The 127316-nt window shown below is 40.5% G+C and overlaps 1 protein-coding gene across 4 annotated transcripts; it reads right to left on the bottom strand.

The window, feature by feature from the left end:
• Nucleotides 1-6735: 6735 nt before the first annotated feature.
• On the bottom strand, nt 6736-56980 carry RASGEF1A (RasGEF domain family member 1A). Of its 4 annotated transcripts, none has more exons than XM_084210749.1 (13): nt 56853-56980; nt 30980-31159; nt 24669-24797; nt 19186-19323; nt 15606-15827; nt 15256-15330; nt 14921-15013; nt 13165-13267; nt 12801-12880; nt 11981-12172; nt 10753-10876; nt 10425-10497; nt 6736-9410 (listed from the first exon to the last, which is right to left on the bottom strand). In XM_084210749.1, the coding sequence occupies exons 1-13, from the start codon at nt 56868-56870 to the stop codon at nt 9386-9388; spliced, it is 1452 nt and encodes a 483-aa protein (XP_084066875.1). In that variant the 5' UTR covers nt 56871-56980; the 3' UTR covers nt 6736-9385. The 4 variants fall into 4 exon arrangements, with proteins under 4 accessions (XP_084066875.1, XP_084066876.1, XP_084066877.1 ...); XM_084210750.1 differs by lacking the exon at nt 56853-56980 and adding an exon at nt 33553-33623; XM_084210751.1 differs by lacking the exon at nt 56853-56980 and adding an exon at nt 33462-33554.
• Between the last annotated feature and the right edge of the window lie 70336 nt (nt 56981-127316).

Below are 127316 nucleotides of genomic sequence, written 5' to 3'. Positions count from 1 at the left end.
TTTGTTCTTTGGACAACTTAAATTTACACCAGATTTACTTTAGTTGGACATCTTGGCTATTGCTAACAAAAGTTGTAAGGTACTGGTGAGGACAAGATTAAATACATTGGTATTGTGACTTGGGGTGAAATACAAGTGGGGCAGTCTCCTGAGACTCCAGCCTTTAAAACTTCAGGACAGCTGCTGCTGTCCTGGCTGCACAAGAATAAGCATCCAGAATTGCCTCTCACTGACACCAGCACTGCTTGGCACACCTGGGATGGACACGGAGGGAGGGCACAGGCCCAGCATTGCTGCGCCTCAGCTCTCGGACGCTGCCTCGGGAGGATCCAGTTGTCCCAGTTCTCATGTTTTGGAAACATGGCAGAGTGCTGATACTCAGGTGTCTCAGGTTCTGCTGTTTTCCACTGTGTGGTTGTGCTTATCAGCAACAGCGAGGGAGATCAGTGTCAGCTGTCCCCATCTGGGTGATGAAAACTGATGTGTGGTGCTGATGGGGGAGGTCTGGAGATTAATGGAGTCACCAGGAGCCAGTTTGGAAACTTTTTTCCATTCATTATCCTGAAAGGTGGAAGCAAATGCATTGGAGTTAAAAGGAAGTCAGAAAACTTGGAAATATTTATTATGTGTGTTGGGCAATATACACAAATGTTCCAAATAGCTCATGAGTTGAGGATTTCTGAACTTTCAGGAGCCCTTGCAGGCCCAGAGTTTCTGTTGTCTTAGTTCAGCTCCCTGGAATACCCACCTGTGTAGGTGTTGCTGTGGCACACACAGCAGCTCTGTGTACCCAGGGTTTGAATGCACACCATTGCTTTCGCTCTGTAATGGAACCAGAAGAGAAATAGTGGGATATACCTTTATTAAAAACAAAGTGAGTTCAGTTACCTGAGTGTCTTCAGCTTCTGACTGCCTTTGGGCACAGCCACACTGTGCTACAAGCATGTGTTTGTGAGCAGCAGTGTCACTGTGGCCCTGTTGAGCTGTGACCCAGGGCAGGGATGCCCTTTCCCAGTAACGTGGGTAATTCTTCCTTGGATGTGTTTCCTAACTTCATCCAAGCAAGTTATTTGTGCCTCAAATACAAAAATCTCTTCCTTGGGAGCTAGACCTGCTCTTGGCTTTCCCAAGGTGTGCTCTGCCTGCAGAAAAAGAATAAACCCCACTCTGGGGGGGCGGGGAGTTTATTTAGCTTGGGGTGCTGCTGGGGCACTGCAAAGAAGAGTGACAGTATCAGAGTCCCAATCTGTGTGCCCAGGGTCGGGGCTTGGGTTACATGGCCAAGTGCTGGGCCTCGTCCTCCTGTTTTGACAGATGCTGTTTACATAACACACTTTTTTTGAGCTGTGGTCCAGTTGATTTCCTGGAGGAGTCACTGTGTTTTAGCGCTAGAATAGTAAATATAGTAACACTTATTTAAATAGGAACATGCTTCACTGAGTCATGAAGTAATTTTTGATTCTGTTGCGTGCTATTCACATAAATTGTAACCTTTTCCAAGGAATTCGCAAGCTGTAGTCTTCCCTAGAGAGAAGTGTTCTTCATTAGAGGAAGTCAAGATGAGATTAGTTCAGGGTGGACTTTTAGTTTAGACCCTTGCAGGAATGAATGTGGGTAGTGCTTTTGAAATTGTTTAAAAATATGTCATTCAATTAGACTAGTAGATACTGGTTTAGAGAATCAGCAAATACAGATAGAAAACTGGGGAAAACTTAGGGAAATAGTTCTGAGTCTCCTGCATCCAGAAGAAAATACTGGCTTTTTTTTTTAGTTCCATAAAAGCCTTTGGACTCTGAGATGCACACACCTATGAAAATCAAAACTCATTTGTGAACTGTGTTCAAGAGGAGAATGGCATCAGGAGGGAAAGAGAAGTGGTAGGTGAGCCCTAACCACTTGTATCTGAATGCAGACATTTAAATGGTTTTTAGTTCATGCCAAAATATTAAAAACTGGAACAAAATTTTTGCCTTGTCAGGTCAATGAATGAAAGGAATAAAGCTTCAAATAACCTTTTAAATGGTGTTTCAGCATAAATTAGTAACTTATTGATGCATCTGTAATGATAAAAAATTTCTGTGTATCCAAAAGTAAGCATAGCTTTCATTTGCCTGAGGTGTTCTTGCTGATAGTGACTCTCAAATACATCTTAAATCATTCAAATTTTACTCAGCTGTGAAGGAAAGTGAGGATAATGAGCTTAAGCTGTGTCTTGTTAATGCCCCAACGATGCTCACCTTTTCCTTGTTAGGCCTAAGGGGCTGCCCTGCCCCAGGTGCTGGCAATAACCATGGCAGCTGGGCTTAATTAGCCCTGGGCGAGGGCTGCCTGCCCTTAGTTGGGACCTGGAGCTGGCAGGGAAAGGTTCTTCTTCTTTTCTGAGAACTCTGTCTCTCTCCTGGCTTTGAGTAAGGTAAGTGTTTTATTATTTTTTTATTATTATTTGTTACTTTTGGGATTGCACTAGAAAGGGAACAGCTTCTACCTTTTTGTTAGGAGCCCTTATTTGCTTCTGTAGAGGTTTGCCTAAAGAGTAGGGGTTGTAGCTGGGATCTGCATGGAAGTGCTGTACAGCAAAAGTACTTCTGACCTGCAGAATTAAATAAATCCCTTTTATATTTACGTGTTTGCATAAGGTTTTATTAAAACACAGCTTTGTTTGGGTTAGCTTAGTCTCTTCCAGGGTAAGGTAAAGAAGTCCCCCCTGAACTTGAAGTTTGTGGTGATTTAACTGGTTTATTTCAGTTGCTGTAAATATGTTTGTTATGTGGCGAGTTTTTCTGGAGCATTTTCAGTTCTTGCGGCTTCAAGGTTGCCTTGTAGCTACAGGGCTTATATGTAGCACATCACTAAAGTGTTTGGACCTATGTCCTCTCAGCTTTCTCTAGAAATGGTGTAAAAACTCTTTGCTAAGTTAACTTAGCAAAGGGCTTTAGAATTTTCTTTAATCGGTAAAATACTTTGCATTTGTACTTGCAGGTGAAAGAGGACATGAACTCATTCCTCATTTGTTTGTGAGGGTTGTTTGTTTTGGGGTTTCTTTGTGGATTGCTTTGCCATTTGCATATCCACAGTGGGAGCATGTGCTCTTTGCCAGCACCTGTGAGTTCTCAGGCTTTGAGCAGAAGAGCTGCTTTTAAAAAAGGCTCTATCTGCGGAGTGAAATGGACTTTTAGGCAGAGGCTATGACCTGGCTCCTGCTGAAGGCAGTGGCAATGTGCCCAGGGAGCAAAGTCACAGCTGTGAAACAACAGGGAAGCTTCTCCTGTGAGGAAAAGGGAGAAAATGAGATTCTCCCAGTGTGATGCATGTGGAGGAGGCAAGAGGTGAAGCTGAGCAGAGCTGTGGAAACCCGAGCTAGCGGGCACAGCATGGCTTTGGCCCTGTGAGAGCCTCAGCTCTTTGTGCATTTCCTGCAGCCTTCTGCAAGCTTAAGTGGCTTCTTGCTGACTTAATTACAATCCATGGGGAAAATGATTGTGTTAAAGGGATAGTCTGAAGCGAAAATAAAGCTCCTCGAGATTGCTTGGTGCTCAGGAAAGCTTTGGAGAGCAGCTCTGAGACAGTTTTGGCTACTCTCAGGTTGCGACTCACAGCTTTTCCTGGGGAGCAGCTGGGATGGTGTTCTGGCCTGTAAATGCATCCATGGAAGAGATTTTGGGGGGGTTGTGTTTGTGTGCTCTTAAAAATCTTGTCAAAGTCATTTTCTTGGCTGCTGGATTATTGTGAAATTCTTTTTGGAATACTTGGATACTCGAAATTTCTAAGGCCTAAAGAGAAGAGGTGTATAGAAAAACAAAATGGATCTGTTTGCATCTGTCAAATTATTCACTGCTTGCTTGGATTTTGAAATGTGTTAGAAGTGGTTTGGTTTTTTTTCCAAACTGACATCAGGTCATCAACAGTGAGATATTATGTCCCCAGACAAGAATAATTCACTGTTTCATTAAATTCTGGTATTGCCATAAACATCCAAGACTTCCCTGAACTCCATCACTTACAACTGTGTTTGCTGACTCCCCCAGTGCTCTGTTGCTGTTACTGAAGATATATTGTACTTTGTTCTTTGATTTAACGGATATTTGTGGAGGTGTGGAGTGGTGTTAGCAGGATCTTCTTTGAATTGAATGTAAACAATGTTGTGTAAATATTTTAAAGGAAACTTACACTGTTGACACTGATGGGTAGCAGGATGCTATATTTAATTTAATATGCCACAGAATCAGAAGAGGCCATAGTGTGCTCAAGTGACAGGGATTAAAAAGATGTTAAGTAGTTTTCTCTGTAATGAGATTCTGTTGGAACTCATTTGACTTCTGCCCCCAAACAGAATTACATTACTTTTAAGATTGCTGTTTAATCTGAAGCAGCTAGATAAGATTAGACATATTAGAAGCAAATTTCCACTAAATTTCAAGTTTCTTCTTTTCTGTCCTGGATTAGGTGAGGATGTTTGAAGCTGGTGCTTTGGTTTGTGCTCACTTTGAGCTTCCTTTCAATCCTGTAAGATGGTCTCCTAGTGCTGAAGTAAGTTTGTAAACAGGACTCCTCTGTGTGGCCACAGACCTGGGTTTTGGCTTTTTTTTGTTAGTATGAGTGTGTTTAGTTTTGGTTGGTGGGGGAGGTTTGGTTTCCTAGTAGGTGCTACTAATAGTTTCAAGGAACTGCACACTGTTTTTGCCAAACAGTTTCTGACAGGATTTCTCTATTTCAGTGCTTTTTATTATTGGCTGTCAGGAGCCTGAGTAACCAGTACTGTGAAATATGCATCCCAATAGATCAGAAAGAGGGTATTTATTGGCTGTTGCATTTCCTGGTGGTTTGAATATCTTCCTCATCACACATCTGAAGGCAGGGCAGATTATGCCTCAGAATGTCCAGCGCTCCCTGCCTGACACAGAACTTAATTGCTTCTGATATTTCTTTACAGAAATAAACCACTATCCCTAAGTAACCTTACAGCAATTATCTGCATCCAATTTCTGTGCAGAAGCTGAATGTGCTATCAGGAAGCCATAAAGACATTGATGTGAAAAATTGCTTAAAACATTGGAAACACTAGAAATGCTTCAAGTATTTATTGTTAACCATGTTAGAGAGAGGATTATAATTTTTGTTGTACCTCCATGTTACTGCAGAACTAGATCCCCAAACGTGGTTTCTCTCTCTTCCAAAAGCCCAAGGTCGACCTTGGGAAGCAGTGAAGGACAGCGAACCTCTGTCAGAGCCCATAGGAAGGTGCTGGAACCTCAGTACATTCCCAGTTATCCCTGCCTTGCCAGGGGCAAGCATGAAAGAAGCTATTGCTAATATTTGCATGCTTACTGGTCTGGAAACTTCCTTGGTAACATGCATTGACAGTTGGAGATGAATTCTTTCTGCAATTTGATTTTTAAAAAAATTATTTAAGTATCTTGCTGTCCACACAGCCCTATTCAATTGCTGCAGAGAGGAAGGTCAAAACTGCTTCCACACACTGCCTGTAGGCTGTTCTGGTTAGCTGGGAAGCTGGGGCTGCCCTGATAAAATTTCTAACATTGAAGGCTGAAGAGAGAAGATCGGTGAGCACATCCTCAGAAGAATTACTGATTTCTCCCCAAAAGATGTACTAGTATCATTTGGCAGCTAACTGCTCAGCTGAATTTTGCCCTGTGAGTTATTTGCTAAAAGAAAGTTGTTTCTTGGGAATTATTAACTTGATAAATCAAACTGCTGCTAACGTAACTAAGGATACCTTGCTGGCACTGAGCTACTGCTTGTCTCACTGTGTTGTGCTCTAATGGCAGTGAAGGGCCTGGAAAGCAATTTTATTGTTTACTCTTATGCCTGTGTAAGTAGCTAATTTATCCTAATGATTGGATGGGACATAATTGGAAGTGAGTTTTCAAGGATGCAATATTCATATTAATTATGAGTGTGAACTGGCCATCAGGAAGACTCTTATCTGCTCGATCCTCTTAATGCTGGTAAACATCATTATCTTTTCTAATGAGCTGTGATAGCACTGTTCAGCTCTGCAAGTGTGGTGTGGGTGTCTGCTTACCAAAACCATTTTCCTAGAGATTTTCCAGCAGATCAGAAATGCTTATGGGGACTTCCAGAGCTCCTGCATTTCCAAGATGTACTTTTGTTTTCTTTTCCCAAGGCTCATATCCCTGAGAAAGGAGTGGCACTGAGGCAGCAAAGCTGGATTTTGTTCTCAGCTCTGTGCTTGTCTGTTCTCTGTGTGACGTTGCAGAAGGGGCCTTTTCAAGCAGGACATGAAAAAGAGCAGTGGTTACAGGCAGAGGTGCTGGGGTGTTGAAATGCCAACAGAACCTGGCCACAGGAAACCCTGCAGTCTGCTGCAGCCAGCAAACGTTCCTGTGCTCTGCTGCTCACAGGATAAATACGGGGGGAAAATGAAATTCAGCTCTTATGACACAATAGGTTTTTACACAGTGGAACTGTTAAACATTTCCATTGAGAGAACAAAAATGTAGCACAGACCCTATCAAATGCATAAAACACTACTACAGAAAGAACATAAGAAGTGGCAGTATATTGTTGGCGTAGTGTTGCTCTTGCCTTTGTTGAAAGAAATTTAAGTATTTCATACTGCAGCTTTTCAAGTCAGAAGGCAGCCAGTTGGTTCACTGTGACCATATTGCCTTCCACACCTCATTCGGCTTCTGGCTTGTGGTTTGATACATTTGCAAGGGAAAAATAACTGTGGAAAAAGTTAATCATGGTTGAAGCAATTTCTTTTTTTATTAATGCAAGCACATCCAGTCAAACACAGAATATCCTGCTTTATGGTACAGCTTTATATTTAGCATTTCAGCTCAGAATAGCAAAACACAGTATTTAAGGAATGTATCAAACTTGGGGAGGAAAATAAAAGGGAACCAACGTAGATACTGCATGGATTTCAAGTATATGCTTGGACTGATTGACCGGCGAAGTGCACATTCATGTGAAAGCTCTTTCATACATTTACAGAAAGTGTTCTAAAATTGAATTTCAAATATATATTTTTTTCTCCTTAAATTTTAAGCATCCCTTTTAAACTTCAATTACATAAACAAAGCTGATATACAATCCCTCGTATAGTGTCTGACAATGTTACTAGCTAGAACATCTCTGAAAGTGCAAAACACTGTAATAATACAGTATAAATATTCTTACTGGAATCCAGGGCTGAAGGCCAGTACTTCAGCACAGGAAAAATAGCAGCAGGTCATAAGAATTATCCCTTCCCCTTTCCTAGGCTGTTCTTGTTAACGGTTAATATTCTACTTCTTCTTCCCTCATGGTGAAACTTGCTTTTGTTTGTCTTTGATGCCAATGCTATGGGAATAGCAAAATGTTGATTTGTCTCCCTTCCTTACATCAACTTACTCCTCTAATTTTAAGTATTTGTCAAGGGGGAAGTGAAAGAGGGAAAGCATTTTAATTTTTTACCATGCTCCGGGGCCAATAAAGCAAATTTCTGCTAAGTGTTTGCAGATGCTGCATCAAACAGTGGCACTGCTCTTGCTGTAGGCACTCAGGCAAGGAGAGTCTGCTGGGCTGGAATAAACCAGACCCTCAGTCCAGCAAGTCTTGCCCCTTCTTCAACAGAAGGCAGAATGAGATAAACACCATCTACCTAGAGCTGGCCATTTTTAATAAGTCCTTGCAGAGGTCCTCTGCAAGGCTCTGTTAGGGAGGCTGTGAGCACTGCCAGCTTCAGAGGGACTGTTTTGGTTGGTTTTTGTTGGGTTTTTTTTGTAATGAACAAAAAAGAAAAAACAAACCAGTCTAATAATCTGGCTCAAGTTATTATCTTATATTCAGCCCTCAAGCCTTCAGAGGGAAAATTACTGGAAAAGAAAAGTAGGCATTTGTGGGTAATAATTTGTTCATTAGACAAAATAGGTTTTAATCTGAGCCTGTTTGTTTCTCTTAACTCAGAGATCAGTTGACAAAAGTCCTAACTATTTATTTTTTTTTCTCCCTGGAAATGAATACGTTGAACTTAGCAGAAACTCTTCAGGTACTTAGATAGTCAAATTAGGTGTAAACTCAGTACTAAAAGGAGAAATTAGAAATGGCAAGCAGTGGGTTTGCAGATCACCTCTAATTTTGGTACTGACCTGTTCAAAAGTTTGACTAATCTCTTAGAGTGTTTACCCTTAGATTTCAGTGGGAGCTGTCCCAGACAGGTAATCATGGCTTGCAAAAGACTAGAAAAACTTACATTCCAAGTGTGTCTTTGTTTAATTGTCTGTAAGTGCAGACTGGACTTTTCAAAGGAACCAATGGAATTAAATGACCAATTCACAGCGATGAACTCTTCTTAAGCTTTTTGGAAACTTTAGCCTTAACTTCAAATTGGACATCTGAGTTTACTTCCCCTTCTTCCCTGGCCCATGCTGATTTTTTTGTTTTCCAAAGAGTCTTTTTAGAAAAGCATATTAGGCCTGTTTTGCAGAGATTATAATCTAGGTTAGACATTCTTCTCTTCAAATGTAACAAAAAAAACCAACAACAACAAAAAAAAAAAAATCCCTGATTTTTCAAAAGGAAAACACAAACTATTCTGACAGCCAGAATGTAGAGGATAGTTCCCAGAAGTATTAACACTTAGACATGTGTGCACCACCACATGTGCACACACACATACTCACACACAAACACACAGACCCAGCAGTTACCCCCTCTCATCTCTTTAAATCACGTAACAAAAATAGGTTTGCTGCACCATCAGTGTTACAGGCAGGTATACTCTACTTCATGTGCCATAATTCTCCACTTTATTTAAAAAGTACTTTGTAGCTGGTTTGGAGACATCCATATTTTTATTTCCCTTACTTCCAGCGCGGTCAGAAGGTACAACTACACAAGCTCAGTACCTTGTAAGGCACTATTTGCTGATGGAGGAGAGGAACAAACACTTGTGAACAATTCTGTGAACAATTCTGCTGATCTGAAGGAGACCCCTCAGTTCAAAGCTGGGGAGACATACTGAGTGTTCTGTAGGATACTGGTCCAATGGGATATTTAACCTGAACACTGGCTTCAGTTAGGATGTGTGTTTTAATTTGTATTTGTTTTGGTGGAAGTAATAAAAAATAAAAATTTGGATGATGATAGAATAAGATACCATCTCCCATGATACATTTCATCTCTGAGAACAGGGCCCTGCCCTTATATTTAAAATAAAAAACCAAAACCCTTCAGTAAGTGCCTTAAGGTTGACATGTGAAATATTTACCACATTTTATTTCATAAAAGTTACTGTATGTACAAAACAGACCTCATCCAGTGAGGTCTTTCTTAGCTCAGTCCAAGTCTTTCATTCAGGTTGTAAAAACATGTCCATTAGATGTGCTTTGAAGTCTGCAAATCTGATCCAAATTTCTCAGGCTCTATTAAGCAGAGTTGTCCTAAAAGATGAAGCAATAAAAAAAAAATTATCTTTTCTATCGCAACAAAAGGTTTTCATTTTTGGCAATAGATCTATCTGGCATCACTAGCTGACAGCCTCTCTTGAAGGGATAGATTTTCAACTGCTAGAAACTGGAATAAATCTGTGCATTTCAGTAGAGATGCTGACATTAAGTGAAATGAAAGTTTAACTTGCACAGCATTACCTCAGGCCCCTAGGATCAGCTCAGGCGTGTGGCATGTGTTTTGTGTCTGTCATCCCAAACGACTGCAGGCTGAGCAGTGCTGGGTTTAATGCAGGGCACATTGCATGGGGGCTGTAAGTGAAAAGCTCACGGGGACATCCCAGGAAATGTTGGGATCAGTGGGAAACTGTGTCTTGTCTGGGACAATGCAATCCTCACGTGCCCTGACAGAGCCCAGGGCATGCAGGCTGTGTTCATCCCCTGTCTGCTACAGGTGTGTCAGATCTTCATGTTTAGCACAATTCACAGACCTCTCTGCCTTGGTTCAGTGTTGGAAAAATTCTAATTAATTTATCTCATCATGTGCATGGGAGTGGTGCTTCCCATTCTCAGAAGGGTGAGGAGTCTGAGACTTTATCCCTTAGGGTAGGCTGACAATTACCACATTACTAGAAATTTTCATCCTTTTATATGATTTCAAAGAGCATATCTATGATGAGAGCCCTTTCTTAGTATCTCTATAGGTTCATTCCCCTGAGAAAATCATGTCTGAACACTACTACAAATGCAGATTTTACTCTATTTGATAACCTAAATAAAGGATATTCCTTTCACAGCCCTAGCAGTGATCTTGCAGCCTCAACAGATCTGGCTGGAAAAGCTGTATCAAAATCCAAGCCCCACTGAAGTTTTTTCAGATTTAAATTTTGAAGGAAAAAGAACAGTATTATGGTTTTAAGCTGGGTATGCAAATAGGACAGAAGAAGCTGATGGTTACATGCCTCTGTGTGTCTGCAGAAAGACTCATGTTCTGAGGAAGCTTCATACCTGAGTGTTTTCCAGCTGTCTTTTTCCATGTGGTTTTCTGGACCTTCACTTTCAAAGGATGCAATGAACAGAGCTGGTAAAAAAAAGTAGCAACAATCAGATACATGAGTTCTTTACCTGAGGGAAAAAATCTAAGGGTTACAATATAGCAGATTCAACTTGTCAGTGTTCATTATGAAATTTGTTCTCATCAGAAGCCAACAGGAAAGTGATAACACTTAGAAAATTACTAATAAAATATGGTTTGGCATGTATTTATTTTTTATCTGCATATTTTGTATTTTAACACGTAGAAAGACTCACTATAACGGTCAACAAAGGATTTTACCTTCTTCACTATAAATGGGTGCTGTGAGTAGATAGGTCTGGATTTTCTTGTCTTTTTCAAAAGGACACTCAACCTGCTTCCATGTCAGAAAATCATGAATCTGTCTTGAAATTTCCCAGAACTTCTGCATGAAGTAATTAAAAGAGTATTATTAAAGTAGTGCTTGTTTTATTTGAAATATTAGTTCATTTCTATTTCAGAGCCTCTCAGTCTTACTCTTTAAGCTGCTTTTCTTATTGTCCCTTACTCAGACTTCCATGGATTTGTTCACAGCACCAACCTGACAGCATTCAAGAGCTCTCAGGCACATGGTGTGGCTCTTGGGGTGGTGCTGTGCAGGGCTGGGAGTTGGGCTTGGTGATCCCTGTGGGTCCCTTCCAACTCTGCATATTCTGTGATTCCTTGCTATCCTATCTTCTTATGGCTCCACTCATTTCCCCCTCTTGCTGCTAGTTCCTCATCTGCTGCCAGCCTCAAGTTTAGGACAGTGTTGTCTCAGCCCACCATCTGATCTTTTGCCTTCAATTTTTTTCATCATCAACCTTTCTTTCTTATATAATAGTGCCTATTTCCTGTGTGGAGTGTCTAAATTCCTGTGACTGGAACTGGACAGTAAATAGCTTATTTGCTTTACTTTTTCTGTTTCCAAACTGCAGTTGAAATGAAATGTGACATATCTGATCTTCTCATAAAGCACTCTTTAAATTTGGGAAATCACAGTAACATATAGAAACATTTAGATATCCTTTCCTTCCTAGGATTTTAAGAAATCTGTATTTACTCAGGATTTGCCCTGTATCTTCTGTGAGCCCCCCTCCACTTACACAGCCTTAACGATGACATTAAAATTTTGTCAAGAGGTCCTTTTGCCAGGCTGTGGTCACTTGGACATGCATGTTTATTAAGTGGGGAGAGAACCCAGAAGCTGTAGAACCTCCCTTGCAGACCTGATAAGCCCCATTACAGCCAGCCAAACTGATGAGGTGTAATCAGCTAAGGCTGATGACTCAGCCTGAAGTGGCCTGTTAAATTTGATCAGATACGATGGCTTGCTGGCACAGAAAAGCAACTGCTGGCTTTCCCAGGATTTGATTGAGCTGCACTCCCTGGGTATGGCAGCGCTTGGCGCGGCCCAGGCGGGCACTGAGGGAAGGGGTGATGCGCCGAAGCCGAGCTGCAGCGCAGCAGGTTTGAGAGGCAGAGCAGTCTGGGCAGCAGCAGGGCCCACCTTGAAGTTGATCTGCCCGTTGGGCAGGCGGTTGGTGTGGATCTTGTGCAGGAAGTAGATGTCCTTGATGAAGAGGTTGAAGACGGGGATGACGATCTTCTCGCGGCTGCTGTGGGCGCCCTGCGAGCGCTGCGCCGCTCCCTGCAGCGCCGTGCGGTAGTTGCAGAAGTTGCTGGATGGGTCCATGTGGTGCTGTTTTTATAGAGGGGGGAAAAGGCAGACAAGTAATACATGTTTCTAAAAATGAAAAGCTTTGCTCTAGCCATCAGAGTTTATTCTAATTTCATTTGGTCCCTATTTAAATTTTCAAGGTAGGGTAGCTTTATACTGATCAGGTCTGGGTGCAAGTTTTTATAACTTCTGCCTTGCTTGGAGGGAGGGCTCTGTACTGGCCTTGCATCTGTGCCATGAACAAAGCAGACCGAAAGGAAATCATAAATGGCTCCCTGGGGGGAAAAAACCCAATTTCTCCTTCGCTGTCACCTCTGTTTCTGATGATGGCTTCAATCAGGTTTTGTTTCCATGCAGGTCTCCACTAGGTGGAGTCCTCCAATTAGTTTTAAGGGCAGCATTCACTGGAGTGGAAAGTACCTCGGAGTTAAATTGGCAAAAATACTCCAGGAAGAAATGATCTAGAGAGAGCTGGCATCCGCTTTTCATTGCAGACAAGTAGAGAGTTTGAAATGGAGGAAACACTCTCATAATGTTTATGTGCTGGTGACCACTGACAGAGGTGCCTGCTCTCTGACACAGTAGCTAGCAGAGGTTTGGATGAAACAATTTGGTGGATTTCTATATAAAGTCAAAACTTTATACATACCTCTAAAACATCAAATTTGGCTGTTTTGACCTTGGACCAGGTTTTCTTTAACCGTGCCACAGGGCTCAAGTTCATGCCAGCTGAATGCAGGGAGACAAAGAAACAACTGAGTTGAAAAAAACACTGGGCTAAGATAACTGGGCTTATGTATCACCACCACACATTCTGGGAGGTGTCTCAGCCTGACAAGCAGAAGCTGCAGCTAAAGCTCACCCACCCACACAGGAATCTGTCACTGGCAGACACTGTCCCTGGGGAAGTGGGCATGCTAATGTGGTCGGCCAATTCAGGGCAAGTGTGAGCAGTCCTGCCAGCCAGGCTGTGAAATGGAGTTCCTTTTGCCATCTGTGCTAAGGATACTCACAGATAATAGCCATCATTGAGTTGAAGTTTCCAATGTTGAAGCATTCTCTTGCCACATCAATGAAAAATTCCACCATTCTTGTACGCTGCTTTTTCTTTACAACCTGGAGAAAAACCCAAGGAAGAAGGGATGGTCTGAATTTTGGATAGGATGTCCAGCCAAAGGCACTGGAGCAGGAACAGTGAATAGACATTTCAAGACTTTGTCCAGCTAAATTTTAATATAGGCCTCAGTATTTCTTGTGAAGGTTCATTTTTAATAAAACAGCAGAAATATTTGGGGTGACTACCAATTACTTGTGTACTTCTGGGGGAGTGCACATCTTTGTTTATACAAAAAAGTCCATGTCTTGGGCAATTCTGCATAAACAAGCTGGACACTTTCAGCAATTTCCTGTTACTGGAAAAGGAAGATAACATGACACTGCTGTCAGAATATATGCAAAACATTTAGGCCTCTCAAGAAGGGGGGAAGCATCACACAGACTTAAAGTCAGGGGCATGGAACCTAAATGTGAGAGAAGGCAACTGCCACATCCTGCTTTTCTGGTTCTGCTGCATGTACTCCTAAAGGACCTGTTGAGAGCAGGCAGTGAGGATGAGCAAATACACAAATTCCCACCCACACAGACATGCACAGGATCAAGCAACTGATGCTGAGCATTTAATCTGCAAATTCTTTTACAAACTGCAAAGCAAAATTAATTATTGCCTGGATTGCATTCATTCATGAAAATATTTTCCCTGTTTAAACCTAAAAGTTCTCTCTGGCTTTGGTAGAAATGGTTCCTAAGCAGTGACTGCAGAATCCCTGACCTAAGTACTTAAGTTTCTGTCTTATCAAAAGAAAATGGTTCAGTAGTCAAAGGTCTGGCTTAGCCCTCAGTGTGCTAAAACCTTTCTTTGATGGTTTCTTAAATGTATGAGCCCTACCAGCCAGCTCTGGAAGTGTCTTGGTGTGACTGCAATATATTTCTGAGAGCAGGAAATCTTAAGAGATTAGGATCAGTAAGTTGGACTTCATGAAAATGCAGCAGGCATTGGGATTTCCATGGAAAGGCTGCTGACCAAGCAAGAATAAGGAAAAACATTCCAATTTGCTACAACTGAAATTAATAGAAATCTAAAAAATCATAATAAGAAGCTAAAAAGAGAGCACACATTAAAAAAAAAGGTTTCTGGGGCAGTTTTCTTCCATATCTTTGCCTATTATCTGACAGAAGTTACCTTAGCATCTAAGTAAGGTTATTCCTCCTCTCTTACTTTTTTTAAACTTTCCAGTAGTACACTTTCTTTCCAGACTTTAAAGAAAGCTTATTCTTGATTTTTCTACAATGAAGGTTGTATGAATAAAATGAATGAATATAAATTTAAAAATTAATATATCACAGTGCTAATGTTATTGAAATGCAGTGGAAGGACAGCAGTTTATTGGTAAATCTGCATTTAAAGAGGAGTATTTTTAAGAATCTTTTGCTGCATTTAAAAAAAAGATAAATCCTAAAGAGGTCCCAACTCACTCCACAGAAGTTCCATTTCACTGCATGACTAATGCAGCTGCACCAAATTAAGGAATATATGCAAAGTCAAACATAGCCTTGAACTCTTAATCCTATGAGCATGCAAACAATTTAATGCTTGAATAATGCTATTATCTTTAATTGCACTGCTAATGTTTAAATCTCATTTAGACCACTGCTTGCCTCTGGTCCTTAAGGCAGGATCCCTTTGCTCTCTTGTTTTCTATGCACACTTACGCGACAAATCTCTGTAGCCACCAGCATGCTGAGACAATTGAACCAATTGTCATAGGCCTCCAAATTATAGGTTTTGGTCACATCACTTCGGCACTGTAAGAGAACAGGTCACCTGTTAAACCTCTCCTGTAGCATGATAAAGTCAAAGTTTACCAAAGGATAAGCTTCCTTTTCATATCTTGACAAAATCTTGGTGTACATGTTTGAAGACATGAGCTTAATGAAGCTTAGGAAATGTCAGTCTTTCTTGCACAGGGTATACCCAAATTATGGAGTTATTATTCTTTACCCTGGTTCATCTATGTTTCTTTTTCCCTCTGTACACCTTTTCGTACCTTGTGATTATCCAGGGAGTCCATGTGGCTGACAATCTGCATCAGATCCTCTGGATAAATGTTGCTCACCCTTTCCTGTGTTTGGAGAGAGGAGAGATTGTCATTGTACAGACAAAGAGAGAATTCTGTTAAAAAAAAAATCAAAGTTAGGAGAACATTTAGGTAACTTCATCTTCCTAGAGCGAGGTGCTTTTATCAGTGTACCTAACTGGTCTTGTTCATTACTTGACTTGGTATTTTTTTATTAAAACACTGGAGGCTCTCAGTGAAGCCATAATCAAATTCATATTGATGAGTATGTTAATATTTAGTAAATAGAAAACAGAAGTCTCCACCCCAGTCAGTCTCACCAGCTCGATGTAGGTCAGCTGCTGTGCCAGGATCAGAGGGTCACAGCACACGCTCAGGATGTCCTTCTGGGTTGACTGGGGCTTGGTTTTGAGGATGGTGCCCTTGTCAGTGACAGGCTGACGGAATTTCTCTCTGATTTCCTGGTATTGGCTCCGTGCAGAAAGGGCCATCAGGAGATTCTGTGTCATCTGGCTAATGATCTTTTTCACTGTTCCATTTTCCTAAGCAGAAGGGAGAAACAACAACTGCTGAAAACCTTTAGCTATTGCAGACACAGATCACCAGAGAATTTCTGCATGGGAAAAATAAATGCCTATTATCCATTTTCTTTCATCTTTTCTGAGCTGATCATTCTGTGACAAATGACCTTGTCCTAAATACCCACACAACTCCATAATGACACTGCTCTGCCTGCCTTCCCAGCTCTGCTTTGCTTGGCTGGCTGGTCTGCTCCTTTGGGGAGTGCCCCATTTCAAAGGCATCCGTGTCAGCAGCTGGAGTGGGCATGTGAAAGGTGCTGCAGCTGCTTGCACAAGGCTTCCTGGCACCTCTGTGCACCAAGGGCCAAAAGCTCTCATCCTGATCAGACCCACTGATGAATCCAGTTTGTCTAGCCCAAGCAGAATCCAGGGAATTCACATAATGTCCAGGAATATACCCCTAAAATGTCCTAACTTAGCTTTGAACAGCTAAGTATCCAAATATTTATATAAGAGCACAATATACATCATGTTCTCATTCTAGACAACTAAAATGCCTTTCCTGTTTATTGTGTGCAGCTTTTAAACATAAGATTTGTAAGGATTCATTGAAAGGTAAAGCCACAGGAACACAATCCATCTGCTCAGTGTTTTGACAACTAAGGTGATTTGTTTTTTCTGCCATTGTGTCCTATAGATATTTCTCTGAGATCACCCCCAAAGAGCTATCTTGATTGCTTTCCTACTCCTCCACCCTGTCTGCTACTGCTTTAAGTGACCCAGGTTTCTTCTGCTGCTAGGAAAATTAATTCAACCAGACAGTCCTTTTCCTCACAGAATCGTCTCTTGCTTTCATGCAAATTACTTTTCTTGAAGTTAACCACAAGGTTCACTTCTGCCAGTCCTCACTAGACAGAATGAATCTGTGACCGTTCTAAGGAGCCACTACTCTGAAGTGATGACTGAAATTATGCAGCAGATGTGAGAGATGACTACCAAATACTTGTATATTGCCTGTTTTAATTAAGCAATAATGGTGTCAGAATGGTGCTTTACAAGGCAATAATCTGACTCCCAAGTGAAATCAAATGAAAAGCTGAAGGCAGTGTAGCTCATCTTGAGGCTGGATTACTGCTGAACAGCAGCTGTCTGGAGTCATGTCTGATACTGTGCTACAAGTGTTCAGAAGTGCCAAGGGAGCCTGGTGGAGGGGACTAAAACAAAGCAGAATTCTCCTCTCTTATGCTGAGCTTTCCACTGTGAATGGTTTGCCTTCAGCCACTGTGCCTGACTTGCCCACATGTCTGGGAGGAAGCAGACCTGCTGACAGAATTGCAGAAAATGACACTTGAAGATAGGTGAGTGTATTGCAGATATTATGTAAAAGTGAGGAAAGAAACTCAGACATGAGAAGCTATTGCTTACTTAAGCTATTGTGCATTTATTAGCATCTTAATGCTTAGACAATTGTCCTTAAGAGTTTTAGCAGTTTCCTTTCATTACTAGTTTTACCCTAATTTTCCCTACAACTTTGGAAGATAAGTCAGTGACTGTACAATGACTTGTACCTGTTTGAGTTAATTTTTACCAACTTTGGGGTGCAATCCCAGCTGTAGCTTTAGCTATTTGGTATGCTGCTATCACCAGGACAACACCTGACTGCTTTGTGTGAGTTCTCAGGTGACTTTCTACTTTTATGTATGAAAATAGTGTCCCAAGGGGATTTGAAAAGGCTTTAAAATACAAAATAAACCCCCAACCTTTACTATAATTCCCTGCTGAAGCATAATTCAATGTGCTGACAAAAACTTAGAGTGAGAGCTGCTTTTTGTCAGTGTCAAATTAGTGTTTCCTAGGGGTCAGATGAAGCATGGCTCTCCATTGATGAACTTGGATTGGCCTTGTTAAGGGGGTAAATGAGGTGGTGCTGTAATTAATGGATGCCATCAGATGGATGCCTCAGACACCACAGCATGCAGCCATTACATGAAGATGGGTTTTTCTCAAATGACCATTATTTATACATAAGAGTTGGAAGGAAGAGGGAGAAAGAAAGGGCACAACTCTTTTGTAGTTCAAAGTAACAGACAAATTAAATACTAAGACAGAGATGCTAAATAAACCTCTGCCAAGCCCCTTTTCACAGTGCTGTCTCTGCCAGCATCCACCCCTTGGCCCTTGTCTGCAAGAAGAGAAGGCTGTAGTCCTGTTTCCTCTTCCCCTCCTCCTGAGCACTGACATTCTCATCCAGCACCCACGTCAACATCTTAGCTGATGCAACAAAACTGATGTACTTCCTTCACCTCACTCTGCTGTCCCAGCCCTGACTCATGCCTTGCTGTCAAACCTGTTGTTCTTCATTTTCTCTCTACTTGAATCAACAAAAGCACATAATACAACTGTCTTCCTGGTTCCTCCTAATTGTTCTCAAAAATATCTTGAAGTTGTGGGTTTAAAAACAATAAGAAGCTTCTACTTCTACAGAAGTAAGACTTCACATTTGTACAAGCACTTTACAAATGATTCTCTCGTGGTTCTTGGTTATACTCTTCCTTCTGTCTGTTGCTGTTAACAGTGACTTTCTCAATGAACAAAAAGCGTAGGCTTTGTGAATGTTGGGAAAGATCCAAAACTAACCAAAAACCCCAACAGCCCCCCCTCCCCTGGCCCCCTTGCCCCCCTCCAAAAGATTAACAACCCTTGTTTTATTCTATTTCACTTTATCTGTTTGCTTTAGAAGGTTTTTTCAAGGCTTAGTTTTCTTCACAGGCTAGAAACTCAGAGCTGTTAAGACTGGCAAGGGACTAGCTAGCAGAGCCCAAAGATAATTTCTGTGTGGAAATACTGTGCCTGTCACCTGAAACATTGCAATAAGCCAGCTGCTTTTTATTGTTAGAAGCTGGGAATGAGCTGCTAAATAATAAACACCTTCACCTTGGCCAAGAGTACATGTGATACAACTAGCTGGTGTGTCTTGCAGAACTTGGACATACAGAGTAGTGACAATGTACAAAGGATTGTAATGTACAAAGTATGTAATGTACAACCTACAAAGGACGGTAATTTGTTATTAAATCCTCTTGAGCCATTCTAGTTACTGTTCTTTCTCCTTCTGCACCACGGTCATTTTTCATACTGCCAGGACTATTTTCTCTCTTCTTCTTACACGTGGTGTTTAGATGTAGACACTTCCTGCTAATGGACCATTAAATCCATCAGGCAGCCCATGTCCTGTGGTTACCCTGACAGCTCAGGAACTGCTGCTGTAGTTCATTTAGGAAATACTGCCTGCAGGGCTGTATGGAACACGGCACACTTCATGGAACAGTTGACAAATACTGCTTTAGCACTTAACTTTTTTTTCCCCTCCCATCCCTACCTCATCACATTGTGTGATCCTGTGAGCAATCTCCTTCAACTCTTTCATGGATTTTTCATCTTGGAAATCATAGGGGAAAGTTTCAGTCCATTCCTTCAGGAGCTGAATGATTTTGGCAGCGAAGGATTTTAGTTTTGCCTAGAAAGAAACAATGAGTTGATTACCAACCATAGACCTGTTTGACTGCAGATTAATTGGCTGATAAAAGTTCACAGAAATCTAGAGACATCCTTGAAAATACTTTGCATTAATAGTAGGTGATGGGGACAAAAAAAGAACATATTTAACTGTGTGCTAGATTCCTAAATAGTATCATTTAGCCTCCTTTCATGATAGCTTGGTGATGTCTCTTACCAAACACTGTGAAGACATTTTCAAGGTGAGTTGTATAAAGCCAGGAGGATGACAGAACAGTTCAAGTGGCTTGTTTAACTGAAGTCCATGGGGTTTAAGCTGATTTCTGCCATCTGAGGCAGCAGTACTGCAGTGTTTGAATTCAAATGCCTACAAACTGCTGTACTCTCCCAACAGTGTTCATGAGAAACATTCACAAAGGCATTTCAGTTCTATAGCATTTATCAGACCATCCAGACTGAGCTGTATATGAAGTAAATGAATGACAGGAAAGACGTGTGTGTTCTCTCCATGACGTCTCAATCAAAACAGACTGACAATAAAAGGTATTGGCTTCTGTTCAAAAAGCTATCAACCACAGAAAGGGCAGACGCAGAGTATTTTTCTTGGGTTTTTTTTTTTTTTTTTGGTTACCTGTGAATCTTCTAAGGTTTTTCCTCAGTTAGACCTGAATTGGGTGCCAGTTACTCCCCTCTCCATTGCATCAATGGACAGCAGCATCCAGGGGAGCAGTCTTGTAAAACTGGGAGTGTGAGTGCTAAGAACACTTGTAACAACAAGAAGAGTCAAACCTTCATTTATGCTATATTTATCCTCCTCCCCAGCTTGTGATGCACAGAGGAAAAAGAGGAAGCTTTGTTTGTGTTCCCTGCCCATCTGTGTAAGTGCAGAGGTCCCTGAAGGCAGCAGCTCCCTGTCCCCAGCACAGCCCAGCCCTTCAGGACAGGAGGGCACTCAGCATGGCAGTGCCACCCAGGGAAACTGCTGTAAGCCAAACAGAGAATGGCTCCAAATACTGGTAGCAGCTCCTGCCAAAGCAGCATCTCATCATGGTATGCCCCAGTTTATCTAATCAAAACCAAAAGTCAACAAAATTAAGCTGGTTTTGTTTTGCTTTTTTTTTTTTATATCTCCCCATTTATAGTCAGTGATATTAATAATGATTGATAAGAATTTTGAAGTTAAACCATGCACCCCTGAATGCTCAATCTGACAATTAGCCAGTTCCTCCTTGTAAGTCTAGAGGGAATTTTCTTGGGTTGTTTTGGTTTTTTTAAGACCTGCAAACTGCTATCTGCTAGCATGCATTTCCTACCTGTTTTTATTGACAGCATTTAATCGATGCTGCTAATGAGATAAACACAGAATAGCTGCATAGGGAGGGCAAAACCAAAACACCCCACTCTTTTTGGCAGCAGTGGGCATTCCTGCAAAGCAGTGCCTGGCAGTGCCCCTTGTGTGAACTTCAAGCTATTTCTCAGCAGTGTGGGACAGAGTTCCAGATTATAGCTGCCTGTCCTCCAAACTCCCATTGTCATCTGCCTTGAGGAAAAGACAATTTATACTTATTTGCCAGGAAATGCATGGAGCCTCACATTATTAAAAGAATAATCTGTAGGTGGTGATGGACAATTAATTAGCCAGGGAGTGCACTTCCATTCAATTAAAGTGAACAGGTATGTGCCAACTCCACTTTTGTTTACCAAAAGCTTCTACAGAACTGGCTTTTAGTATTAATCATCTTGACTATCCTTTCTTTTTAATTTTTGGAACTGAAAAAGGAGTGTTGAGGGCATAAAGGTTTAAAAATCTCACCTTAGGCCATGGCAAGCATCTCCACGTGAACACTCAGTTCGTAAAGAATTTATAAGATGTCTAGACTGACCCCAGCAGCTGAAGAGACTAAATCAGTCATAGCTGATGCTTTTTTAATGCTGGTGTGTGTAAGATTGCTCCTTAAAGACCAGGAGCCCACTGAAGAGGTAGCATTAGCTGTCATGATTAGAAGTAGGAGCAGCATAACACCAGGCTGTATTTCATCAGTTTTTTTAGGCACTGATATAGAAGGAAAAGGTTTGAAGGAAAAAAACAAAGCTTTGTGTTTGTAGTACTCAGCCAAATTACCCCAAATTATACTCCATGTACAGCCTAAAACACAGTGATTTATGAACACTGACTTCGCATCTCTTGTACCTATTTTTGAGTTGTGGTTTGCCCTCTTTATACGGCAAGCCAGGCATGTTGCAAGACAAACTGCACTCTTCAGGTTTAAAAATGCTTAATTTTCATCAGGTGCTTTTTAACACTCATTAAAATAATCTGTGCACTTTCTGAGAGCAATGCTAGAAGGTCTCAGTGCAGCAGAGCAGAGGGTTTCTGTTTCATGTGCACTCTGATGGAGCCCAAAGCAGCGTGACAGGCTGGGTGCGCGTGGTAGCCCAGACGGAAACCTCACAGACCTGGGGGCAGCAGCACGCTTCCCTTTCTGCCATGGCTGCAGTAAACCTACCAACCTACTTTTCTCCAGTCCTGCTCCAGACATGAGCCTCCCCTAGTGAGGCCTGACAGAGTTCTCTGGAGTCCATGGGAATACTTCTCCCACAAACAGTTCTTTGAGAAGAGAAATAACTCTATTAATTTAAGTGTTCTGTGGATTGACCCTGTTCCTGAGACAAGACACGACTGAAAAACAAATCCCAGTAAGAAAGGAGGGCAATAGGAAAGATTTAATGGCAATGACCTGGTTATACCTATTTTTTCATTTTTTTAGTTTAAAAAAGGAGGATGTACTGGCAAAAAAGCCCAGAGGAAATAGTAACGTTTGAAGGGATTATATATTCCAAGACAGGCAAAACAAACTTAGTACAAAATAACTTCTATGTTCTCTTTTTATTTCTTACTTCTTTAACTTGTGATATATAAAATACTCAAGCTGCAGAAAAAATGTACCATGGGTAACAACAGCTTTTTTATCCACTCAGTAATACTATACAAGTGATTTTTCTCTGATAATCTTGTTTGAGACTTTCCAATCTCTAATGCACTTAGGAGAGTTAAATTGTTTCCATTTTATAGTCAATCTTAACTACCGACCTGTATGTTACAATTGATGTCTTAAACTGTGAAATTCTTGCTTTTTATGAGTAGTTAAAAAGACTCTAAGCAGACTCCAAGACACCCCAGAATGTTTTCCTTTGCAATCCACTTCTTCTGGGTTGCGTTTCTGTAGAACTCTTTGGCTAGCCAGTAATGTCAAAACCAACAGAAAGATAAATATTGTGGTGTGTAACCTCAAAACCTGCTTGCTTGCCACTTTTTCAGCTCACATGCTATCCAGGCACCAAGCTGCCCAGCTTATTTTAAGAGATTTGCATAAGCAAACTCAATCAGAGATGTTTTAACTGCTTTTTGTCAGCTATTTCCTGCTTTGCAGCCACTTAATTAGAAGGTGCTGGTAGCTGATGATACCTTAATGGATTATGACTGTGAATACTTGAGAGTATCTTGAGTGAAGAGTTTGTATGCTGTATGTGAAATGAGATTTTTATTTGTTGCCATGTAGAAAAACCAATGTTGGCAAATGCTTGTGGCCAAACTATTCTGTAAAACACACAGGTGCTTACAGTAGAGGGCAATAAAGCAGTAATTTGAGAGGAATGTCAGAAGTTCATGCAGGGTTTTCCAAGAAGTTTGTGTTTAGAAGGCAGGAAAAATTTGCAGCTTATATTAAGGGTGTAGGAAGGGATCAAGGGCGTAACAGAAAGGGCAGCCAGAAAAGCATGTAAATTAAAGCCACCTCCCAGAAGTGATTTATTGTCACCCTGCTGTTTGCTGGGTTTCCTGCAGCCCATGTCACAGGTGCCAGCAGAAGGTGTAAGAGTGTGGGGGTTTGCAATATGAGCTGCTCTGTTTGACTCTGGGATGGGATGCTATTTCATTTCTATTAGGAAACCAGGACTTTTTAACAAGTCTGCTGAGAAGCCACTAATATTACTTTACAATTAACACTGCATCTCTAAACAGCCAGCTGATTTAGTCCCCAGAGGTGGCTTTCATTTGAAATTCTCTGAAGTGCATTGTTGTTCACAAAAGTTTCATCTTGCATCCAATTCATTTTAAATCCAAGTATTTCACAGATGTATTTGGACCCTTTCTATTCACTACAGTCTTTCCCTGCATAGGTCCACAGCTCATATTGACTCATTCTGTATTTCTGATGGTCCTGGCATCTTTTAGAGGTTCCCATCTCTGTTGTTTCATGTTGCTGAGGCACCATTACAACTTAGAGAGCAGAGTTTGCTCAGTCACAAATTAAGTTTGGCAGTGGTCCCCAGTTATCACCCCTGAGTGCAAAAGTGGATGCAGTGGTTCTGGCACCTTACATCCCTGACCCTTGATTTCCCCAGCACCTACAGGATGAGCTATGCAGATATTTGGAGAACAGACCAGGGGACTGACCTGGATGAAAGTCATTTTGCACCATGGTTAGCTTGTCCTGTGGAGCAACGTTGTGACATTAATAAGAGGATGCACATCAGGAATAGTATGGGAGAAAAAGCCCTTAGGTCAGGATTGCTGTTAAAAACTCTTTATTGACAAACCAGAGTTGCCTTTTGTGCTCCTCACTCAGAGTGCTGATACACCAAGGAGAAAACAGAATGGGGCTAACATGCTGAAGATTAGGAATGGGAGCATGCAATGTCTTACCAGAGAAGAAAGGTTCCAAAACATGCCCAGGGTTTTAACAATTTAGGTCTTTACTTGTTGGTACCTTCCTGTTTCTGTCACTCTTATTTGCTGCCCAGCTTGGACTTTTCTGGAACTTCAGTTTGAAATAATTGAAAAAGTCTTTCAATACACACTTTACAAATGGATGTAAGTTTGGTTTACGTGATTGTAATAAAACATGTCAGTACATGTCACCGTTTTAAATAAGTGCATCTCTTAATTTTTGTGAGAGGTAACTTTCTGATTTACTGCTGTACTGAGTTAAAACACCCCAACAGTAACCTGCAGCAGAGGTTACTGTTAACTCTAACAGGATGGTGAGGCTGAATGGAGAAAGGGATTTTCTTGAATCTGATTTTCCTTACTTGGTGAAAGCTTTCATGGCACACACACACTGCTCCACTGACCTGCAGCTACCTGGTAAGGCAGGACATAACCCCAGCAAATGAAGTAAAGATACTTCAAAGAACAAGACCCAGATACAAGTGCAATCAGCAACAAATGCCAGTTATAATTTTGTATTATTCTTTATCAGTCTATTTAGCTTTACAATGAGAAGGAGAGAGTGGAAAATAAATGACAGCACCACAAGTAACTGAGGGACACAATGATCCATTTACCTTTTCTGCCTCAGTCCCCACTTCCAGCTGCTGCTTCTGTTTAATGCAGATCTGCCCCACTTTAGCCAGGAGCTCGTGTGGGTGAATGAAGACTCGTGAGCTCAGTAGGAAAGTGAAGATGTAAGTTCTCTGTGGAAGGAGAAAAAAGAAAGGAAAACAACAAGTTGAAAAGCTTTAGCAAAACTAATGTGTCTTCCTTGGAAAAACTAATCTGTAGACTATGAATGTAACTTTGCTTCATTTAAAATTTCTATAATTTCTCCTGTCTCCAGAGAAATGCAGGTCCTTTCTAGCTCTGTTGAGAGGAAATGCTATAGGCTTCAAGGCTGTTAACTGTGGGGTTTTCCAATTATCAAATGGTTTCCTTTTAAAATGCCAGACTCAGTGTGCCTAATTAGTCATCATTTACCAAAGCCACAAATGAAATACATCTAATGAAGGGTGTTATGACTCTTAAACACCACTATTTAATGCTGCTTGGTTTCTTCAGGAGTGATTGTTTCTCACTGAGCTGCAGAAAACTGCTTCATGTATATTCCAAACCACAGCTGTGATTTCTTCATGTATGGGGATTTTCACTTCTTTCTCCCCACAATCACTGAGAAAAGTTTTCACTTAGTTTGGAAGCACAAGACAATAATTTAGTTTTAAGCTTGACTTTATTTATTTGGGGCTTGTTTCAGAGTCTTTTGAATATGAAAATTGCTAATAAATACCAGCAATGAGGATGTCTCATTAGAAATAGCCTCCCCATTGCAATTAAAAAGCTGTGATGCACTGCATGGTACTCTGGACAAATATCCATTGTACCATATTCTGGATTGTTTAATTGAAGTGAGGATGATTTTTTGTCCCAGTCTTGGTCCAGTGCTTGAAGCTGGGCTGCTGCATTGGACTGTAACTGCCTGACCAATGACAGTAGCACCTCATAAGTACTTCCATTTTTCCCTTAGGCTTTCTGGTAAAATTTGGAGTTGGGAAATTACAGAGCATCTCCTTGACATTGTATTTCAAATAACCTTGGTTATGTTTGAAATGTGCACAGTTACTTTTTCCATGTTTTAGTGTAATGTGACTTTGCAGGACACAGCCCAAGTGCATTTCAATAGTCACTGCGAGCTTGTACCACCTTGTACTGGGCAAGTAAATTAAGACAGTTAAAATCTTAGGACCAGTTGTCTAAAATATGGTATCTCTACTATCTGTTACCAAATTCTGCTCCTTGTAGTCTCTAAAACAAGCTTATAATTAAACAAGAATGGTATCTTTATGACCCCCAAAGTGGTTACGTGGTATCTCTCTTTAATCAGAGTAAAATGTGCTACTAACAAAAAATGTTTTCACTTCTCTAGTACTCAGCATGCCCTATAATACAAATTTAGCACTGATCACCAAATATCAGGGAAAAGAATTTTTTTAAAACAAAATAAATAACACTAATAAAAAGTCACAATGTTCTGGGAGTGAATGAAAAGCGTAATAGATTAAACACGTATCTAAACATTCAACTCTGTCCTACTGAAGGAATCTAATGAAAGTACAGAATGTACAATGTGATACAGCAGAGGCACTTAAAATGCTCTTTCTGATTTGAAGATCTTGTTAGTTCTGGGGTTCATGTATTACATTAGGAACAGCATTAATTCTAAGCTCAGTTGCAGTCTTTGCCTTGCCTGTTGTTTATGGGTGGAGGTGAAGGGCTAACTGGATGGACAGTTTGGGTCAGGCTCCTGAGTGCTCCCACTGATGCCTACAGAGGATTCCCCTCTCACAATCCAGCTCTTGGTGACCTTGGGCAGTGACAGGGCACTGACAGCAAGGTCTCCCTTCTTACTGGCAAACATCCCCCACAAGTGTACATCTGGAAATCTAAGAAATTAGGCTTCTGTTTGATATGTCATGTCTGCAGAACTTCAGAGTTTATTTTTACGTTTATGGTGGCAAAAACTTGTACAATTCTGTAAAACCTGTGGTAGTGCATGTGATGTGTAATGGGCACTAAAATTAGGCTGAAAAGCTAACCTGGATCACAGAAGGGGACTTGGCTGTGTTATGGGACAACAAATCAGATCCTCTATTCCTGTGCTTATGAGAGTGATTCCTAAACTGATTCCTGTTCCCTAGTCAGAACAAAACAACAGAAAGAACTGTGTTGGGCTGTGAGATCTGGGGTGTGTGTGTCTTTAACTATGCCTACTTATCCTCTGTTTCACTTTCTGTCTATCTCATGTGTTCATTGTTGTCCCTGAACTTAAAACTGTGAGTCTGGACTATGTGGAACAGGAATTTAGCTGTTGGGTGAGTCAGCTGTCACTGGGTTGTGTGAAATTTTTTTTTGCACTGAAGACTTGAAGCAGCCCTCACTTTTTACTGTATTTTGCATTTGAGAGATGAGATGGGTGGGGAGGAAAAAAAAGGGACATTCTGATCCCTTCCCCACATTCTTGCTTTGGGAGTTGAGAGGGCCTGGCTGAAAGATGTCAGTAGCAGGGAACCACAGCTTCAGCCACACTGCCCTGGCAGTGACCTTTGCTCTGATAAGCTGGAACACATTGTTTTAAGCCAAGATGTAATTTTGCTTCTCACAGTAATTCTAGAGTTGGCCTCCTTGGTGGAAGCGTGTGTGATGTGGCACAGTCTCTATCCAGAGGGACTCTGAGAAAGGGCCACTCACAGCATGGCTTTCCTGCTGTCACACAGCAAGAAAAGTGTCACATGACCTTTTATTTGGTTCCTTTGATAATGCTTTATAGGATGTTCATAAAAGTTTTGAACTGGCAAGAAGCAGGAAGATGCAGGCCATGACAGTGTGTGCTTTCCATTTTAGGCTTGCTGATGTGTCTCTGTAATCAGTAATTGCTGTACTGGACCCATGCAATGCTTTTTCAGACACTAACAAACTTTTAAGTTTTAGAAACAAGTTATCATTCCTTCTGGACTCCATCTGCCCTATTTTTATTCCATTGTTTTAAAGTCATTTAACTGGAACTAGGTTCATTACTTTGGAAAACAAAATTGTTCCATTGTGGTCAATCAAGATATGCTGGTTTACACCATACTGGTATTGAATTGAGGGGGTTTTGATACTTTTAGTACTGACCCAGACAAGGACTAGAATTAAGAACCAAATGAAAAAGGACAGCAGTACTGACCCCCCCGATTTCCTTGCCTCTCTGCTAGTAGCCATTCCTTATCCAATAAAGAAATTTCAGACTGAACTAAGCCATGCATTTCAGCTCAGTGCTAGGTCTCAGGGGCTAGAACACAGTTGTTTTGGATAGTAAAGATTTCATGCTAATTAATATTTCTTACTAATGTCATATGTACAGAGGCTAAATGTTATAACTGTGTAAAAACCTACAGCTTCTCAGGCAGTCCTCTAGCCATGAAGGGGATGGTTTGGAGAAGGAAATTTAGCTCTGAAGCTAGCAAGTTTGATAAAGAATGATTAAAAAATGCTGCCATAAGCTATAAGAGTAAATGTTATGTTCCATTTATCCTAAAAGTGACAGGTATTTGGGAGGGGAGGCAAAAAAAAACCTCCTTTCTGCAAATGGGAGAATGTAAGTAGACACAAAAGGGGCTTGTGCTTTGCAAGAGAATAAGAAGCCAGATTCCTTTAGTGCCTAAAGTTGTTGCTAAGAGATGAGCTGAATTATATTAAAAAAAAGAGGAGTGTGAGTGCACAAGACTAAAGAAGGAATTGTTACTCTCTGACCCAAGAATGCACTGATGACTTCTCGAGGCGGGGGAAAAAAAATAATTTCTCTGTGTGCACTCACTGCTCATTCTGGAACTTTGTGTTTGTGAAATATTTTCTTCAAATATTTTCTTGCTTGGGCACAAGGGTTGCAGACTGGTACATTCCATTCCTAACCTCCTGAACTCCTCTGTCTCATGAGCATACATTTCCCTATGTGCAGAGCAAGTCCCCGCACACAAACAAGACTCAAAAGAGCAGCACACTAATGCAGGCACTTATCTTTCCTGTCCTCCCTTGCCTGTCTCGTGCTCTGCCAACATGGCAAACACATTTTTGTCCTGCCTCTGTGACCAGCACAGAAGGACACTGTGTGTTTGCTCTCTCCCCCACTCCCTTTCTCTCTGCCCAGAAGGTTACTGTGATCAACGTGCACGCAGGCAGCAATGCCTCCCGAGCCCTGGGCTCAAATGTAGTCATCAGAAAACTTGGATGAGTACTGCAACTTGTGTCACTCTGAAAGGAGGGAACCCCTGCTCTAATACTGCCACTAGCTTCTCTGGGTGATACCTTGCTGCCTTTCTTTGGATGAGCAGCCAGGGAATTAAGACTAAGAGGTTTTGATACTTCTGTCTTGAACATACAGGACTGGCTACTCCTCTGACAGGATATCAGCTTAAATGGCTACCACTAACTCTCTGTGGAAACTCCCCTAAAACCACAAATGAACATGAAATGAAGTATAAACATGTAACTGAAGGGAAATAGAAAACTGGGGTTTGAAGATAACTTGAATACAGCTTCTTCTTTATGTTGTTCTGAGCTTAATTGTCTACTCATTTTATAATTAATGATTTCACCGAAATTGGGTGATCTGGTTCAACTACAGGTATGTGTTGTGCTGTAGAGGAGATGAATTTGGTAGAATGCTGCTGTCCATCTCTCTCCCCCGGGAGTTACCATTGAGTGCTTCTGTTGGATGTTCAGCTGTGAGCCTGCAGCCTATTTAAACTGCAGCTGCAGGGTGGGGTCCATGGCTGCTTGGTTTGTAATGCACTCTTGCATGGGGTATGAAGGGAAAGCACCACAGAAACTAGCAGCATTCCAAAGAAAGTTGTAGACCCCTTACTTTCTGGAACCATTTTCAGAGTAGCTGTGTTATAAATAGATTTCATGTTGCAAGGTACAATAAGAGGTGTGCATTAGCAGCTACTTAAAAAACTTTGCTACACTTCTGAAATACAAGTAGCAAGTAACAAGATTCATGTATCAGAGGAAAGAGAAGGAACAGACTCCTTGGATTATCCTAAAGCTATTCATTCCACTGTTATACCACACCAGCTCTACTCACTAGTTTCCTCTGTGCATCTGTTCTACAGTATGTATTTGAGGGTGTGGAATGGAGATTTAATGTCTAACAATGGTTATCCCTCTGAGTCTTAGAAAGGATTTGGTACTGGCAGCACAATTGTATGTTAGCCATATTTAAATATAAGGTTTAGGATTACTTTTGAACCGGAATAGTAAACCATGCTTGTTTTGCTCTTTTAATCCTATACTGATGATTGATGGCAATTCTGCACATTCCCACTGAACTCTCACATGGAGAGTCCCTTTCTGTGGATGATGATTGTGAGGATGTGTGCTGTTATTTGTGGGACTTTGGAGGGACTTTTTTGTGATTTAAATGAGACCACAATAAAACATTCTGCACAAATGAGACTGAGAAACATACAAGATACAGCATGGCCCACTGCAATAAACATTAAGTTTGACATACAAGTTAATAGTGACTGCAGTTTCCTGCTCCCTTGTTAGATTTTCAAAGTCCTGGGATACTTCTGTAATAGCTGCTGCTTTTTCAGAGCTCAAATAGAATATAAGTTATATAGACTCTCTGATCTTTGGCCACTTGTTCCAATAGTATCTTTCATTAATGGGCACAAAGAGTAATTTTAAGTGATAAAGTGGTATCTTAATATCCTAGGTTCAAATTCTTACTGCCTACCCTAGGGTTATATATAGGTAGTATTCACTTTGAGGACTGCACTGAGAGTGTTCAACCAGTTGCAAAATCATTTTCAGGCTCGAGAACATACATTATTACAGCACTAGCCCATTAAAATGTCTTTAGAAAGAGAGTATTTTAATTAAAAATCTATTTTGGGTTGTGATTTTTTTTTTTCTGATGGCCTAACTAGGATATACATAAAAAATTAAGGGGAAAAATACTAGAGCTGTTTTCAGGTCTGCATCCCTAGGTAAGACCTGGTTAGTAGTTAATCTTGGCTGCATTAGAGCTAAAGCAGCTTAGAAGTATGAAAATTCTGTGGCTAATGCTGCTTTTAATTGGTTCTTAAGGCACTCATTTGAGTTCAAGATGGCTTTATCTTTCTAACAAGTGCTCTCATTTAGAAACAGAGAATATCCCTATTGAGCAACATCTTTAGTGAATGAATATTGCCAGTAAAATAAATGCATCTTTAGCTACATCTCAATCTTGAATCAGACAGAGGCAGAATTTCCTGAGAGAGCAACAATTCAGATACCAATGCAGTATGGGAGTACTAAACCATGGCAGTAAAAAAATGCCCTTTTGGTGGCTACTTACATCTGGGTAATAGTCCATGGTGGGCACCAGGCGCTCTATCAAGGCCTCTAGTGATCCAGAAACGAGGTTCCCATCCTGGTAAACAGGGTCCACACATCTCTCTCCCATGTCTGGCTGCACTTGCCCACTACAACTGGAACCAAGCATGCTGGAAAATATTGGCGTCTGGGGCATAGTTTCCTGCAGAAGGGCAAAGAAAGGGACAGAGGGTTAAGCTTTCTTCCAGGATGTTTTATGTGTGGGTTTTACAGAGGCATACATTAAGCACAATTACAGATTTGACTGAAGGCAGCCTCGGCATTCAAGCTGAGTTCTGAATCCAAGCAGTCTGCAAGCTGTCTTTGGTTTTTGAAATGCACTTTATGTCTCTAAGGCTGTAGATGCATGAGTTATAAGAATTTTCCTCACTGCACTTGATTTCTTCCTTCTCCCCAGTTTTTCCCTGGTTCTTTATGCATAAAACTAGACAGAGATGAAAATACAGAATGCTTTCTGAATTTCCAAGATACTGAAGTGGTGCCTTACTGAGCAAACAAACAGATACTAAGCCTTAATGTTCCCATTTTTACTCATTTTCAAGTCAGATCTTTAGCCAAAATACTTCACTTGTGATGATAAATCCTCCACCACTTTTGTAGCTCGATGTAATCCAGGTCTCAGCACAAGTGCATCTTCTGCATGTAGATATCATTGGGAACAGCAGGGGATATCCTGTCTGATCAAAACTGCCGGTTTTTTTAAGCCAGGAACTGGGTGGAACTGTGACATATACTGTCATATACAAGCCTAATTTAAACAGTCTCTTTGGAGACCTCTGCTTAGGATACAAACCTGTTGTCGCAACAGAAAAACCACACGGAGGTTTAGCGTTTGCACCTCTCTTCCCTTGGCCACAATTGTATCACTGTACCGCAGCCTTTGAGTAAACTGTAGGGGGTTTCTTGTTTGTTTTAAATTGGCTGCAGCTTAAATCTATGCAGAAGGCTAAACAAAACATCCTGCTGCTGTATGCAAAGGTTGAAAATGCTACTCAGCATCAAAACAGTTCCCCCTGGCTGCTGAAATAGTCAAGACTATATAAGAGATCAAGTGCAAAGAAGGCAGCATTAACTCTTGAGCTGCTGTCTCACTGTCTCTGAAAGAGACAAGATATTGACATAGATGAAAAGCACTTATGTAGATGAAAAGGATTAGGCCATTATCGGCACCTTTAACCTGACAGCTGTTTCTAACTGCGCTCATCTCCCACATTTAAGTCTTCCCCTGAGCAATTTTTTAATGCAAGGCATATTTTTCCTCTCAAACTCTCCAAAGTCAATCATTCATGTTTACAACTGGAATACAAAACATTTTTCTCCTCTCAGGCACTGATAAATGCTGGGTGCACTGTGAGGAAAAAATACCAGTATTAACAGAACTTGTTTATCAAAGTGACAGATTTACTTGTGTGACACTGATAAGTAGAACTGTTTTGTGGCTTTTACCAAAAGCCCATTGCGTACATACGTGATAAGAGACATAAGGGAAGTGTAATTCCCTGTAAGATAAATATAGTAGCTGTTTAATAGCAGCCAGGGAGACCACAAAGAGGAATGGAGTTCAGTTTCGGAAGTTCAGGACACAGAGTCCAATAAAATAGAAAAGGCAGGATCTAATGTCATATCAAAAGAAATGAAAAATGACAGTTCTGCTCAAAAGCGCATTGAGGTTACTCGGTATTTTACAGATTTCTCTGTTACGCCTGAGCTTTGCAGTACATAACACCGAGAAACGGCTGAAGCTAACGGCTTTGCTATCTGTACTATGTAACTCGCCAGTAATTTGCTTTTTTCCCTTTTAAGGTCCCTAGCAATACAGCCCCAAGCTGCTGCTCAGGATGGTCTGGCTGTGATGAACACTTCTGGCTAACAACTTGAAGTTGCACTGGGCTTTTTAGCGAAGCTAACCACCAAACAAATCCCGACTGAAACGATGCTTTAGCGGGAAACGTACCCCGCTTTTGCCATCAAGCCTTTTAACTCCTTTAAGGCGCTCGTTGTTGCATCAGTTCGGTTTTTAAAGACCCCTCTGGGGCGCAGCCTGTACCACTCCCCGCCGCCCTGGCTGTCCTACCGGGGCTGGTGCCGCATCCAGCGGTGCCACCCCGCTCCCGGGGCTGTCCCCGCGGGAGGGCAGCGGGCAAAGCCGGGCACAGCGGGGCACAGCCGGGCACAGCCGGGCACAGCGGGGCAGGCTCCGCCGCCGCCACCCCGCGATCCCTGGGCGCTCTCGGCGCTGCCCGCGCCCCCAGCCCCGCTCCTGGGCCGGGAGCGCTGCGGCACAGCCCCGGCAGCACCTGCCGCCCGCCGTGCCCTCCCTGCCGCCCTGCCTGCCGCCCCGGGAGCCGCTCGCTGGCGTTCTCGGCGCGGCGGGACCCGGCGGGGCGCTGGCTCCGCCGCAGGGGCAGCTCCGCGCCAAACCCACCCGTGCCCCCCGCGCTTACAGGGGTTCCCGCTCGGCGGCACCCCGGCGCTCCGTGCCCCCGGAGCCCTCAGGTGGCGGGCCGGCAGCGGCGGCCCCGGCGCGGCGCTTACCCTCATCTTCCTGGCGCGGCGCTCCCCGGCGGGCCGGGCACCGGGCCCGCGGCTCTGACAGCCCCGGCCGCCCGCTCGCGCTCCCGCCGCGCCTGACGTCACGGCGGCCGCGGCGCCCCGTTGGCTGAGCGGCGGCGGGGCCCGTTCAAACGGGGCCGCGCGGGGAGGGCGCGCCCGGGCTCCGCGGGGGCAGCCGGGGCGCCTTTCCTGCCGTAGAGACTTGGTCTTTCCGTTTGGTTTTGGGTGGGAGGGTTGGTTTCCTCTCCCCCCCGCTATTGTTTTTTGTTTGGTTGGTTTTTCCCTTTTCTGTGTTTTTTTCCCCCAGATACGCGTTCTCCAGCCACCAACCCGCCCGGCGTGTGCCGGTGCGCGGCGAGCGCTCCCGGGGCCGGGACGCGCTGCTCCGGGATCGCGGCTGCCCGGCCCTGCCCGCTGATAATTGCTTTTATTCCTCTCTCCGTCGGAGTTTCTCTTTCCTAGCTGCCTGAGCCGGTCATCGGATAGCCCCGGGCTCGTCCCGAGCCGTAGGGCTGACGCGGGACCAGCCCCTGTTGTGTCACGCACGGGCACGGATCCTGTCTAGTCTGACCTCTCTTGTAAAGGCTCCGAGGTGCATCTAGCCGCCCCATAGAGTCCCTCACCTGTACCCAGCAGCACCTGTGCCCAGGGCTGCCATCTTTTCAGCCTTTTCCCACACAAGCAAATCTTTCTCGTCCTGTTTTTCGTTTTACTTGAATTGGGATGGTTTAGTGGTTGCTACATTGTCTCCAGTCATTATTTAGATTTATTATTGTTATTCAAATTATTTATTCAATTGCTGTGTTTGAATATGTAGCAGAAGGCTTCTCTAGTTTCCATGGTGATTAATGTAGGAAAAGCCTTTTTGGAAGTAGGTACGCCACTCTAGGTAGGTGGGCACGGCAAACGAATTTGGGCACATGCACGTGCTCAGGAGTGTAAGGAATGCTCACAATTTGAGGACAAGCACTGTCGTCCATCCTAAACACACATTAATTTTAGGAGGATATGTAACTACTCATCTTTACTGCTTGCTTACTAAATTCCTTTTTGGTTTCCAAATTCTAACAGTTCTGCTATAGATATTGTTTTCCTTATTTAAAATGAGTTTTTCTTTTAAACAACTACTAGAAAAGTCACGGTCCCCCCCCCCCCCCCCCCCCCCCCCCACCCCCCCCCCCCCAGTCTGCTTGGCTGTTAGTCTCAATCCTGTCTCTCATCTGTACTCCCCAACCTTTAGGGTGTGCAGGTGCTGTAGCAGATCTGATGCCCATCAATGCTGGGGCTTTGCTCAGTTACAGCCCCCTGCCTGCCCTGGGCACCGAGCAGGCTCCAGGCAGCAGTCCTGGGCTGGAATCCAGTGCCTGGTGTCTGCACTGCCACTGTGTCATGGGCAGGTAAATGTAATGGTGACCCACAGGAGGGTGAGGGACAAGTTGGGTTAAGTCTTGTTCAACCATCTTGAAGTTCCTTATAAAAAGCTATCAAAAGCAGAAGGTAAGAACTCGTAGGCTATCACTGTATAACATGATAGTATTTCTTTCTGAATGCTATGAATATCTTTTCAATACCTCATCAAGTATTTACAGCTAAGAGCAACACCAGCAAGCCTGCAAATAAGTATGCATGAAAAACAGGTATTGGATTTCATTCTGTTTCCGTGCTAATCTGTTTTCCAACCTTACTCAAACATTTGCTGAGACTTTTAGAAGAATATGTCCATTAATCTTAGCAAAACATACCTAGTTAATTGAGCTCTAGTCACAGATTCAATCTGTTCTAAAAACAACCCCTGATCTTTTTGTTTGTTTGGGGTTTTGTTGGTTTTAGTGACATCAGAAATTAGATCTGTCTTGTCAGTGGAACTAAGAAATGTAGGAATTAAGAAACATTCCAATAAAATTAAGGAAAACTATGCTAGCCGGGCATGCTCTCTCTTCTCTTAGACACGTATCTGTTCTGTAGTGTTTTTCCATATTTCTCCATTCAGTAGTCCAGGAGAGTGTATTTAGACTTTTTCTATGTATATGTAAAGGAGCATATGTGTGCATATTTCTTGTTTATACACATACCTAGGTATGTGTATACAAATGTTGGGGGGTGTGTTAGGATAAAAGGTCAGTAAAATATCTTTGGGGACACTGTGTTGTGCAGTCTTGTTGGAAAGGTAGTTTTTACAAATCAGAGGAGCTGAAGGCCGAAATTCAGCTCGTACAGCATGTAGCAGATGAATCATGTTATCATTTTATTTCATTTCATTTCCCCTTCTGTGAAGTGTGGATGATGACCTTTAGCTATCTATATTGTGAGTGTTGAAATCTGTTGATACAGAAACTCTCTGAGGTCCACTTGTTTTTGTAGTTATGTAAGTTCTTTTCCTCAGCAAACTGCTTGCATTTTGAAGGTGTTTCCATCAGGCATTGCCTCATGTCACTGGTGGGTGGACCCCAGAGCGAGTTTAATCAGCAGCAGAGCCTGTACTCGTTCTGTGGCTTGCTGTTGAGGCGACAGTGCTGTGGTTCACTTGAGCTGGTCAGAGCAGCATCTTGCTGCAGAGTGAGTCAGCAGCAACCACGCCGTGACTGCCTCAACCTTCAAGGTTGCTTCAGCCTCTCTCCCACTGGCCAACATCACCCCAACACGTTCCAGTGCCTTGTGATTAATGACCTGGGTTGACACTCGCTGTGTTTGGGTTCTGTTCCTGCTTGTGTTGTGGACACTTGACTGACAATTTTTTTTAATCTCACTGTGCCCTCAGTATTCATCTGTGAGATGCTGATAAGGTATTTTCACGCTGTTGCACTTACTTTGTATGTTTTTATGCTTGGGCTCTAAGCTTTTGCTTTATTGTGTTGGGATACAGTTTCCCAGTACAGTTACGTCTCATCTTCAGTGGAAAATTGCTGGTCGATAGCTTGGTAAAAACAAGGAATTTTGGCAAAGAAAAATGGATGAAAATGAAGGAGAGATCAAATTGAGAGTGAAGATTATAAAGAGAGTCAGGGAAGAGGAAGTTTGAATTTTTTCTACTGGTCTTAGATAACATTTTGGAAACAGCTCGTTCAAATGTGCCTGTGTGGATATTTTAAATGGAATTGCACTTAAGAAAAGCCAGTCATTACAAATGTCATTAATGCTGATCTGAGGCTATAAAGGCAATTATAAAGGGACTCTCCTAGAAATGCTGTCCTTGGAGCTTTCATTGTCAAGCTACTCGAGTCCCTCACTTGGTCACCTTCCACACAAGTCTGTTAATAATAAACATTTGGTTTCATTTAACAGAGTGTGTCAACATGCTTCAAAGCCCCAGCATCTGCACTGTAGGAAACAAAGAGGGACAAAGCCACAGAAACTGGCATTGAAAATGAACCTAATTATGTATGGCATTGTTCATAGTGTTGATTAAATACCAACATAGGGCCGAGTCTTCATCAGTCCATTCCCACCCCTTTCTGCACGCAGTAGGATCAATACAGCACGCTGCTTAGGTCTTTGAGGCACTGCTGGGTTTATGCCTAGCCTTGTTTCTAACTTGGAGGGGCAGTCTGAACTGTTCCCCAGAGCTCCTGCAAGTGGGCAGGGTATAGAAGATGACAGTGTGTACATGTTTTGTCCTCTTCCACTGGTGCATTGTACCCACAGAGCAGTGCAGAAACCCTGCTGCACGCCCACCACCTCTGCAGGTTACAGCAGTGTTCTGCTCCTTGCCATTGTGGAAGGCTTTAAGGTGTGTACAGCCTGATACTGTCATTTGGAATTAAAAAAAGACTGCTGTATTAAAAATGTGCCTTACATTCCTGGGTTTTATGGATTGATGGCCTTGGCTGTAGGCTGAACCCTTTTATCTGGATTTGAGATAAGGAGTTTGTCCAGGAAATGCCATTAAACTCCACAACAAGGGTCTTAGGGCTTTTGCATGGACACATATTGGTCTGTATCATTTGTAAGACTTCATAATTTAGGGAGTAGAATGTAGGTAGAGCTTCAAAGCCCCAGGTGGCTGTGTTCAAGGAGCATTTGGGTTTGGTCTTGTTCATAGGGCTGCACAAGTGTTCAGGGTTTCCTTGTTGTACACAAATTTTCAGATTTAAAAGCTGTTCTCAAACCACTTTTAGATGAATTTGAAAACTTCTAAATTTCAGAGATTCATGCTGCAGAATAACTTGACGGCACATTAATAACTTGGCAGCAGATGGGAGTGGGAGGAAAGAGTTTCAAATTGTGGTTCTGAACTGAACAAAGCTTTATAAGCTTGAAGCAAGGTTGAGCATGCTAGCCAGCAGTCTTTGATAATTACTGACTATGCCTTTGTCTCCCTCTCTCTGACCTGGGGCATGAGGAATCTTCCCACATAATAGTTTTGTCTGAGCCAATGAGTATTGTAGTTTGAAAATGGCATTTTCTATTTTGAAAATGTTTTGCTGAAGGGGTCCTGACCAGCTCTACCCCTTAGGTATCCAGCAATTTTAAGAGCAAACCAAGATGAAAATATAGGAGCGACTTAAGATGTGGTTTGTTGCTATGTCTGTTTTTAGTTCTATCTGAAAGGGGAAACTGGTTGTGAAAATTCTGTTCTTTATCTGTGGAGCAAACTGTGTTTTCACTGGCATAAGGGCAGCTCTGTGACACCACTGAGAATAACTCTTTGCTGGGCAGGGTGAAACAGATTTTTCCTTGATGCTCAGTCCTGTAGCTCCCCTTGGACTGAAAGGAAAGGTCTTCCCCAGGATTTAGAGAGGACATGTTGCTAATCCCCAGGTATTTTGGCACCTCTGCCAAAATAACAGATTTAACATAACCTGACATGAGCTGCCTGTGTTACTGGTGTGTGGCTGTTAATTAACAACTGAGATTTTAATGGCTATTTTGGCACTGCTGCCAAAGGAATTCCACTAGTAGTCTGTTTAATTCCTGGTTTTCATAGATACTCTAGTCATAGTAATCTGTAGTTTTTAGGAATTATCTCACCTGCTCATTAAGATTTAAGGTACCTTCAGTTGGGAAACAACTGGCTCAATCTGCTTTGATGAAATAAAATACAAATATAAAGGGTTGATACTTCTGCTTTGCATCAAGGGGGTAACAAGAGATCCCTTACAGGAGTCTGAGTACCTCAGCTCATTTAAAGGCAGAGGAGATTTAGTCAGAGAGTGAACTAAAGGAAAAGATGTCAGAGAAAGATGTAGGCTGGGCCTGCTCTGCTGAAAGGAGCTGCTAGGACTTGTTATACATAAAGGGCAATTTGTGTGTTTTCAGGAGCTGATGGAGCCTTCTCACTTTTTTTAAGAAAAGGCACAACCCCCCCTATTTAACTACTTTTAATCTTTGTGATTCAATCTGATTTTGACTCCAGCAAGGAATAACAGAGGCATGTTAATGTAATAGGTACTCTTTATATTAATTTTATGTTAGGCCTGTTTAAGTTGACTATTTAAAAACAACTGATGTTCTGTTTTAAATTGGCCTCAACGTTGGGTTCAAGATGAAGGAGTTCTGGACTTATCCTAGCTAGTGTGTCCCCCCCTTGCATATTCATGCTTGCTGTGACACCAGCAATTCCAAGACACTGCCACTGAGCAGAAAGGGAATATCAATTATGCCAAGGAGGAAGCATGTACATACATCAGCAGTTTGGTGCCCAGGGGAAGAAAAATCTGCATGTGTGCTGATGTCAATCTTCTTGATATGGTATTTCTGTAAATGCACGTGGGTTGCTATTTCTTTTTAACTAGCTCAACAAAAAATAAGTTTATTTTTAGTGTTATAAGCTTCAGGGCATCACAATTAACAGATCAAAATTGCCAGTTTGATTAGTCAACCTTCTGTTTGCTTTAGCAGAAACTATGACAGTGACATTGTTAGCATTCCCACAGGTATTTTGGAAGATTCATTACAATCAGTTATGGGATCCATTTTTTCTCCCCCAATTTTCATTCTCTTTGGTTCTACAGATTTTATTTTTGAGCTGATGGAGAGAAGTTCTGGGCTGATGAGTTCATTTGCAGTAACTCACCTGCAGCTGTATTAGTTTAAAAGCCTTTCTATTAAACATGTCTTGTCTTACCTGAATTACTGCAAGTAATTGAGTTCCCATGAACATCTATTGCTTGGACTCCTTTTGCTGACACTGCCAAGAAGTTCATTAGCAGTTTTGGGGGGAGTTTTACAGTAGTCTGAAGTCTACTCATTTTGCAGGGCTCTTAACTGCTGCTGTTGGTTTAATTCTAATGCCTATATTTGGAATAGAATCAAGGTGTGGTAGTCTTGACAATATCTTGAGGAAAATATATGGAGAAGTATTGCAAAAATAGTTAAATATGGTATAATTTTAGCAAAAGGCTGCCATCAAATTAAGTATTCAAAATTAATTTTTAAGGAAGCGTTCTGATGACTAACAAGAGCTGGTGAACAAATGGATGAGCTCCTAAGCTTAATTAGTTTTATCTATAAGAACTTTTCTATCACCTACAGTGATTTTTAGCATAGTTTGGGAAGGACTGACACTATCACAGCACAAACTGTGTATTGAATTGGTGCTGGGTAGCACAGAAGAGAGGTCATTGTTTCATATACATGCATCTTTATCCTTTTTTACATATCCTAGGACACAGGCAATTCAAGCGTAAACTATTGACCCTGAAGCTCTAAAGTGGTATGGCTCTATGTGGCCAAATTTGCACTGGGTCAGACTGAGGGCTGTTCTGCAGGTGAACAGACTCCCTGTTGTAGATACATATATGTTAAACGTAAAAAAATAATAAAACCCAAACAATTATCTGTGTACAAGTGATATTAAGCGATCAATTACTTAATCTTCTGTTTTGCTAGAGCATCTTGACATGAATCAGTCAAAGAATTCACATGACTGAGCTACTTTGGCCCAAACCTTTATAAAAGTATCTTTATAAGGACATAAATGTAGTACAAATAAAAGGTTTACTGTCTTCCTGGAGCTTTTATGTCCCCTGTGGTCTGTGCTGGTCAAGCGATAATTCAAACAGCTGATGATGAAAAAACAATGTGTTCACTGAACCTCTTTGCTTTGTCATTTAGGGCTGACACTCAACTGAAAGTTGGCTAAGTCATAGGATAACAAGTTTCAATAATTTCTAGTTGTATATTTTTTTTAGGGGCAGGGGCAGCACTTATGTTTTTGTCAGGAGGATATTTTTTGATTTTTCACCCTTTTGTCTGCCTTTTTCAAGTTTGTTGTGCCAGAATTAAAAACTACTTAGGGAGGTAGTTTTATTATTTTACTTTAGTTTTACAACTGATATTTTTCTGCCCCATTACCAGCAGAAGAATAAGATGGTATAAAGCAAATACAGTGAATTCAAGAGCCACGCATGTTTTGATGAGTCTGGATTTCAACCCTCCAGCTGCTGCTGTGGCATGAAACAGATGTCATGTCAGCCAGCAACTTCAAAGGGGATTCCCTAGGCATGAGCATGTGGGAAACTTAAAACTGATCCTATTTTCCCTGGGGAAGCTTGTTCCTTCTGTTGCTCACTTGTGTTCCCCATTAGGCTCTGTTCTGGGGTCTGCAAAAGCTGTGCACACCTGGGCACAGCCTGGCTCAGTTCAGGTCTAGGGACCTGTGGTAGGATTGTCTGTGGGTGGATTTCTGTTTTGAGTTCTTTGTTTTGGGGGTTTGGTTGGTTGGTTTTGACTTTTATTTTCATTTGTGCTGGGATACCAAAGGTCCCTAAAATCCATGGTCACGTTAGTAAAATATTTTTTTAGACTGGATCTCAGAAGTCTGTGGTCTCTGTAGGAATTGGGAGGTGCTGTACTGGTTTGTGCTATTTCCCCTGCATTTCCTGCTTTTCTAACCACCTTTTCTTCTCCAGATCTAGACAAGGTAGAAACAGATGCAGATTATTGATATAGCTGAGGAGAGAAGGTAGGGATATATTCTGGGTTTATGGAATGAATAGCTGTCACTAAGACATGACTGCAGTAAATGTAGTAAAGCACTAAGTGGTGTTCAGAGGTGTGGTCTCCCCTTGCCCAGGAAAATATAGTCAGTTCTGCTATTTAGTTTTCTCTCTGTAAAGGCTTGAAACAAACAGCCAGCACTCTACATACAAACTGTAAAATGTTATGTAAAGCTCATTGCATAAAAACTAAAATATGGAACAAATATTTCAATTATATTGGATAGCAAGAATGAAAACAATTTTAAAAATTTGTTTAATTTCCCTGCCCCTGTCCTTCCCTGGTGCTTCTGTGTATCCTGAACTGATAGTTACCTGCTGTTTCACTGATATTTGAGCTGGTGGTTTAAAAGTAAAATCTTTCCGTGTCTTGGCAGATTTCCTGGCCTGTCTATTCATAATGCCTTTAACTTTCCTAATTATATGAGATTTTTGGCCAGGTAGCTAAGCTCTCACACTCCTTTAAAATCTGTGCACATGAAAAAAAGCTTCAAAGTGCCTTGCCCCTGAACGAAGCTGCTTAAGCACAGTGACTTAACAGTGTTGCAGTACAGATTGTTAATTTGGGAATGTTCACTGAAAATCACATTCTTTTTATTGTGTAGGAGACTAGTTCCCTATGAGTATTTTATAATTTCCTATTTTCTCACTTGTGGCTCCCACAGAATATATGCATGGCAAAACCAAGCTAGAAATCCTAAACTTACAAGGCATCCCACTGGCAGCTGGTTCAGGCCTAATAATACCGAGATAAAAAATGCAGCTTGTTTCACATGAAGTGTTGCAAATGCATTAAGTTATTTAAACAGTTATCTTTGCAAATTCTTTAATAAAATCTAGCCCAATTTCAATTAGGGAGATCTAAAATGCTCTCTTGTCTGTTTACAGCATAAATGCTTCGCAGATTTACATATCACAACCATTTTCTTCCTGAGGTCCTATATTCTATCATTTCATGTTGTTCTAAGAATAATTAGAACCATAATATAAAACATTATCGGCAAAATTCTCCCATGATTACCCACCAGCCTGCACCAAATCCCCTTGATAAGAAGACTGAGGAATTTCTTGTGCACTCCAGGAAAGGGGGTGTATCACATTGTAACTTCTACCATGTTCCTTGTTGGATCTGCTGTTTCTCTGGGACAAAAATTCAGTGATGCTGCAGAAATTTGAGGCTGGAGAGGCACTCAAGTGTGGGCATTTTAAACACCTGTGTTGCAAATTGAGCACAGTTTTGCTGCATGTCCTTGGTAGATGAAGTTAAACACCTACCCCCACTCACACCTACGTCTATTGAAGTAAAGAAGGGTTTGTTCAAGTGGAGCAGTTCCTTCCAGAAACAGAATTGCAATTTTAAAGCAAAAGATGAAAAGAATTGAATATGCTTTTTATTGGTAGTTATTTTCTAAAGCAAATGAAAGTCTTGAATGGCCCTAGCATTGCATAGTACATAATAATTCATATTAGCTATTAATTAGCTTTTGTAATGGATGTTCTATGAATTTGGTGACATGGCTGCTTTGTTTTGCAGTTCCCAGCGAGTGTATTGAGCAAAATAATTTTTTTTTCATTGTTGTTAAAGCTTTTTACTGCTACTAAAAATCTTGAGAACATTGATTGCTTTATACAATCACTTCATTTTTATGGTTTGCAAAATACTGGCAGACTTAAACTGAGGTTGGTGAAGGAAGGCAGCAGAGGATTTCAACGAGGGCATCTGTAAATAACCATACAGAAACCGGGGCACAAACCATAAAATATCATCTCTGGCCTCTTGTCTGCTACCCTTGTCAAAACTGTGAATAACAAGGCACTGAGCCCGAGTGCCACCCGCTGCCTCACTTGGCACTGCCCACACTTACAACTCTGGAGACAGCAAAGTAAGTCAAGGAAAACAGGTCTCTGATAAGAGTGCAAATCCAGAGAAGCAGCCACATCTATCTCCCCCTTCCTACAATCTGCACTATCGTGATGATCATCTGAGCTCCAATATTCACACAAAATCAAGTAGAATTACAGGGATATAAGGCAGCAATGGAATGCTCACCCCGCATCTTCTTCTGTAGTGGAGCATAGGCGTCCAAGCGAAAATAGCTTATCCAGCTGTAGAAGTATTACTGCTTGGAAGGTTATTATTCTTTAATTAAAATGCTAGATTGTCAGGAAAATTTCCCAATGAATGGAAATAGCCTGCTTAGGCACCCTTTGATCTGAGCTGGTGCTTTCTCCATGCTGGCTGAGACACTTTCAAGACACATGTTTTGCCTGGGTAGTGACTCCTAGGGTGCTATGGTAAATGACAACATTTTGGCACGGTTATTTCTTAAAAAAAACCCTCAAAAAAAATTTCATAAGGAACTTTGGCTCCTAATTTTATCCTGAAAACATCAAAATTGCATCTGAAAACAGTTTATAATCTGTCACAAACCCCTGCTTTGACCTGTGTTTTGTTAATTGAACTTCTGAGGGTGTGCAATTCCAATGTGTCTGTTGAAGGAAGCGGTGTGGCTCACCTGGTTCACACACTCACAGCTAAGCTAAACTCTCATCTTTATTCTGTGCAGCATTGCCATTTCTACTAAAACCTAATCCATTATTCATAACTGCTTCTAATTTTGGCCTAACTTTGAACTGGAGATAAATTGGAATGTCTCCGATTGTCTCGTATGTTCACACATCAAAGAGCATCAATTCAGAAGTTAACATTATTGTTGTGGTGCATGTATGTGTGTGCTTTAAAGAGTGAGGAAATATTGTTTGGGTAGTGATATTGAGACATTCCACTGCCTCCTTTCAAAAATAAATGATAATAAATTTGTGATCCTCGAGAAGGGGTGCCATGGGTTATCATGTCCAATGCTGCAGATCTGAGTTTAGCACAAAACTTGTTAGAGGGAGCAGGACCCACCTTAGTGACCCCAAGTAAAGGTTGATGTTTAGTGTTACTTAATCCCTCCTTTCCCTTTGGTGCTACTTGTGATCACAAGCCCCTATTTTCATTACTGAGCAAAATGATCTTATCTTTTTATTATTCCTATTTTTCCTTATTTTTCCTTCCTCTATATTATATTGATACACTTGGTTCAAAGTCTGATTCTGCATATATTTTGTTTTTTAAATGCAAATAAAAAGTACCTCACCAAGAGCAAAAATCTAAAGATTTTGCTTTTTTTTTTTTTGCAACTCTATATATGCTATCTCTGTAAAAGTGACTACTAATAGTCTACACACCTAGGAGCTCAAGTACTGAATCAAGCACAGCACTCCAAATGTTAGAGCACTGAAGTTACATCCCAGGTTGATACACATAGGAAATACTTAGATTTATCTTGAAGTTGCCTGTTCAGTTTCCTGCCAAGATCTCTGCTCAATTTCGAAGATAAGCAAAGATTTTACAGACCAGAGATGGTTGATATCTCTTCATTGGCAACAGATAAAAACTAGCAAAATACAGTTTGATCAGTCAGGTTTTGTCTTTTCCTCCACATGAAAAAGTAACATTTTTTAGAAACAGCTAGCTGTCAATACAGTCCTCAAACCCGAGCTAAGTAGTCTGCTCCCTTTTCTGATTGCTTCAAGGAGCATTCCTGTACAGCCATGGCAAATGTCCCAGCATAATTTTTCATATCCTTTCAGCGATAATTTGTGCTCAGTTTTCAGCTGCAAAGGACTAAAAGAACATTTCAAGCCCACACAAAGTCTGACGAGAGCTCGTGACTGTCTACAATTTGGAAGAGCGAGCTGCATGTTCCCTGATGCAGCAGGGAAGATGGTCAGGGTTAGGTTTATTTAGTAGGTTTTTTTTAGTATTATTAAAATACAACTGATATCTACCAAAACAAAAAAAAAAAAATTAAACTATAATTATTTTTTTTTCGCTCCATGCTATCAGAATAAATAATTTTGTATGATTATGAGAAAATAAGAGAGGAAGAGTTGATTGAATGTGCGGTTTACTTCTTAACATGTTGGTGAATAATGAGAAAAAAATCAGCCCAGGACAGGCATCACTCACCTTGTAAGCTTTTAACCCTTCCCCAAAGGCCTGTCCTGCAAATCCCTTGAAGTCCCATGTTCAGCTACCAGCTTTTTTTGCTGCTCATCTTTTCCTTCCCCTCCTCCAGCCATCTTCTTGCCCCTTCCCCCCACTTCCTATTAAAAGGCAAGCCTCTGAGAGCTCATAAGTGACAGACTCATGCTTTCAGTCAAAGGAGGGGGCTGAATAGCCCTGCACTCAGAGCCAGCTCAGCAGAGCTGGAGTCAGGGCCCCTTCATTAATGAGAAAGGAATCTGTGCACCTTCTGAAATCTTCCAGCACTCCCCCAAGCTGCCTGAGCCACACAACTCGTGTTTCTCATAAACTTCCCCACTGTGTCCACAGTTCCATTTCTCTCATTCTCTCCTCCACCTCTTGAAAACTAAATATTCAAAGGTAATTTCCCTGCTCTTGCTGGGTCCATGATCTTTCTTTGCTCATTAGGAGATGCCATTTCAAATTAATTTATTTCCCTGCACCCTAAACCCTTGGTTTCAGTGAAAAAAATAGTTGGGCTTAGAATTTTGTGCAAGAAAACATAACATTTTCATCAGGCTAGCCAGACATCAGTGCAGGGCAGGCCCAAACACTGGTTTTGATTCTCAGGCTCAGTGGTTTCCACTGGCAGTTTTTTCACTCAAACATCTTGTTTCAGTTCACACCAGCTGAGTTTTGTCTTGAGTTTGTAGGGCTTACAACAAACCCTGGAAATTCAAATGCAGAGCTCAACTGAAACAGCTGCTGTCCTTTCTTTTGGTCCAAACTACATTACCACCTAAGATGCTAAAATCATCCTTACCTCCTGAAAATTACCTCAGGTTTGGTGAAAACCTCATAAAGCTAGCATGGTACCTGCCTGGTTTGGGAATGCTTTATTAGCGTATTTATTACCTCATTTTTAAACTAATTCTCTATCATAAACATGAGTATGTACCACATCAGGAATGATGTAATTTCATTTCACATATTTTCAGAAACAGAGAAGTATTCTTTGTCATGATTTAATTTTTGGGGTTTTTTTGCTGTGTCTGTATCTATGCTGTTTGTAATGTGAAAGGAATAGTTGCTGTCAATGAGGGAATAAAGGAGAATGAAGCAGTGTGGAAAGCCCTCGTGCATGATTTCTGGGAGAGGCACAGAGCAAGTATCCAGCTGCTGTTCTGTGGATGGTCTTAATGCTTTGGTCTGGGGAAAAATGCGTTGGTAGCACCCCTGCTATGATCCCACAGGTAAATAGAGGTGACTTTTCTTTTTACAGGTGTGGGGAAAGATGCATTGTATGTAGGAAGGTGAATTGAAAAGGAGTGTGGGAGTTGATAAGAAATGGTTGTTTTACAGATGCAGTGCCACTGAGCATTGGTTTAGGTTTTAATAGTGCCTTTGACATGAGGTAGTTTCAGTTCTCGTTCTTCTTTGGAAACAGCTATGCTCAAACTCGGACTGAGTAGCCAAATTCAGACTTATTTTGGTCTTTAGATCCATTCCACTTCAAGAGTTGTAATTTTCTATTAATGCATAACTGATAGTGAACATTTTTCTGTTAATCTCCTTGGTGGAACTATGCAGTATGACTTTTTCTACTAAGAAAGAGAAAACAGTTTTGATTGTTGAGTTCTGTTTGTTATTTTATGTTGATGTTACACACAGCTCGAGGATATAGTGACTGACTGAATCTGAAAATCTGAGCAAAAAGTACATAGAATTCCTGAATAAAAACGAGCTATCTTGTCAAAACAAGCCATGTGCCATAAAGACTTCCATGGCAGAAGAGAACGAGGAGAGAACGTACAACTGCAATACTGTCTATGGGATGTTAATTGCTGTGGGTGCTGATTGCTTGCTAATTTAAACAGATTCTGTGGGTGCTCAGAACCAGGCTATCAAATGCTGGCAGTAGCTTTCTCTGCCTGACAATCATGTAAAAGAATAACTTTTGATTGGAATTAGAGATGTAGCTCTAAGATTATGGGCAAAAGCAACTATGCTTCCCTCTGCTCCCCTTCCACTTGGTTGTTGGGGGTTTTTTCATGCCTTAATTGAAAACTGACAATAATTGGGTCAGAACCAATTATTAGGGAGTAGCAGTGAGCTCAGCTGCTGATGCATCCAAAGGGCCACGACTGCAGCAAGTGGCTGTGAAAAGTGCCAGCAGTGTCAGCTTGTTGTGGCTGAGCCACTGGCACACGAGCAGACAGCAGCTGCTCCTGGTGCCAGCAGTGCATGTCCCCAAGGCTCCCTGGCTGTGCCCGTGCCTGCTCTCCAGCTGCTGGGGGCAGTGCCTGCTGCAGGCTCCTGAGCAGCCTCCACACCAGAGGGGCAGACAGTGCTTCTGCTCTCCAGGCTTGGTTTCAGACCAGCAGGCTTTCTCTCCTTGCCATCATCTCAAGGCAGAGCAGGGTGCTGCTGCCTGCTGGGCTGTGCCCTCCTTGGGCTGTCCCTCTGAGTCTCTGTCACCCAGCCCCAGGGTGGCCCTGCCCTCCCTCACCTGCCTGGGCAGCTCAGCCTCCCTGTCCAGCCCCACAGCCCAGTGCTGCCCAGGTGGCCCTGCCACCTCCCAGTCCTACCTGCTACTCTCTGCCCTGTGCAAAATGAAGAAATCAAAGTTTAAAGCATAAGACTCCTCCTCTCTCATGGCTTGGTTCTAGTTCTGCTTTGGAATGTAGCCAGTGTTTCCTTGCACTTGAAGGAGGCCATGGGACTCTGGGTTGGCTCTCCCAGCAGATGTGTCCCTGTGCTCCAGGGGTGCCATGGTGCCCAGCTGTGCCAGAGGCAGGCAGAGAGGGGGCCTGGCTGCAGTCCCCGAGCTCTTGGTGTTGGCTGTGGGGAGCCTGGGGAAGGCAGAGGTGGGAACAGCTGTCCTGAGTCATGCACTTGGTGAATTGTGGGCTGGAAGGATGGCCTGGCTGGCCCACACCTTCCTCTAGTTTCTTCCTTGCCCAGTGCCTTCTGAACATTTGACTTCCACTCTGCAGCATTGCTTGGCCTCACCCCTCTGGAAGCACAGGGATTGAGTCCCTGTGGTGCAATGACCTGCTTTTTTTCAGGATTTTCCCAGTTAGGATCACTAGGAAGAACAAAACTCCTAGGCACAGCTGAAGCTCCTTGCAGTGATTAAAACTTGTGCATTGCAGTAACCACAAATGGCATGAGAAATTTCAAGAACTGCTTGATTGTGAACTGTTCCCTGCAGATGTGCCCAGAAGAAGTTTATTTAAAACTTGTGCTCCTATTTCAGTTTTCTGAGAGGAGCATTCAGGCTCTATTAAATTCTGCCAAATAGAAAATTAATTAAGTTTTAGTGTCATCTATCTTCTGTATTCTTATGATTTTAGAATTGATAAAAAACTTTACTGTTACAGAGCCTGCTCTGAATTTTTCAGGTAGGCAAATCTTTGAATTATTTAAGGCTGTGCTAGAACAGTTACCAGTTTTCTTTTCTATTGCTACTAAATTTCAGAAAAGGCTAAGAGGGGTAAAAATGATCTTTGTTTATTCATACAAAACATCTCTGCAAGTCCCACCCTTGCCCCACAGGAAGGACCATCCTTAAGCCAGTTTAAAGATTGGGGCTGTAAGCCCAGAGCCTTGTTTTGTCACTGCTGAGGTTAACGAGTCAAGGGTCATGGCATTAATCAGTGACCATGGAGCAGAACAGAGCTGCTGAACTGGTGGTGAAATCGGAGCTTGCTGTCATGGGAACAGAGAGGGGAAGGCAGCGTTTGGGGAGAGCCAGCCTCACCCTGCCCGGGGCAGAGCTGGGTAAGGGCACCTCTGCCTGGAGAGCTGGTTTGGGGCTGATTCCATCTGTGTGCGGGCATGCTGCATGTAACCTTCATTTAGGGATTGTCCTCTATCCTTTAACAAGTCTGCTGGAGTTGTGCCCTAAAAATTAGCGTCAGCCAGCACATACCTGTTTATTGGTCTGAGTGGTGAGAAAGTACCAGAGAGTGAGGGCAAACTCCACAAGCCCTGAAGTTTCTGAGATCTTATCTTAATCCAGTGGTGACTGATGCCCTAAATTCTTCTTTGCTCAGTTCATAAGTTTTCATTAGCACAAACAACCCTTAAAGAAGGGCGCTGCGAGCAATGTGTAGAGCTTTTACAGGACAGTTCCGAGTCACCATACTGGAAGGTGCAGAGCTGATGTAATGCCTGCCAATTTTTTTACTCTTAATTGCAAGAGAGGACTATTTCATGCAGATTATCCCTTTCTTTCATGCAGTCAGCCTGACTTCTTCATTTTTATTGTTTAATTTTTTTATCAAAACAGGAAGATGCTGCTTTTGTTAAGAAATCTAAATTAACAGGTTGTTATTTTTTTCTTTAGAATGCACAAATCAAATTTCATGGTGTCATTCAAGGCAGAGAATCTTTTCTCCTGCATGTAACCAGTCTACTGGGAAAGTTATTGCACTTTAATATAATTCCTGAAACATTAATCACAGGGACTATAGTTTTGCAAGAGGTGAAGCTTTTGTTGTTTATAGTCTGTTAAGCTATTTATTTACTGTGTGCTCTCACTCCTCCCTTAAGACCTTCAGAAATGTAAAATACAAGGGCACAGCAGTTCCCTTTCTCATTTAAGTATGCAAACATGGTTTTCAGAGCTCTTTTTCCTGTGGCAAAAGCAAGGTCAGAAGATAATATAAAACAATGTGTCTAAACTAGATTCTGGTTCTAAACTAGATCCTGGTTATCATTTGAAAGCATTCAGCACTGTTGTCTGGTTTTAGTCCTAAAATATGCATGGATGCCCCATGGCACAGGGCAGAGACACCTGGCAATGGCTTTAATTTGTCCCCAGTCCCTGCACAGAGCTGGGCACACTGCAGAGGTAACTTGGGTCTGCTCACAGCCCACCCCAGCTCAGTGTGCTTCCTGCAGCTTTGCTCTCCTGGCTTGCCCATCTCCTCCAAGTAGAGCAGCATTTATTCTCCTCATTTCAGGTGTTTACCCAAGGCAGTTTGCAGACACCAGCAGGTGAAATAAAGCTGCCCTCAGGGTGGTAGAGCCTTTCTAGTTTGCTTTCTAACATCCGGTTTGGCTAAAAGGGTTGCGTGGATTGCTGAGATTTACAGTATCAGTTCTAGGATTCAGTTACTCTGCCTTGTAAGGAAAGCTATTAGTTGAATAATAAAAAAACCCACGTGCATTTCTGTAATTGGTTGGTGGCAAAAGCAGTAATGGGGTGCCTATTGCTGATGATAAACATGTACAGTCCCTGAAAACAAATTAAATTTTGGCCAGACTATTTCTAGATGGCATTTTCCTAACTTCTTGCCTTTTGGTGGATTAATTGTATTGCTTTTGCGGACTATATTTATTTCAAAACCTTTTTCTCATTAAAAAAATAAAATTTTACATATCAGAAAAATCAGACTTATTTTCAGTATTCTATTTTTCACTGTCAGTTTCCCAAACTATTTCCTTCCTCAAGGGATTTAAATATATTAATTTCTAAATACATAGATAGGCAGTTTCTCTCCTTCTGTTTCTTTTCTTTTTAAGGGATTTATTCTTTCTCAGTGTCTGTAAGGCTGGAGCCCTGGAGATTTGAAGCTTCTTTCATCCTCCAAAATGTCAGCAGTTTCAAAGAAGTGAGTTCCTGTACACTTCTTTTGACATGCTCTGAAATACTTTTCAAACTTGGCCTGGGAGCTCTTTCTCTGCAGGTGAGAGGCAGTGTGGGTAGGAGGCACATTTATTCCTTAGACTCTGGATAAAACAATCACCAGGGAGAGGAAAGCACCCTGACACAAGTCAGCTGTGCACAGTCCAAATGACTGACAAAAATTTTGCATCTTCACCCTCTTCCCTCTGAAGTTTGCCCAGTATCAAACTCATGCATCTGAGAGCCAGCTTTAGGGTGTCTTGGCTTTCTGTTCCTCTAGTGGGAAGGCACATTAGAAACCATCAAACAAAACCAGTGGGGTCAAGTCCGTTTCTGTCAGCCTGGGATCTATGCAGAGCAAGAGCCCTCAGCCTGCAGCTAAGGTTTCTTCTTTCTGGGTTGCAAAGTAGCAGGTGGCAGAGCTGGAGAGCTGGAGATGGGCTTAGGCTCGTGTACAGGACTGCAGTGCATCTCGTGGTTAGACCAGGAGGTGATGGGGAGTGAAGGGAAGTGGGAATGGACACAAAATCCTCTTCCTGGTAATCAAAGCCAGCAGTGGTACTGAAGAGCCAGCAATTTATGGGGCAGGAGAGGAATGGAATTACTGCTGCCAAAGGCAGCTGGGCCACATATTGGATTAGCATGGAGAAGGGATCAAGGCAGGACACATGTACCTGCTGGGGCAGCAGCAGGAGGGTGGGGGAGCTGGGAAAGTAGTGCATGTAAGGAGAGAATGCAGAAAAGAGGGTGAAGAAGTAGGAACACAGAAGTGGGACAAGGTGTATTTGACACACTGAAGCTATTTAAAACTTCTGACAAGTTGTTTTCCCCACACATGTGTACTGTGTATTACTTTGAGGAAGGAAAGGTTCTTCCCACGTTAATATGAATGAAAGGTTTCAGTACAAATGTCCTCTTAGCTTTGTGTCATATATTGTGGGCAAAAATAAATGGCTGTGGGGTTCTGTAAACAAAAATATGTGTGTGCAACAAAAATATCTGTTTAATTTATTTTATTTATTATTGTACATTATGGTGTTGAGGAATGGTTACTTTTTCCTTCTGGTTTGTGCTCAGGGTTTCATTATTTTAGAATGTGTGTGAAGAGTACAGCTGTTGTAGCACTTGGTTAATGGTTTAAGCAAGGGCAAAAGTGTAACATAATTAGAGGATATTGTTTGATAATGCAGCAAGGGATCTTCTGAACATTTTTATTTGGGTGCTGAACTGTATCCTTCCAAAGAAAAAACCTTCTAGTTCTGGCTGAAACCTCCTCCCACAATTTTTAGCCCTTAAAGCATAAAAAAATTGATCCACTATTCCTGGACAATCCTCAGAATATTGCTTTTTTTACATCCTCGAGGTGCAAACCATAGTTTTTCGATGTAAAAGCTGTTATTACATCTTAATTGAGGTCTGCACAGTAATAACCTACAGGAAAGATTTTGCAGAGCATGAAGATATATTGTATGAATTTATTGGGGCTTGGAGTAATATTTATGGGTATAGATACATGAATCTCATTCATTTTAAATATCCTGGAGTGTATTTAAAACAAGTTTATTTAAAATAAATCCATAGTCAAGTAATATTCTCTCTCTGTGCATTCTTAATTTTTCAAATATTTTTCAATGGAATGCTAATTGCTTGTCAAATCTTTCAGTAATATACAAACATTTCTATCATAAAAATACCTGAAATTATATTAAGAGAAACTCTGCTCCTGTTTTTTTCTGAGTGAAAAAAAGAATGACTAGTTTAAGAACAGGGTGAGAGGGTTTCTAGGACTCCAAGGAATCTTAGCAGTTGTGAAAAGGATCAAAGCAGCAACCTAGAATATGTATTTTCACATGTATGTTTAAGAGATAACGTTTTATATAGAAGAAAGTTTTGGAAGTCTTTTTTTTTTTCCCCTCTTGGTATGTTTTTTCTATTCCCATGGAAATAAAGCAAGCATCTAGATGCAGTGTCCTGGCATGCCAAACTGGAACTAAATACACAGTTCTTGTTCTGCTTCATTTTGCTTTATCCTTCAAAGCCCACAACAATCAAATTTGGAAGCTCTTGTTTCGTGAGTCCCTGAGGTTTCCAGGTTACCACAGTGTGTCCTTTTCTGCCAGGGCTGCTACCAGTGGGACAGAGGTGCTCCAGCTTCCCCGCTGCCAATAGGAATGTTTATTTTACTTATGGGGTACTAATTGTCCTGTTTCAAAAAGCTGTGTGAAGATAAGGAGAAGGAGGGAACACGTGGTAGAAAGGCAAATTCAAACCATAGGTTTGGTGCTGTCAGAGGGAGTGGGTGTTATGTGTGGGAGGTAAGGGTGTAGGTAAAAGGAGTGACATTTACTGAACTTATTGCTCAGGCTCCTTGAATTTCAGCTGTGCCTACTGATGGTATTTGTAAAGCAGCCCACATGTGGAAGAGGAAAAACTGACCTAGCATTGAAAAAAGGTTAAAAAAAAAAAAATCTCCAACTTTCATTCTGTCTAAATCTAAAAATATATTTAGCAGTTGAGAGTAGTTCTTTTTTCCTTTGGAACTATCAAATCTGTCACATACAAAGCCTTTATCAACACAGAGCATGTATTATATTAGAAGCATTTAATGCCAGTAAGTAAAGCCTGTTGAAAACATAAGAGCAGGTGTAGGGGTCTTTAGCTATTAACTGCTATGATTACATGGATGCCATATGGCTCAGCTGTGCTGTTCTCTGAACTGAATCTTCAGCTGTCCTGCACGAGTGAAACATTTAAAACTAAGCATGTCATGGGAGACAACTGATACAAGGTTTGCTGCACAGACAGCAAGCCAGCCTGCTATTTATTTACTCTTTAAAATTTTGATAGGGAAAATTAGCTGGGCAGCACTTTGATCATGTTGTTATTTACTCCAGTGAAAGAAATGAAAATATTTGGTGAGTTATTTTCGTGCCATTAAGCTCCTGAAGGCTGACTACTGTGAAGGAGATAATGTAATATGTAGTTGTCAAGTTTGGGATTAATGTATTAGGATGCATAGTTAGTAAAAATCAGTACTTGTCACATCTGGGGGAGTCCCATGAGCTATAACCATCTTGAACATCTCTATTGTTCCACTCGTTTTCAATTTTGTTTCCCACTCTGCAGAATTTCCCAGGAGATGTGATGGGTCAGTAGCAGGCCAAAGATGGGCTTCAGACCTAATCTAATCAATATTGTGACAAAGGTAATGAAAGAAACGATGTCACCTTGGAATCCCAGCAGGTTTTATCAGCTTTGCCCCTAATGGGATGTGACAGCCAGGCCGATCTGTGTCTCCTTAGGACAGGACAGAAGTTGTGCGAGGGCTGCTGCAAGGATGGCTGTGTGACAAAGGGCAATCTAAGTCCATGACAATCGCAGCTAAAGGTTGAAACTAGAGGTCCTCACAAGTTAAAGCATTAAATAGCTATTTTAATCACCTTCACTTTCAAGTGAACCATTCAGGCATTTATTATATTTTCAGTTCCTCTGTCATCTGTGTTACAAAACAGCAACTTGTTCTGTTTCAATGGGAATGCTCTGAAGCTGGTTTCACAAATTAGAAAGCAGTAGTCACTGTCTTTATGTGTAGTCCAAGCAAAGCACTTTCACTCCAGTTCTTTGTAATGTTTTTTAATTTTATTTTTAAATGCCCCTTTTTGCAGTCACATACCATAAGATCATTTGTCCCCCGGTATGTGACTTTTGCATGAGGCTAAAGGCAGTCATTACTTTTTTCCTGGGATTTCCTCCCTTAGCACTTCCTTACCCTAAGTGTAGTGCTCCCTTGGTAGCCTTCACTGTTGCATTCTGGTGCACAATCTCAAATTTTAGTGTCCTTCTAGTTTTGGAACAGCAGCTTTGCTAAAAATTGTTTTATGTTAACTTCATTTTCTGTGATCAGGGTCACATATTACAAAAACGAACAAGTTTCCACCCTTAATTCTTATGATTCCTCTTTTCTGCCCAGCTAGGCTAAACTACTCCCATCATCTGTTGCCTTTATAGTTTCTCTTTTCTTAAGTGTTGGCCCCATACTGTGATGCTCTTTCTAAAAAGTTATTCTGGAGGCATTTACTTGCTTTGTCTCTCTAACTTTAACTTTCCCCCTCAAGATGAATGGCAATTACTGTCAAAATGTTCTCATGCGTAGAAATCCTGTGACATGTAGATCTCTTGCATATCTGGAAAGCTGCAGAGATATTACTAAAGTAACTATCAGTGTTGGACAAAAGTTCTTGAATATTGTTTTGTCTCATTGGGTAACTAACCTTTAAAGTTTCCTATGAAAAGTTACCAAATTCTTCTCTACATATATTAAAAAATGAAAACATATGTTTTGTCCTTTAATGTAAGACCAAGTTGTTTCTCAATCTCATTTTTAAATTATTAAAGTTTTTAATATGAGGATTTCCATAAATTGCCTTGATATGTAAATAGTGGAGCAAAGCTGCCTTACACTTTTTACTAATCCTGCAATTACATTCCATAGAGCCTTTTTACTTTCCTTAATATGAAACTAAACCCTTCTCTCACCTACTCCTTAACATAACCAATGCACTAAGAATTATGGACATGACAGCTAAATCCAGCTTTTAAATCCCAGGCACAGTAGCTGTGTGCTGTTGCTGCTTGGTGTTTCTTTCTAATAAGCCGTACGCAGTGCAATATCTTATTAGTTAATTTGAAAATCGTTTCTCAAGGGATTGCAAGTCTTATGTGCATCAGGTCCCTACCAATCCACTTAAAGCTTAAATGCACTGGAGAAACTTAGCCCAGAATTGGATCTTATTTGTTGCAGCAGAAACCTTTATTTCCCTGTAAAGTATTTTTGATGTAGCAGAAGTTAAAAATGAAAACATCCCTTTGCAATTTTTTGAAAATAAAACCTATTATTTTGATTTTAGGGAAAACTTTTTTTATTCTGTTGCATAAGGTAACAGAAGGTCCAGGCTGAAATGCAAATATCCTGTTACTTTTGAAATTTCAGCATTGCTGCTTAACTTGGAAAAAGAGGGACTGAGAGACATCTTTGGGATAAAGTACCCATCTTTGCTGCAAATACGAAACTTGATTACTGATGTTCTGGAAAGCATCACTTGAGTTTGGGATGGGTTGCCTCCAAAAGACAAATTCAAACATCCCTGCAAGTAAACTCTGATTCTGTATTTATGATGCAGTGTCCTGCATCACTTTAAACCTGCCTAGACAGTACTAAAACCATCTCACTTGGTCAATATTCATTTGAGTCTATGTTTCTGCCTCTTCTCTTAGTCCCCTCCAGAGAAGAAAAAAGTTCAGGCAGCACAGTAACATGAGACATTATTCTCTTTTTTTTCGTTTCTCAACACCACCATCGCATAAAGCTACCACCATGTAATCTTCCTCCTGGCTGTTATCAATTGGTTACAAGCGATCTAATCATGACCTAATGCCCAGAATGTCCGTGAATTTATAACCTGCATCACAATTTACACTTGTAGCCTAACATTCAATCATTGTATCACAACTTACACTTGTAGCCTAACATTCAATCATTGTATCCCGCGTGGCTGCGCGCCTGCGGGTGGCTGAGCTCTGCCATACCCGGAGTTACAGAGTCACTGGAGCTTTCCTGGAGCTGTACGTGGCTCCAGGAAAATATCCAGCAGAGTGTGGAGCGGACAGAGGAGCCCACGGCGCCGTGCAGACTTACCTGGCTCTCCAGGACCATGTCCTGTGCCAGCCCAGCCCGTTGCCGCTCGGTGCCGCCGCAGGAGCCGGGAGCCGCGCTCGGGCGGGCAGTGCGGGGAGTGCGGGCTCCCGGCTCGCCGTCACCATTATAGCCACAGAAATCGAAAGTGCAGCGGGAGGTGCGGCACCAGAGGAAATTCTGAGTCTCAGCCCCCCATTACGTAGGTGTCATGTGCTGGGCACCGGCCGGGGACTTCCATCCCCGCCGCCCTGAGCCCCGGCGAGAGCAGCACCGGTCGGCGGCTCCCTCCGCCTTTGGGGTTATAGGAATTGGCATGCTGGTTAAGAGCAGAGTGCAGATGTTGGGAAGGAAAGGAAGCAGGTTCTGGGCTGATTTCTTATATCATTGCTGCTAAAATTAGGAAAAATTTCTGTTGTGGTGTAGTGTGAGTTAATGTTGTTTACCGGGGGTTTCTGTTGGTTCAGGTTTTTTAGCAGTTTTGTTTTGGTTTTCTTTTTAATATAAAATTCCTACAGAGCTACCTAGAAACTGCTTACAATGTATTCTAGTGGAAATGTGACAGCTGGGAACTAACACTCTGGAATTTAACTTATTGACTTTATTTTTTTAAAATCAATTTTTGTTTGGCCATTCTTTGCCCTTGATTTTTGCATAGTAATGCCCCATGCATACTAGAAATCCTTCAGAAGCTCACTTCAATCATACAGGAAGAATTGTAGATGTATTCTGTTGGGAGACCTGAATCAGTAATAAGAAGAAATGAGACATTCTCTCTGCTCCATATATGCCTACAGTGTAAAATCTTCCAAGCAGAGGCAAATCAGTAAATAGTGAAAGCAATATTCTGTGTAGGTAATTTAGTTTGTAGTTACTGAAGACTTCATGTTAGTGGTGAGGTGGGTTTGGTTTTCTGTGAAGGTATAGAAATTTTAATAAGGATGTAGAAATACATAGATTGGGGAAACAGAACAGTTGGTAAAGAATGAGGAAGAAAGCAGAGGTGATGGCAAAAGACAATGACATAACTTTATGGAAATGGAACTAACACTTATTTATAGGAAATGTGAAGGAACAGTTTAGAATGGGAAGTAAGAAGTTAGGGATGTGATTATATGCTAGTAGGATAGTTTTGGAAGAGGTAGGATAGTTTTGGAAGCGTAGAATACACTTAATTTAGGCATGCAGAGGATGAGGTTTCTGCAATGGACACTAGTGATGGATAGGAATGGTTTGATTTTACCAAGCGAGGTGTGTGTTAGATGAGAGCTGAGAAGTGGATGACTGAGGGGCACAGAATGAGTCCCATAATCAGAGATTTGTCTGAAGCCACAGAAAGGAAGGATGGGAGGACAGGGGAGTGCGTTTTGACAGCAAATATCAACAGTATGGAATTTTACAATGAACTGTTACTGCAGTGTGCTTGCCAGCATTTCCTAGTGCATGGTTTGGCTTCACATAGTTCCAAGAGGCATTCTTCTGCTCTCTAATGCCTGAACTAAATTTTATTCAAGTCTAAGACTGCCCAATGTGATTTCTGAACAATATAAATCTCTAACTATAAATTATCCTACACTGGTGCTTTCAAATTAAAAAAAAATCTTTTATGTAAGTCTCATATAAAGTAAAATAATACTTACTTTGCATTTCTTTACAGCAGCTTTGCACAGTGGTTCTGCCATCCAGCTTTCCCAGTGGGTGGACTTCCAGCTATTTCACTCTATGATTTTTGTCATGTGTCTTGCCTCCTTCCCCTTAAAATGAGGGGTGCAATGGATTACTATTAGAACACACTGCTAATTTGCACTGAAAATGCATTGTAGCATCAGAATAAAATTTGACATACATATTTTCAGAGATGGGAGTATCATAAGAAGGAAATAGGACAAATTATGGTATACAAAGAAAGGGGAAAGGCAGAATTTTAAATACTAGGTGCCAAAAGAAAGGCAGTAGGAAGAGTTTGAAGGGTTAAACCACCCCAACTAAAATCCACCAGCAATTTTTTAATAGTCACTTTTTTTTAATAGTGACAGAAATTTTTAATAGTCATTAAGAAGTTATTTCTAGCAAAATACTAATATTTATGATGCTAAATTGGCTAGTCATTAAACTGTTTCACAAAAAACTTGGAATTGAGAATTTTATTCTTTAGCGCAGTTATGATCATAGAAGAAGATGAAATCTTTTTATTCTTCCTGAAAAGTACTATCACAGCATAAAGAAAAATGACAGCACAATCATATCTCATCAGGGTGATGGATACATCCTTAACTATATATGTTTAAATGTGACACAAAAGTAAAGAATATGGAGAAACTGACAGGTATTCTGTTGACACTAAGGTAGAATGGATTGAAGAGAATCCAGGTTTGAGCTGTTCAAAGACACACTGCAGTCATTGTAAACACAGAGATTATTCACCACAGAACAACTTGAAAACCACCTTGTAGATTTTAGTAGGACCTGCATTTTCTTTTTTCTTTTTTCTTTTTCTTTCTACAGGAAATTCACTATTGCTGCATTGCTAAGCTGGACTTTATGTTGTGATTAATACTGCTGATTTGGGCGCAGTTTGACGTTTCAAGGCTATTTTTTCTTTTTTCCTGAATATGAAATTAAACCAGAGCTGTGAGCATCATGACTGGCACCAGCCACGTGGGGCTGTTTGACTTCAGCCATGGCACTAACCTGAGCTGTTCTCGGAGCAGATATTTCTTTAGCACTGAGACTTCTACCTTTTACAAATCTGAATTACTTGCTGGAATTAAATATAGAGGGAACTTGACAGACAAGCAGAATAAGCACACAAAACTCACTTCCTTTGAAAATTAGACTAAAAATGACACTTATTTGCTCAAAAACATAGTATGTGGCTGAATGTGTAAACGTTAATACACCAAGTAGGGTAGGTGTCAGTTATGGGTGTGATTATGGCTTTATGGCCATAAGGAATTAAGGTCTAATCATCATATACTTGTACCTTCAAGCCTGAATTATAGTGTTGCAATGTTATCAATGAATTTTGGTTTTAGTTATTACTTGATCAAACTCTTAGCTTAAACCAACTTTTTAATGGCTTTTAGGGTCCCTGTATTCTTAATTAAACTCTGAGTTAATTTCAATTCAAAATAAAAGTTTTCAAATAAAAATCTTATTTTGCTCTGAAAAATCTATTAGATTTTCATGAAAACAGAAGGAAAGTAAGCAAGGAATATCAAAAATGCATTTTTGAGTTGGATGTATATTTTTCTGTTACTTTCATGAGATGCAAGATTTTTATGTGTTGATAATATCATTGAAGAAATGCCACTCCTCTTCCTACTGGAACTGAAGTGAAAATGTTGGGGTTTTTCTGGTTTTGTGTTTGTTTGTGGTTCTTTTAAAACCCTACATATGTTCTAGATTCAGGAGAGCTTCTCCAACAGTTATGAGGATGAACATGGCTTCTCTCTATATATTAGGAAACCTTCTGGCAGGCCTTCCAAGCTCTGCTGCAGATGCCATCAGAACCTAGAGCAGCAGGAGCGGAGAGGTGTGATTCATTTTGGCTTTTTACCAGGGGGCCACTACGTTTTATGTAGCTCCTATGTCAAAACTGGATTTTCTCAAGTAGAGTAGAGCATGTGCTTTAAATGCCAACAGCATTCTAAGGCAAAGTTTGTCTTGCCTCCCAACACCAGCAGGACGTGCTTGCAGTTGTGTTAGGCACAGGTGTGGATGCAGTCAAAGCTTACTCTTTCCCTGTTCATCCTCTTGCTCTATCACACTTGACTTTGGGGGGAGGTGGATGTGCCCATATAGGGTTAAAGTAGGCTGTGACCTCAAAACCCTGCAGCCAGGCAGCTTCCCCTTTTGTGCAGAGAGAGCAGCTTCCTGCTAGCCCTGAGACTGCAGGGTGTCTGCAGAGTGGAAACCCCCACCCCTCCCGGAACCTTGCGTAGTGGAACCTACAGCAAGTGTAAAAACATAGTGGTGTGTCTAATTTTGGCAAAGTGGGAAACTACTGAAAGTGGGAGTAAAAAAGTTCTCATGGGGTCTTTTCATCATTCACCCAGTGGCTTGTATACAGTGATGTGGAGGGGAAGAGAAAAGAGCTGATAAAATCCCATATAAACCACAGAATTTGAGGACATTTTTGCAAAACTTGGTATTAGAGGATATAATACTCAGGTCTCTTCTGCATATTCCTTGTTGAGAAATTATGATAATACCAATGATGCCCCAAATTTATTTTTTCACTATTTGAGAGCTGTTTATTGGTGAGCTCAAGTGGTTTTGTTTTTTCCTAATGTAAAAGCCCTTCTATGCTGCAGGCTTTGAATTAGAAGCACTACACTTCCCTAGAAAGCTGTAAGAGTGCTGCTGAACAAAAGATGGGTCTTCTGTGGTTAGATTGTAATTCATACTTCTGATTTTGTGAACACACACATGGGTTTCTTTTGCCATTGGAAGTCACTGACTCTGGAAGGAGTCACTTGTTTTGCCTCAATTTTTGATGTGTAAAGGTTGGCTCCAAATGTTTAGCAACAAAGTCAATTTCTGAATGTTACTACTGCAGTTTAATTTTGCTGTGCAGTATCTCAAAGCTTTGGCAAGGCTGCTGCAACACATGAATATGGAATTTTTTTTGTGTCTGAATAGTGGCTATATTTTGACTTGCACTTCATTATAATGCTAAAAGTTATCTTGATGTCTTTTCTTACTTGGCATTGGTTTGTTACTATCATTTGTCAGTGCCATTGATTCTGACCTAGAACAGGGAAATCTTACAGGATTTTAATTGCTTTTTTAACAAAAGGGAACAGGTGCTTGTCATGAGAAAGTAAGCACCAAGTGGCATGGTCTGACACAAGATGGGCAGTAATCTGGCCTTGGAAAGGTGGTTATTGGTACTATTACTGTAGAAGGGGATTTGCAAGGGTTGTGGGAATTAAGCACTATTTCATGTTGAAAATTTATTTTTAATATACACTTGGAATAAGTAAATCAAAAGTGAAATAGAATGGCTGTGGTTTTTTAATACATGGGAATTTTTAATTTTTTGTTTAAAATCATTTAGCAAGTAGTGAAAATTTTGAGGAAATAGTTCTTGGGTGAATTAAACTGTCTTCCCTTTCAGTTTTATTTTAAGTAGGAAAGAGGAAGCACTCTAGAAAAAAACCCCAGAATATAATTTCATGGTGTCTGATTTGTGGCTTTCTGAAGATTATCTTTGATTGCTCAATGCAACTTGTTTAGGAGAGCGCTGATGAGAAACTGCTTGAAATAATCCTTCCTATCTGAAAAAAAAAAAGGCTTTTTTTTTCTCCTGACAATGACACTGGAATGGAAGGCAGATTTGATTATGTTTGTCAGTTAAACTTTGAAAATATGACAAATGTGGAAACACGTCAGGAAGACATGTAGATTATGACTGATACAATCTTTTTTTTTTTTCCTTTAAAATGGAGATAAATTTCCCTTAGGCTCTCCCTGGCACTATGACCACAGGTTAATGTCAAGCAGAGAACGTGAGCACTGGTAATTGCTCACAGGGGTGTGAGAGCACATCTTCCCTGTGCTGCAGGTGCCCCTGGCTGTGCTGCTCTGAGTCCTTCCCTGTGCTGCACGTCCATGCTGGCAGAGGCACTCGCTGAGTTATGTGCAGAGAATTAGCCCAGGGCTTCACACCACAGAGTGGGGCTTGGGTTGTAGAGCTAATTGCAGCATTTAGACCCTTTGAAAATGGACAAAACATACTGGGCAAAACTCACTTCACGGAAAGATGGATGGTGCTTTTTTGGATGGTGCTTTGGAAAGCAACCCTGGGATGTTGTGTTTTAACTTCAGGCTTTATCTATAACTGGCTTCATGCAAAAAGCTGCTCTTAGACTTCAAACAACACTTGTTCTTCCCTGTGGCACCTGTGCAATTATGGACTCAATTTTTTAGAAGCATGGAGAGCCACAAAGAGAAATAAAATGTTTTCTTTCACAGTGGTTTCCCTGTGACCTCTTTTCTTTTGTTGTTAAGCAGGGCACTGTGGATTAAGTGATTTCCATTGCTTTTTCTGCAATTTGTTGGAGATGTTCTTGTCATACTGATCTAGGTGGTATTAAATGTCTCTATTACACTCCACTTTTTAATGCTTCTCAGAAGTACTACATGTAAAATAAGGATGCAGACCTTAGACACAACCTGCATGATCCTACCTCTGCCAGGACTCATCAGGCAAGAGCCAAGCATGGCCACTTGTGGAAACCTTGCAGGGTAGCAGTAAAGGCTTGGGTCACCTGATTTTTGCCCCTGTTGGCAGGGCTGCAAAGACTACTATCCCCTGTTCTTGTGGTGTAACAGATCACAGCACAATGCTGGTCCTTTACTAAGAAATGCAATGTTTTGCTACCCATAACAATTATGGGACAATATGGCATGTGGCAACTCTTGACAGTTTAGCCGTATTACATTACCATAAATCTGATTAAAATCTATTCATCTTGGGAGTATCTGAAGGCACAATCTGGGACCATGTCCACTTGCTGGTTCTGCTGCAGATTTCTTTGTGAGATGCATTTTACCTCCCCTGTTCCTGGTTTGATGGATATACTGGCTTTGATTCTTCTTATTTTTCTGAAGCATGGAAGTGGAAGATGGGAAATATATTTGTCTATTTCTTAATCATCTCCATCCATGACCAATCACTTCCAACCATGAGCACTTCTATTTCAGTATAAGAAACTGGAAATTGGCAACTATTTGGCAGGGCTATCCAATGTCTTACTGTTTCATTATGTAGAACTCTTGGTGATGCTGAACAACAAGCTCCAATTACTTGCACTAAGTCTGCTCCTTTTTTTGTTGAAAAGTGTTTCAATTTGCAAGTCAGAAGGAGAACTTCTGACTGTACAACTGCTGTACACTTTTCAGGAAGCAGGCTATTTACTGGGGTTTTCCTTGGTTAAGCAGATTAGCTGGCATGGGCTCAACATTTTAAGTTTTAAGCTGAGTTTTCCTTGGCCTATCTCCATTCCTGGGCCCTTTATCCACTTTTAATCATCCTTTTTAACACAAATATGTGTGGTTACATTACAAATGAACATTAATTTCTTCTAAAAAAAATTGTCATTTGGTGAATCACTTGGTATTTGTATTAATGATGAATCATTATTTGTCTCTTAATAAAAACTGAGAAGTTGCATGTCAAGGAGATGGTAGTTTTATCATGTTTTGGGGGCTGTGTTTTGCTATATTTATATTCAGGTGATTCTCTACAGCTTCCCTGTTCAGTGAAAGCTCAGTGTGTGAGTTGGTGCTTTCAGCTGCTCTCTGTGGCCACAGCCTTGTCTTTTCTGGTGTCCCAGAATAGAATGAGGATCCTCCCAAGAGCGTGATGCCTCAGGCTGCCACCTCATGTGACCAAAGCAGAAGCAGTGGAAAAAGCAACTGTCCCTGATTCTGAAAGGAAATACCCAGCAACTAAACAAAAAATCCAGGTTGGAAAGCACCAGAAATTTCCCACGTAAATTTTCAGCATTTTTGTTGTTTACAGACAACTCAAAACTCTTTGATCTCAAAATGGTTTATACAGTCGCCATATGAAAATTGTTATAAAAGGTGTTTGAAAGTGATAGTGTGGAAGAATGCAAACAGGTTTGAGAAGCAGGCCTTATTCCAAGAAAAAAGACAATATCAAAGAGGGTGCCAGAATACTTCTGGGAAGAAGAGGCGCTGGTGCTGCAGCCAGGATGTGTTTCATTGGTTTGAAGTGAAAAGGAAGCGAAGAAAAACTTGAATTTTGCACATGTTATGAAGCCACAAAAAGCAGGACATACGTGAAGAGTTTGAAATCCTCTGCTAATAAAATATTGCTTTTATGGTAATGTAGGCTACAAAATAAGAGTGTGCTCTTGAGGGTCTGGGCTGAGGGCCAGCAGGCAGTGACCTCTGCTTCTAGCCTGAATCACGATGTTGTTGTCTCAGTGACATGTTGTTTTCCTGGTATATACAAAGGGCTACTCCATGGAAGATTGAATTGAAAGAATAAATAAATGTTGCTGTGACAAATGAGACTGGGGAAAAAAGACGTGCCACAACTTGGTTTCCATTCTGCACACTCTAAAGAAAACCTCAGCTCAGGCAGTGGATTCTTACCTTGTGGCTATGTGCCATGCACAGGAGAGAGCACCATTCTCATAAATCACCATAAGGTGGCATAAGAAAAAGCAAGGTGTGTAGCATCAAAATACTAAAGGCTTGATTTTTTGGGATATCCTTCCTTTATCGAGAATTTGTTTGAACATATTGTATGTGTGTATACTTTGGCATTTCTTTGTCATGTAATTCAGGTAGAAGTATTCCCTGCCTCTTACAGTTTTTTTCTGGAAGAAGTTTTCTTTGCTGTCTCCTTCTTTGGGTTGTTTTAGTCTCCCACACTCCATTGTGGTGCTTTTATCTATTTATTTCAAACCATGAGTGTATTAGGCTGTGCTCTATCATAGCAAAACATCACACAAAGCAAAAAACTAGAGGGAATTAGAAATTCCCTGTTCCACCATCTTACACCCCAGATCAGGCTGGATAAAAGAGTGGGATAAGTACTGGAAACTAATGCTGTGCTGGTCATACCCTGGGGCTTATGAGAACATGCTGTGGCCTCTGATAATGTGGTGTTGATTCAAGGTTTTGAAAAGTTACCAATTCCAACTCATTCTTTTGTTTTAATCAATGGCCTGCTTTTAAATTAGGTTCATGAAAGGTTGGATTCTGTCAAAAACCACTATAAACATTTTAGGGATTTTATTGACAAATTGAATGAAATAATTTAGAAAAGTTATCTAAAGAAAAACCAAAAGCAACAGTAACTTTTCCTTCAAGGAACTCTGCATCCCTCTACCCTCCTTTTCTCATAACCAGTGAGGCAGGATAGATTGATTTGGTGCTGAGATTTCCTCACAACAGAAATGCTTTGTTCCAGTTTACAGTCTGAAAAACTGCCAGTGTATATTTCTGTTTCTTAGAAAAGCTCATTAGCAATACACTCTTGCTGTGATGGGAAAAACACGACCAAGAAAGACACCTTTGGTAATTCCAGAAATGAGACAGTCATCATCACAAAGAGACACAGGAAAAAAAAAAGAAAATTACTATTGCATGCTAAAAATTATTAGGATCTCTGCTTCCAAGTTCCTCCTCTGTTTTAGCAATTACTTTATGCATCTATCACCAGCACCTACTTGTAGTTCTTTGCATTTGGCTTTTCCCACTATGCAAGGTGAAATCTTCTTGGGTTTTTTTGGATGCTTGGTTGGGTTGGTTTTTAATTTGGTTTTGGGGTTTTGCCCTTTTTTTTAAAATTTTTATTTTTTTTACCTTTTCTTTTTGGACATTTTTTCCTTGTTTCTGGTTACATGGGAGGTGCAATTCAAGCATGATGAGCACGTGGGTACCCAGGGATGGTTTTCCCAAGAGCAGCAGCACAAGGAAAAGGCTCGATTGGGGGCTGGTGTGCTCTCTGCAGCCCTGTGTGGTGTCTCCATGCAGATATTCCCTTCCTGCCCTTCCATCCTTTTGTTTTATAGTTGATCTCAAGAGAATCAGCCTCAATCTGACAGGCATGGTGAAGTTCAGAGGTGAGCAGGCCCCCTGGGAGGTGTCATTGAGCTTGTTTAGCAGAGAGTAATAGCCACTCTGTCACACACTCATCTGTGCTTCACGAGAGCTCAAAGTGACATGAGCAAATACATACTGAACTGATCAGCAGTCGAGGTGAGAAAAACCATTTCTCTCCCATTAGGTTATTTTAGGCATTTATTTTCATCAGTCCATGTGTTGGTTTATGACAGAGGTGCGTGTTCTTTGCAGGGTCACAGAATGTTTGGAGTTGGAGCTGCTCACACTGCTTCAAAAAACCTGTTTCAGTCTTTAGCTGAAATTCAACCTAATTTTGATGGTTGCAATGATCTGGCCACCAAAATGCATTGTCCAGCTGATGTATTAATGCATGAGCTGCTGTACCAAGTGTATAACGTAGTTCTGGCCACTGCTGTAGTTCCTGGAGTGTATCAGGCCTAAAGCATATCCAAATGCAACTTTGAACAGGCAACTGCAGAGTCATCATTAGTCACATCTTATTATTTTAACTTTGAGGTTCAGGATAGTGACAATGTATGAGACTCTCAGCTGAAACAATTCTTAATTCTGTTAAAACCACCACACTGGCTGAAGATGGGGCTCGGTGCCATACAGGATGGTGCAGGGCCAGTCTGAGAGCGCTGGCAGAGCTCTGCTCTGTGCTGGGGGCACAGAGGGACAGATGGCAGGCCAGGTGCCATCTCCTCCCAACGCCTCTGCTGTGCCCATTGCAGGTGGCAGCTGCCAGCACCCAGCTGGCTGAGAGACCCTGGGCCCTGCTCACACAGAATTGGGCTGCTGTTACCCCACCCTGGTCGTGTCACCAGGGCTTCACCAATCCTTTCATTTGCAGGGGCTCCCTTTTGCTCTTCTGTGCTGAAGCAAAGGCTTTGGGTAAATGTTCTGCTCCTGAAATCAGCACTTACCATTTGTCTCAGGACCCTAAAGCGTGCTACAAACAGTACTAAATTCATCTTTCCTGGGGGAACTGCACTTTATTTGATTATTTTTGAACAGTTAAGTTTGTTGGCTAGGGGATATTGAATTGCTTAAAATAAGGTACTTAAAAATAGCACTTTTCCTTCATAGATAAGGAAGGATTCAGAAAAGATAAGGAGTGCCACTAACTTTGTTTTTCAAAGAAAGGGTTTGGTATCTGTCCAGTGAATTTTGTCTGATGCTGTTCTGAGTTAATGGCAAAGCCAGGCAAACCATGCAGCCCTCACAGCATCCAGTGCTGTCACCCACTCAGCTCAGTTATTGGTACAAAACCTCCAAAGAAACCCATAGCAATATTGTTTCTCTTTCACCTTTCAACACTCCTTTGTAGATACATGGGGGAAAACTCTTTTTTTCACACAGTTTTACAGTAGAGATAATGTGTAGTTTGTACAAGCAAAGACACTTCAAGCATCTCTAGGCTTTCACTGAACTGAAAAGGGATTTCATTAAAAATTGTTTTGTAGAGCTTATTCGTAATTCATCATAGCACTATGAAAGTGAGTTTCAGTTTCTTACAGATGGTTAATGTAAGCATGTGGTTTCCTGTGGAAAGCCTGATTTAGCTGGCATTTAATAACCCTAATGCAATTCTGTCTGCTGAGGTTAGTGCCAGAGTGTCAAAATATTTTTAAATGGTTTTTTTTTGAAACTTCTTAAGTCCTTCCTTATAATTATGTGATACTACGCACCTTGGTTCATTTGGAAGGCAGGTATCATTATTAATTTCATGTTTTTCTGCAAGTGTAAAAGGAGTTTTTCCCAATTATTGGATGTTAAATCTGAATTAAAAGTAGCATTCCTTCATTATCGTCTTTATTTTCCCTGATTGCTGTAGCATGTAGGGACACTATGAGTGGTTGCTTTCTTAAGTTCTTTGACTCAGTATGCTCCTCTTGAGAAGATTGTTACAAACTTTAATTTTAGTTTAGTTATAGAGTAAGTAGGTTTTTCTTTTTTTTTACTTTTGAATTATAGAGATTACGTAATTCAGTTTTGCAAATGTAAGCCTTTCTTCTTTTACTTATATTTTATACAATAAAAGCAGTGCTGGAGTTTGATTTGGCTGAAATATTTCAGGAAAAGCATAATAGAAATGGGGCCTGGAAGTGACCTGAGATATCACTTGAAATCCACCCAAGATAAGGTACACAGCATTTGTGGAACACGCATTTGAAGTGGCCCTTGAGAAGTTTCAATAAAAGATGTGTGAGTGTTGCAAACCAAAGCAGCCTCTTTGTGGGATGTTTTCTGGTATTTTTGCTCTCTCCTGCTGTTCTCTGGATACTGCATGGGTTTTTTATAGTTTGAAGCTCAAATTTGGGAACTGTATTCCAGCTGAGAGACACTAGCATTAAGAAGAGTGGATTAGTTACCACTACTGCTTGCATACAGAATTCCTTTCATCTCTTAAAATCTTGTTTTAGCCGTCGCACTGAGTTACATTGTTGGCTCGTGCTGTGGTCTGCTGCACCTCCTGCTTACTGAGCTCCTCTCCTCGTGTGAGAGGATTTGTTAGCAGTTCTCTGGGCTCACCTTGCACGTGTCTACCTTGAACTTTGTCCTGTTGTTTTTAAATTCTAGTTTGCCAGGAGTCGCCAGCTTGAATTTAAATGTTGTCTTCCCGAGTACATCTCCTCCTGCTTTAGTAATATTCTTAAAATTCTCATTCATGATTTATGCAGTTTTGGTGATGTTAAACTACTGAATAGACTGGGCAGAATGCAGTGCAGACACCATATGACCCCACTGCAGACAGCTGGCTGGCACAGGAGCAGGACACTGATAACTGTGGCTCATTATGGTTCTTTGGCTGACTGTGGTCCAGCTCAGGCAGTTTCCCTGCAGGGGAAGCTGTCCCAGAGTCCATTGGAGAATGTGACAAACCAGATGGCTGAGGACACTTCAGATGTGTCACTCCTACTGCTGTATCCACATTGTGAGGTCACTTATCCTGAGAAAGGGACTTTGCTTTGACATCATCTGCCCTCAGCAAGCTTGCATTGGTGGCTCTTTCTAATTGCTTTATTGCACTCTGAGAGTTTATAAATAAATAGTTTTCCTTCCTGTGTCCTTCTGAGCATTGCAGTTGTCATCCCTGACTGTAATACAGGGAATCCCTCCTGCTTCTACCAAGGAAAATGCTCTGCTCATCCTTTTCCAGCCATCTAGGATCTCCCCTTCTATGCTCTTTGCTGGTTGCAAAACAGTCTTATGGAATTGGCACAAATGGAATATTGGAAAACTAATTACATATCTATTCCCATGAGCCTCTCATCTGAATACTGCAGCTATTAGAGGATTAATTAGCTGAACAAACATCAAATGTTTACAGCTAACTGAATTCCAGATTTACACCATGAACAATGCTATTATGCTAAATTTGCTGTGACTTTTGCACACAAACTCCAACAACAACAACAACAATCCTGGGCATGAAGCAGTTGGTTTCCAGGCCAGCTTGTGCTGGTTTTGCCCCAGCATACTGAGTGCATGCTGAGCTGCCCTGCTCCAAGCCACCCTTCAGCCTGGTCACCAGCTCCTGGAAGAAGCATGTCTGCAACTGCTCACCTGAACAGACATTGCTCAAAAAGTCCAAGTGACTTTGGCAAAAGTGGCTAACAGACACTGATGCTAGTCTATTTGTGTTTCTGAGGCCTAAACATCCATGAAAAGTAGAGTAAAATAAGGCTGTAACTCAAAATGTCATAATCCAGGGGTTTAGTCCTTTTCCATATTTGCATCATTTGCGTCAAAGCCCACATTTCTGTGCTCTGTCTCCTTTCTCCAGTCATTATTTATAAAGAATGCATATAACCACTTAATAATTGTTGTTGTTTCATTCACATTGGAAAGATTATTCCCAAGCTTAGCAATAAACATACAGGGAGTCACAGGAATGTGCTTCCAGGAAATCTGCTACATCTCTTGTGACTGTTATCACAAACTCAACTGACAGCACTTAAAAGAGTAAAATCCTCTGAGCCCTTCTACACTCATCCACCATATCCTGTTTCATGAACTGGTGGGTCCTCCTGTTCCCTCTGGTAGTGCTCACCTGCACTTTTTAACCCTCAAAAATGCCAGGGTTCACTTTTTTAAGGACTACAGATTAGGATAACTGACCCTCTGACTGCATTAGTGCTACTGAAAACATCAAGATATTCTCTAGAAGCAAATTGTGTGAAAGAATTATTTTGTGTCATTTAATGTCAACTCTGTTTTAGAATTGCTTTTTTAGATGGTTGCCATCAGCTTTCTTCCTGACATCTCACAAGCCTGCTATGAAAGAGCTTGACCCAGAACAAGAGAAGGAAAAGTTATAATACAGAACTTGTATCTTTAGGGATTCTCTGTCAGCTAAGGAGACCAGGCCTCCTGTTTCCAGAGCTGCCTACAACAAAGCATAAAAGGGAAGCATATAACTCAGAAATGTTAGGGAGTTATTCTGAGCTTTTGTCTCTTGGGCTTGGATTTGCCTTTCCTGGATTTGATCTCCTTTCAAAGTTGGAAATGGGATTTCTGTTGATATCAGGGGCAAATCAGTCAGATTTTTTGGATATGTCATGGGCTAAAGATCACCTAAGGGCTCTCAGTCTACAATACCTGGGGCTGCTCCTGTGCTGTAATCACAGACAGCCTCAGCTGATCAGCATTTACCTATGCAAGGCTAACAAGCAGAACCAGTAATAACATCTGTCATGACTTGTGAGCAGAGATTTTATAACATTGCACCAATTTCTGAAAAGCAGAGAATCACAGGGAAGCTTACTAGGCTATGAATGTATTTTGCAGTATTAAGAGAAAAATTTACATTATTATTCATGCTGCTCTGGAAATTATAGTAAAAATATCACTGTGTGCTATTCTCAGTTCTGGGAAGGTCCTTTGAGAAATGCTCAAGGTAGGGTAGCCTACAGAAACTTGCTGGACTTGCAGAGCTGCTACTTAAAATATTGTGTGTAAAGAGAGTAATTCTCTGCTTGATATTAAAAACAAGCTTTGCCTTTTAGAGTGCAAATTCATATTCTGTGACCTTTTGGAGCATTGCTTTAACTCACACCTCATCAATTCTGAACAGAGCTTTTCATACCTTCAGCCCTAGATGTGTTTCATTGTGTAATAAAGTTTTCTGTATCTATGTAGTTAAATGTCTCCTCTCTTGCCTCCATTCATTTAAATGCTATTCTTGCTGGAAATTGCCTTTATATTCTGTTTCAGAAAAGTTTATTCGAAAATTGAGTTTTCAGTTTTTAAATCAGCCATAAACTTTTATCAGTGCTGTAGTAATGATGATCTTTAAAGGTAAAATTGATTAGCTCATCAAAATGGCTTTGAGTTCCTCGGGCTGGATTTGGATTTTGCACCCATTTGGTTTCTAGTGTGTTTGTTTGGTCTTTTGTTTATTTTGATTTTGTTTTTAACATGTGCGAGTAGTAGTATTTTCTTTGGTCACTCAGCAATTTTGCTTTTCCCCCTTTGGTGGCAGGGAGGACAGGCTGCAGCCCTCTCATTTGGTCACAGATGATCTGTGGGAAGAAGTTCAGCCTTGCTGCAGGCCAGGGAGTATAAAAAGAGAGCTAGGAAAGATAAGTGCCTTTGAAGCTGCTCCTTTTGTGTACTGCCATACTGTGGTGCTGTTAGCAGTCTCTGTAAGATTTTTGTCACATAGACATGAAACTGAATATTGGAAATCTCTGCCACAAATAGCAACACAAAGAATCATTGAATTCTTCAAATGGTACAGGGAAAAAAATCTGCATCTACAGTTTGAGCTACAGTAGTAAAGAACAGGGCTAATCATATTTGCATTCAAAAATGCCTTTTTAAAATTAATTTTTTAAACTGTTCCTGGCTGACTTGGTAAACTCCTCTTCTAAAAATATGGTGTTTCTTTCTGGAATGTTGGTTGTCCTTGAGTGTCCTTTCCCTGTCTTCCAAAGCAAATCTGATACTCCCTGCATTAGGCATATAGAGAAGAAACTCAGTCAGTTTGCTCTGTTAGTCCCTGGATGTCTGTGGTGAAGCTAAGAAACACATGCTTTTTTTCTTGTAACACACAAAGAAAAAGATCTTTCTGCTGTGAGAATACTTTGATTCTTTAAAATGTATTGCTACATTGTGTGTTTTGATATTTTGTGGTAAGTAGCAAATGCAGATATTGCTAAACGTGCGTTGACTTGCTCTTGGGTGCTGATTCAGGAGGTAAAATTGCTAAAAACCAGGTTGGCTTTTTCTTCCAGTTCATTGTCTGGACAATGCCAAAGGACAAACTTTCACTCTGAACGTGCCTTGACACCTAAGAAGCCTCCAGTTAGATCTGCTCCCAACAGTAAGTGCAATTCCTGCCTCTTTCCTCTGGTTGCTGCTGCTGTGGGGTGGGCAGGAGCAATTTCAGGCATTAATGCCATCTGTCCAGCATTTGTTGTCATCACAGAATGTTGTCAGAGAGCTATTTGCTTTTGGTGTATGTTGAAATAGCTTTGTAAAAAGTGTGATCAGTGGTGGGAATCAATGTGAAAGGAATCTTGAAATAAGTGGCCAGGAGTGAGTGGGTGCAGAAGCTGGTCTGGAGGGAATGGCAATCAGTCAGGGCTGGTCTGCTGTGAAACTGCAGCCTCAGTGGCTGCCCCAGGTATTAATTTCTGAGATTTGGTTTCCAAAATGGAAAATCACCTTTTGTTCTTTTCACTTAAGTTCAGAGGTTGTCACTTCAATTCACTGCTTGGATGCTCAATTAAGTTGCACTGAAAAGCTGCACAGTGATTGTGAGCAGAAGCTCATCTGCAGGCTGTGAGAGAGATGCTGTGGTTTTATTGCTGGTTTTCTTCCTATTTGCCAATTTCCAGAAGTCTAGAAGCAATCTTTTCCAGTTGTCTTTTGTTTCTAGAGAAAGGTTTTTTTGTCTTCAGCTAGCAAAGGAGTGTTTTAGAAGTTTTATTAATGGACATGCTAACAATGAACCATCTTGCATAAAAATGCTTTCTGACAAAGTTAATACTGTAAGGCCTGCCAAAAGGTTTGGTATTCCATAAAAATTTTCAGGTTGATATGTGTCTGATAAGCAAACATATTTGAGGGTCTTTCTCAGATTTTATTTTTTTGGTCATCATGTGTCACTGCCTGTGATTAAAATAGTGCTGGGATTAATGATATTAATGATTAATTAATGATATTAATTAATGATATATCCCAATCTCTAACTTGCATTCAGTACTGTACCTGTATGTGTTCACCTAGATGTAACTTTTGGTGCAGTAGGACTGTAGTGTGAGAATGTGGTTAATGAATGCTGGCATTTCTAATTCTTTCCTAGTGTTCCATTTAGTAGCTAGTTTTTCCTGCCTATTCCTAGTTACGCTCATGCAATTGGTGAGAGATCTGGTTTTCCATCCTGTGCTGGACAGACTGTTTGTCATCTGACACATGTTGCTGTCCACCTTTTCTTTCTGAGCAGCCTGGGTGGAAGAGCACTGGATTCAGGCATCTGCAGGTGCAGAGGCGTCCCCACTGCAGCAGAAGGAGAAGACTTTTGCTCTTGTTCTTAGCAGAGAGGTGAAGGAGTAATTCTATGTAGAGTAGGATACCCTCTCAAATGTTCAGACCAGCAGGAGGGCAGCCTGTCCTCAGAATGCCTGTGACATGTCTCTCATTTGGATAAACAGAAGGCTTTTTTTTCACAGTAGCCATCACTTTCTTGCTCTTCGTACATGTTAAAATTCACCTTGAAATATGTATAAAGAGCTATTCTTTTCAGCTCTGGAAAAGCCCACAGGTGAAAAAGAAAAATGTAAGAACATCTTATATGTCAGTGTCCTTATAATTTCACGTACAACATTTAATGAAAATTTCTAGCTAATGCAGAGTAAACTCTGCCAAAAATCTTATGATAATTTTTAGTGTTCAGTGCTCCACAAAGGCATTCCACAAGGTCATTTAAAAGGATTTTGTACATGGCTGATAAGAACATATTCTGTAAGCAGTCTCTTGCTGAAAAGAACATTATATTTAGCTTTTATTCATTATGAATTTCACATAAACAACAGTATCAGGGGTTTTGATATTAAGCTCTGTGAAGGGAGCCATAAAACTAGTTGCCCAGTGATGGTCTGTGGAAAGTTTAACCCTTTTCTCTTCCAGAACTTTTAGTGTGAGCACAATTTGAAGATAGTGCCAATTATTATAAATCATGTTTGCAATTTGAAGAAGCTGTGTTTTGCCAAGTTGTGCAAGTATGTACTGAAAACATAATGTGCTGGTTCAACCAAGCACTGCTCAGTGTATAATTTTAGCCCGGTGAATCATTATGTTGTGCTAAAAGCTTGCTACAAGCTTACTGCTGTAAAGCACTAACGTGGTGTCTGTAGGCCTCCATCTCCATTAAGTCAAATCCCATTATAAATGCCTCTCTAATGACTCGAATTTGCTGTGGACTAGTAAATGCTTTTCCCCCACAAAGCATTTCACATCTACATGCAGGGCAGTCTGTGGTAAATAAAGGTTATGTGAATTAATGCAATGTGGGAGATCCTTAAAAATCTATAACTGAATCTTCCCTATAATTCCCAACACCAATGCTTTGACTGGAAACCTTATGGATTAAATCACTGAACTCAGAACCACATGGCATAAAGCATAAATATGATAAAGCATAGCAAGGACTGTGCAAGTTGCACACACAGCTGTAATTGGAAATCAGAGATAGTGTGGAAGTCTCAAAAGCATAAACAGCAGCTAAATAGATACATAAAACCCCCCTGTGTCTATATTTCAGGCTTCTCTTGTTGTCTCTCATGTAGTTCGTTCTTTTGAAAAGGAAAACGTGGAGAGGTGTAAAACGTCTCAAATCTAACACTCTTTCTAAGTAACTATATTAAAGCTTGAGAACATGCTCACAGAAACTTTCTGCTGTGCTCTGTTTAAAAATAGCTGCTGCAGAGTATAATATGTACAATAACACACAGTGCTTGAAACTTCGTGTTCTAAAAGATATGGTGAGAGAACTGACAGTGTTATGTGCAGTTGTTATAAGTTTTAGTGTCAGAGTGTATTAGAAAACTATTTCAAACACCCACAGAAGAATCTGTGATGAGTTGCTGAAAGTTGCAGAAGACTGCACATAATAGATATGCTCAGGTAAATCAAACAGTAGCATTATTCCTGGCGTATTCATTCCTCTCAGAACTTCATCAGATCATTGCAAAAGTGTTTTCCAGAGAAATAAATAAAAGGGATGCCATCCATTCTCCACTCATTCACTGGCAAGATAAAGAACCATCTCAGGAAGATATGAGAGACAGTGATGGCTAATTTATCACCTAGGGTCCTGCACAGGATGTGAAGGGTGGCACCCCTTCCAGATTCACACTGCAGAGACATTGTGCAGTATCAGAGGTGTAACCAGCTCATTTAGAAAGCAAAACAGCAATGTGCATTAGTAGCCACAAGCAAGTGCTCTGCTTCTCCAGCTGTCCAAGCTCCTAAAGATGCTGAACAGGAAGCCATCCAATGGCTTTAATGTCTTCTCACTGAAATACATTTAAATTATGTTTCAGAAGAAAATAAACCAACCTAAAGCTCCACTAAGGTGTCTATCTTGTAGCAAGTTTTGTTAGAAATTAGCCTCATTACTCTCTTCCTAATAATCTCAGTTAAAGCTGTGCTGTCGATCCTATAATTTACTCTCAAAAATGATTTTTCTCACTGCATCTAATAATAGAATAATAGGAAGGAAGGCTTCTTTCTTCTCAACATATTAATTATTTTAGCACCCTGTACCGAGGAACATCAAATTTGCCTGCAATGTTTTCTGGTGCCTTTTTTTTTTTTTTTTTTTTTTTTTGTTGTTGCTGTTGGGTTTTTTTAATTATTTTTATTTTTTAAAACAAATATCAAGAAATAACTTTTCTAAGAAATTTTTCTAACATTGTCATGTAACCAGTGTGTATTTTCTGTAAGGAGCCCCTTCCCCTTCTGTACCCCTTTTCTGCTTTTTAACATCCACTGGTGAGTCCACCTCTGTATTCTGCAAAGTTAGCATTGTTTTGTCAGACCAAGAACAGGTCAACTTTAACAATGTAATAATATTAATTCTTCTTGCTGCAAAAGGAGATATTTTCTTTGCAGCCTCCTTTCCCCCTCCCTTCCTAGCCCTCAGCATACATGTGGCCATTCAGAACAACTCACGTTGTCCTTTTTATAGAAATATTTTCCTTATTGGATAATAAAAAAAAAAAAAATTAATTTCTGCTTCTCTCTGCTGGGCACTGTGTGTGGTCTGTGTCCTTTCTGCTGTGAAGAACTGCAGCTTGAGCCCAGTATCCCCTTTGAATGCATTGACAGGAAAGGGTTGACTGCCTCTCCAATCTTGCATGTAGCATTCCTGTCATTACCCACCAGGATCACTTTTATTTTTTCTGCAGTGTTACATAATTGACTCAGCTATGATTCATATCAGCACTCTGGTAGTTTTCAGCAGTGCTGCAGTGTAGGCTGACAAGTTCTCCTCCTCCACGATTAAAAAAACCCCAGTATTCTCTCCTTGAATCCAGTGGCTTTACTTTTGTGGTGCTCTCCACATCCCAATTATCCTTGGGAAAATTCAGGCCTTAAAGATGCATCTAGTGGTACATGTTAGTCTTCCATTAGAAACCACTTTTAGGAACTGATGCTGAAGTGGCCAATTTTAAGCTGTGTGGTAAAACAAATGCAACTCTCTCTGCTGGTGTTCAAGGCAAAGGTACAAGTGAGTATGAGGTCAGCCAGGTTGCTGTGAAGAGCCACTTATGGCTGAGGAATCATGTTTTTCCATGTGCACAGCACTTGTTTGTAGGCCAAGTATAAAACCAGCAAGTCATAGTGTTGTAAAGTGTGTTCATGGCTGCTTCAACTCACTTTGAAAGGCCAGGAGTTCCAAACCCATCATCCTTATCTGGGATTAGGCAGAGGAGGCAAGGATTGTATCGACCTTGAAACTGAGTTCTGTCATCATTTACAAAGTTGATCCATTTAAGCTCAGCCACATTTGTTTAACAAAGTACCTCGTGTGTATCTCGGTTGCTGCTCAAGCATGTCTGACCTTTTGCTTTCTTTAGGAAATTGCCTTATTAGCAGCAAAAGTACAAGCACATGTCCTTCTTTATTTTCTCTTTCTTTTCTTAATTTCGAATGTACACAACTTCTGCTTCATTGGAATTGCAGGGAAAAGAGGGCTGATAGGTTTTCAAAATTTCTGGAGGTTTATAAGCTCTTCTGAGGTGAATGTATTCCATTAGCAACCGAACACTTGATTAAATTTGCTGCTTAAATCACTACGAAAAGTGGTCCTAAAATGGGCATCATCTTGTTGCTTACTTTTCCTTGAAATACCATGCTGCCCAAAAGTTACATGGCCTAGTATATCAGGTTCAGTGACTTTTGTGTTATACCCTTGGTCTGTCCTCTTCAGGGTCTGTCTCCATTAGTGAACCATGACTCGTCTTAGATTAGAGTAAGGGCACTTCCTGCCTAAGGCATAAAATCTCTTGGATCATTTTACACCAGAGAAATCCTATCCTTGCACAACTTCAGCTATGTACACATATCTTCCCTTAGCTTCCAATATCTAAATATTTCTAAAGAAACATTCTGTGATTGTGACAAGGAAAGATGTACAAGGTGCTGCCTTCAAGAGCAATAGAAGCATTGCTGACCTGGACTGAGACTTCCAAAGAACCCTTCCAGTCTGAGGGCTCAGACTCTGAGTTTGTGTCTTAACTCCTTATTTTAAATGCTTGGTTTCCCCCCTCACATTACTGGTACTTTTGCTGTGCTAGCTGGTCTGGTTTTATTCTCTTTATAGTCACTGCATGCCAGAGAAATATGCCTCTTAATGTGTCCAGTCAGCCCTAAGAGAGAAGTCTACATTTGCAGGAGTTTCTCCATGATCTGAGGAAACCTGGTTTAGGAAAACAGCCTGCTGATGTTGTTGTCCTGGGTTCAAGACACGTGCATCAAAATTAAGCTGCTCCAATGTGTACTAAACAAAGAGAAGCCAATGCTACCTAATTCAAGTAGCCATGTCAGCTAAATGGCCTGGTTACAATGCAGCACTAAAACATAATTATTTGAACTAGTCATCTGGCTAAAATATGGCAGCCCAACCTCATTAAAAAAGCATCAGACTAAGTTTCTAGAAGGGTCCTGCCCAAATATTTTCTCACTGAAAACCACAGATTTGGATAAAAACCTGTTTAAAATTATTTTTGTACTATTCACTTGAAAAATATGACCTTTTTTCTTTAAAAATATAGGAATGCATAAGCAAGTTACTTTTTGCACTTCTTTTAATCTCTTAGAGAAGCTAAGGCACATTTTTGTTGTCATTGAAGAGCGAGGATAGGTGTCATAAGAGGGAGTTTTGTGTTTCTCAAGGATTCTACCTTTCTCATTTTTATAAATATGTTTCTTGTTTCATTTCTTTTTATAAAAATCATTCAACAGTTTCTGTAAGAAAACACTGAAAAAAAGTGTGCTGGGTAAGAATCCCTGTGTCTTCCCTATAACTGACCCTCCCTTCTGAGTGAGCTCTTGCATTCTGCTCAATCTTTCAGCAGTTGTTTCAATGTTTGGGGCCACACAATTTAGTTTTGTCAAAAGGCTGGGATATTCATCTTTAAAGAAGTCTTATGCAGCTCAAATTCAGTTTCTTTAATCTAGGAATGCTTGTAAGTTTTTTTCCCCATTTGGTCACAGGATGAAGTTGTTTCTATTAAAAAAAAGTCAAAACCATTTGATTGAAATATTTGGCAAAAGAAGAAATTTTAAATAATGCTCCCACAAGCTTACTGAATGGGCCAACGTCTTCTCTTTTTCCCTTGATTCTCACTGCATTAAAGGCAGTGTGGGAAATAGATGAATGTCACCAGAATAGGAGAGAATAAAAGCTGGTCAAAATCTATGGGGAAATTAAGATAAACCTTTTGACTCCAGCCCAGTGAGAGAAAGGCCAGCTTTGAAGAAAATGACTGAGACAGGAGGATTTTGAGAGAATCAGAGGCTTTTTTTGTGTCATGCAAGTTCAGATTTGCTTCAATGTCTCTGATTCTCCAAAGGCTCTGTAAAAAGTTAAGGAGGAAGCTGCCTGGCTTGGGAACAGGACAGCTTCAACTAGAAACATGCTTTTTGTTTGGAAGGTGTTTTAGATGGCTGCTGCTGGTCTGATGGAAATGGGCTTAAGAGATTTTCTGCTCTGGATCTCGAAGTTGCACTGCAAAGTTCAGTGCTGAGTGAGAAACTCAGAGCTGCACAGAGGAGAGAGGAGCTCCTCACCCAGAGGAGGTGCAGAAAAGACTCTGGGTGAAATGCTTGGCAGTGAGGGGAAGTTTTGGCAGGCAGAGCTGTCCTAAAGCACTTTTTGGTTAGTATGTGATTTGTCATTATGGCTTTGGCCAGCCCATGGTAGTTTACCCTGAACAGAGACTAAAGCAAAGTTTTGTTGCTGTCTGGTTCACTGAGCACTGCCTGTTGTGAGCATGTAGCGAGCATGGTGTGATTTATGTCACTTTGAGGCTGGATCAAAACACTACAGAGGGTGAAGTCAAGGTTATCTAGACCTCTCTAACATGACCTTCCCTAGCTTTGGAATGCTTTACTTGTATGTGCAATTATTGATACAATTGTTTTGCAGCTTAATAACCTTCTCTTTAGCATACTCATTTAATTATGATTTTTTATTTTATCCCCTCTTCACACAAGCAGGTATGGGTTTTTGCTCAGTAGCAGTTTGTTCAGATTCCTCAGTCTAATTAAATGAGAAAAAAAAAGGCAATCTGGAAACCGTGACCCACAGTACACGAATGGAAGACTTAAACTATTTGTATATATTTTGTTTTTTCTTTTATTCATGTATGTGTTTGCATGCATAAGTTATCAAAAAAATTACCTCTTTAATATTTATTAGTTCAGCTTTTATATTTAGTTATTTGTCTTTTCCCTTCTTTCTTCTTCCCCTCCACCCAACAATTTTTGATCACTATGGAATGAAAAATATCACTGAACCATATGTAAACTCTTGGAGCTCTCAATGCAAATTCCTCACATTTTTCAAGGGAGGAGAGTTTTTGGCATGCACCATCAGTCTGTGTGATGTCTTAATCTTCCGCAATGCTGCAGTTTGTTTAATGGTTTATTTTGTTTGGCATTGTCCACAAAAAAAATAGAAATGCGTGATAACTGTCCTTACTGATGCAGTGTTCCTCTTCCAGCAATTTAACATAGAAACTTCTAACACTAAACCAAATGCTGCACAAAATCTGCTATGGAAACAGCTCTCTGAACAGCTTGAAGAGTAGGTTGCTGTTATGCTAAAGCATTGTAATTTGTAAGTAAGATTGTGAGCTTAGCCTTTCTATTTCCTTTAGTTTCTGATATCTGGATTGGAATTTTTTGTTGACCAATAGCAGGAAATTATTTCAGATGCAGTTTTGTAGGACTAAAGGGGGATGCATTTGACTGTGGTGGTCTGAAAAGGCAATTTTTTGGGGAGAATAATAGATGAGTCTTTCTTTGGGGCTGCAATGTGCTGCAAGGAATGTATATTTCTCCTCTTAGCTCTGCATTCTGTGGGGGACCAAGCAAACATATGAGAGGAGGTAAATGCCAAAAGCACTTGGAACCTTTCTTCATGGGCTACTACTGTTGGGCTGTTGACAAATACCACTGCAAAGAAGCTTCTTTTAAGAAAGGAGAGGAAAATAGTGTGATACACTTAAAAATCCAGAGTGAAGAAAGGGATGAGAAAAGTTTCTAGCTCTTACTACATAGTGTGGCAGTCAGAATATTTTCCAGATCAAAAGACTGAAGATCCATGAATATATTAAAAGATACAGTTGCCACTGGTGTGGCAGAAGCATGAAGTATTTGATGTATAGACATGTATTTATGCAAGGAAGTTGAGAAATCTCTCCACTAGTGATGCTCAGAATGTGCAGAATGGTAATGCATAAAGTGGTTATTGCTGTCTGATTTAGACTGAATCTGTATCCCCTCCTTCCCTTCCTCACTCACTAAAGTTACTGTATTTTCTCAGCAAGGCTTCACTTAGGGCTGTGACTGCTCCTGAATGCCACTGCAAAGCTTGAACTGGCAATTCAGGAGCAAGGCTGAGCCACTTTTCACGGTGGTGCCACATAGAATGGTCCCAATACATGATGTGCTTGCGTTAGGCAGCATGGTCATTTCAACAGCAGTATCGATATTTAATGCACTACTGCAACGCCAGATCACTGAATTTTCCTTTGCACCAGATGTTTCTTTTGTAGGAGATGTTATTTAGAGTGAATTGGAATTTTAGTTTCACTTTATGCAATTTGAATTCTAGTCTTGTGGATGCCAACCCTTTCTTGATGCACTCTATCCATTAACTACTCATTTTCCAGGGAATGATATAATGCCTTTCCAGATTATTATTACAAAAGCTGTCTTTTTCTCAGATTTAATTGTTGCCTGCACATAAGCAATCATCCAGCCTTCTTCCTACTAAAGAAATGGTATTGTTATTAAATGAGTAGCAGGACTGAAGTCACTCCTCTTGAAGATAATGTCCATTGTTGACAATGCAGTTGAGTTCCTGTTATCTTGCTGAAGTGAAACATGAAGAGGAAAGCAGCAGATCAATGCTGGTTTTTGGTTTTACTAAAGAAAATAATTTTAGCCTGGAAAAGAAAGTTGAATTCCTTTGATCAGTGCCATATGCTTGAGTTTATAATAGGCTTTTGTGTTCCCACTTAGCTGGATCAGATTGAAAGTTGGATAATTATCAGTGAGGGTTAGAAATAAAATAATCAGTTTGCGTGTCAAAATATCTTCATTTTTATGTCAGTCATGCTGTCTTTCTGGTACAGTGAAAACTGGCTCTGGGTGCAACAGCACAATGAACAAACTTCAACCCTTCCCTAGCAATTGGTTATTTTGCCTTGTGGGCAGGGGAATTAGAACAAATATTGCCAACTACAGCTGCTGTGCTGGTATTAAGGCTGAAAGGGTTGCATTGGTAAAAATTTTAAGCACACCCCACTAAAACAGAAACTAATCATGATATAAATATTCCATTCCTATTTATCTTCATTCTTCCAGAGTAACATTCACATGTGAACCATCTACACCATCTTCTCATCCACATCTGTGGAGTTTGACCAGAATTATTATTTCAGTGTCAACTTTAGATGCTCAAATGCAATAGGTTTAACTGACTTGGACACTTGCATGTTTTGGAGACAGATCAGCAAGTCTGCTTGCTACGTCAGATTCAAGATGAGTTTATTGACATTATCTGTACTGATGTAATAACATTTATAAAGGTGCCAGCAAATAGTGCTACTATGTGTCCTACTATGTGCCTTTACTTTGCAACCACCCTGAATTTAAAAAAACCCCACCCAAAATGAAAACCAACAACAACCCCCTACTGCCTCAAACAAAACAAAAAATCAAACCAGTAATTTTAATGGTTTCACAACAGTAAAATTTTTGCATCAGAATTTTTTTCAAAAGTAGCAAGAGCAAACATCTGGTCTTGTAGCTGTTGTCATCCACTCTCTTACTTCATTAAGAGTCTATGCAGGTGAGTTTGTCTTGGGGAATGTGAGCCAAAATTGTGTGCACCTGCTTCTAATTAGAGCTTCTAGTTGCTTAAGGAACATTATGCCCAAAGGCTCTTATAAAACCAAGAATATCTAAGATACATGAGGGAAGCACTAAAGGCTCCACTGAGATTGTGCTCTTTGTACTGTTTTATTATATAATACTAAGCTAAGCTCCAGCACTCGTAGGTGTTGGGAAAAGATAAGAGATTGTTGCTGTGTGTGACGTGTATTGCCATGGAAATTCTGTTCTTCATGAGAAATGAGCCTCCTTCCTATTGTGCATTATGGACTACTAATAAAGCATATTAAAAAAAAAGAAAAAGGAAAAAAAAAGTAGATGAACTTACTTGAGCAGTAGGCAATAATAAATGGTTTTTAGAATATTGAAATAAGATACTGGGGTTTAATTGCAAGATTGCATTTCTTCTATGATGGGCAATAACACAATTATGAGATGCCTTTGAACACTGCAAAATTCATTTGGTGAAGAAGGGCAGAATATGAGTTTGGAATGTTGTAATTAATTTCATAAAGTCAGTGTCCAAGAAATCTTCAATACTTTGAAAAAGAGTGTGACTTCCCCCCTGCCACCATTTCAATTGTATCTGTTATCTAATAGGATAATAAATTTGGATATTACACAGCAACTGAATCAATATGTAAATCAACTAAATGAATAAGTAACTAACGGTAACTAAGAATTCTGTAGTAATTTGTACAGTTGGGGTATTTGTTTTCTTCCTTCTGGTTTTTAATTTGGGTAAGAGTAGATGGCTGTGGTTTTCAGTAAATGGATACCAGAATCAATACAAGTGTTTGGGAAGTGTTCATTAGTGGAAGCATTCATTATTTTTCATTCTTGGGAATTCCATTTACTAATATCTGAGAATAAAATTCTTTCCCTGATTTTCTGTCACACTGCTTAGAAAGCCTAAAAGCTGTTTTCAGACAGTTCTTAAGAGTTTTATTTGTTTCACTGCTCTTTTTTTTCATGTTAAGAATTCTGAAAGAAGGATGAGAGCAGAGATGTGTACTCAATCTTATTCTCCAGTTTGCTGAAGACACTTTGAGTTTGTTTGTTGACTGCAGTGGGTTTTGGGCTTCAGAAAGATGTTTGATTCTTCCAGTTTTCTGTGCTCTACTGTATGAGAATAAATGGATAAAAAAGCCAGCATACATAAATAATTTTGTTGCTCCATCTAACTGGCTGAAATTGCTGTCATCAGATATTACCTAAGGCAAGTAATTTATCTGTGTTCAAATAAGTATTAGGGAAACAATTCTGGTTGCCTCAGCAAGGATAACAAGAGGAAGGCAAGACAGTTCTTGCTAATGAAGAGCTGTTTTTATATGGAAGTCAGTCTGATTTCTGACAACTCTTTTAAAGAATTGTTGTTTAATTGAAGAAGTTCATCATTACTATTGCATGTCTACTGATTGTGTCATGATCCCAACAGGCATATCAAATTCCTAGTGGCACAGTAATAATTCTAACTATTTTAGGAATGAGAAAAGATGCTGCTTCATTGTGATTGGGATAAATGCTGCTGTCTTGGGATAAAGGAGTTCTTCAGCTATCAATTCCTTCCCTCTATAAACATGTATTATTTTAGTTATGTTAATTTTCCCCTCTATTTCTTTGCTGTCTTTTAGAACTGACAAAAGACATCAGCTACTGACATGCATATATGATATGCAGAAGCAGGATCCTGAATTTTGAGAACTGACAAAGGAAAAAAAAGAAATCTAAATTCATGTTTTTCCACAAATCCTTACAGATCAGTCTTTAAAAGACAAATTGCTTTTGGGGTTTTTTTTTGTCCCCCTGGTATTTTTTTCAGTTCTTTTAGATGTGCCTTCTAACTGTAAAAAAACCAAACTGGGTCCCTTTTTGCAGCCCTTGCCATTTGTTAGAATTCTGGACTCCCAATTCTATCAAGTGCAGACTATATCCACATCCTTTTATTAAAGCAGGCAGGAAAATAGCGTGCTGCGTAGCTTTTGTTTTATTCAACCAATTTTTCCAAGAGAGCTTTAGCAGTGCTTTAGCCGGTATAAAGGAGCAGTGCTGCAAACACATTGCATACCGTGAGGCGCTGTCTTCCTCTGAAGTGCTGCCATACCCTGGTTGCCATGGCAAGGGAGAAAAAGAACAAAAAATTCCTGTAGAGAATACCTTTATAATTCCAAAATCATCGCTCAGCAGGGCTGTGTGCTTAATAACTCATAAAAAATACTGTGGGTTTTCAGAAGGCTGCCGGGGAATTTCTCCACATCTCTGCCTGTCCTGTTCAGCTGAGCGCACGCCCTGCCTGGCAGGGGTGGCCCCCATTGGTGAGGGGGTGGTTGGTGGTGATTGATTTTTGGCTTTGCCGTGGCTGTGAGCACGTTGAGACCCTCAGGAGAGCAGAGGCTGCTCCCCTGGCCATGCAGGCAGGTGGATGGAGCAGGGCTGCCCCAGCAGTGGGAGTGCTGCGGGGGAGAGGGCGGCTGCTCCCCGGTGCCTCCCCTGCATGGAGGAGGAGGAGAGATGGGGGCAGCACGTTTTGCAGCTTGAGGATGAGCTTTTTGGCAGCTTCCTATTCAGGGAAGGGTCCCTGAGCCCACACAACTGGTGGCTTCCAGGAAGGCTGAAGATGCCACCTCTCAGTCACCATCTTTCACTGACCTGAGCTGTGCCAGGTTCCAGCTCACCCCCCTTCTGGCATCCTAGCGGGCCTGAATATCCCTGTGCTATGCTGTGCTCAAATACACAGGATTTTCAAAAGCTCTGGGCTTTATGCTGGAACTGGGGCAACATTTTTACTTAAGGTATTTGAATACCTTGTTTTGAATTCAGGGTACAGATCTCCAATATCCTGACTATTTTAAAAACATCCCAAGTCCTCCTAAGCCATAGGAATGTAAGTTTTGAAGCTTTTCCAGAGAAGCCTGACCCAGGGGCGCTGGTACCAAATAAATCATGTTAGTACTTGCAGCATTTTGCAGAGTTCAGGTTGAGACCTGCAGTTGGGTGATGGCATTTTGAGACTTTCAGTGATAGATGACAGTGCCCACAGTCATAGCAACTTGATGCAGGATCCTGCTGCTAGCACCATCTGCTACAATTTTTAAATATAGAAGGGGATTTTTCTTAGTCAGCATGTTTCTGTCAGAACGAGCTCTTCGTAGGCCTAATCTGAATGCCACTGCAGAGCTTTAAACTACATCAGCCTTCTAATGGAATAACCCAGTCTAATCTTTTCAAAGTGTTTGCTTTTTCTTAGCAAATGGAATCAATTTTTACTCTTCAGTGATTTCTGTGGCTGTCTGCACTTATGTCTAAAACATTTCCTGTCTTTGCGCTGTCATTTGTATTTCTATCAAGAACGATTTTAGGGTCTAAGAAATCATCAGCTGCTGAAATAAGTGGAGAGCTGCCTTTTTGCTTGAATATTGCTATCATAAAGAGAAATGTTTGAGGATGTCATCAAAAAGCTTACTTAGCTTCATCTCACCCCAATTTTTATTTAATGGGTGCCTCCAAAATGTGTGTGAAAGCAATGCTAACAGCATGGCAACTATCTGCAAAATGCCAGGTAACTTTTCTAGGATTGTTTAAGCATCTGTCACCTAGCAATCATGATGGTTAAAAATATTACAAAACATTCTGAAGGCCACAGATGAAAATACCTGTTTGTATAATATTGCTTGTTGGTGGTTAAGGTAGTGCTGTGCAGGTTCTGATCCCTCTCTGCTTATTGTGCCAACAAAGCGTCTTGTCCTCCAAAAGCACCATTGCTCACACTGTCCCATGCCTCTGTACTGGACATCTGCATGGAGAAGAGCCTGTTTCTGACCCTGAGGGTAAAGAGACTTGGAGGCAACAGCAGTACACACTGCAGGAAACATTTTTTCCCTGAGCTGACAGAAGGCTTAGGCCAATACAAACCATCAAACAAGCTGGCTCAATCTACTGGCTGTATTTCCTCCTCCCTCCCTAGGAGACAAAACTGCTCTGTTCACATCTGAAATCTTTTACAGGCAGGCTCAGGAGGGGCTGAGGAGAAGGCCAGGGTGGAGACCCACTGCTCCTTTGCCCAAGGCCGTAGGGCATAATGATCTTGGAAGGAATGCACAATCTGTCCTTGCATTCAGGGTCCTCCCCTCGCCTCCTCCCCTGTCCTTTGGACCCCAAGGAAGGTGTGACACAGCAGGGATGTCCCACAGCGTTGACACCCGCACGCCACTTCTTCCTCTGATTGTTCCCCCACAGCTGTTCTGCAAACATTTCCTGCCCTTCCTGCCCCTGAGCAGCAGCTCAAGATACCAAATGTACAAGGAATTGCTCACTGTGTGAGTGAGGCAGAACTTCACAAATGTGTGTGGTGTTTGCACATCTTAGGGCTTTAGCTTGGTCTGCCTAAGAAAGATTTTACATTTAATCTTTGTTAGGATTTTGCTGAGAAGTTGGTTATTTTGCCAAGATGAGTGGCTGTTTCTCTTCTCAAAATGTTTTAGGGCATGGTTATACTGCATTGACCTGAAATGCCTCAATAATTTGAATAGATAAACAGATGACTTGGAGCATGACTTTATTTGTGTAGCAATCCATAATCTCCTTCCTGAGCTGTTAGTTCATCCTACAAACATACACCTTGTTTAGATGCTGAACTGAGAATTTAGTTGTGTATTAAAATAAAGAGCCTCCTGAAAAACAGCTACAGTAATCATTCTTCATAGCTACAGTAATCATTCTTCATAGCTACAGTAATCATTCTTCATAGCTACATATCATGTCTGACAAATAAAATAATAGAACAAAGTCACTAGCTGAAGCCTTGGACAGCAGATTAAACGTGTGACTAATAAAGCCTGAAAGCCAAGATTGGTGACAGACATTATGTTCGTCCTGGCCAATGTGAGTTTAAGAAGCCAGAGATTATTTTATTTGAAGAGCCTTAATGAAGAAAAGAGTGAGAATCACTTGCTAGCAGATCAGAGTGTGGTAGATGCTCTTTGTTGTGGACTTGTCAGACCTGGAAGAGGTTGATGCTTCACTGTCACTTGCTCTCAGAATTAGCACGTTTACAAAACAGAAATAACAAATCCTCTTTTCCTGCATCTTCTGCTCAGCAAATCCCTCTGCAGGTACCATTTGTTTGTTGGGTTTTTTTACCTTTGTGAGTTAGCAAGCTTTAGCCTTGAGCAGCCTAAGTTAGTGCTGCAGTGAGATGGAGGTAAAACACTCCAAGGGAGGTGACTACCATGAAATATAGAGGCAGGAAGTCCAACCATTGAAGCTAATCTCTGGAATTTTGTTCTAATTTTGAGATTTGAATTCAGTATTACCCAATACAGTAGGTGACTTTAGGACTCAGTATCTGGATTTTTTTCAGAAATCTGCAGTTAGATTTCCTATAATGGTGTTATGCACAGGACAAGTACAGAGGGCCAGAGGGCAGAAGGAACGAATGATTATTGGCTATTCATGACAAAAGGAACCTCAGGTGACCATATAGCCTTCCCTTCTGGGCACTTGCTTTATTTTGTTGTTTGGCTAGAATTCTAGTCTGGCTTCAGGTAGCCAGCTCAGATTTTCTGTGCTTGCCTTTCTGTTTCAACAGAGCACTAATATAGGAGCACCAAATGCATAATCTGAATGGTGGGAAACTCCATGAATCCTTGTGAGAGCCAAGACAAGCAATATTTCTTTAAATCTGCACACTATTGTTCATCTATATAAACCATATTTGGCACCAAATAATTAGCTGAGTGTAAGCCTGCATGGCAATGACTGCAGTTCCTGGCAAAATCAGAATTCTGACTCAAGTGGTCCATCACAATTCCAATGATGATTCCAGATCAAGAATTGTAGTAGTTAAGAGCTCAAACATAATATTCATAAAGACAAAGCACACATTTCTGTCTGTGAAGATGGCATTTATGATCTAGCCTTCCTATTGACATCGCTACGTTTGATTAAGATATTTTTATCTGGTTTGAGAAATGCTGAGCTCTGGTAAGCCCGCAATGATGTTGAGCTTGCAAGGAACCCACGGGTGATCTGTCAGCAGCCATGGGTTTCATTGCCTTGCTCATCAGCTCTCTGACTTGTAGGGCAGTCCTTATGCAATGAATTCCTGGGGGATCTCCATCAATCCTGGCCACCTCAGGCAGCTCAGCACAGACGGGAGCTGCATTGCAGGAGCCAGAACTGGAGTGGAGTTGATGCTGGCTGACACAGATGATCAAATGATCAAATTGCAGGTGATATATTGTACACATTTTACAGCTCTGCCTGCTGTGAAATGTTTGGGGGAAGCTGAAATCCTCTAGATGATCTCAGGAAGGAAATATTTTTAAAGCTACACCACTGATGGAGACGAGATAATATATTGCTTCCATACAGCTCCTATCAGTAAATTATAGCTGTAAGAAAGTTGCTAGGGAGATAATACTGGACCCTGAAGGATTCATATTTTTGAAGCAGTTGTCACTAAACTGACAGCTGCTGTACCATCTATCTTGGTATATTTGCTTTTGCTGGGTGATACAAAGATTAATACACAAAAGGAAAAAATATTTCTGCTTTTGTATTGTTAGGTATCAGTAAGTGGTCTTTGAATAACATGTGACCCTAATTTCTGGAGCACAACACTCTCTAATGCATAGCTCATGAGTCCATTTACTTCTGTATTTAATTTTTATTAGTTTTCTATTGGTGTTTTATTTCCCACCTACTGCCCATCATACAGTAATAAAGTATGTCAATGCCCTATTTTCAGTCTCTGATGAAAATGTACCATATTCATATGGGGTTTTTTTAAGATTCAAATCAAGGCTACTAGAATTGTTACAAATCACTTTTGAGGCAAAAGGAGGAAGTTGATCCCTAAAAACTGTTACTGCCTTAGCACATTTTAAACTCTGAAATCCCCTTGATTTGTATCCTTTTACTAAGAAGGCAAGTAATGATGAAAATTTTCAGGTGTTCAAATTTTTTAGTAAGTATGCACATATATTTGGGAAGAGTTCCAAAAGGCAGGTACTTTCCTAAGCTTTACACTATGCTTTCAGCTGCATTCTTGACTAGAAGCCTCTCCATGGTCCTGCCTTGAGCAGAGAACTTTTACTATTTGAGAGCAGACCAAAATCACTCATTTCTTTAAGCCTGGCTTGTGCTCTGGTGTGGAAATTTGAATTGGTTCACAGTAGGACACACTTGTTCTTAGCTGATGTGCCAGTTTATTGTCTGAGTAACAATTATAAGTGGGAGAAGTAAATTTCATAGATCTCTGTTTTTTATTTTTCCTTTATAGAACCTTGCAGGGCATTAAAATTATCCTGGTTTTACCCTATGAACTCCAATAGAGCACTGCTGGATTAAGAGCACTTACTTTTTAAAATCAGTTATTTGGATGATTCAGCAGACTTGTCTCCCAAACCACCAGGGTGATTGACAGATCATGCTCCTTGGAACTCATCAGCACTTTACAAGTCTGTTCACCAATGCTTATCTGTCCCTAACAGATGTAATGAATCTTTCTACTGCTATTTAGGATGCTATTATTTGTACCCTCTTTTATGATCACTCATACTAAAAGCAGCATTTTCTGTGTACAATTTCTACACACAGATAATCACAAAATAATGAGGAAGAATCAAGCCTATAAAAAAAATGGATGATGGGAAATTGGTATTTTTCATTTTAATTTGCTGTTGAAAATGCACATGGATCGGAATAATAATTGGGTTCCTGACAATTCTCTTAATGTAATTCTACTCATGATGACATCAAAAACTCAAAACTTGGCAAGAAGGGTTTTAAAATTGTTTCTTTGTGTACTTACTGATGGACAATTTCTCAGCTTGTGATGATTGTTATGGATGTATTTGTGTGTTGTCTAGTTTTAATTTCAGCTATTTCTGATAACAAATTCAGTAGCAGAAATACAGGATCTTTCTTGTGATAATACATTCAAGTGGCAGTTTCCTAGAGTGGTGTCAGTGTGCTTTGTAGCAGGTCTCTATACTGGGGCTAGAAGAGGGTTGACTTTCTATTTCTGGTGGATTTTCCAGGTGGAAGTACAGGTGCCTGGGCTTCACACCCTGTGCTCAGTGAGCCTAGGAAGCCCTGAGGCTCTGGAAGGGGGAAATGCATGTTTCTTGGGCTTGTGAAACTCCAGATGAGCCCTACCCTATCCCTAACTATTTGGGGCCATCTCTGAGTCCAGCTAAGTGATATTTTTATCCCCTAGAAAGAATGACAGCAGCTACAGCTGCCTTTGTCAGACAAAATGCTCTGTTCTCAATCAAAATCAAAAAGGTTTATTCACAGCTGAGTGTTTGCTTTGCTTTCTTCGACATAAATTGCAGTCTAAAAATGAACTTTGGAGAAAGACATTTCATCTTACTGAAATGCCTCCTGTGGATTTTCTTTTTTTATTATTATTATTTTGTATTGAATTAGATGCTGTTGAAATTGATTTGTTTCTATGGAGTTTTACAATGTGAGTAAGTTATCAAAATTCTTAACAAACTAGTTCACTGCTGCTGCCACTGATTTCAGTATAGTGTGACATGTTAAAATTTCTGGGGCTTTTTCTGTTTGTTCCAAGTGTGGGGGCTGTATTATACATATTATTACATTGGCAGTGTCAAGCAATGGTAAATTGAGACCTTCCATTTTAATGTTACTTTTGTAGCTCAATAGCTTTTACAACTTCTGTTTCTTTCTCATGTATATTATTATTATTTCTAGTTACTGTAGCACTTCTTTTCTTTGGGTTCTTTGACTCATTTAAGTCTAGGATAGCTCTCCTTTGTGAGGATGACCATTTTGTGGAATTTTGGATTGTTACCTTTTTGGAGAATTAAATTAAGGAAGAAATGCAACATCTTAAGTTGTTGAATGCTCTCTTGGAAAAATGAGTTTCCTCAGTCTTTATCCCATGCAGACACTATGGCATGTGTGTGGTATATGTATATTAAAAAAATTAGATGGAAAGGCTGTAGGATTTTGTTTTGTTTTGTATAATGTTCCACCTTCCTATTGTTGGTCTTGGCAACCTTAACAAAGTTTTTCTAACATTCTTTTTCCTGTTGCTGCCTATATTGCATGACTGAATGACTGCACTTATAAAAATTTGGTTTTCCTTATTATTTTTTTTTCTGTTGTTGTCACTTAAATGTCATTTACTGTTTGTCTCAGTTATGTTGAGGAAATTCCATTTTGCAATAAATTCAGAGAATTAGAGTGTTCACTCTGACATTATTTTTTTGTTAACCTGACTAGCTTACATAATACTGTATGGCTTATTTTTTGTGCTGCTTATTGCTTGCAAAAGTTTCAGGAATGTTGATTTCCTCTATGTGCTTTGTTCAAACAACTATGCAAATAATTCCCCTGCCTGAAAGTAAATGAAAAGTGGTTTTGTGTTGTTTTTAGACATCTGTCTCCAATGGCTTGATAAAAATTCTGCAGGAGCCCATGAAAAATGGAAATAAATTCCTGCAGCTTAGTCAGTTTTCTGGGATGGTGGTGATCTGTGACAAGCATGGTAGAGTCCTGTCTCCTAAAAATGTTTCAAAACCATCAACAAATTCTACACAAGTCCAGGATTTTTAGCCTGTTAATGGTCTTAAAGCTTAGGGGAATTTAATTCAGCGATGCTGAGATACATGTGGGTTCTTTCAGTAGCAGAATTCAAATTAGAATTATTAACTAGAAACAGATAGGCATTGTTTGAGATTCAAAACCCCAAATAACAATAATTAATGTTTCAAATATGTGTCAGTAAACAACTCCCCATTTCTCTTTGCTGTGGTGTTTCCTAGCAACTGCTGTGTTTCTCTGAACCTGTGTTGCCTTGACAATAATTGTGGCATATTGTACATCTATACAGGGAATTTTGTTCAAAGGGCTTTACAGGCCAAGAATGGATTTGTGAAGCACCCTTGAAATGCAGCTGCTATTTGGTAAAAATGAAAAGTGAGTAGACAAGACACTATGGTGTGATTTAGTCAGAGGGATGGGAGAATATGAAAGAGGAGTTGGGGCTAATGCTGGCAGGGAGGGCTTCATATGTAACAGAGAGAAAGTCTGGCTAAAACTCACCCTTTCTAGTTCAAATTAGTAAGGTGCCTTTTTAGGGGAAGCAGATGAATAGACTGTGTTGTTAGGGTGTCATCTGAGCAGAGCAGTGAAGTTCCAGAGCAGCTAAGTTATTGTTATTGCTGCTGTGTTCTTGGGGAATATTACAAACCTCTGGTCCTTCTGCAGGCTGAGCCCCTTTGCAGGCTGTGTTGCAATTCTGAATGCCCTCCCCTCCAAGCCCTGTTCACCCTGTGTGGCTGAGGTTCCAGCTCTCTGCCCTGTTAGGAGCTGCCCTCTCTCTGGTGAGCTCTGATGCCTCTCTCACTGGCCTTGACATCATGAATAAGCAGCTCTCGTATCCCATCTGCCTGGGATTTGGGTTTCAAACACAGACAAGGTGCTGTCTTTCTTGAAATAACATCATCCAATGTCATGTACTTTGGGAATCTCACCAGGGAAGTTGCTTGAGGTTTCTCTGTTTCTGTATTCTAATATTAAGAAATTAGTACTTTTGCTGTTACCTGTGGATCTGGCCAAAGATTTGCAAATATTTCCCAATTCAGGGAAAGAAGATTTTTTGTATAGGGTAACTATTGGGTCCAGACAGAGAAATTCTATTGCTTTTCAGCTCCTCTATCATGATTCTTCATTAATATTATCTATCTAGTTTTCTGGACATTCTGTTCCTAGGAGGCATTAAAAGGCATTAACACTTAGATGTTTTTAATTGTATATTTCTTTCCATTTTTACAGCTTTTTTTTCTTTCTATTTTTGTTTGTCTCTTTTCATTTTTTGAGCAGACAGAATTTTGAAGCCTAAGGCTATTGGTCTGGAACTGCTCATCATTTAGACAAATTTGCCATGGATTGTGATTTAACATTTTGCTTCATGTATTTTCTTCAGCAGAATTATTGCTGTTTTGCATCCCATTTAGTTGTAGATTTCCTGTCTCTAATCAGATCACAAGACTTCTTTCTGAGCTCTGAGTCCTTCAGTAGCTCTCCAAACTTCTGTCATTTGGGATGCTAAAAAGTAGGTTGAAATTTCAATGCTAATTTGTTACAGCGAAACCCATGAAAGGTGAATAATTCAGCAAACTCCTCTTTCCATCACAAACCCATTTTAATAACATGAGCATTGTTAAAGTTTAGTTTATGAATCTATTACGCACTGCAAGCTGGTTTGGCACACTACCCTAGAAACACTGCCTTGAAATCAGTTCAAGAGCTGAAAATAGGTGTGCAATAAGGATTTGAACACAAAATCAAGCAAATATTATGGGTTGTTGTCTGATTAAGCTACATGAAATGGCTTATCATTTGGGGGCTATGAATACCATCTATTTGCATTAGCAAGATGTCTTTCCACCTTTGGGAAACAAAGCAAAGCAACCAAACCCAAGCACGGTTTGCATGAGCTGGGGCATCAGCTGAGAAGACAAAGCAAGGAAAGGAATTGCTTGGGGAATTACTGCTGGCTCAGATGCTGTGGCTGAACAGTAGCAAATGAACTACCCCAGCTGCTTCTGTAGCCTGCTCTGCTGACTTTTGTGCTGAACTCTTTCCACCCTGCGATTAATGGTGAAGTTTATCTTATGGAGCCATCACTTTGACATCTTTCACTTGTACAGCAATCACTTTAAGGGGAAAAAAAAAATAGAGACTTAAATTGGCCCCTTTATTTTTGTAATCAGGAACAGGATGCCCCAGCTCTTAGTTCAAACTGACCCATTATGTACAGTCGAGAAATGAGTCACACTCAGAACCTCTTCAAATAGGTTCTGGTTGGTGGGAAAACAGACAAATTCAAATTCCCAGATATAAACATGCTTCAATGTTTCTGTATGATAGTGAGATCCAAAGCAGCATGGGAAGTACTTTGAAGTTCTTGGTTTAGAGTTCTTAGATCTGCTGAAGTGATGATAACTTTGGGATGTGTTTTTGGTGACATGGTGACACCACTGGATGTGTCAGTTAAGGCAGCAGGTTGGGTGCTTTGCTACTGAGGAAAAGTAAGGAAGTTCATTTTCAATTTTAATGCACATCTATATTTTCAGTCTGTTATTTTTAATGACTCCATTCTTTTCCTCATAATCTGTTATCTTTGTTTCATAAAGATATTACTGCAAAAACAATTATTTTGGAGCATGCTGAGTTGTCTCAAATTATGTTGCCTTTCCTTCAGTGTGTATTTTCTTTTAAGGTATAGACAAAGGCTCATGCAAGAGTTTCTGACTCTTTCTCTGGTATCTCTCTAATTCTGTTTGCATGCTGAGTTTGAAATGTGCCACCCTCCAGTGTGAGAAGCTAATGATGGACAGCCCCAGGCTGGATAGTGCAGATCTCCCTGCTACTATTCATGATTGATTCTGCTGTTTTGTTTTCTTCTCTGCCACTCAAAATGCCATTTCCACAGCTGTATTTCTGACTTCCTAGCTAAAGCATTCACTTCTAAACAGAGATTACACCCAAGGAACAAAACCTGAACCTTTACATCAGTCAATAGGCTGTTAATGGTGAGGTATAGGCCTTATTTGTCCACATGAATGATTATGATCGTGTAAAATTGAAGAGGTGTTCAGAGAAGAGATTTTTTTTTAAAGAGGTATTCGGTTCCCTTATAAGAATTTCCCTTCTGCATTTGCCCAGAATCAATTTTACTAAATTCCAGAAATATCTACCCAAAGAAGCTACTTACAGGAGCAAATATTCTATCACAGTTATGCTTCTGCTTTCATTGCTTTTGGTTTTCCACAAGGAAAATGCTTCTTGGCTACAGATTTAACAGATGAATTGCAGAGAACTCATTTCTGATTTAGAGCAATCTCTTCCATGAGCTATGCAGAGCACAGGGGTTTCTGACTCCTGCTGTACCCCACAGTGGCACCATCATTGCAATGATCTACACAGCCTGGCTGGGCAAAGAAATTAATTCCAATCCCTCCACCTTACTGCATTTTAGTCAGCTCAGTCAGTGGGGTGACACAGACTGCCCTGCTGATAGCATTTGTTTTGAACACGAGTACATTCCAATCAGTTCCCGGCTAAGTGCCTATACAGAACTGTAGTCTTTTGGAAAGGGTGGTATCTGGGACAAAATATGTGCTAGAAGCATCTTATAACTCAGCTTCCTTACCATTGATGATATCTATCAAATTGGTCTTTATAGCAGTGACTGCGTGTGCAAACACATTCTAAAATATCATCTTCTGTGTTTAAGTCTCGCTCTTCATCCTCAGTACCTTCATAATGTTTTAGAATGACTAAGGAGAAGAAATTATGAAGGAAAATATGAGCACAGCAAAAAAAGCACAAACTCTCTCACAATGCTCTCTTCAATGAACCAAAAGCAGAACCTGACTGATCTAGTGAGAAGCACAGTTGAAATAAAATGATGATAATAAACTGCAACACTTCAGCAGGGTTTATGAAAAAGCTGATGCCTGAACCCTAATTCTGTTTCCAGCATTTAAACCAGCTAAATATTAGAGTTACTGTTATTTATTGTCATGTTGGTCATGTTCCTCTTCTGTTCCCATGATCATGGAACCACATCTTCAGTGTGAATGGAGGACAAACAGGGAAATAGGTCTGTATTTGTTGGATTGTTGGCAGTAAATAACTCAGCCATGACACAGCTCTGCCAAAATTGTTCAATATTTTACTCCTATATAACTTCAGATTTAAAATAGAGCATAACAGTGTGTGTGGTTTCCTTGGGGTCTCTCTCTAAAGAAATTAATTTTTTGGTGAATGTTAAATACAAATATGTCTTTCTGTAGTAGGAAACTTTAAAAGTCTCAGCTTGAGGTGTGCTTGTGAAAGGATGTTGTTTTCTTCTCTATAAAACTGAACCTTTCAGGGAAAATGTAGACTACTACAATAACGAGTATTTGGGATTGTATGTTTTAAGAACAAAAAACAAATAAATAATAAGGTAAAACCTGCCTTAGCATTTGATTTACAGATTTTAGACTTGGTCTAGATGGTTATGGTTAATATGTCCAAGCAACCTAAGTCTGAAGAGTTGTTAAAATCCTCCCAAATCCTTGCTCCAGGTCTGTGTATGTGAAAGCTCAGCTCAGTATCATTGCAGTTTCTGAGGCTGAAACATCTAACAGCTTCTTCTTACTACTAAAAAAGGGATCAGGTACTGCATGTAATCACAGGGCATGGTGGGGAAGACAACACATGGCAAATAGCCCATCACAAAGAGCAGTAAATAAAACAACCATTAGTGTTATGCAATGAAACCCTTCCAAGTTAGTGAATTCCAGGTTATATAAAGAACTATGACAGCATTGCTGAATGCTGGGGACCATTTCTCTTGCCGATGGAGGATGGCAACCCAACCAACCAGAGTGCAAATGCAGCACTTGGACATGTGAACAGGGAGAAAAAGTAAACCAGAGCTCTGCTTGTCAGTTGTCTAACTGTGATTCTTCATGAGCTACATCTCATATCTTTAAATGGAATTACTTGTGGCTGGGCAGAAAGTGGTTTATTATTTTATTCAGGATTAGTGGTCTGTAGTTTGAAGAGCAATAGCATCAGCAAACTTGCCATGAAAAGAGTTAACAAATAGCTGTGAAGTACTTGGAAATAGTAGCCAATAAAATTAATCTAAGGGGAGATAATATTATCTATTTTCCCAGAAGGAATTAATTGGTTTCCAGGTCTATTTGTACTCCCCATAAATTTCAGACATTTTAAGAGAGATTAGAAAAACCCTGCAGGTGATACCAAGCTGAGGGAGGGGAGCTGGCGGGGTGGAGACCAGAATTTGGTAACTGATGAGGTGGCCTCAGGCCAAGACCTACACTAAGACTAAAAACCACAAGTGGGGAAAAAAAAAAGGCAACTGGCTAGACAGCAAAGAAAGAAAAACACAGAAGAAAAACGAGTATGGAATTAGCAAGGTCAGTGTGTCAATCATGGGCAGCAATCATCTCCCTCTGCTCTGGCAGGGTGTGCAGGTGGCAAGGCTGGCCTGACTATGGGCACTGCCTATAAGGGAATGTAGAACAAGAGAAAAGAGTCCAAGAACTGCAAGAGAATAATAGCAATGTTTGGAAAATGTGATGTATGTGGGTTTGAGGGGCTGTTCAGTTTAATTCAGATGCAAGAGCAGAGTTTCAAAAATCTGAGAAATATTGTCATAAGGAGAGAAGTATTCTTACCAAGGGCAGGACAAAAGTTAAGTTGCTTAATTGCAGCAAGGGAGATTTAAGTAACAAATTAAGAATGCAAGTTTTGTAGATCAAAAAGTAAACTGTGTTCCTGTCTCCTTAGGAGACTGCAAAATAACTTTCTTGGAAGTGCTTAAAAATGGATTAGATGGATATCTGCAAGGAGACTAATTCAAAGCAGCAGTTAACTTAGATCCTCTCTTCACCTTTCCCTTCCAGCTGGGCCTTGCTACATTTCTGTGATCTTTAGAAGAAATTCACTGCATTATTTATTCTGATAGGAATGGCTCTCTTCCATGTGTCCAAAAGAAGACACCTGAAATTGCAGTTTGGATTGCTATCCTACTTGACACACAGCATTTGATTTTATTTTTTGGCAACTAAATTATAGCAAAAAGTCCTTGGGAAGTCAGTCTTGTAAAGGACCAAGTTAGTCAAGATTAATTTCTCCTCACTTTTTCTACTGAGAAAGTATTTACATCTGAAAAATCTGCTAAAAGAGTATGCAATGCCCAATAACACAAAATAAAAAAAAAAAATTTCTTGGCTTTGGGAATGGATGGATGGAATTTATCATAAAATTATATATATATATATATATAGACACACACACACACATATATATATACATATATATATATATAGTTAAAGGTCTTTAGCAGGTGTCAGTTCTTGACTTGACTTTGGACCAGAACAGAGGAGGGAATTGTACAAATAAATTACTTGGCTATTTTCTGAATAAAGTAGTGAAAGTTTGTGGCATCTATAAATGAAACTTGTAGACAACAGTGTTTTTTGGTAATTTACAGTGACAGTTCAGAAAAAAAGTTATTTATTTCAGTAAACTTTAATGATGTTACCCTCTGATAGCACTTCTAGTTTTCTATCCACCCATTACTACATATTCTTGCAGGTAGACCTTACTCCAATTGCTAATTAAATATACCAGCAATTTGTTTCATATTTTCTAATAAATTTAGAGTTTGGTACACAGGATTGTGTCTGCTTAAGATTTAAACCTTTGCAGCACAGACATATTGCAGCACAAAGGTATGATCTTTTACTTAGTAAAATGATGCATATTTATGAAAGAAAATTAAAAAAAAATGGTAACACTCATTATGGGAGAGGATGTATCAGGACCCCTTTCTTTTATCTATTGTATCCAATGTCATCAAAAGTCTCAGTTATTAGCAGAAAAATTCCATCAATGCCTGTTAATTTGGAATCTAATGTGAGTGTTGTTGCTGGTTTAGCTCATGTTGATGGCTGAAGGCAAAGCAGGAAAGTAGTTTAGATGTGTGTGATTCACAGGTGGTTGTAAAGGGTTATTTTGAGACCTGAAAGTACAGCAGTATTTTCTAGAATGGCAATGCACATTAATGCCCATGAATATTTTGAATTTACTAGTGAGGCATGAGCTAGTAGCTTTGTCTTTACAAGCTTTTGCTGTGCTTGAGAAAGCTTTGTCTGCCCTGCTGTACCCTGTTCAAAAAAGCATCAAATGTAGTAGGTTGCAAATGCTATATCCCTGTGTTTCTCCTTACTCTTTATCAAATCAGTGGTTTAGCAAAATCAAGTAAAATTATAATTGAATGCAGCTGGTACTTAAAGTCACTGCTTCACAAAACTTGTCTGGTTTTCCGAGCAATATCAGATGGTCTAATTTAAAATAAATAATTTCTTTGTACACACTATATGCTGGGGGGGAAAATTGAATGAGAAAGTCATCCATCAACAGATATTTTTATTTATTGCACCAACTTGAATTCTGTCAGTTGTAAACACACTAATGACTCCTAGTACAGTAGCAGACTGTTTACTTTACCCTAATCTCACTGAGATGAAGGAAACTCCCATTACAGTCAGGTTTTCCAAATGCATTATCATTTCCTTTTGTGGATAACCACACTAAAATGCCTAATTCTCAGGGGTTAGAGGACTTGGCACATTCTCACAGGGAGGTGCCTCTCTCTGAGCCAACATCTCAGGCTCACTTTAGGAAAAGAAGACTCTGCATTTGCTATACTCTTTCTTCCCTGCTCTGTGCTTCCATCACTATATGCCTTAGTTTTTTTCAGTAATTAATATTCATAGTAGCCCATGAACAGTGCAAGACTCACCCAGTTTGCAACCCACTAAGGATTGTGGAAGTGTTTTAGAACTCCCCAACTTTAGATCACATTTAATGGAGATGAAGTCTTTCCCACAAAGGGCTGTTGAGGCTTTCTTGCTAAAAAACAAATGTGCCATCAGTAATGCCTAGGACTTAGGCAGTAAATGTGCCACTTTCCCCCACAGATTTAATGCCATAATTGTGAGACTGAAATTGTCCTGGCTGGGTTTGACAATCATGAATCTTGCTCTTATCTGTGGTCGTTCATCTGAACTACGAGGTGTTACACTCTCAGATAACGCTTGACTTGCAATAAAGGAGAAGATAATCTTGTATAAATGCAAAAGCAACCCTGCAAAAGGAGTTTAATGATACTGGTAAAATTAGAAATATGTTCTTCCCTCATGGTGTTATAGCAATGTGAGTGAAAAAACAGCTTGTTCTACCAATTGGGATGTCATGGTAAAATACCCATTTTGTTAAGCAAAAGGGGGTTTGTGTCAGGGTGTTGAAGGAGGTTGTTGATGAATTTTGGAGGCAGGAAAAATGACAAAAATTGTTGACATTTTACATGGCAGTTTCCCAGAGTATTTTGATCATTGTGCAGGATGAGGATATCAGCCTGCAGAAGTTGGTATTAAGGGAGGCACCTTGAGCACCTTCTGCCTTGCCTGGCAGGAGCTCTGATGGTTCCATCCTCACCTGCCTCAGCTCATGGACAGTGCTGAGGGCGCTGGGCTGCAGTGGCACTTTCACCCCTGTTTCTTTGGGGCGTGGAAGGTGCACATGAAAACACTTTTTCCCCCTGAATTGCAAAAAGAAATCAAGACCTGTGTGTAAAGAAATCATTTGGTTCTCTGCACCTGTAGAATGCACAGAAACTGCATTTCTACCACTGTTATTAATGTTCCTTTTTTGTGCCCACTGGTCATTTGAAGTGCTTGTCTAAATTCATTCTCTATTTGTAATGTGGTAGTAATCGTTTGACTAATTTATTCTCCTTTTTTTCATGTCTTCAAACTATCACTGAGGGATGGAATTTTTCCCAAATGTGTTTCACACAGAATTTATCGAATCATTTCATCAGATCATTAACAAGCAATTGTGAATATTTGGTATAGGAAAGGCTGAATGTTCTGTCCCAGATGCATGGTCCTAGGTCAGGTCCTGGTTTCACATAGGAGGTGTTTCACTAACTTCCAATAAGGTTTATTCCTTTGCATTTATTATTTTTGTTGCTTTACTGGAAGAGCCCCTTGCTCAATTTGGTTTGGTCTGAATGCTTACAAGAAGTGAATTCTGTTTATGTGAATTGTGCTGCCAGTAACTTTGTTCATCTAGAAATTCTGCCAGTAAATAGACTATTCAGGGAAAATAAACACAGATGCTCATACATACAATGCAGTTTAATTTAAAATTTCTACTAGTATTCATAGAAAAGTGTTTTCAGTATTTTTGCTGACCTATTTTCAGTAGTAAAATAAAAATTATTTTCCTTGTTGGTGATATTATGACTGGGCACAATGGATGTTGTGCATATGCTCTTGGTCACTGTCAGAGAGAACCTGGCAAATGTCAGGGATTTATTTTCAGTAAAGCTTGCTAGTTTTTGGGGAAAAAGTTGTAATATTGTTTTAGAAGATGGTTTTAAACTGTATGAAGAGCTTCAAACAGTTTGAGGCCCAAAAGGCAACAAAAATGGCACTTTTTTGTGTTCATTTAAAATTTGTCTATGATTGGGAACTTAAGTCTCTCAGATCTTTCCTTTTGACTTTGATTAAACAGTAACCTTGTGGGAATTTGCATTTGGTAAAGTGATGATTGTAAAATGGCTGCTATCATCTGATAGCTCTGTGCTCCAGACAGGCGCAGGAAATATGGTAGAAAAAGAAATTCCAAGTTTGCTCTCTGTATTTTGTACCATGCTAAATAAATCTTTTCCACATACAAAGTAACTTTAGTCATCTAAATTTTAGACAAAGGAATTGTGACTAAAACTGCAGATCACTTGAGGCTTCTTTGGTGCTAATTAACTTACTTAGCTCTGTTGGTTGGCAGATTTTAATCACTATAAAAGCTCCTGTGGATATTTTAATTTGTTTTCATTTTAAAAGCAGGAGCATATGGTTCTTTAAAAGATGTGTGGCTTTTTCTGTATTCATATGAGAAATTATAATTAATGTTTTCATGTGCAAGACGTACATTTAGTTTCATAATCACTCATTTTCAAACTTAACCCCTTGGAAACACTGACAGAGTTATGGTGCCAAGAACAGTCAGCATGTAACTTCATTTCCTGAAAAACTTGCCTTTTTAACCTCAATCAGGGGAAAAAATGGGTGTTTTTAAGTGTTTCTAACAAAATGACCCAGATAACAGTACAGTCTAAACTTTCAATATATATTGATAAATTGTTGAAAGGTAGGGTTTCTCTCTTAAGAATTACAAAGTTTGTCCTTTAATAACAAAAAAATTAGAATAACAAAAAATTGGAAGAACAGAATTCAGGGGGTGGCTGGTGTGCCTTCAGGCATTCTCCTTCAGATCCTGGCCACTCTATGCTATTCTTCAGATTCCACCCCATCACCTCTAGTAGAAATTGCTACCCAATCCAACTCTGAACAGCTCCAATTGTTCTCTAAAATGTTTTTTTAGTTGAAATTGTTGACATAGACCAACCCCAGTCTTTTGAGATTGCAGGCCCAGGTATAATATACCCTTCTGTGAGTAGATGAAAAAAAGGCCATGATCAGGCAAGCAGCTGAAATTTTTCTGGGCATGACTTAACTGTCCATTAATCAAACTATTAATGATCCATCAATGAAGCTTCAGAATGGCATCTCAATATGCATGGTCTCATGGAACACACAAGTGCAGAAGTATTTCTTTTGCACATTCTGCGTGCGTGTCAAAGACTTGACAAATAGGTTTGCTCATTTCCCAGTTTATTCCATTCTTTCTCTGATTTCATTTCTAGCTTTGTCCTACTAGCCAAATGTGGGAATGTCAAAGTTGTGGATATTTTTCCCTATGAATTCTCTGCAATCAGGTTAAGGAAAAATGCTCAATCACCATTGATGATTCCAGGCTCACATCTGAGAGTTTGCAAGTACTGAGCGATGAATAAGATTCAAAATACAGTGTCCATGTCTCATTTGCCAAGTGTTATTAGCAAGTGATATTTTCAAGTGCAAAAGATGGATTCAACAAATGTTTTAATACACTTGGACTGTTTTGAAACTTTATTGTAAGGGCATGTAAGGTGCAGTTTTAGAATGTTGACTGTGTTGTTTTGATTCACTTTAGTCTCACTATTGTTTAGTATCACTGTAGTTTTAATTCGGTGTAAATTGTTGAACAAAAAGTCAAAAAAAGCTTGGAGAAAATTTCTGTGTAGAGTGCACTTTAATCTCTTTTCTTGCTTGAAATTAGAGTGTTTAGTGAGATGGGTAATATTAATCAAAAGATATTCCCCAGCTCATCCCAAGCCCCAAAACACTGCAGTAAGATAACCTGCAATATTCTGCACCAAAATAATTCCTTTGCATGATGGAAACAGTAGGAGGGAACCCAGAAAAGAGCACATCCTTACTGGCTTTCTCTCAAATCAGTGTTGTTTGCTGTAAAATATTTGAAGAGACCTCCGTGTAGGTGTTTTTCTCCGAGCCCCTGTGGCAGTGCTGGCGCACACCCAGATGAGCTCTCTGGAAGCCTGGCTGCAGCTGGCTCAGGCTCTTTGGGGATGTTCTTCCCATCTCTGCTTGAGGGAATGGGTTTTCTGCGTGCTCTGCCAGTATAACCTGGCCTGCTGATATGCCTGTCATTGTCCTCTGGAGGAAGGAACATGTGGGGAGGAAACGGGGCCTCGGCTGCGCTCGCTCTGCCGAGCAGCCACATCTGCGCTCAGATACTGGGGAGCAAGGGAAGCAAGGATTTCCACCCATTGTATTTAGGGAATGTCTTCACTGATTAAGAAGGTTCTTATGTAGAAGTCCTTTCCTGCATTTTCAGTTAAAATCCAGTTTTATTGCATTTCCATTGGGGACCACCTCAGTTAAGTCAGGATCAGCTCTGTAGAAGTTTCTGTTATGCTGAAAAGAGCAGAACTCTGCTCTGCACAAGCTTTGGATCACAAAATACAGCCATAGCTTTGAGTAAATGAGAAGGATGTGCCACTGGCTGTGACAAAATGAGCTTCAGTGTGACTGAAAAGAGTGAATGCATGTGGCTGTTCTGTTCACTCATCTGCATTTACAAAATCATCTCTTGTTTTTCTATTAGTGATGTGTATTTGGCTGTGAACATATTAGCTGCATTTGTAGTGGATTTACTTTTTGCAGCAGTCATCAAAAATGTTTCTGAATGTTCACATTTAGTCATGATTACACACCTGGGAATGACTACTAATATAGTAGGATTTAAAATTACCTTTCTGGATGATGATGAACATTTAAGAGCTTTACACATCAGTAAAAATCCACATTACCTGGAAAGTTAAGGAGCAAATACATCTAAAAGAAAAAAAGAGGATAAACGTAGCACACAGGGCATGTTTAGTCAATATTGCCCCATGCAGATGGCAGAGGACAGCGCAAGGTTGCCCTGCAGGGAACAGCTGCATTGATGCAGTCCTCTGCAGAGACTAAGAAACCTTGAATTTCCTCCTGGAGTCCCTGCCTAGTGAGGCATGCTTGCTTCATGCCGGCTTTTCCGGGAGCACGCTGTGGTGAGCACCGGGCAGACATCCCCAGGCTCTGCCTGTCCCCCTCTGTTCCCGGCTGCACACAGGCTGCAGCGGCCCCTGTTGGGAAATCCCATCCCCGGAGCGCCCGGAGCTGTCCCAGCCTCCCCGCTGCGCCGCCATCCCTTCCTCCGGGCTCCGCAAGGGCAGATGTCCTCGCTCCTCAGCCTCTTCCAGGACACCGCAATTCCCCCGACTGGCCGGGGGCTTTCCCTCCATCACGGATTAACCGTGCAGCGTTTCTTCAATAGTGAGGAAGCCTTCCCTCGTTTTTTGTGCTGCAGTAATGCTGACTGCTGTAATGCGATGCAGAAACCCCGAGCATTAAAGGCGGCACATTTTTGCTTTTCGGATGTAAATTGATCCTCTCTGCAAAGATGTTTCAAATGTGTGGCACAGCTGGGGAAGCTCAGCATTCAGCAGGATCTCTCTGAAGTGATAAAAGTAGGGGCAGATGCTGGACTTGGTTCAGGTTAGGATATCTCAGCTTGCCCTGCTTTTTGTGACATCCAAGTGATGTAATTGATATGGCAGTGATAATATACAGAACGAGTGCTCTATTAATAACTCCCCTTTAACAGCCACTTAACCCAGAACCTTGGCTTGGCATTGCAGCCTCCACTGATAGTGCTCTCAGCAAGGGTACTGACAGCGTGTCTGGAAAGCTAATGAGATGCCTGGGAACAAATGTTTGGCAAGATTGGCAACTTTTAGAGGTTTATGTCAGGTACAGTTTGTCCTGGTGTAAGAGACTTGAAAAATATTTACCCTGTGTATTCTGGTTCTATTTCACCCTTTCTCTAAGTTCTGTGACTGGAGTGATTTCCCTACCAAATTTGCAAGGGTATTATTTGTCCCTTATTCTTTATCTCCTGTAGTAAATCTCTTCAGTTGTAACACTAGTAGAAATCCAGTTAATTGTTCTCTCTCTCTTTCTCTCTCTCTTTCTCTCTCTCTCTCCCTCTCTCTCTCCCTCTCTCTCTCTCTCTCTCTCTCTCTCTCTCTCTTTCTCTTTCTCTGAAATGCAGATCTCCATCTGAAGTATGTAGTGCCTTACTTGAAACAGTGCAGGCAGCTGACAGGCTCTGACACCTCTGATTCTGCAAATACTCAGTGTCTAAACTACTTTTAAATCAGTGAGACTTAAGCATACACGGTGTTAATTGCATGTTCAAGTGCTTTGCTTTAAGAAATTGAGTAGAACATGTATATTGGAAGCAGCTCTTGCCAATCCTGCAAATGAAATATTACAGTTTTATAGTCCTCAGCCTTTGCAATACTGCTGAAGGATTGAATTCTAACCTAGGTCAAAGCCTACAGTTTTATTCTTATCCTGGGATTTTTCCACCTTTTGTTGCATTTTCTGTTGCATAACTAGGATGTTAGTTCTAAATTTTCTCAGGCTTTTTTCTCTTTCCTTTACACTCACATTTAGAAATAGAGTAGATGCCTGTAGGGAGAGGAAAAAGGAAGGGGAGTACAAGAAGTAAAATGAATCATGCCTGTGCATGAACAGGGATGTGGAAGCTATTTATACCAGTATAAATACCAGATTAGTAGGATTTAAAATGTTATTGCTCTGTAGGTTTTAAAGGGCCTTATAAACTCTAGGTTAGTTTTGATTCACTTTTTTCAAGGTAGACTCCTTGAAGAAGACAGATGTTTGCTTTAATTTTTATGAAGATTTATAGCACATAATGGTTTTCTTGGAGTCATAAACTATTTCTCTACCCACTGCTTGCTCTTTGAAGGAGGGGCTGTCTCACACTTGCCACGGAGAAGTGGCCCTTGCTCCTACTCTCACTAGCTCTCAAGTGATTCATTGCAGATTGGTGAATCCCCAGACACATTTGGCAATGTTTGTATGCTGCAGTCACTACTGATATGGGTTTGCAATTCCCTGTGGAAGAGGGTACTCTTCTTGTCCTATTTCCTCTGTACTGTTTGTGTTATGTAGGGGAAATAGTTTGTTATTTCTTGCTAAGTAAAATAGTAACTTTTTTAATGATGAATTTGCCAACAAATTTCTGGAAGAACACAAACAAAAGTTGTCAAGATGTATTGAAACATGCCCCTGTACTTCTGAGGAAACAACACAGTTCTGAAATGCACAATCCCATTCTGGAAGTTACTATACATAAACCCTTGGTCATGTTACCAACTGGCACACATCTTTTATTAGGTAAATCCTAAATGCAAATTAATCTGCAAAGCAGTCTCTGGAGGAGAGCTCTCTTCTATTATTCCTTTCAGACATCTAGCTCTGGTAGTAAAAAAAGCAAAAGAAGCTTTCTAGGCTTGTTTAGCACATGGACAATTCTGGTACATGGAGAGCTCTGCTATATCTAAGTTCCTTTCCTTATTATGTCCTAATCTAGGCAGTTTAACTCAGTTGATACCAGGTTTCCTTTGCAGATGTCTTAGAAACAAAAAACATGTCTGTCTCTCTCAACATTTTGGCATACAATTTATTCTTCTCTTGACGTGCTTTATTTTATCTGTTCTACATCAGACATGCTTTTTGCCTTGATGATTTTCTTGCCTGTGTGGTGAAAGCTAAATGTCAGTCAGTGTGCATGGAAAATTACTTTTCTCCTGTGTAGATTACCTTGAAAACACTCAAGGTGCTGTTGGCAGTAGAATAGACTGATGACAGAGTTGAGGAGGGGATTCTTGCAGAACAGGTTGAAAACTTGACTGCAGGCTTGCTCCAGGGGGGAGGCTCAAAACCCAGTACAGGCTTTTTTTGTGCATGCTGAGATGTTGCAGTTGTGGGAGAAGCGTTTCTGAGTGAAAATTATTTGGGAAATGGTTAGGAAATTAACGAGTATTCTTTATATCTCATGAGTGTACAACAGCCACAGGCCCTTTTATTTCAGTCATTTATTCAGGTCTGGAAGCAGAAGCTGCTGCCTGTTTTGGAAGCTGAGTAGACTGAAGACTGCTGGGCTTGAGGTGGCAATGTTCTCAGCTGGAATGTGTCCTCTGATTGAGGATGAATGTGGTGTTGATGTCGCAGAATCCTTTAGCTTGGAAAAGACCTTTGAGATCACGGAGGCCAGCTGTTAATCCAGCACAGCCAAGTCCACCACCAAACTGTGTCCCTGAGGGTCACAGCTACACTTGGTGACTCAACCACTTCCCTGGGCAGCCTCTTCCAATTATGGATAAATCTTTCCAAGAAGAAAATTTTCCTAATGTACAGCCTAAACCTCTTCTGCTGCAGCTGTTGTCCAGTTGCTTTTTCCTTGGGAGAAGAGAGCAATGACCCCCTGTCCTCACCAACACCTCCTTTCAGGGAGTTATAAAGAGCCAGAAGATCTTCCTGAGCCTCCTTTCCTCCAGACTAAACCTCCTCCACTTCCTTCAGCTGCTTCTCATAAGTTTTGTTCTCTAGACCCTTCACACTTCATTGCTGTTCTTTGGATGCAGTTCAGCCTTTGCTAAACCAGTCCCTTGAAATGGATTTAAGCCTGGTGGTAATGCCACAAATTTTCAATAACCCCAGTGGAAAGTCTGTGAAAAGAGAGGAGTTGGCAAGTAATGCTGTCAGGAAATCTATTGTACCTGGGAAAGAGGAGATTTTCCGTGTGGCTGTTATAGCTCTCAGGTAGAGACATTAGTATGGGAAGTATATGTTGGATATTAGCATCTGGTGGGACAAATCACTGGAATATGGCATAGCAAGGCTGGGGCAACAGTGCCTTTTTTCAGGATAATTAGTGGTTAAACAAAGCAGTTGTAGGTATTAGGTTTCTGGTGGAACTGAAGTGCATCTGATAGGTGTTAAATGCTTACCACACCACATTTTAAGGAAATAATGCAAGGGCTTTTTTCTATGGGAAGTATCTATCTTTGCACATAATCCTCTGTACTCATGATTCTAACCTCCTGGGGAAATCTGCACTTTATTCTCCTATAATCCCATAATTTCTTTTAAAGGGAAAAAACTCCCAACCCCCCAAAAGCCCAAAAGTAGGCCCCAAACCCATGGATTTGCTGGGATCTACATGTATTTAACACATATGGAGTCTAAATATTCTTGTTATTAAAAAAATTGCTACAGTTTTCCTTTTTTGTCTTTGATGGACAAGGCTATAACATGGATGATTGGTTTGAACTTTATGGACTTTTAGTTGAAGGTATCTGTAGAGGTTTGCTAGTTTGGGGTTTGAAAGGTAGGAATGCAATTCCTCACAGACTGTCTGAGCTCTGTGCTGCTTATGGATGATTTATAAGGGACTGTAATAATTTTGTAGCTCTCAGGGAACGAGTCCAGGAAAATACTGAGCTGATGCCTCACTGAATAGAGTCACACACAGACAAGAAGAATGCAAGTCTGAAGGTGAAGATCAATGAAGATCAATGCAGGGAAATCTGTGTAGTACTTTATTTCTTTATTCTGTTTCTCTCATGCTCAGGAATGAAACAAGTGCTGTCCTTGAAGCACTGACCATTGAGTGGTAACTTTGTCGTTCCTCTCTCTCCCTTTTTCACCTATGTGTTAAGAACAGGGGATGAATGTTTTCAAATCAAAATTGCTGCTCTGCAGGGTTATTTTACTATGTGAGGTGCATGTCCAAGTGGGCAGAATTTCACACTTGGACATGCAAAAAGGTTTTCACTTTTGTGTGCCTAAAACCATGATTTATAAAGAGCTACTTTTGCCTGGCTTGTTTCAAAATGCAAATCCATTTTCGTCTTGCTTACAGAAATGTGTATTTGAGTTCTATATCATCAGAATTCATCTTCAGACTCAACATATTTGTAGGAAAAGGTGACTAAGAGATGAAAATAAAGCTCTCTTCAGTCTAACTGGAAATTAAGCCAATTTCAGTGATATTCTTAAGTACCTCAATCATAACAAATAGTGTCAGTTTCTAGAAGTATTGCTGTCAAGTGAGAGATTTTTGTAAGTCAACCTTTTTAATTCACCAGCTGTAAAGGATAATATAATAACAGCATTATATCAAATAAAGGAAAATCAGTGTCTCTGGAGACAAGCACTAGGACACCAGGGCTGTCATCTTTATGAGTCTGGGTCAGCCCCAGCATGGGGCCATGCAGTCCCCTTCCTGCAGGGCTTTAACAGGAGATGTGTTCAAGAGATGTGTTTCTTCCTTGGATGGGTGGTTCAGCACGAGAAGAGGCTGCCTGCTGGGGCTCTGGACTCTCATCCCTGGAAGCCTGCAAGCCTCAGAGCTGTGGCTGATGTAATCTACAGCCCCAAATTGACCAGGAGGTTGGATTTGATGACCACCAGAAGTCTTTTCCAAATAATGTTTTTACTCTTTTGTGTCAAACCTTGCTATTCCAAGGTGTTACATTTATGTGCTGGACATCTTGGAATAACTTGATTGCAGAGCTTGGTCTGTTGTAGAAGAGACAAGAAGTTTTCTCTGTCTCTGTGTCCCCCCATCATGGCAGTGATGACTAAAAGTTATACTGCTTGCAGTGCCATTTTCTCCCCTATGTGTCTCTATCAGGAGCCACATTTTCAGCTTGCTGCTGCTGTGGTATCCTTTCTACCTGCATGCTGAAATTCAGTTCTGAGCTGTCATCACTTAATGGATTGGCAGGCAGAGTTTCTTCCACAGCAGAGAATTTCCTTTGGTGAAAATATGGGATATGCACATGTACATGTGTAGTACCCATGTGACATGAATTGCTGGGCAAAACACAGATCCTGACTTAGTGTTCCAAGTTCACCAGCACTCATTTGCACTAGATTTATCCTTTCCAGAGCAATTGCAAGAAAGTGCTGGGTGCTGGGGCGAAAGCAGCCAGATTGTATCTGACTTCCTGTGGTTTCTCTTTTCCTCTGAAAAGCTCTGCCACACCCCCTTAATCACGGTGGTAGCTCGGTCACATCGCTGAACTGAGCTGCCTGATCCATGTCATCTTTTCATGAGCTCCTTGTGCAGCATTTGCAGCAGGACTGGTGGGGACTCAGGGCTGCAGACTGCTGCAGGCCAGGACTGTCACCTGCTCAGGACCCCCTGGATGCAAGTGGAGCTCGAGCCACCCAAGTCCTGGGAGCCATTCAGGGAAAGAAACATTTCTTTTGCACATTTGTGTTTTCTTTACCCATGCCTAATTCACAGGCACAGTGATGGTTTTTTGGTTGCCTGGCAACCAGTGTGGGATGGAAGGTGGGACTTCAGTACATGGATTTGGGGTTTTTTTCAGGCAGTGTCACCATAGGTGTTACCGTGTTCAGGTTTGCATGTATTGTTGCATCTCCATTTTAATTATTTATTAGGAGCTATACTAACTAACTCCCTTGGCTGCTTGGGCAGAGCTTGGAAGAGCCCATGCTAAGCAGTCTCTGTGAAAACCATCCCCCAAAAACTCTGCTCCTGCAACTTTGTCCTGTCCTAAACACCCCCATCTTGACCCCTGAGCACACACTGATGGTAACATGAAGCTAATGTGGCTGGCTTGTGGAACTAGAATGGCTAATTGTTAGAAGTATGTGGCATACTTTCTTCCTTCATCAATAAGAACGGCTTTTAGACTATGTATGTGTGTTACTTAAATCCCAGTTAATTTTTTTTCCAGTAGGGTGTGGCTATTCAGCAATATTTTGAAGTCAAATGCTTGTTGGGTTTTCATGCAGATATCATAGAGAGAGAATTGTCATTTATGTCAGCCTAAGATTTTTTTTTTTCTGATAAGCAATTTAGTTAAAAGCTTGGTCTGAATTATAGACATTTGCCACTAGCTAATGTTTGAGTTCTATCTTCTCACTAGAGAGCCTGTTCTTTGCAGAAAGCCAGGCATTATCATTGTTTGACTCTTCAGAGGTAATTCAGCACCATGTAGTGCTGCTTTTCCACTATACTTCTGGAAGTGAAGTGAGAGAACATTTAATTTGCCTGACATGCACCTCTGCCACTCAAGATGGACAAAATCAGCTGAGAAGCTGATGTGCTGCAGTCCTGCATTTGTACTTACAAGATTTTAATCTCGAGATCCTTGGCTCTGAAAAAGTGACTTGTTTCCCCTTTAAAACCTACTGGTTAATCAATCATGGTTGCAGAGTGCTGTTGCAGGCACTCCCATAACCTTTGATTAATAATAAGTGCTGATATGGGGAATGTGCTACAGCAAGCAGGATCACATCTGACAAGTCACCATGGCTGCTCACTGCTCTGCACTGTAAGCAGTTTTTGCCCCCAAAACGTGTTGACCCGATTCTCTGCTGCTAAATTCTGAAGTTATGGTGGCTACCTTGCAATGTACGTGATACATCCAACTCTCAGTTTGTGACTCTGGGATGCAGGCACAAGCTGAGACTGCTGGGCAGGCAATTGGATCTCTTCCCTCTCCAATTTTTTGTTGGTTTTTTTTTTCCCTAAGCAAAATGTTTTAAGTATCAGATGTGCAAATTTGTCAGTGACGGCAAATTTTGTCCACATCTAATCAGCAGTGTGATTATTTTTAAACAAATGATTCTGAGTTTAAAAGAGTCTGGATTCTGAACTTTGTGATTAAATATTTAAGGAAAAAGTTGACTAAATTAATTCAATGAACTGGAGTGCCAGAACACTGCTCTCAGGGAAAATGTGGTCCCATTTTTTTTCCAATTAGGTGCTTTCATAAGCAAATGATCCTTTTCTGGATTCATCTTCCTTGTATTTCACTAGACTTTCAATCAAGCCCTTCTTGTGAGGATCTTCCACACTTTTGATGTACGAACCATTTATCTCTGCATATAAAATAAACTCTTGTTCATCTCTTAAAGAAACCCAAACACACAAACAAGAAAATCCACCTAAATGAAGAAAAATATCCACTGCTGTTTGAATTTCTTTTTGTGTCCTTTCCACATCTACACTAGGGCAAAACTAGGAATGTCAAGTGACTAGCATTAAAAATATTTTCATAATGCATACCTGAAAGGCAGTTGCATAACACTTATTTTTTGTATTGTAATTTTCTCTGACATTACTACGTAAAGAATCTCATGAAACTCCAAATCAAAGACTAAATGCATCGAAATTTGAATCACAGGCTCCACAAGGCTTGGTTTCTGGTGTTTAAAGAGATGCTTGTCTATAAACCTTTCAGCTTGATTGATGGATGTCGCTTTGAAACACTACAGGTTTTCTTCTTACTGGAGATTGAAATTCCTGCAAAGTGCAGCTGAGTATGTTACAGATTGCTGAGGGAGTCCTGTTGTTTTGAGATAGAAGTTTGTGCTTGATGCCTCCCTACGTTAGGACTGAGTCTGGCAGAGTATGTCAGATCTTGTTCAGTGTCTGAGCTGAGCTGGAGTTAAAGAGAAAAGGGTTTGTAGCACCTTTCTCTCTGAGCCATGGAGGGAAGGATGGGCATGATGTCAATGCAAGTGCTCGTAATTAATTGTGAGGCTTTTCATGACACATAACGAGAGTTTTGTCCTCGATTCAGAGCTATTTTTGATACTGACTCAGAATGGGCTAACACTGAGATTTATCACCAGCCTACATCCTTTCCTGTTCTTACCATCAGAGTACATTCTCTTAACTGTAAATGCAATGAAATACTAGTTTGTAAAGGCAAAGCCACCCTGGTAATCGTGCTGAACTGTTCCCCTAACCCTTGTCAGTGGAAGGTAAACAGATGACTGAATGCTACCCTAGCACTGCAAAAATTATACTCCAGTAAGGTTGATAGGATGTTTATAGTAAAGTGGTGCCTTTGAGATGGGCCAGACCAAGCAGCAGTAAGACATTAAAAATGTTATACCTGTTCTATCTTGACAACACAGTCCTGATAGCACTGAGGTTTTAAAATTTAATGAAAGTGAATGTTTACTATCTGTTCAAATACAGTCTAAAATAGTGAAGGCCTTTCTTACCACTCTTTACTCCATGAACTGACACATAGCTCTGAGAAATAAATCTGTTTAAATGCCATAAAAGGACCATATTTTGACATGATAAAAGATAACTCCTCCAAGGTGGAGACAATATAAACTCTAAGTTGGCAAGATGGAGACTGAAATATAGGAAGAAGAGGTAAATTTTTTTTATCACAATTGAAGGGTCTTGGAAAAGACACTGTAAGCTTTGTCTCTAAAGTGCCCTGTCTGTTATTCTCAAAACCAAATGTTGCTTTTAACTTCCTGAATTGACTAATTAGAACACAGCAACAATATAAAAGAAACAAAGTAAATTTGCAGAATCCATGAAATTAGTAAATTATCACATGTGCAACCTATATACATCTCTCCTGCCTTATTCAGTACTGACTTTTACCTGCAAATATTTCAAAGCTAAGATGCTCCCTGACAGAAACTGCTGGTCCTTAAAGCTGCATGATATAAAACTCCTGTTAGGGCTGAAAAGCATTCCTGGGATCAGGAACAGTAATCCCATCATGTAATAGGATTGATATAAATATAATCCTATTACTAAACCATGTGCTTACATGTCAGAATGAGCAGTGAATAAAGGCTAGAAGATGTTTGAGACATGTAGTTCTTTCAAAACAGATAATCAATGTGCACCACTGTAGTATGAAGTGATTTTAAATAGTGGGTTTTGGTGTAGACAGCAACTTCATGCCATAAATTAATTTTGCTAAAAGTTCTGAGCTGTCAGTTCTTGGAGTTTGTTTCCCCTCTCTTTTCTCCTCCAGCAGTGTTAAAAAGAATGCTGAAAAGATTTATTTGTAGTGAACCTCATTTCCCACGATAAGTGCACAACAACAGATGATACCCTATGAAATAAACCCCTATAAAGTGTCAGAAGGGAGAAATCATCTGACTGTGAAGAATATACCATTGTATGCAGCTGATAAGAATAAAGCTAAGTGGCTTGTGTCATGTCATTGCCACAGCTTTAGTATATTAATCCCTTAGCAGTGTAAAACCAGCAAGCACTTGCTGAAAGCCAAGCATGCAGGGTGAATGACCTGGATTGCTGAGTCTCTTAAACTGTAGGCATGAAGAGGTTGGCAAATTAACTGCCTCTGCCCTTTCCTGACACATTAATCTTCCAAAGAAGACGCTGTGAATGTTTTATGCACACATCATGCCCAAGAAGTGCTGGCAGTAGCTTTTTTTGGCCCACTTCTTGCCATCAGTCTCGAGGTAAGAGGCACCCAAAAAGGAACCACACTCCACAGTTTTTCTAGTTCTGAAGCCTGAATCAATATTAAAGTTTTACAGTAGGCCAGAAAATTTCCTTTGGAAGTTTCATTTCTGAAAACACAACAGACTTCACATTTCTTCATGTACCTTTGTGATTTTGTTTTGGAAGTAGTGTTAAATGTGTTTTTTGGATACAGTGCAACATGGCTTCATTCTGTCTATCCACGACAACATTCTGACCTTGGTGATCAAACTTCTAAACTAAACCCTCATAAGTAAGCATGCATGCAAGCATTTTTATGAATGCAAATGCTATTATAATTTTAGTTAAATAAGGGGCAAGTGAGACTGATTTAGCTGCTCAGTCTTTGACATGCTCTTTCCAGTTCAGGGTCTGCACAGGCTCTTGTGTAATCACTGTTGCCACCAACCTGACTCCTCATCGCTGTCCTCAGGGGGCAGTGTCCACTCTGAATTACCATCACCTCATCATCTTCGGGTAAAGCAGCAGCAAAAAGAACTGAAAAAACTCTCCTGGTGCATCCCACTTGAACACCTAGAGGCAGATCTGTCACCTCTCCTGAGCAGAAAAGTTTTTTCCCAGCTTTTGTCTATGAGATACTCTGCAAATACCCCAAGACTGATAGACATTGAGGATGTACATTAATTACATTGCTATCTTGAGTTGTCTTGATTTCAGTTTTTATCTTCTATGCTTGGGAGATTTAATACAGTAGGAAGAGACAATCCCTCAAGAGAAAACTTCAATAATCTAAGCAGAAAATAGATTTATATTCTTTCTAAAGGCAGCATTGGAAAAGAAACAGAGAAAAGCTTGGAATTTAGTCCATGTCTTTTAAATCTCAGATAAATACTTACAATCTCAAGACTTGTCAGGTCCCTAGAGTATTTCATTTAGCACATTCATATTTTATAATTTCATCCTGAAGCAGCCTATTTTGCATCGTTGCAATCTGGACATAAGAATGTAGTTTTGCAGGTGGGATATTGGAGGAAATGGTTCTCTGGTGTTTGTGTGATTTATGTTAAAAGCTAATATTAGGTGAATGTTTATTATTTCACAAATCTCACCCTTTTCTAAACCTAGCTGAGGTTTGTCCTCATCATACTTGAATTATCTCCTAAAGTAAATACATGATTTATCTGTGGTGACAAATGCTGCCTTGGCTTTGTGGTTCCTATTATGTTAATGGATCACAGTTTGCTGGAAAATGCCTTTTCTCAAATGGCCTGTCCTTGTTCAACAGCACTGAATTATTGTTTCACTAGCTTTAGTTTCATCTTATAATTAACTTTCAAATGTGCTGCAGGAACATAAGGAACAACAAACTCATTTTACAGTAACCTGTAAATAAAACCATTTCCGAAGTAAAACTGACATTTAATACAAAGCAATAATGCAATTTGCTGTCACTAGAGACAGTCATGAAATTAATTACCCACAGGTATGAAATATTGATGGATAACTAACACTACCTCTCTTAAGTTTTTGGGTGTTTTTGTATATGCTGTGCAGAAAGGTGTCTGGGATAAGGGCAAGAGAAGGGAACAGAACAGCTATCAAGGGTTCAAGCAAGTGTGGGGTTAAGACTGAAAATAAAATTAGTGAGAATATCAGTTTCACAGATCAGGAGGAAGCAGATCTCAGTTTGATCAATGACAGCATTATTTTTTTCTGCATTAACAAGACTTAAACTTTTACTGCTGGAGAGAAGCATGACATAAACCTCAGCAGCAGTGACAGCAGTGCCAGGCTGTGGTTCAGGGTCTTTGTATGAGGGTTGGGTTTGAGGTTTTCTTTTGGTTTAGTATTTCAAAGCAGAGAACGATTGGATCAGTGTTTCCTATTTTACTTATGTCAGGATGCTCTTTCTGTTCCAGTAAGCTTTTGCAGTTTGAGAAACCAGCAGGTTTGAAAGCTCTATTTATTGAACCAAGTTTGCTGAGGTTCTCCTCGACTGCCACTGCTAGCAGCTCTTTAAAAATAAGGATAAATAAATAAGGCCCTTGGCAAAAGTGATACTTAAAGAAGAGGTATTTATTCACCTCTTAATTTCATTTACACAGTACCAGATGTATCTTCCCTGAGAAACCAATCCTGTGGTTAGATGAAGAAATCTTGCAAGCATGTGCTGCTGTGTTAAATGTGTTAGAGACTGAGGATGTAACTCCATGCTTCCAAACCATGCTGTTACCATTACAGGTCAGTTCTATGGAGTCTTACACTGCAATTAGCATTTAAAAAAATCAAGCCTAGCTAAATTGTAAGAATGATGATCTTATTTGAAAAAATACCCCAGAAATGCCAGTGTAATCTACTCACTCCAGGAGGGAAAGGCTTTGCAGGAAAAAAAGGGAAATTTTTATTAACAGTTGATTGGGTTTGGTTTCTTGAATTTTATTAGACTATCATACTGCTGAGTTTTTTACCTGTCAAGACCTGGAGGAAAAGTTAAATCCTGATGATATGAATGCAAATCCCATCCCATAGCTAGGTATTGTTTCTCCAGCCATCTAATCAGGAGCTAATTTCCACAAAACAAGTAGTGATACAGTAGGAATGTGAACAGAGAGGAGCAAGGTCCTTCTTATCATTTCCTTCAGACTGCACTGAAGATAAGCTTATCTAAGAGTCTTGCACATGGAGTCAGGTTTGATTGTGGCCTTCACTAAAGAGATATTTTCTTCCACTCTCACTGAGAGCTCTTCTTAAGAAATAAGAATAAAACAAACAGGTGCAGATTACTGACAAAAAAAATTTATGCAAAACCAGTGTGTTGCTTAATCTTAGTTATATCCTTTTGTCTGTAGTGATTACACTAATTGCAGTGCAGCTCTTCTGCTGGTGTGATGTACATGGAAAAGCCAGTTCCACATAAAGCTGAGGCTTGACCCTTTGAGTTGCTGAGTGTTCAAAACTTCCATTGAATGAATGCACTGAAAACATTTGTGTCTAATCAACTTCAATCATGTGGGGGTCTCAATAATTGCTTTCTGTGACTGACAGTTTGTGTAACCCATGCTCATGATTGATTACAACCAGGAGATTGCTTCATTTACTCAACAGCTCTTTTCACTGACAAATGTGTAGCAAACCCACAGAACACTTCTCATAATTAAATGCCCTTTCAACGTGAATTATAAACCATGCTATTGTTAAACACGGAGAACAGCTGGTCAAAGACAAGTGCTTTGGGAACATTTCTGAATTTAGGGCTTTTTAAAAATCCATATTTATTTAATCTTCTCAGTATTCATCTGTACAAACTGAAATATTAGAATTTCTTTGAGGCCCCTTTTTAAAATTCATTTGTTTTCATCTGTTCTTCTTCTTGTGTATACTAGTTGACTTCTCTCTGGAATAGATTCCTTCTGCATCAAATTCCGAAGCAGATTCTCCCCTAAATGCCTCAAAACAAGTAAACCCAGACTTCCTTACAGTGTATTCAGATATCACAAAATAGTTGAACTCCCAATATTTACAGCTTTTAGCCCATTTGTGTTATGATGACAATAGTGAATCTCAATGAGAAGCTTAGTGGGCTTTTGCTTATTACTTTAGCTAAGTTCTGCCCTCTGTGTTGGCAGACAGAAGGAAGTTGTTGCTACTGAAGTTGCATGTATGCCATCAAAAAAGATATTAATTTCCCTTTTTTGACAATTTTTTCCCCACTGAAGAGGTTAATACCCAGAAATTAACTCCTGAGTACTTTGTGGCATGTCAATGTGACTGGATTGTGAAGGGTGAAGTAATATAGGAAAGTTCATGGTGAAATTTTTCAAAGCCAAACTTCATCTCTACAGGCAAAGATGGTTTCCACTTAGATAGGATGTGACATAATTTGCTAACTCTCTTAGGTAAAAATAGTTTTTTAAGGGTTTTTAATTTTTTTCTTGTTTTGTTATCTCCTCAGCTGAAATAAAAAATCCCAAAGGTAAAGCTATGCAGTTAATTCACAGATCATTGACACAACACTAGAAGTCAAGTAAATTGTGGATGTCTTTTTCCTTCTCCTCTCCCAACTCCAAATTCCTCTTACCCATTATTCAGCCTAAAAATCTTCCTACTAAATCTTGGGGTTGTACTCTCAGTTAGGACTTGAAAGTATTTTCTTTCAGTGTCTTTCAGTGATACTTTTTGCATATCTGAAAAGTTGCAGATTAAATGCAATTAAAATTACAGCGTTTATAGCTGATACCTTTTATTTGAGAAATCTAGGAATTATTTGTAAAAACATCAAGAAAAATGGAGTTTTGCTTAGCAAAATATCTGAGAAATTGAGATTTAGCTCCTTGAGCTACAATGGATTATGATTTGGTGTGTCAAAACCTCATCATGCTTTTCAGCAGCCAGCTGCTGGAGGGTTCAGTCCCACCCCTTCCAAGGTGTGTGTATTGATATTTAATTAATTAGCAATGGAAACATCTGCCTTCAAACAAGGCCTCTGTCTTGAGACAGCTTCTGGTGAGCTCTGTTCAGACACAATTAACAATAAGCAGAAAATTGTCTTTTCAGTTGACATGTTGTAAATTAGGGCAGAGTAACACTTGTCTGTCACCTGGGTTGGTTTGATTAAAGCACATTTTAGACAGTAACATAGAGAACCTTAATTATTGTATTACATGTGGTGGTGGTGTGTGATGGTGACAGTTCTTAAGCAAGTTGTGTGTGGTTCCAATTTGCAGCAGAACAAGGATTTATTTCATAGATCTCTTTTTACTAAGCAAAAATTAATATATACAGTGGCAATATTAATGTTTTCTCACAAGATTTGCTGCCAAGTTCTGCAGTCTTGGCAAACTTGGAGAAACATCACACTGGTTTCTTGCTGGTTTTTTTTAAATATTTATTCCAAACATCTCTGGGCTCGTGATCTGTCCAAGATGCTCCAGCTACCAATATAAACTGTTGGTTGTTAGCACACACCCAAAGCCATCCAGCTTTCCTAACCAGAAATCCCAGCAGATAGCAAACTGTGCCATCTATGGTGAGAGTACACATCTTTTAAACCAGTATCATTTCTGTTGCATAAACAGAAATATTTCATGCACAGAATCTGGACAAGGAGGCCTGGATGGTGCTGCCAGTGGAGAGCAGCCTGCAGGACTGACTGGGTGTGAATGAGGGATCCATGGCTATTTATGCAAGTACCATTCCTGTGATGCTGCTGTGTGGGGGCAAAGAAACATGGGAAATATCTGTGGTAGTGGTGTTTTAACTGGTTCCAGCAGGATGTGCTGCAGCTGGTGTGTTAGCCTTTGCAGGAGCAAGCTCTGAAGGTGATGGAGCTGGTGCTGGTCCTGTAGCCTGTAATGCACTGTGCAGAACAAAACCTGTCATGTGGTTAATAAGCTATTTCAGAAAAAAAATTCCCAAACTCTCCAAGTGCATAACCTTAAAGAAATTTTAATTAATGTCAGCAGGGAAATCTCTGTGAGGGAAAAAAACATGGAGCTGTAAAGTGTTTGTTCTGATTTCATAAAGCCTTTCTGCCTCTCCCCTCCCCAGCTGGTTTCCTCCACAGATAAAACACACAGTCTCCAAATGCAGAGAGATAAATATTGGCAGCTCTCAGGTTTGCTTTTCATCCTATGCCTGATGGGAAAATGCCAGTCAGTTTTCAACCTTTTCCAAGTGAGCCTTTAGGGGCTTATTCACCAGACTTTGAATTTCTGGTAAACTGTTCCCTGCAGCTTTGGTCGTGAGACACAAAATTAATTTGTATCCTTTTTTCAGTTTTTGATTTGCTGCCTATATTTATTATGAGCAAATTCTTAGAGGGATGTTTTTTTTTTGTATGGAGCTGGTTTTGTTTGGTTTTTTAGCTCTCTGGAGCTTTACCCAGACTGTTGTATAGGCAGCCTTTTAAGGCATACCCTCTAACATGTCTGTTACTTACTGACAAACCTTATCTTTTTGTTTCCATTAAAATATCCATTAAGCTTTCTAAATGTTTGTGGATGAGAGGTGATTTTTTTACTGCATTTTATGAATGCTAATGAACCACTATTGTCAGGCCAAAAAGGTGCCTTAATTATTGCCAATATGACTATAAAACAGGATAGGTGAAAGGATATTGTACAAATAAACCCCAAAAGACTCTAACTCATAAAAAATTTCAGCCACTGCTTGATGTGTTGGTTTATAGCAACAAATTTAGGTAAAGGAAGTGGTATTGGTTTTCAAGAGAGCCACATATGTATATTATGCCTAAAGAAGGGCAGCCCCTGAAAAGAGAACTATTTCCATGGTAGGAACAGCTAGAACATTTAATAAGAAGAAAATCACAATGTAAGGAATCCAAGTTCTATCTGCCTCATTTCACTGCACTGCACATACCACATTTAAATGAGTCTGTGATAGGAACCATGCTGCATTTTTAACTGATTAACCTTTTTTTTTCTCTAGAGAAGTCCTTCTGCTTCTATCACATCGGGGGGCTTTCCATCTATGTAATTCAGTGGGATGAGGGGCAGAGGTGCAAACAAAGGTCTGAGGTGAGCTGATGCCTGATAGCTGGTCATGGATTTGTTGTTAATCCAAGGAAAATGAAGAAATTCAAATGAAGCTAACTTTGTTTTTACTAGTGTTTTGTCTCCTCTGGGTGCTGTTAGTTGAACTGAGGGCGCTCACAGAGACCACTGCTGTTCACAAGTGCTGTGACTGGGGGTCACTCCTTCCTGTCAGAGCTCTCAGTTACTTGGGCTGCTCTTTTGCCAGAGAAAAAAGATTATGGTGATTTTTAAACACTGCTGTCATTCCAAGAACTTTAGAGTCTTCCTCATTGGCACCTTCCTTGTGTTTTCATCTTTAATTGTGAAAACTCTTTTGTAGGCAGACATGACAAGTTTTTTCCTTATTAACTCTTTCCATTGTAATTTGGGACCCTATTCTTATATGAAGGGACTTATTTCCTACTCCTGTCGAGACTATTACATCAGAAACATAGATTTAAAGGGGGATTACATTTTTCCCTTTAAGATTTTGATTACATGTATTTATGTAGCATTATGAACCACTCCAATTCCTTAATACAAGCACAGGATTATTAATTGTATTTCACTTGTGTAGAATCTTATAAAACTGGTGTTTTGTGAGGGCTGGTGCTGTGTATTTGATGGGAAATAGTGGTAAAACAGGTCACAGACTCGCAGCTAATTCATAAATCTCTGTGTGGTGATGAAGCATTAACCTAGTTCCTTCCCCATAGTCAGGTCATAACTCCTCAGCTGCTATTAAAGGAAGAACCTCAAATGAAGGAGGGCACCAAGCAGGTGTAGGAACAAAACCCCATCCTTACTGACACTCCTTCAAGGAACAGCCAGATGGTTCAGGAGGCTCCTCCACACGCTGCTTAGGTCTGATCCAGAGACCTCAGTCCAGCTTTCTGCTGGGTACTCTGTGGTGCTCCTGACCTCATTATCATCACAATTTTATTTAAATTCCAAGTGTTTAAATGGGAGAGCTCTAGGCTTGCCAGAGTGCTGATTTTGTCACACTTTTGAGGGGTATGCATTTTATGCCTCAGGACACAAGGTTGTCTGAACTGTGCAAAGCTTAAAGCTTGTATCTGGAGGACAATATAGGTTTGAAAAATGGATGAGCTGGCCTGGTCTGCCCTGTGCTTTCTACTGGGAGCAGTTCTGCAGTGAATTACCCTTCAAGGGAAAGCATTATCTGTGAAGAAGTGGGAATTCTGTGAGAAGGTAACTGTTAGAGAAAACGTCTTTCTGAGCTCAGGGACTAAGTGGGAATGTTTTTCTCCTCATGGAAGACATTTTATCCATTCTTACAAGGCTATGCTGCTATTTAGAATGACTTGTTTTTCTGGAACCTGAGTATCTTTGCTCTGACAGTATCAGCATTTTGGCTGTATTAAAAGTGCTATGAGGAGGATATGTGTCACAGATAACTTTGAAACTCTGCACAAGAAGGGAAAGAAGGGAGACAGCAGCTTCATAGCAGTGAAATCTACACATCAGGGTTTCACTGTTGTGCAGTATGGTTAAGACCAACAGGCTTATGTGGTGCTACAGAGGTTAGAAAATAAATCAGCAGGTGCTAAATAATTTTATAAGACAGATAATACATTACTGAATTTAAAAAACATAGCATTTTTCCTTATGCCTTTGATTTTTCCCTTTTATCAGAAGGAGATTCCGATTTCTTGAGATTTATTGTTGCCCTTCTGAATTGGCTTGAAAATATTTCACTTTTATATCTTCTACACATCTCCCAAGGATGTCATCATAAAACAGCTGACAGTACTGGGGCTGAAAGATTACTGTTTCAGTAATTCTAACAAGAAAAGATGCACTCTATTAAATGTGAAAAATCATGGATTAACTGAACTTAATCTGATAAAGACAATTCAATACCTAATTAGTGTCTTGTCTTTGTTGCATGTTTTGAAGCTTAAGGTTCATCATTAATGAAAGTAATTAAGTGAACAAGTATTTGATCACCAGCAGCATCCTGAGGGAAGGGGACAGGTTGGTGGTGGAGGGAGAGGACAAAGGCATGGCTGGATCAATAACATGCAGTTCTGCCTTTCCTAATGACAGCTATTGTGCTTCCAATTACATTGCTCTGATAGCATCCAGGGAATGCAAGCTGAAGTGTGCAGGGGCAAAGTGAGATGCAGGCTTTCCACAATAATCGTGGGAGGGTGATGGCTTACTTTGACTTGACACTTTTTTGTTGCTTAGAGAACTTACAGTAAGTTATGTAACTTCCTAGAGCTTGACCAAGGGACACACACACACACACTGAGTAGGCTCTGCTTGGCAACTCATAATGTGGTTCTGATTATCTCTGGACAGCCACAGTTAAATTGCAAATTTGAATGGCAGCACATGACTGTCTGCAAATGATTTGCCTCTATATTGTCATTCTTGTTTCATTATATGAGAGGTTATTTGCCAATTGTCTCTCTTACAAAGTGAAAAGAATCTGCACCTTACTCAAAGAAAAATCATGAAACTATGCAGATAAAGACAAAATATTTGGAAAGGCTAAGAGCAAGACACTGACCTCTGTTGCTTTTGCTAGTCAAAGCACTTAGTAGGTGGGGTTAAAGTATGCAAAGGTATTTTGATGAATATTACATTTTGAACATGGAACAGCCATTAGAAATTCTAGATTTCACAGACTGGAAAACAAGGATCCATATGATAAGACTAAAATTTAATACTTAGTGCCCACTGAGCCTGAACCATTCAGAAAGACCAAGAAATTGGCAGCATATTAGATGAGGAAATACAAAAAGTGTGCATTACTTTTGGAGAATCTTTCAGCACAGAAACACAACTAACTCTCAAATACTGCCTAGTAACTTATGTCCTAACAAAGGATGAATTTGCATTGGGGGGATGAATGCACCTTTGCCCTGCAGCTGGAACATATATTGAAAGTAGATGATAGTTTCTCATGAAGGTCTGATTATAAATGTCTGTGCTGGAGCTGAGGAACAGGGAACAATTCTGAAAAAACCTGATCTTTGTTTAGATACCTTTCAGCCTCAAAAGATGTTTGGGCAAAGGCTTTTAGTCTAGCAATCTATACTGGGAGCTGTGACATCCATTGGATGTGTTTGGAGGAGAGAACAGAAAAGCAAAACCAATAAACACAGGAGCTTCATGAGGAGGGGCTGTAGAGCTCAGCTTGAGAGAAAATTTTGCAAAAAGGGGATACTTCCAGAATCCAGACGTAATTGGGATATAATTTGCAACTGGGCAGTAAACACTTGAGTCATTCCCAGCAAGCCAGAAACTCCCTGTGGTAGTGTGACTCAGAAATGAAGGCATTTGTAAGTATTTCCATGGCAATATTCTCCTCCACAACTCTAATTCATCCCTTGCAGCAGTGCACAGTGTTCTTTAGAAAGGCAGAGCCTGTGGCAATGAACAGGTAGCTCTGTCAGCCCTGGTAAAAATGTCTGAAATTACAGAAGCCCTTGGTGTTAAAGACCCTTGTCCCTCCTTTTTTGAGGTACAGGCTGTTGATAAGGCCTGGGCTTGGAAACAAGGTGATTTTTCAAGTATCAACTAATGGTGTTTTTAAAAAAGCTGGGGGAAGAATCAGGATGGGGGTGTAAATAACTGGCAAGCAGAGACGAGCAAATGGTTATCAAGTTCATCTGTTATACCTGTCATAGAGACTCCTGTCTGTTGTGGACCAGGAGTGACTGCATAGCAGAGGAAGGCCTAAGGTAGAAGGAAAAGAAATAAAACAAGTGAAGCAAAGGACCAGCTTTTACAGTTCACTGAAAAATAAAGATTTTGCAGCAATGTGAGTTTTATAGCTCATTGATCCTTAAACTATTTTTGACACTCTAATGGCATATTGATTCAGAATGATGTTACCTAGGGAAAAATGACATAGAACTGCAAAATGGTTGCTAAATTATTGAATAAATAATTATTATGGGTTCATGGGCTTTTGAGGACTTCAAGCTATGTTCTTCTTCTGGTTTTGGCTGGGGTAGAGTTAATTAGCTTCAGACTGGCTGGCATGGGGCTGTGTTTTGGGTTTGTGCTGAGCACAGTGATGATAACAGGGAGATGTTTTTGTTGTTGCTGAGCAGGGCTTGCACAGAGCCAAGGCCTTTCTGCTTTCCATGCTGACACACTGGTGGGGAAATTGGGAGTGCTTGGGAGGGTGGGAGGAGACACAGCCAGGCCAGGCGACCCCAAGTGACCAAAGGGATAGTCCAGACCATGTGCCATCATGCTCTGTAGATAAAGCTTGAGGGGAAGAAGGAGGAAGGAGGGAACATTTGAAGTGCTGGTGTTTGTCTTCCCAAGCACCTGCTTTGTGTGATTGGGCCCTGCCCTCCTGGAGATGGATGAACACCTGCCTGCCCATGGGGAGCAGTGAATTAATTCCTTGTTTTGCTTTGCTTGCGTGTGCAGATTTTGTTTTCTCTATTGAACTCAATCTACTGGCTTTTACCTTTCCAGTTCTCTCCCTGATCCCACTGGTGGGGGGTTGAGTGAATCTCTGCGTGGGGCTTGGCTGCTAGCTGAGGTCAAACCATGACAGTTGCAGAATGAGATTATTTCACTAGAAAATTCATCTTGAAAGTTCTACTTGCTGTTGCCAAAATCTCTGTCACAGCAATTAACCTGTGTAATGGTGTTCTGGTAGGGCATCACTGAAGTGAACTGCAGCTGTCCCAAACTGCAAAATGCCTGTCATGCCTGTGCTGTCTGGGAGAAAATAAGACAAAAGCAAAGGGGTTTTGAAACCATTCCAATAGGTGTATTATGTCTTAGAAGCAGAGAATATTCTGTGTCACTCTTTGTGCATTAATGGTCTAATTTAGAAGCCATCTTTATCTCCCCTTTACCACTGCTTTAGCAGGGAATTCATCACTCAGTGAAATGCCTGTTTCTCTATTTTGTTGAAAAGTAGGGGATAGCAAGGAGCATGTGGGAGGGTCTTTTGAGCTTTTTGCACATAGGCATCTCTACAATGTGGGGTCTGCAAAGGAAGGAATCAAAGGAACCAGCATAGCTGTGCAGAATCCACTGCCAGGAGGAGTGAGGGGCGCTGAACTTGGCCCTGACACGTTTAGATCCTGTGACATTACTCTGACAAATCTAGCTCAGGTTGTCTCAGGTGATCTCTTCAGAAAACATTGTACAGTTCATGTGTGGGACCTTTAAAGGCCCCAGCTGTACTTTACAGCTGGAGTTGGGGTTGGGTGTACACGTGTGGTGAGGAATGATGATTTCCTGCTGTGAGTGACATGCTGCACTGGCTGCCTTCAGAGATTGCTTGTTGCCCTCTCCCTGAATGTGTTCAGTGCTTCAGGGAAAGGATAAGTAGTGAATTTACAGTAGTTATAGTGACAAGAAACCCATTTGTGTTACCTGTAGCTATGACTACTGGCAGTGATGGTGAGTGCATGATGTGGAGAAAGCCTGCACCCAGCTAGTGCCACATGGTTCAGTGTTATGGGGTAAAATATTAATGCTCACATTTCTTAGTACACCACTCCCC

The sequence above is a fragment of the Fringilla coelebs genome (genome assembly GCF_963513975.1).
Source record: "Fringilla coelebs genome assembly, chromosome: 8".
Lineage (NCBI taxonomy): Eukaryota > Metazoa > Chordata > Aves > Passeriformes > Fringillidae > Fringilla > Fringilla coelebs.
This window is presented reverse-complemented; position numbering and strand designations above follow the sequence as displayed.

Bases quoted from the DNA above. Each gene is read 5' to 3' on its own strand.
- RASGEF1A (XM_084210749.1), bottom strand. The intron at 12,173-12,800 runs GTATGTATAAAG...CTATAAAAACAG, and splicing joins CCAAATTTGATGTTTTAGAG to CACCACATGGACCCATCCAG. The intron at 10,498-10,752 runs GTAAAATCCTTT...TTTTTTTACCAG, and splicing joins ACCCATTTATAGTGAAGAAG to CTCTGTTCATTGCATCCTTT.